The sequence below is a fragment of the Mercenaria mercenaria genome, chromosome 9 (genome assembly GCF_021730395.1).
Source record: "Mercenaria mercenaria strain notata chromosome 9, MADL_Memer_1, whole genome shotgun sequence".
Classification (NCBI taxonomy): domain Eukaryota; kingdom Metazoa; phylum Mollusca; class Bivalvia; order Venerida; family Veneridae; genus Mercenaria; species Mercenaria mercenaria.
In genome coordinates, this window is record NC_069369.1 from 64,537,670 (window position 1) to 64,658,391 (window position 120,722).

General features: G+C 34.1%; 1 protein-coding gene across 4 annotated transcripts; it reads left to right on the top strand.

Annotated features, from left to right (window-relative positions):
• Positions 1 to 18,689: 18,689 nt before the first annotated feature.
• LOC123548064 (uncharacterized) lies at positions 18,690 to 87,729 on the top strand. Of its 4 annotated transcripts, none has more exons than XM_045335296.2 (2): positions 18,690 to 18,795; positions 85,067 to 87,729. In XM_045335296.2, exon 2 carries the CDS (start codon positions 85,093 to 85,095, stop codon positions 85,882 to 85,884), a length of 792 nt encoding a protein of 263 aa, XP_045191231.2. In that variant the 5' UTR covers positions 18,690 to 18,795; positions 85,067 to 85,092; the 3' UTR covers positions 85,885 to 87,729. The 4 variants fall into 4 exon arrangements, with proteins under 4 accessions (XP_045191231.2, XP_045191229.2, XP_045191230.2 ...); XM_045335294.2 differs by lacking the exon at positions 18,690 to 18,795 and adding an exon at positions 32,160 to 32,569; XM_045335295.2 differs by lacking the exon at positions 18,690 to 18,795 and adding an exon at positions 59,045 to 59,194.
• The last annotated feature ends 32,993 nt before the right edge of the window (positions 87,730 to 120,722 follow it).

Below are 120,722 nucleotides of genomic sequence, written 5' to 3' on the forward strand. Positions count from 1 at the left end.
ATCACAACAGTAGCCGTTACGTGCCGTGTGGCGGTCGTATATTGTTGCTCAGAACTTAGACGCAATATTGCTACTATTTCTGGACTTTTAGTGTAAAGGAGACTATATTAATTTGTAAAGTAATTCCTCTTAAGCCGGTGCTAAAGATGTGAGAACTGCTGCCCCTCACACTGCTAATAATCAATAGACTGATATTGAAGTTTCTAACTATTATAACGTAGACTTGGTCCAGGAAGAATTTAGACGGTATCAAATTCGTTTGAGAACAATTTCCAAGATAATGAACTAGTATTTAGTCTGCAAGTACGCATTATTGTTTTGTGTGTTTGCGAAAAGACAGCAAACAGTTATTATATAATAAAGATGATGAGGATTAAATAAAAGTTTTCATGTTGAAAACAACCAAATACATTGTAACTTTATCTGTCATCGGCTACATTTATTTATGTATTTTTTGAATGGAGATTCTAAGAACATATCACTAAGTGTAAAATCGACATTTTTTTTTTCAATAAAATGTCTTTAAAAGCACGTATGAGATTGACATAACAATAAATTGAAAAATAAAATGTTGAAATATGTGTCTACGGATATTGAATAGAAAATTCACTTTACAGTTGTTATCTAACTATTTACCTAAAAGATAAGAAATTGAACAGACAGAATAATTTGTTACGCCCACATTTGGTTGCCTGCGATAGTAAATACAAACAATAATTAATAATGCAAATGTTTTTGCTATAGATTTATTTTAGTCTACTTGCCTTCTCATAGACCGCCCACTGATACTACTGCTGTATCTGATCATGTCTGGAAAGGATAAAGAAATCAGACATAAATGTTAATGTATAAGGACAAACCGTGAAATAAAATGCATTTAAACTATATTGATTTTGGAACTTCTATCTTCTGCCGAAGCAGACTTTATGTAACATATCAGTTCTTTAGAATATACTTTCAACAACAGTGCTTAATGTTGTCTGAGAAGTACAAAAAATAAGTAATGCGATGGGTAATGGAAGGTGCTAGTTTCCTACTGAATATAGAGGGAAGGCAGTTAAGGAGTTAGGATACCTTGACACCATGGTCGTTTCAAAATTGTTGGTTATTTTATTTTTCTTCAATATTGTCGTAATTTCTGTAGTTTATTTTTACAGGTAGTTCGAGTTGGACATGCGCACATTAAACTTTTAGAGAATATCACATCCCTAATTCTATTGATTTTATGTCACATCGAATTAGGGAGTCAGTGGTGCAGAAGTTAGTAGGCTTGTCTTTAACACTTTCCATTCCCGGTAACGATTGATATTCTAGCGTTTTTAGCTTGGTGATTACTTAAATTGGTACTGGTTCTAGGCTTGTTTGGGAAGGTAAATTAGTCGTGGGCCCGGCAAGGCTATATATCTTTTGCCGTCCATTCTAGGTGAGGATTTCTTCAACTACCCACGTTATGAAAAACTTTTACCGTTCCCCATGTTCAATGGTATTTTCATAATAACGCCGTATGCCTACATTCAGAATGAAGATTTCCTACTGAAAACAAAAATGACAATATTCAATTTGTGCGTCAGTTAATAATTGTTATAGCTGAGTTACATCACCTTCATCTTTTATTTTAGACGCCCTGTTATCTCGGCAATTATCATATTGTTTTGATAGCTTGAAAGTAAAACTTAAAAATACATACAAATACTCTATGTATGCCTACGTAAGTGTAACCTCTGACAGTCCACTAAGCAATTGAGATGTTAGGGATACCAAGAGTTAGCTTCCCGGTCGCCAGAACGGGATAGAGTCACCCACAACCCGGACATCTGAATAAAAAATAGTTTTCATGTATCGGTGGTAAAATCAAATTAATGAAAACATTACGTTTCGGAATGTTAATTAATATCGTTGTGAAATAAAGTTATTGTGTTGTACCATATATGACCTGCGGGCTAATTTAACGTTCGAACATAGAGATTATCACAATTGGATGTCCATCTACCAAGTTTCATTATGATTTCCGACGGGTATTCATCAGAAGCTCGATCAGTGGCTCTACCTATTCTAAAACTGTGTGTTTTGTATTGTGCACTTAAAAAAAAGCGGGTTTTACTGATGGCTTTTGCTAAGACTGCAGAAAACTGAGTCTTAGTTGTAACAGACCAATCCCGATGACAAAAACAGCGGGACTTGAACGCTTGGCCTTACAGACAGAAATTTTTTAATTGCATTCACTGGGCACAAAGTGCCAGCTTGTGTGGGCAACTTTAAGTATACTGGTTTACCCGTTTGATTAGTTTTAAAACGGTGTAATCGAATGATTACACAATCAACTTTCGTAACATATAAATCCTTGCGATGTAAGGCATAATCTGACTGACGTTTGTTTACATTGACAAGTTCACTGACCCGAAACAAACCGAAATACGCTAAGGTAAAAAGTGCATGAAAAGCTTTACTTCATAGTTGTCATAACATACTTCTGAGAGTGACCTACAAACAGCTGATAATACAGACTTGGTCAGCGGAGCTCGTTTATCTCGTGTAGTGCTGGCAACCTTCAAGCAATTTCTTGACAATAAAAATACTGTTAAGATCATAAAATCCGTGAAGTTTATGATAATAATTGATGCACGCTACATAGGTAGATATTGATTTTGGTGAAAGTCCCTTCTCAAAGCAATAAGCTATAAACAGCGTAAGTTGTCGGACAGGAATAAGTAGTTGATTTTTTAGCCCATAAATAGACCGGAAGTTTGTAAAAGCATTTAAAGCTGTGTAATATGTTGACCTGGAGTTATATGCAATTCCTGATCGAATGAGCTGTCGAAGATTTTCCATAGGAAGTTTTGAATGGGACATGGATCTCGATCCGCGTCTGGGAGTATTTTTCTGAATCTTTCAACTGAAAACGAGACAGTGCATCACAGATTTCGTTCTGACGACCAGGTACATAACAGGCTTTAATTAAGATATTTAGTTTTAAACATCGTAGCGTCAGTACTCGGACTAGGCACATCACTGCTTCTGATTTTGAAGTTATTTTGTTCAAAATTTGTACTACTGCTTGATTATCACAATTGAATTTATCTTTTCATTGGTCAAATCTGCGTCCCAAATATACAATGCCGCTATGACTGGAAACGGTTATATCTGCAGTAATACCCGACTTGTGCCATGCTTCAGGCCATTTAGCGTGGGGCCAGTGACCTTGAAAATATATGCCGAACCCTAAGTTTTCACCAGCAGCACTATCCGAAACAGTTGGACATCTGCATTCGATACCCAAAAGCGGTCATGATGTACAAAAAAATTCCGTTAAAATTCTGCAAGAAAAGCAACCACATAGACAGATGTAAGCATAGTTCTTTTTTATTCTAATATGATGCTGTGGTTTCGTTAATCCACAGGTCGCGTTTATCAAACGACGGATGAAAGGTCTTCCTATAGTAATTGTGTGGCAACAACAATGCAGAGAACCTATAAGTGATTGTATTTTCCTTAAAGTTGTTTTTGGATGTAGCAAAATTTCTTTAATTTTTAGTATTAGTTCTTGAATTTTTGAAGCTGGGATACGAACGAGCATTTGCTTAGAGTCTATCTCCAGCCAAAGATAAACTAGGACCTCCGTCGGGCCTTCCGTGTTTTCCTCCATTACCGGCACACCTAATTCTATCATGGTATCTCTGAACGTTTGATGTGCAGCAGTACATGATGCGTTTGTTTTGTCTCCGCCCAGAAAATCGTCTAAATAATGTCATAGTCCACCCGATTTGAGTTTCGATTCGACAAAAAATTCAAGAAATCTTGCAAATCTTTTAAACGTGATACAACTGATTGAGGCACCGAATTGAAGCGCTTTATCAAAATAATATTTTTTCTCAAAACAAAAGCCTTATAATTCAAAATCAGCCGGTTTTATATGTATTAGCCTATATGCACTTTTAGTATCAGTTTTGAATAATTTGCAGTTACATCCCAGGTCCTGTATTAATTTCACCGCTTCATCAAAGTGTGTGTATTGCACAGAACACAAAGTAGGGTGTATGTAATCGTTCACGGAATCTCCTGACGGGTATGATAAGTGATGTATCATTCGATATTCTCCAGGTGCTTTCTATGGAACTAAACCTGATGACATGGGAGAAATGATTAAATTAGGCATCGGCCTTTCTTTGAATGGGCCAGCCACCCTACCTGCTTTAATTTCATTTTGTATTTGTAGTTTTATGATATCGGGGTTTAACAAAGTTGAACGCAGATTTTTTTTAATCACGTGCGATACGTAGACCTGTATACTGAAACAGAAAACCATTCATAAATCCATCTAATAAAAATTCTGCTTCGGTGACGTCATAGTTTTTTAATGCTTTTTAAGGGCTATTATGTTTACTGGAGTTTGGGCCAAATTGCGTATGTCCAAATTACTCAGTGGAAGTGCTTGGTTTTGAAGAATTGCTAGTTTTTTCTTGGGCCTCCGTAACTGCCTCGTCTAAAAAAGGGTCTTCCGCGAAAAGATTTCGCTGCGCTTGGCGAAACTGCCTAACCAGTGAGTAACCAGACTGGTTAATCACAAATGAACCTTGTTTAGTGCATATGGCCTCTGGATGGGGCCCCGAACATTTTGAGCATACATGAGGAAATTTGCAATTTTGCCAAGCACAATTGCCTCTGTTAAAGTCTTGACAAGTGTACCGACCTGCATATGACGAACTGTTGTGAGTGGGTTGCAGTTGCATGCAGATCCAAGTCATTATTAATTTGTGACCAATAGGGGAAATAGCCTGACGGAGGGGAAATTGTTCATCATACGTTCTCCATAAGAAACCACCTTGGCGTAAAGCACATTCTCTTATGTTAAACATGTAGTGCAACATTTCGTACACTTTATCTGCATGCGTAGCTAAGTAAATGGATGTATAGATTATGAACGCGTTCGTCAATTTCTCTATGTTTGTATTTTTTTCTTTACATTCTGTGTTTGTTGATTCGATATGACCTTCAGAATTTAGACGAAAAACGCTACCCGAACAAAATTCTGATAATTCTTCTGCTCCGTATTCCCCTTTGCATATCTTTTGTTTTAAAGAAGCGGGGACATGTGCAGCCAGGTCGTCGTCTGCTAAACGAACCATAGGCAAAATAGATTTATCGGACTGGAAATTAAGTGGCCCGTTACATTGAGTACCTGAAGATTGTGGGTCAGTAGAATTTGGCCCGCCAAACCCTTGTAAAGAATTAGTTACCTTCGAATCTCTATTTCACGTAGGAAGAATAATTTGTGAGTTTCTAATATTTTGTTCAAAATCAATTACTTTGCACTCACCGGCTTCTGTTTGTAGCAACCTCTCGTCTACAGCGTCCTCGAGGTCAGCCGCAGGCCTTTTCTGACCCCTGGTGCCCCTGACGTTTCGTGATCTTGGTCATTCTGCTCGTCTCTGGCAGTGTTCCTTCTCAAGTTACGCCGGATTTTTGGCGCATTTTGCTCCTCCTCCTGTTCGACGGCTCTCTTCTGCCTCGGTAATGCACGTCTAGCCTGTGCCTGTCTCCGGCGACCGCGTGGCATTTTTATGTTACTTTATAGCGTAACCTTAAAAACTTTTCTCTCTGGCCTTGGTATGTTTTCTCTTGACACAACCATGTAGCAGTATAAAGTGAACGAAGAGCACGGGTTTAGCGCTATTTATAGTAAACTACCTGATCATGCGTATTAGCTTGAAACCGGTTAAAATACGCCGGTACACAGATGATAAAGAAAAGCTATGGAACCAGTTATTAATCTGTATTGTTTTGCTTAGCAACCAATATCGTGATAACTCGAAAATAAATAAAATTATCTTTATTCAAAATAAATTACATTATTTTAGCGCGATAGCATGTGACAGTTAATACAATTTATTTAAGCGCAAGAGTAATGCATTTTTTCTGTATAGATGCATTCTTTCAGTAGGCCAACTGATATTGATGCTTTATCTGAACATGTCTGGAATCAGACGTTTAATGTTAATCTATATTGACGAACGAGTAAGCTGTATTGGTGTTTCGTATTTTAATTTTTATTTTTCTAATGCAGAATTCATGTTAGATATCAGCTCTTGTATCCATAACATTGTTCAATATTATCTGACAAATCCCAAACAAATAATGATCTTTCTATGTGGTATTAAATGTGATGTAAAAGTGAAATGGTGCTGCTTTTTCATGCATGCATGCAAACTATATAGAGTGAGAAAGTTATGAATTCCTCTGTATCGTACTTCCTTTTTTACCAAATCCACAATGTTTTGTTTTTTTTCATATCAATATTTGACATATGAGATAACGGATGAATGCATGCCTATCTGATTCAATTAGAGTTTAAAAAGGAGAATGTCACCATTAACATTTCAGTTTGTGATTTATATCAACCTTTTGCAGAATCTGTTTTACGTCAGTGTTATTTAGGAAATAATAAGTTCCCAAACGTGGTTTATCGTAGAATAACCCGAGTTTTGAGTTCTTATGCGTAAGAAATATCACGAAGGCCGTATGCCTGAGTGATATATTGTTTCGCATTAGAATGAAAAACTCGGGTTATTCTACGATAAATCATACTTGGGAACTTATTATTTCGATTCTAACACGACATACTAGTATCAACAGTGTTAGAAAAAATGGTAGCTACTTTTTACGGCCGTGCTACGCACCTGAATCGGATGACGTCATTGCACGTGAGTAGTATATTGCAGAATAACCCGAGATAGATTTTGCTCTACATGTATGTAGGTTATTTGCTTGTCGTGTTAGAATATACGTTATTTTAAATGCTCTGTTATCCAAATAGTAATTACATAATTTATTATATGTCTTTTTTAGTAAAGTAAACTGTCAAATAATATATACAAAATGAATTTAGGTCAGATATGTAATAGGATAAACAAAGTTGTAAGAACGCAACCCAGTCAAACCAAAACCCTACAACAGTGTCGGTATGGTTGTGACCATAAACACAACAATACATAGACAAAGTAAAAGTTTAACAAACGTATAATGATGACAAACGCACGATTAAATGACCATGAGGACTTCATTGAAGCCAGCAGTTGCAAAAACAACTCTTTGGAGTTCAGCAAAATGGCACAAAATGTAAAACACATAAATGCTCTTGTAAATGGTTATAAAAAGAAAATATAACGCACCATAAACGCATTTATTTAAGGCTTGCAAAAGGCAGAGCAACGAAAAAACATCGTAAAGCACTCCATTACAGTGTTAGTTGGTGGACGGCCCTGGTTTCATTTGCTCTTTGCTTTCAAGAATTCTATGTGTAGTTCAGCTTTCAAAATTTACAGAACATGTTTAGAGAACTTAAAGGTCAATGGGATCTTAAGCATATCATATATGTACAAGTTTGGGTCAGACACTCTATATGTCTATTATGCTTTGAATAGTTTGACGACCATTCACCAGTAACATAGACATTTTCACTAACTTCTAAAACTGCGACAGCTTTGACAATTATAACATCATCCCAGACTACTACAGGTACTACTGAACATGAGTTGAAATGAATTACTTTTTTATCGCAGTTCATTTAAAAAATGTGGGAATTGATTATAAGTCTGAGTAGTATGCTTTTTATCATGACGAAAAGACTTATTATTACTTATTGGATTTTTCAACATGTGGAAACAGCGATTTCACTGTGACGAAAACATCGCGAGGCTTGTTTCTGTAAACATACTACTAAATCTCGACGATATATATCTAAAATACTAACAGAGCTTGATTTTATTCCCCGATATGTCTATTATGCTTTGAATATATGACAACCATTCACCAGTAACACAGACACTTTCAATAACTCTTCTACAACTACGACTGCTTTGACAATACCAAAAATAACACCATCTCAGACTACTACAACTACTGTTAAACATGAGTTGAAATGAATTACTTTTTTTACCGCGGTTCATTTAAAAAAAGTGGGAATTGATTATAAAACTGAGTAGTATGCTTTTTATCATGACGAAAAGACTTATTATAACTTTCTGGATTTTTCAACATGTGGAAACAGCGATTTCACTCTGTGTAAACATAGTACTAAATCTCGACCTATATATTCTCGATATATATCTAAAATACTAACAGGCCCATGGTCAAGATATATATATTCTGCAATAAACATTGGCAGACCGATTAGAGAGCATTATAGACCAATGAGAGATCGCAATGATGTCCATTATGCTGTCGAATTGCCATGTGACCTCCGTTTCATTATTACCCGGATCAATGAGTCCAGCATAATTTTTATCAAAATATATCAATGAGCATGTAAGAATGAAAGCAATCTAGACCTTCTTGTGGTTTATCGTGCAATTTACCATGTTTCATAGTTCAGATGTTTAGATATTTAATCACTCGAACTGAACTTGACAATATTTCCGACAGAGTGATATTTTTTCAATTCTCTGTTGTCCTCCATTTTCCAGCTGTAAATCTTCAAACATGACCACTTACGTCATTTCTTAAACAGAGTGCAAAATGACGTACTTGACAGGCTTTTTAAATAGCGTTTTATATACAACAAAACACGGCTAAAATTGTTTATTTTCAAGTCTGTGTAGAACTCATCTCTCCAATGGTATATAGTTTGTCAAGTTTATGTCGAGTACGTCATGTTATCAAGTTTATTTCGAGTACTTCATTTTTCGCTCTGCTAAAAAATAGCGTTAGTGGTCATGTTTGAAGACAGCAGCAAAATGGAGCGTAACTAAGAACTGAAAAAATACAAGTCTGTCGGAAATATCGTCAACTTTAACTTCTGGACATTTTATAGCAGTCCGTCGAAAATTGGCAGGTGGCGCAGTCTACATTAAAATAATGGATATGAAGACTTTACACAACTTTTGATGATGAGATGTCAATTTAAGGATTGGTATTTGCTTAATCTGTAGGGATTTTTGTCAAAATAACGTCAGTCCCTTCTTCCCTGTTGTATGTGTTCTTATTTATTGTTTACATCTTTTTGCACGGAATCAACGTGTTAAACTATGAATTTAAATTGGGAATAAATATAGTAAAGAATATAAAAGCTTACTTAAAATATAGGAATTTAATTACATATTATTCTATGCACTAGTAAATATGTATAATTTATCACTGTTTTGTCAGTTTCTCGCATAATTACATACAAATCTAAGACCGAATCATATTTTTTTCTGTCTGTTGATATTCTGCTAGAGAACATTTTTCGAACAATTTTTTTAGAACTTCGGTTTAGAATTGCACCTCTTATGGAGCAAAACATCAGGAGCAACTAGTGAGATGTCTGTGACAAACTGTATTATGTTAGTTATGTTAGGAGTCTCTTTTTCTGATAACGCCTAACTAGCAAATATCACGAGTTTTGGTTACGATAAAGCATGTTTTATAATGACGTTCTGTGAATAAGTGTACTTACATAAATGTTTATAATTAGATATTGAATTTAACCAAAACGATCTTTGGAAGTATGGAAAAAAAAACCAAGAAAAAATGATAGCAGACTCGGTTTAAATCTGTTGATGAAAGGTTGTTTATCTCACATCATGTTTCTTAGTAAATATGTGTGTAACGTTTTGGTATAAAACGTATCTCATTTTACTGTAAATGTAAACTTGACATGAATATTTATAATCTGTTAAACAATAATCAACGAAGTCGTTAATGTTAATGCAAAATAATACACGTTTGCATATTTCCTTGAATAGGCTTTCACACAGTGTGCAAGAAAATATTATGTCACATTCATTATTTCATCATCAATGTCTGATCTTTACAGTCATCTGCATTCCATTTTATGATAAAATAGGTAGAAATGAGGAAAAGAAAAATTGAATAGATATTCAAAACGATTATGTATAAAACTAAGATAATTATCTCTGCTTAAACCTTTCACTGATATCATTCTATTGATGTTACCGTTGATTCTTTTTGATTATATACAGGTTTGTTGTCAAAGTCTCATTTACTCCACATCCGAGGATCGAATTCGCTGACCCTCGATTCAAAGTATTTTGTTTAACGGGCGGTTACTGAAACATTACAAAAAATATTTTTTTCAGATCATTTAGCTTTAAACAAAGGAAATGTTCAAGAGACTCAGTTGTATACTAATAATTTACAATTTTCACTTTTAAGATATTATTTTAAATTACTTCTTGTATTTTTATATTCTGTCTTGATATGTTTTACTTTTCTAAATAATTTATATTTGTCGTACAATTGTTTTCTTTTTTAATTTTGTTTTCGATTTTTTTTATTACGTTTACATATTGGAACATATAATGCATCCATATATAATGTCTAAATATCTGGATTCTAAACAAAGTTTAGCACTGCAAAAGTTACTAATCACAACTAAACAGTATGAAATAAGTAAAATGTAAAGGATTTTTTTGTAATCATATGGGCTTATTGCATATTACTTTCAACAGTGAATATCATTACACTTTTAAATTCATACATATCTGTTATTACTAAAGTCATTTAATAGGTACTGAATCAAAAAATTCAAATTAAATCATTTTATTCACGTACATATGTATTCACTTAACGTTTGTTATAATGATCTAAGATGACCAAATACAAAACTTTTTAGCATGGAAATATTTTAATTTTGACACATGTAGAAGAAGAAAACAAATTAGAATGTATTCTGTAATTAATATTTTCTGCTTGATTATTCTATTGAATAAACACACACATATACAAACAAGCACGAAAAATCTACAAAGTGGGCACGACCCAGGGACGTCCGGCGACCAAAAATATTATGGGCACCTATCCTCACTCATAGTAAAAAAGGAGGGGGCGTAAACGCAAGGGGTCAATGGAGGATAGGAAAGAAACGCCAACAACAAACAGGACCATATACGTAACATAAGACACGAAACAGACAAAACAAGTTGAAAATAAACGCGTTTATGGTATGCCAAACTCGCACACACCTTATTTTCAACAGGTTAGACAAGACAGTGTAAATAAAATAACTCCCCGCTGAGAAAGGTTCTAACATTAGTGACAAAATACCAGGTTATATAAAGTAAAACATATAAATAGGAACCGCGATGTGTTTTGTATTTACCTGCATACCTGTTCTTACTTCACGAATACTAATAATTCACTGTACAAATGTAATGACAGTAATGGATGTATTATAATTTTTAGATTTTTTCTTCATATTTTTTATTCATTCAATATTTTTGTCTTCCTAAGGCATCATCTGGGAAAATTCATAACAATTTTTAAACATTGAATCTCATCTCCTGTATGCAATTACGGAACAAATGAAAATTATATGCAGATTCTTTCTGAGCACGAAACTATCTCCGGGAAGAATTTCAAATACAACATAGCTTTTTGCTCGTTAATTGCGTATTTAATTTCTGTTCCTGGTGAGTGTTGTCAGCTTAGTGCAAAAACCTCCAAGATGCTATTACCAAACTGGATTATGACCTAACTTTCAAATGTCAAAGTATATAATCTTAAAAGAATTCACTTATTTTAAATAAAACAATGACATATCAATGAACTGTTAAAAGTTACCAAATTACGAAAATTTAGATTATTCCTCAAGTTTATATCCTTACATTTATGCAACGGAGTTCATCTTGTTAATCAAATCTGCCTGCCTATGACAACATATTCAGTCAATATTTCCCATAATAACAGAGCAAGGATAACGATATTTCTTTTTTTTTCTTTTGTTTGGGTTTAACACCGTTTTAAACATTTTTTTCCAGTAATGTAACGACGGGCAGTTAACCTTATCCGTGTTCCTGGATTCTGTTCCAGTACAAAGCTATAAAAGCAACGGCTACGTACGTTGCAAGAAAGCAGCCCCATTCATCTTATGGAAACGTGTTTCAATGATCATCAATTCACGCAACACTTGTGGTATGATTTAAAACCTTCTCATATGATACCAGTACTGGTTTTCCAGGAAGCGGACTGGAAAATGGTTCATATAAGCCTGAAGCGTTCACCAAAAACGAGCTAAAGTAATTCAGTGTAAGCTAAAGATATCGAGGGCAAAACAAGAAATACAGAAAAACTCTTACCATACTAGGTTCTTGCTTTATTTGTTTAAATGTTCTTGCCATCTATTGTACAAGGTAGTCTTTTTGAGTAATATGTATTCCATTGCCATTACATTCTTAGTATATATTCAGCTTTATTGTCCTTACAATGCTTTTTATTTCCTGTTTCTTATTATTTCTCTGATATTCTAATTATCAATTCGGCTCTATTTTCTTTACTTTTTGGGTGTGCTTCTATGTTGTTATATTCTGTTTGAAGTCATGAGTTTTACATCGTCTTGTTTATATTTTTTCTCTGTTTCTCTTACTTTTTTTATCTGTTCTACTTTGTTTTCTCAACCTTCTGGTTTTCTGCTACAATTATAACCATCCATCCCACTCTCTTCTTTACTTTCGTTTAATTCATCTTGCATAATTTTCTGTTATATTTTGTTCTCTAAAATTTCGAGTTTTCGTCGAATTTGGTTTACAACTAGGGGATATATATAAACTACATAACAGCTAACATCCAAAATTAATTTGAATCAAGGTGGTAGGAATAGCTATGTTTCAAGAACGGTGCCTTATCAAAATGAAGTCCTGAAGCAGTAAAAGTACACAGAGAGAGAGAGAGAGAGAGAGAGAGAGAGAGAGAGGGAGAGAGAGAGAGCAAAAACAAAAATCAAAATAAACAAATAGAGAAACACAAGAGGGAACCGTTGAACTGCTCAGTGGCAGTGGCCAGTGGAAACACAATTGCAGAGTTTAAACTATAACGGTACGCACAATTTCTCAATCTTATTGCCCATCATCCTGCCAGTGTTACTCTACATATTAATATAAATACATCATTGACAAATGTACCCTTGCGCACTGATAAAAAGGCAAGACTTGTACAACACAAAACTGCTCAAAAACAGACAAAGCATTTAGTCAGCATATTTGAAGAAGGCAAACAAACAAAAGAAGAACCATTATGGACCCGGCTGGACAGAAAACAAGTACCAAAGCAAAGCAGTACTTAGTCTACTGGGTTTTGCTAACTGTCCATAATGGTTTTCTCACCATTTTCAGTGATTGTTTCGAGAAAATGTATTTACCTATAAATAAAAAAGTAGATAGTAATATGCAAGTTTTTAAGATATGGATTTATTCAACTTCTCAGTTAATGAAATGTGCCAAGATCTTTAATCAATCACAAAATAAAAAATAATTCGGATGCCGTGACGGAAATATTTCTAGATGGAAAGATATATCATGTTGGTTTTTCTGTCCAATTTTGTAGTACAGAAGGCGAACAATACTTTATTCCGAAACAGGTGTTAGGGTAGTTGATTGCGACAGAAATGTCAGACTGTAAAGCGCAAAACCTATACGTCACGGAACAAATTTAAAAATGTTTTTGTAAATAAATTCATTTGGATTACATAAAAGAATATTTTTTCCTAGTTTGAAAATCAATTGTCCTGTCTATGTGTATGTTTATCGCATGTTATTTTCCAGCATTTTCTTATTTTTACCCTAGAGTTATAGAATAGCATTTGAAATGATGAGTTTTAACATCAACATAAGATAGTAGAACGCGGGTCTTGCAGCTTTCAATACCGTTTCTATGGTTACTGTTTCACTGGCTGTTATTAGTGAAAAATATGATGTCCATTAAGTAATGTTGTTTTATCTGTCATCAGCAGTTGTTTTGTTGTAATGAGATAACCGCTTTTTACGTGAATCATCACTCACATTTGTTGCATCCAAACTACGTTGCTTCATAGCGTATTTGCAATACAAGCCTAATGGGCTTCAAGGCAAAGTTTGATTGTATCATATTTATAGTTGTCACATTTTCTTTTTTGTGATAGTTACAACAGTTCCGTTTATGTGATAGTTACAATGTATTGCGATTTTCCTTGCTTGACCTGGTTGTTTCCTATGCTGCCAAAGGATCTCTTTATAGATTAACTATCACAAGAGTAGCCGTTAAGTGCCATGTGGCGACCGTAAGTTGTTGCTTTAGACTTTGACTCATGTTGCTATTATTTTTGGGCCTTTAATGTAAATGAAACAATTCTATATGAATTTATAAATAAGTTCCCTTTAAGCCAGTGATGAGAGCGCGTTTCACTACTAAACATCAATCGACTTACATTGAAGTTTCTAGCTATTTTACTGCAGACTTTGTCCAAAAGGAATGATGCATATATACATTGACATATAGATGTTGATTTTTATCGCGATACGCGCGGTGGCATTCATTTTGGCAAAAACTATCCAGTAGGAACATGCATGTTCAATGAACACGGCCTCCCAGAACTAGGCATTATCCTTTTATTTTCGTCAACCCAAATATTCAACAGTCAAATGTGTCTCTTTGGACAACAAATCAAATGCTTTTCTTTGGTCAAAAACTATAGTCTACGTTAAATATCTTGGTTTTAAACGTTTATGGTAGACGTGTCCGTAGTATTTTTTCTTAGACAATTCCAATTCATTTGTCAATGAGAACAATTTCCAAAGTAATGTAACATTAATGCGTTTGTCTGCAAGTGACTATGTATTATTGTTTTGTCGGTTAACGGTAAGACAGAAATCATGTAAAGACGATGAATATTCAAAGATAATTTTTTCATGTCAAAAACAAACCAAAGAACTTTTTCTGCCATCGGCTACATTTATTTTTTATACTTTTGGAATGGCGATTATAAGATTATATCGCTTCGTGTAAAATCGAATTTCTTTCTTACTGTAAAAAGTCGTTAAAAGCACCTATGAGATTTACATACCAGAAAATGTCTGACATGATGTTGAAATATGTGTCTACGGATATGAAATAGAAAAATCCACTTTACAGCTCTTACCCTTGTAAAGCCTCGAACTGCTAAATTTAAAGATAAAAAATTGAATAAACTTAACAGACAGACTAATTTGTCACGCCCATATTTGGTTACCCTTGATAGTTAATACAAACCAGGTAATAGTACAAATGTTTTGCCATAGATTTTTTATTGTCTACTTGCCTTCTCTTAGACCGCCCACTGATCTGATCATGTTTAGAAAGGAGAAAGAAATCAGACATTAAATGTTAATGTATATGGACAAACCGTGAAATAAAATGTATTAAACTGTATTGATTTCTATCGAATCAGACTTTCTGTAACATATCCGTTCTTCAGAATATACTTTCAGCAACAGTGCTTGATTTTAGAAATACAAAATTGCGATGGGTAATTGAGGGCGCTAATTTACTGTTTATGTATTTATAGATAGATAGATTTATTTGGTATCAAATGATGAACACAGCATGGCAATAACAAAATGCATGTCAGCAATAATAAAAAGCAATAATATACATTACTGTTAATCACCATGCCGTGCACAATAATACCAAGGATAGCACAATAAAGAGAGTTATTTCCATTGTGGACCATGATAGTAGTGGCATAACCATGTCATGTATTGTCTAATATCACATCATATGAGATCACAGATAGATTACAGAAACAAGTAATTTAGCTACAAATGTATTGATATGACCCTAAATGCAGATAAATAGAATAAATATTGAACAAACGTATTTGTGAAATTGCAAAGTCATGTTTATACTATTAATACAGATACAAATTATACATTGATAACAATACAAATTTAGTACTAAAAGATAAAAAGCATTCAATCTAGACTGACTGATATAATGGACTTAACGTATTTTTTTAAAAACTGGCATGTAAAAGAAAATAACAAATGTTACTTCTTTACTGACTAAAAATACCCTTAACTGGATTGCTTATATTAAAAATTACAGTATTATAAGGACAACAAATGTTCTTTTACAGCAGGCTTAAACTGATGAAGTCTGTGTAGATCTCTCGAGGACTGTGATAAACGGTTTCATCCCTGTAGCCCATTACATGCAAATGACTTCTCACCAAAACTGCGTACTACATCCCCTAGCTCAGTGTTGGAATAGGCTGTTACACATGACCTGGTATTGCGATTATGCAGTGTGTTTAATGGGATAAAATGTTCTCAAAGATATTCCTGGGCACAAACATACCTGATCTTATGAACATGACAAAACGAAACCTTTCCGACCCTTCTGTGGACTGGTAACCAGTTTAAGTAAATAGAATATTCTAGCCCGACATGCGACCTGGTGTTCAAGTTCAGACAAGCTTGTTTTGGATAGTCTGGAACCTGTTCTTAAAGAACTGGCACATACCAGAGTACCACCAGGAACAGGAATAGTCAAAATGACATTGGATAAGTGACATTACTAGTAGCTTCCTAGGATGCAAAAACGTACTTACTCTACCGCGGAATAATTTCACGAGGGCGTAGCCCGAGTGAATTATTCTGCCGACATATAATTAACCTGGGATCAACTTTACTAATACCTGACTTAGCAATAGCTTAACCAGATAAATTCTGATCCAAGGTAAACAGTATAGATTTCACTTTACAGAAGTGTAAAGAAAGCTTGTTATCCACCAGCCATGAACTACTTAGATCCTATTCAACCTATTCTCAATGTCTGATTTACACTATCCAGTTTACCAGAATCATTAATTCAAACTGAATATAGAGAGAAGGTAACTAAGGAGGTAGTATACCTTACTTCATGGTTATTTGAAATTGTTCGCCTTACTTCGTGTGATTCAATGTTTTCGCTGCTAAAATCTTATAATTTACAAAGGAAAGACAATGGAGAAGGACAATAAGGCAAAAAATTGCCTACTTTATTCAAATGGCTGATGAGTGAAAAAACATTTCAGTATAAAAAGTATGTTTTAGATTTTATAAAAATAAAATGTCCAAAATCAAATAATTTCCTAATAAAAATGCGCGTGGTAACGCACACGTAACAAAGTGACGTCAATGGCGTCATATGAGCGCCTTAGCATCAAAATGGAGATAACTTTATAAATTGGTCGAAAAAAGTGAATTCGCAAACATAATTTATTTGCCTAAATATCGTCGTAATTTCTGAACATTTTTTTACAGCTACTTCTAGTTGGACATGTGAACATTCAATTTTTAGAGCATATATTATCACATCACTAATTCTTCTGATTTTATGTCACATCGAATTAAGGAGTCATTCGAGCAAAATTTAGTAGGCTTGTCTATGACACTTTCCATTCCCTGTTACGATTCATATCCCGACTAGTTTTTTTTTGTGCTAAGTGATTTACTTAAATTGGTACTGGTTCTAGACCTGTTTAGAAAGGTTAATTAACCGTGATCCAGGTAACTGAAGGCTAAATATATCTTTTGCCAGGACTTTCTTCAACTACCAACGTTATAAGAAACTCTGACCTTTTACTCATTTTTAAATGCTCAATGGTATTTTCATAATGAAGGCGTACATAATGGATGTAAGCCTACATTCAGAATATTTCCTAAGGAAATATTCAATGAGTGCGTCAGTTTTTGCTGATTTACACCACTGTCATGTTTTATTTTAGTATCTCAGGAATTATTAAAATGTTTTGATAGCTTGAAAGTAAAAAATTAAAAGTACATACAAATACTCCATGTATCCCCACGTTAGTGTGTCAAATTCATTTGCGGCTTCAGATGTTTTCGATTTTCTCTAAAGGCTTCCACTTTTACTTTGTTCACAATATTGAATACAAATGTACATGTTTGAAGCGTAAATTTCAACTGTTGCAGAGCTTCTTCTAATTCCATTGACAGCATCTCATAACTTATCATAGCGAGAAATGTACGGAAAGAATAAACTATATGAATGGTGCCCGAGCCTTATCTATAATTATGTATTTCTTAATCATTATAGAACGACAACTGGTTTGTCAGTTCAGCAAAGAAAATCACGCGTTGTAAATTCTGCCATAAATACTAGGTTTAACGCACACAATGGGTAAGAAACCATCATGCATAGGTCGGTCAAACAAGGAAGGATATTAGGCGTTTTATTCTGGCAAATTTGAAGCGCGGACCGGTGAGAGACAATTATGACGTGTAATAATGTAACATGACGTCAGGATTATTATAAAACAATGACGACCAATCTATTAACTTTCTGTGCATCTGAACAGTCAAAGGTAAATCAGAAGATGCATGCATTATTTTGTAAATAAATGTTTAGGTGTCTACTTCAAAAATGTTTATATAAATAACACTAAGTTTAAAGTTCTGAATAAACTTATGTTACCGTAATCAGCTACTGATAACTTTGACATTTGTAATATTATCGACTTATTACGCACTTAAAATACATTCAATCTCGTGTACCGTTTATCACCAACCACTTATAAACATTCTTCCGTAGCTGGATTAGAATGTTTTACTATCGGATTCAGAATGAATTAAGACATTTCAAAACTACAGAAAGAATTACATAAACTTTGGCTGTATTAATATGTCACAAGCACGTAAATAGTCCATTTCTACCTATATAAAGCACCGGTATAGAGATACCTAAATATTAACCGTAAAGATTACACTTACATGTAACCTATCACACGACAATTTATAACAGTTTATAAATTACCTCATCAGAAAATGACAGTGTAAATCTTCAAAAAGCGGAACAATATTCATTGAGAAATTAGCCTTCTGTAAGAGCACGATTAATCAATAACTATAGAACCTGGCATTGTCGTTGGTCGTGGTGTTGCAAATTTCATCGGAACACTTGTGCATGAACTATCAATCAAAGCAGTTTAAAATCCAGTTTTTGGAGATAAGCAGTAATTGTAAAAAAATTTCCATACTGGTGAAAAATGGATGTTGAGTATATATAAAGGTATTTGACTGTAGTTTACTTAATCAATATGTAAAAAGTTACATAGACATGTATAACGTTTATTGATATTTTATATTTCTTATTGAATTATCATGAAAATCTGTGATGGTAATTATATTTGTCTTGAAATGTTTTCATGTTATAATAACATGAAAGACAAAAAGATTACTTTTCTTATAAATGTTGGTGTGGATTGTCAACTTAGATAATACTCTACTGGAATAACAATGTACTAAAAAGGCGGAAAATATTTCACAACAGTAATTTTTTGTCAACTTGATGATATTCTTCAGTGATGATTTCCTGAAATGGAAGGAACTTTACATGTTATACACGATTCATAAATTTATTGTACAAGAATGTCAGGCGTCAAATATTTTATGGTTTTCAGACTTCATTATATAAAACGTGTACGTGTAAAGCTATGTACTATATTTTATGGAATTGTATGTCTTTATTTACATTGTATTTGAAACTAAAGATTTACAATACCTGACGGAATAAAGATATAATTTAATAGTATACGTTTAAACCTATATTAAATCAATTTTATATTATTTAAACATAAAGGTCATGTTCTGATTTTTATAAATTAAAACCAACATGATCTGCAGAGAATGTAACACCTTGATGCGGCAGTTACGTTTTCCGTCACTATGTATACAAGACAGTGTGGCAGTGTGCGGAGCGATATAATTATCTCACTAAATACTGTATCAAAGATAATTATCATTATCAGTTGCTGTTATCATTATTTGACGGAGCTTCAGAGGATATATAAAGGATTTTACTTTAATGCAATTTTGCATTGAATAAAATAGTGCAATGCAAGGCTATGTAGGGTATTTCATTTGTATTCAACGAGTTTGATAAATGCAATGTATAAATACACAAATAAAATACTCTTTTTATCATATGTTAGCTTCTTTAACTGAAAAATCTAACATTCTTGTTCTATTATCTGTTATAGACAAAGTCAGTTTGATCAACGTCTTCTGTTTTTAAAACGAGGCCAACGTCTCGTGTTATTTAACTGGAACTACGTCAAACCTGTGAGGAATTGCATTTATATCATGTAATACTATTAAATTTCACACTTCAGCCATGTGGTGTGTCAGGTGCGACATTTCTGCATGAGCTTATCATTGCCATATGATTTAGACTTTGCTGTCTGAGTAAATATCAGACGTTAGGAATACCCTGTACATATGTGATGACCTAATGTTTACTGGTATGGTACTTACTAAATTGTTCAATATATTGTAGCTACTTAGGATATGGCAATTTGAAAGATAACGTTAAGTAATAATATGTATAGTTACAAAACAAACTTTATTATCCATGCCTCAAGAATGAAGGTATTTGGAGCGTTCTTGATAGAGACTCGTGGTAACGTCTTTTTTAGTTTGTGGTAATTTAGGATGTGACTTCACTGAAGTGGAATAGATCACGGCCCACTATAATCGTGATAGATGACAACTATTATATCTTTTTGACGCTAATTCATGGATGTAGGAACCATTTTTACATTGTCTTAAGCAGTCTTGTCTTGCACCTAGGGAGATGGATGACTGTGTAAATTGAATAATTTAAACATCATTTACGGTGTCATTTTGAATGTTTCAATGAATGTGTCATTCATAAATATTCATAAATGAATGCGAAAATTTGTACAAAGTTTTTAAACGTCAAATGTTTCATTTTATTTGAAAATTATATCATCTAAAGAATATGGCATGAACAAGTCTTCTATGTTCAGTTGTTGTTTTGGATGGGAATATCCAATTATCGTAAAACTGTTTTGGCGGCAAAATTGTTGTCTCTTTACCGCCAAAACAGTTACCGTTGAGCCGCATACTCGATGTGCAACTGCACGTAGTGGAAGTTCCTAACATCCATTTCCGGTGATGTCACCACTGGAAGAAAAAGCTCGTTTTATACTCTCTGTACACAGTTAAGTTTTACGTATGTGTCAATGCCCGACGCACCTGCTTTTAAGGTTGAAGATATTAAGGATTTTAAATACATACGTATATCGTACCTCATGTTTACTTTTGATATTTTTTACACGTGCGTATTTGTCCATTTCATGCCTTTAATTACCATTACGTGAGTCAGGAGATGAATTCTATGCACATTTCTTCAAGTTGGGAACACCTCCCCATTTGTGTTTTTCCGCTGACCGTTCTCAGGCAATGCCAGTATTTAGTTGTTTTATCACTGGTATTGTTTTATATCTTTTTTTGACGCCGCCGTTTGTTTTCACTGAATATGCAAATTAAGCATGTCTCCCTGGACCAATGAAAACTCGCCTTATCGTCTACGGAAAAACACGCGCGAAAGCCAGTAAAAATCATGTTATGTCTATGCCGATTAGCCGAAACGTGGGATTCCCCGAGATTTCAGGTTCATATTTTCATATGTAAAATATTGTTTGGTTCAAATGCTAGCTATTTCTTCTTTCTTTAATTTCTGAATTAACACATTTACAACTGAGGAGATTAAAGGTGGGTGTTGCTAATTTATTGTTAGAATTCTGCCTTAACTGTTTAAATTCTATCTAACTACATATATTGCCGAATCGATAGAGCGAGGCAGAGAAGCAAAAACATTAGATTTCTTGGTATAGGTCGAAACACGAAAACCCCGTGACCTATCATGAAATGACACAACAATAAAACTTTATTGAAGACGTTGACAATTTGAGGCCCGTCTGCTAAAATAACATTAAAGCGCACCAGAGTATTTTGCTGTGACTATTCAACTGCATAGAAAATCAAGGCTTTCTTGTAAAGACACAACTGAAGAAGTGGGCCTCAAATACCCCGGGTTAAATCCTAACAGTAAATAACACAACTTTAAGCACGCCTGCACAGGGCGGGCAAGAAAAGCATGTATAAGTATCACTGTGTTTTTTATATACCAACCTAATGTCGTTAATGTAAATGCACCGTTTATCTTTTTTAAAGATGTTTCTTGTTATTTAATGCATACCGAGACTTCAAACAAGCTTATGATATCAATATCGGTGATTGACTTTACTTAGGTATTCAATACAATTTAAAACCGGTCTACATTACTTAAGTCTGTTATTACCTGTACGTCTGATATTGTTTTGATATATTGTTTTAATCTTTCTATACGGAAAAGATCGGTTTAAATACGGATTTGATATAGTAATAAATGTGATAAATTATTGGGCAGACAGGAAAGGAAAATAAAATTAAGAAAAAGAATACTCGAACTTAAATTCCTATTTCGTTTTTCAACACGCAAATCTTGTTTTGCTGCGTTTAACATTGTCAGGATACTAATTATATGACCCAAGGAAGTGCCTATGCCTTTAGTATCTCGAACAATGAAATGGGTCCAATCGCTAAGGTGACTATGTCTTAGACTAGCTGACAAACGAAATAGAATGTCCTTTGTTAAAACGTATTGCTGGTGAGACCAAATATCTCGTTTATAAAATTTTCCTCTGGCTACCTTGCCTAAATGATTCGTATACCAATGATTCGTAAATGATTTCAATTATGAGCTAAATAATTTCAAGGATCAGGCAAAAATCATTCAATGTTTCAACTATCAACCTTCAACTCAAAATCCGCAGCTTAAACTCCTATGGGCTGGAGTAACTATACTTGACTGGTCTTTATGTCGAAGTTCCCTTCAGACAATGTCTTTGAACAACAACGTACCAGTCGTATCGCATAGATGCTCAGCCTATGTTCTCTTTATAAAGTTGCAACTCAATAATATTGCCCTGACTCCTAGATGCTCAGCGCCCATATGCTATCACTTATAGCATTCAACTACCATATAGATATAACCCTGATGTCTTCGCCAATAATGCTGAACCTCGTCTATAAGCTGGAACTCTCCTACTTTCTCAGTAGATCACCAAAACATATGTCTCGACCTCAGCTTTCCGATGCTCAGCCTATATTTGCTATCGCCTAAAGCATTCAACTACCCTTAAGGTAAAACTTCTATGCGCTGGCCCTATAGCTCGAAACCATGTTGAACTTCTGCAACTCTTCTTTAGTCTATGAACTTCAAACGTTTTCTTTTTAATAATTTATCCGCCCTGACAGTGTAGTTGCAATAACTTCCTCATCAAGGTACTGGGATAAATTATTAGTTGAATCCTCGATGTGTCTTCTTGGATCGCTGGATACCGAATGATCTCTCTGTCCTCCCTCTACCTATTTATACCTTGCAGACGTGAGATTTGATTGGTGCTATTTACAGAACTTGTTTCTGATTGGGCGAAATTTATACATAGTATTTTACAACGAGTACTCGCTCTAACAAATATCTGGTTACCTTTAACTATTGTATATGACATAATGTGTGATGCTGGGATCCAGCTATCGACATAATGAACCCAAATTAGCCACAAATGACCCAAATCCTATTATTAACAGCAATTCAACAATTATTATAGCAATGGTAGCATGAAAAGGGAGTCAAGTACCATCTGTGCTTATATGTGACGTTATCAATTTATCAAATATACAAATTATTCTGAAAAACGGCGTTAAACATCACACCGATATCACACCGATATCAATAATAGGTCTTATGTACACTGTTCCGCTTTTCATTGTTGAGGAAGACTTTAGGTGCTCATCTACTATTTTTGAGACATGAGTAGGGGCATGGGTAGAACCAACGACCTTTCGGAAGCCAACTGGATGGCTTAACGTATATGTACTTTGAGTGTTACGTTCATAATTAGTTGATTCATATGATAGCTTTAGGTTTGAAATCATTGTATTTTAATGTACATTTTTGAACGTGTATATGTATATATGAAAATATTTTTGAAATAAGTGCTGTACAATAATAGTAATTAATATCCAGAATAGTGTATGTGAAGGCAAAATCAGGAATAAATACATCTGTCAAAGTACATATAATATAAGGTAGTTGAAAAGAACTGACCGTGATACCGTATACATTTTATAATACGATTCAACAATTAACGTTAAACATGAAATATTAAATAAACATTTCGCAGACATCAGTGGAAAGTGACGAATAATAATTATAGCACGTCATAACGTACGCAATTAAAACTGAACTTCTGACATTACCTCTATACTGTATAAAGAGCTAATACTGTGAATGAAGTTCAAACAGATCATGTTGACATAGGTAATAACATGGGCGTGGAGCATTGAAAATAATGCCTCTTAATTGCACGTGCATTGAAATAGTTCGTTTAGCAAACCTTCTATTTACGTACACATGTTTTGCCGTTACATTTAAAATTTGGAATGTGTGTATATGATTTTATTTAATATTAAATAATATTTATTGTCTGACCCAGTGATGCATACATTTGTATGCTTTCTCCACGGGTTTTATCGAAAACAGTCGTGATCTCGGGAAAGATCTCGTATTTTCTTAATTAGGAATGTCACTGTTTTTTTTTTTCATTTATCAAATGTGTTACAAAAGAAACTCCATCAATTTCTGAACATGAAATGATCAATCGCAGTGCGACGTACACGTACAATCAAACGATGTTACGGTCTTACCATTACGTAAGCACTTCCTTCATATTTATGTCTGTGCAGAAATCAACAGTCAAATGTTTTTCTTTATTGAACAATTGTAAATGTCTTGATCTATATAGTTTATGTTCAATGTACCCTTTGTCAGGAAAAATAGATTAATGACAACTAATTCTTCCAAGAGGATTAGAAATCATTTAGCAACTATTTGCAAGATAGGAGGACAATTTATGCATTGTCAGTGGCAATCTCTGACAGTTGACATCTTTGGCTGTTGTAATTGACAGTAAGACATAAATCAGATTTAGAAATCAGCAAGTGAATGTTCTTGTCCTGTCTAATACAGCAGAAGATCTGCGTCTGCTGCTGACAATATTTATTTATACCGTTTTCGAAGAAAAAATTATCTTTTCATTTCAATGTTATGTATAATATTGAGCCTAACCATCTTCAAATTTTGACATTTTTTAGTACTATGCCTCTAACAAGCCGTTTGAGACCGACATGATTGTAAATTTATGATAAAATATTGAAATACTTGTCGACTGAAATCGGTTGGAAAATATTCATTTTACAGATAGGGCCTAGTCAATCTCCAGACCTATTAATTTCCAAGCTTTCTACTTTAGACGGAGGAAAGGAAGAGAAATGAGACAGACAGACAGACACAATTTATTGAGGTGCGTTACCATGTTAGCATGTGATAGTTAATACAATTTATTTAAACGTACGAGTAGTGCATTTTCTGTTTCTGTATATATGTATTTTTTCAGCATGCCTACTGATACTGATGCTTTATCTGAACATGTCTGGATCAGACAATGAATGTTAATCTATATTGACAAATGCAGTAAACTGTTTTGGTGCTCGTATGTTATTATTTCTTCTTCTAATGCAGAATTCATGTTAAATATCAGCTCTTTTATCCATAACATTGTTTGATACTATCTGACAAATCCCAAACAAATAATGATCTTTCTATGTGGTATTTCATGTAATGCAAAATGAAGTGGTGCTGCTTTTCCTTTTTTATGTATGCAAACTGTTTCGTACTTCCTTTTTTACCAAATCCACAATGGTTTTTCATATCAATGTTTGACATAAGAGATAATGGATGAATGCATGCCTATCTGATTCAGTTAGAGTTTAAAAACAAGAATGTCACCATTAACATTTCAATTTTGTGATTTATATCAACCTTTTGCAGAATCCGTTTTACGTCAGTTTTATTATACGTTGTTTTAAATGTTCTGCTTTCCAAATCGTAATTACATAATTTATAATATTTCTTTTTTTAGTAAAGTTAACTTTCAAATAAGATATACAAAAACTATTAATATCAGATATGTAATAGGAGAAACAACGTTGTAAGAACGCAGCTCAGTCAAACCAAAAACCTACAACAGTGTAGGTATAATGATGACAAACGCACGAGAAAATGAGAACCAGGACCTCATTGAAACCAGTGGTTGGAAAAACAACACTTTGGAGTTCAACAAAATGGCACGAAATGTACAATACATAAATGCTCTTGTAAATGATTATAAAAGGAACACATAACGAACCATAAACGCATTTATTTAATGCCCTTGCAAAAGGCAGAGCAACAAGAAAACATCGTAAAGCACTCCATTACATTTTCACCGCGGTTCATTTAAAGAAAAAGTGGGAATTGATTATAAGTCTGAGTAGAACACTTTTTATCATGACGAAAAGACTTATTATAACTTTTTGGATTTTTCAACATGTGGAAACAACGATTTCACTCTAATAAAAAAATCGCGAGGCTTGTTTCTGTAAACATAGTACTAAATCTCGACCTATATATACTCGATATATATCTAAAATACTAACAGGCCCATGATCAAGATATATATATATTCTGCAATAAAAATTGGTTGACGCGCAGACCGATTAGAGAACATTATAGACCTAACAGGGAGCGCAATGATGTCAATTATGCTGTCAAAATGCTGTATGACGTCCGGTTCATTACATCAATAAGCATGTAAGAATGAAAGCAATCTGCGCATGTGAATATTGAACCGTGATGAATCAGTCGAAAAACAACTGAAAGGCCTTGATTATTTGATAAATTAAATTTCCTCAGAATGTGGCTAAATTCTTAGCAGTAATATAGTAATAATATAACTTATTTGGTTCAAAAGTTCATGTTATACTCAGGAAGAGCTTCTTCCAAATATTAAAACCTATTTTGGACAGAAATTTGTACGAAATAATGGACCGTTTGAATTCCGCTTTGGTGCCATACATATTATGTATTTGATAATTAAAATAAAGTTGAATGCTAAATAATTTCATACAGTCTATGAGCAATATATGTCTCACTAATTAAAAAAAAGATATATCTGTACCTCTTTTTAAACAACAACACCAGTCTTTAATTATATGCGTTAGCTGAGAATCTTTCTATCTTATGTTTTGAAGACTGCTATCATGGTGTTGACATTTGTGAAATCTTATACCTCCAGTATTATCAACAACTTACATATATACTTCCGTAGGTGGATTTCAGTTTCTAATTATTGTATTCAGAATGTAATTAAAGATTTGATACATACGGAATAATATCACTGTAACACATGATATTGTAACACATGACATGATCAAACTTTAGCGCTAAGTGATGATAAGTCAAAGGTCACTTCCATACCTTTCTATTTGGAATCGAATATAGAAATTCGTAAATGTCTACTGTATAAAATTAGCACATTGGCACCCTATCAAAAACTAAACTTTATGAAAATTTATTAATTTCAGGGTATATATAAATCATAAATCTTAAAAGCGGAACTTATACCTATGGTGAAATTGACCTATTGGCACTACCAGTCAATAACGACAGAAACGGATTCTGTCAATGGTATGTAACAGATTTCTTTAGGTACTACTCAGTTTTATATTTTTAACTTGTTAATAGTGCTGTAAATAATGTACAGTTCAACATTTCTTATTTCGACAACTGGCCTATCCCGCATGGTATCTTCATATTCCGACGGGCGTCTTGCATGTTTATCGTAAAGGTGTTTGCTTAATAGATGAATAGGCAGCACTTGTTTTGGGATATGATGTGATGTCAAATTGTTTATCGGTGCGATGTCTGATGAAGAAATCTCAAGGTCATATAAATTAATTTTATTAAATAACGCATGTACTATAGTAAATCTATGATATAATTATGTTTTAATGAATGTGATATTTTAGTAAAGATAAAAGTCTCTTGAAATTCTAATCATAGAATGGCCATGTACATTTTATGTTTATGCATATTTAATGATTTTTACTATTTGTATACGAATGAGACTATGATAAAGAATAAAATCAAAACAAATGAAAGTAACGAACTGACAGAATTGTAAGAACTTTAAATTATTAGTTTATTAGTGGAAATTGGGGAACATATGTATTTACATGTTATTGTCTCAGTGGGTGAAAGCTGTAAATTGTTTATTGTTAATTAGCTGTGTCTTGTTAACAACTTAAATTCTATCTTAAAGTGTGTCTCTCCAAAAAAAGGACTCTATATTGCTTTAGAACTGTTCGTCCGAGTGTGAGTCACAAAAGCGCATGATCGCCTTCAAACCCGCTGGTAGGATTTCGACAAAATTTTCATAGCAATAATAAGTTTTTTTTGAACCATTTAGCATGGAAATGCTTTAATTTTGACAAATGTAGAAGAACAAAACTAAATAGAATGTTGTTTGTAATTTTTTGCTTGATTATTCTATTGAATAAACACACACATAATTATACAAACAGGCATGGAAAAAGCTTCATAGTGGGCACCACCCAGAGACGTCCGGCGGCCAAAATATGGTGGGGCACCTAACCTCGCTCATAGTAAACGGGGGGGGGGGACGTAAATGCAAGGGGACAATGGGGGAGAAGAAAGAAACACCAACAACAAACAAGACAATATACGTAACATAAAATACGAAACAGACAAAAAACAAGTTGAAAATAAACGCGTTTATGGCAATGGCAACCTCGCACATACACTATTTTCAACAGGTTTGACAAGACAGTAGAAATAAAATGACTCCCCGCTGAGAAAGGCTCTAACATAAGTGACAAAATACTTGGTTATATAAAGGAAAACATATAAATAGGTACCCCGATGTGTTTTGTATTATCCTGCATACTTGTTCCTACTTCACGAATACTAATAATTCACTGTACAAATAACAATAATTGATGCATTATAATTTTATTGCTTTTTCCCCATATTTATTATTCATTCAATATTTTTATCTTCCTGAGGCAGTATCTGGGAAAATTCATAACAATTTTTAAACATTGAATCTCAACTCCTGTATGCAATTACGGAACAAATGAAAATTATATGCAAATTATTTTTGAGCACGGAACTATCTCCGGGAAAATTTCAAATATAACATAACTTTATGCTCGTTAAATGCGTATTTATTTTCTATTCCTGGCGAGTGTTGTCACCTCAGTGCAAAAACCTCCAAGATGCTATTACTAAACTGGATTATGACCTAGCTTTCAAATGAAAAGGTATATAATCTTTAAAGAAGTCACTTATTTTAAGTAAAAAAAAATGACCGATCAATGAACTGTTAAAAGTTACCCAATTACGCAAATTTATATTATTAATTTACATTCTTACATTTATGCAACTGAGTTCACCTTGAAATCAAATCTGCCTGCCTATGACAACCTATTAAGTCAATAAATGTTTTAAAGTATTTCACATAATAACAGAACAATGATAAAGATATTTCTTTCTTTTCTTTTGGTTTGATTTAACGCCGTTTTAAACAGTTTTTCCAGTAATGTAATGACGGGCAGTTAACATAATCAGTGATACTGGATTTTGTACAAAGCTATAAAAGCAATGGCTACGTTGCAAGAAAGCCGCCCCATTCATCTTATGGAAACGTGTTTCAATGATATGAACACAAAATATCTAGACACAGTAAAACGAGCGCTCAGCCCGGGGATCATCAGTTCACGCAACAATTGTGTTATGATTAAAACCTTCTCATATGATACCAGTACTGGTTTTCTAGGAAGTGGACTAGATCTGGTTCAAATAAGCCTGAAGCGTTCACCACAATCGAGCTAACTTAAGTTAGTGTAAGCTAAAGATATCGAGGGCAAAACAAGGAATAAAGAAAAACTCTTGTCATATTAGGTTTTTGCTTTATTTGTTTAAATTTTCTTGTCATCTGTTGTGCAAGGTAGTCTTTGTTTTTGAGTAACACGTATTCCATTGCCATTACGTTCTTAGTATATATTCAGCTTTATTGTCCTTACAATGTAATTTTCTTTTCCCTATTTCATTCTTTTATTTCCTATTTCTTATTATTTCATTGATATTCTAGTTTTCAATTCGGCTCTATTTTCTTTACTTTTTGGGTGTGGTTGTATGCTGTTATATTCTGTTCGAAGTATGTTTTACACTCTTAATTATAAATTTTTCTCTGTTTCTCTTACTTTCACCTTATCTGTTCTACTTTGTTGTCCATACTTTCTGGTTTTCTTCTACAATTATAATCATCCATCCCGCTCTTTTCTTTTAAATTACTTTCTAATTTAATATTCGGTTTAATTCATTTGGCCTTCTAAAGTTTTCTTGTTTAAAATTTCGAGTTTTCGTCGAATTCGGTTTTCAAATAGGTGATATATATATATATATTACACAACAGCTAACATCCAAAATTAATTTGAATCAAGGTGGTAGGAATTATAGCCATGTTCCAAGAACGCTGCCTTACCAAAATGAAGTCCTGAAGCAGTTAAGGTACAGAGAGAGAGAGAGAGTAAAGCAATAAGGCAAAAAAACAAACAAAAAGAGGAACACAATGGGGCACCGTTGGACTGCACAGTGGCAGTAGTCAGAGGACACAAAACTGCAGAGTTTAAAGTATAACGGTACGCACAATTTTTTAATCTTAAGTATCAAAGCAAAGCAGTACTATTGGGCTTTTCTAACTGTCTATAAAGGTTTTCACTGTTCCATCCTGACCATTTCTGTGCTACTTCAAGTCTTTCAGATATCGCTATTTCAATGTTTTTTACAAATGTATTTACCTTATTATCAAAAAGTAGACAATAATGTGCAAGCTTTTAAGATATGGATGCATTCAACTTCTCAATTAATGTATTGTGTCAATATCTTTTATCAGTTACAAAATATAGTACAGAAGGTGAACAGTGCTTTATTTTAAAACATATGTTAGGGAAATTGATATCGACAGAATGTCAGACGGTGAAGCTCAAACACTACACGTCATTAAAATGTATATGATTTTGTAAATAAATTAATTTGGATTACATATACAATATTTGTCCGAGTTAGAAAATCAATCGTTCTGCCTATGTGTATGTTTATCTCATGTTATTTTCCGGCAAGTTTCAGGCCTTTCCCCTTTGAATCTGCTTTTTTTTCATTTTTACCCTGGAGTGATGGAATAGCATTTGAAATGGTGAATTTAAGCATCACCACAAGATAATAGGACGCGGGTCTTGCAGCTTTCAATACCGTTTCTATGGTTACTGTTTTTACTGGCTGTGATTAGTGAAAAACAATATAATGTTCATAAAGTAATGTTGTTTTATCTGTCATCAGCATTTGTTTTGTTGTAATGAGATAACCTCTGTTTACGTGAATCATCACACATTTGTTGCATCCAAAATACGTTGCTTCATAGCGCATTTGAAATACAAACCTAGTGGGATTCAAGGCAAAAGTTTGATTGTATCAAATTTATAGCTGTCACATTTTCGTTTATAAGATAGTTAGTTTATGTAATAGTTACAATGTATTGCGATTTGCCTTGCTTGACCTGGTTGTTCTCGGACTATGCTGCCGAATGGTCTCTTTATAGATTAACTATTACAAAAGTAGCCCTTAAATGCCATGTGGCGGCCGTAAGTTGTTGCTCAAGACTTTGTCTCCATGTTGCTATTATTTTGGGCCTTTAATATAAAGGAAACAATAATATATGAATTTATAAATAAGTTCCCCTTAAGCCGGTGAGAGAGCGTGAGAAGTGTTGCACGTTTCATTACTAAAAAGCAATCGACTTACATTGACTGTTCTAGCTATTTTATTACAGACTTGGTCTAGAAAAAATGATGCATATATACATAATTATATTAAAAGTACATTTCAGAACTAGCATTGCTATGGAAGTTCTATCGGTGTGTGAACATGAATTGATATACTAGGTGATTTTGGTCGCGATACGCGCGATGGCATTTTATTTTGTCAAAAAAAAAACAACACAATCCAGTAGGAACAGGCATGTTCAACGAACACGGCCTGTCGGAACAAAGCATTTTCCTTTTAATTTCGGCAACCCAAATATTCAACTGTCAAATGTTTCTCTTCGGACAAAAAATCAACTGTTTCTCTTTGGTCAAAAAATATTGTCTACGTTAAATACATTCATTGTAAACGTTTTTGGAAGACATATAGACATTTGAGCCGCGCCATGAGAAAACCAACATAGTGGCTTTGCGATCAGCATGGATCCAGGCCAGCCTGCGCTTCCGCGCAGTCTGGTCAGGATCCATGCTGTTCGCTTTCAAAGCCTATTGGAATCAGAGAAACTGTTAGCGAACAGCATGGATGCGCAGGCTGCTCTGGATCCATGCTGGTCGCAAAGCCACTATGTTGGTTTTCTCATTTGTAATATTATCGGCCTATTACGCAGTTAAAATACGCCCAATCTCGTGTACCATTTATCACCAACCACTTAATATAAACATTCTTTCGTAGCTGGATTTGAATTTCTTACTATCGGATTCAGAACGAATTAAGACATTTCAAAACTACAGAAAGAATTACATGTTCCTGGATTATATTTTATCAAACTTTGGCTCTAGTAATATGTCACAAGCAAGTGAATAGTCCATTTCTATTTATATAAAGCACCGATATGGATCATAAAGAAGCGCTTACATGTAACCTATCACACGACAATTTATAACAGTTTATAAATTACCTCATCAGAAAACGACAGTGTAAATCTCTAAAAAGCGGAACTATATTCATTGAAAAATAAGCCTTCTGTAAGAGCACGAATAATCAATAACTATAGAACCTGGCGTTGTCAATGGTCGTGGTGTAACAAATTTCATCGGAACACTTGTGCATGTAACTATCAATCAAAGCAGTTTAAAATCCAGTTTTTGGAGTAAAGCAGTAATTCTAAAGACTTTTCCATACTGGTAAAAATGGATGTTTGGCATATCTGAAGGTATTCGACAATTGTTTACTCAATCAATGTGTAATAATTTATACAAACAGGTATACATAACGTTTATTGATATTTTGACAGGAAAGTAAATTATTACTTATTGAATTATTATGAAAATCTGTGATTACAGAATTATTTGTATTGGAATGTATTCAAACTGTTATAATTGAAAGACAAAAAGATAACGTTTCTTATAAATGTTGGTGTGGATTGTCTACTTAAATAACATTTACTAGATTAAATAATAAAATTAAGACTGATAAACATCCATGAATGATGGCGTATGAACAATTAAAAGTCAGGAAAGCTTAAAAGCGGAAAATATTTCACAAAAGTTATTCTTTTTATCAAATATTCCTCAGCGATTATTTCCTGTAATGAACCGAACTTAACATGTTATGTATAATGCATATGTTTATTGTATAAGACTGTCAGACGTCAAAATATTTATTGGTGTTCCGTCTATATTATCTAAAACATGTACCTGCAATGCTATCTACTATATTTTATGGAATTGTACGTTATGTATTTATTTACTTTGTATTGGAAACTAAACATTTACTATACCTGACACTTGATAGTATACCTTTATAACCTATATTAAAACAATTTTATACGTTTAAACCTATATTATAACAATTTTATATTATTTAAACACAAAGGTCATGATCTATTTTTTATAAATAAAGACCAATTTGATCTGCAAAGAATGTAAGGCTTTGATGCGGCAGTGACTTTTTCCGTCATTATGTATACGAGACTGTGTGGCTGTGTGCGGAGCGATATAATTATCTCACTAGATACTATATCAAAGATAATTGAGCCGCGCCATGAGAAAACCAACATAGTGGGTTTGCGACCAGCATGGATCCAGACCAGCCTGAGCATCCGCGCAGTCTGGTCAGGATCCATGCTGTTCGCTAACAGTTTCTCTAATTGCCATAGGCCTTGAAAGCGAACAGCATGGATCCTGACCAGACTGCGCAGATGCGCAGGCTGGTCTGAATCCATGCTGGTCGCAAACCCACTATGTTGGTTTTCTCATGGCATGACTCAATTATCGTTATCAGTCGTTGTTGTCATTATTTGAGCTTTAGAGGATATATAAAGGATTTTACTTTAATGTAATTTTATATTGAATTAAATAGTGCAATGCAAGGCTCTGCCGAGTATTTTATCATTTGTATTCAACGAGTTTAATAAATGCAATGTGTAAATACACAAATAAAATACTTTTTTATCATGATTGTGTTAGCTTCTTTAACATCTAACGTTTTTCTTTTATTAGCTGTTATAGACAAAGTCAATTTTGGTCAACATCTTCTGTTCTTGAAACAAACCCAACATCAAATGGTAATTTACTAGTATAATTCAATTTTTTACATGGCTTTCTTTCACTGCAGCTACGTTAAACCTGTGATGAATTTCATTTGTATCATGAATTAAAGTTCACACCTAAGACATGTGGTATGTCAGGTGCGACATTTCTGCATGAGCTTATCACTGTTATCTGTAGTTTAGTTAGACCTTGCTGTTTTAGGAAAAATTAAACGTAAGGCGTTTACTGGCATAGTATTAACTTTACTGTCCATTATGTTATAGCTACTTAGGATAACTTGAAGTAATAAGTTAAACCATGTATTGTTACAACACAAACTGTTTGGTCCATGCCCCGAGGATAAAGATATTTAAACTGTTCTTGATAGAGACTCGTTGTAACGTCTTAGTTAGTTTGTGGTAATTTAGGATGTGCCTTCAATGAAGTGGTAAAATCGCGCTCCACTACAATCGTGACTGATGCCAACTATTATATCTTTTTTTTTGACACTGATTCATGGATGTAAGAACCATTTTTACATTGTCTTAAACAGGCGTTGTAACCAGAAAAGAGTTCAACCAAATATCTAAATTCACACTGAGTCTCAGTAATAAAACATAATATACTAATTAGAATAATGTTCCAGACAACTGAGTATAAAATATGCCTTCACTTGGTTTTTATGAAAAATCAAAAATATTTTTCATATCAGGTAAGAGTTTCTGATGTTTTTCCAGTGTCTTACACATGGAGAGAAGGACGACTCTCTCGCTGAAAATTGAAACATTTAAAACAACATTTACGGCGTTATTTTGAATGTTTGATTGAATGCGTCATTCATAAACGCATGCGTAAATTAGTACAAAATGTTTAAACATCATACGTTTCATTTTATTTGTTCTATTACCTAAAGAATATAGTATGCAAAATTCTTCTGTTTAGTTCTTGTTATGGATGCGAATATCCGATTCTCGTATAACTGTTATGGTGGCAAAGTTGTTGTCTCTTTACCGCCAAAACAGTTACCGTTGAGCCGCATAATCGATGTGCAACTGCACCTAGTGAAAGTTACTAACATCCATTTCCGGTGATGTCACCAGTGCAATAACAAGCTTGTTTTATAATCTATGCTGTAAGATTACTTTCGTGCTGTAAATGACATCATTTTATTTGTAGGTACCGTATTTTATCAGCAGATGGAAATATCTGTCTTTCGGATAATGTTTTTGGTAACTCGACAGAGCTTCGTTTTCACTGGGTCGGACATCAACTCCATAGCTAAAACATGAAATATTGTTCTATGAAACCACTTTAACCTGTGACTACTTAAGACACATTATAAACAATTTATACATATCTTGCTTGTAAGAAACTTGTTGATAATAAAGCAAAAGCAGGAAGAGTACATCCGTCAAAGTACATGTACAAATGAGCCGTGCCATGGGAAAACCAACATAGTGGCTTTGCGACCAGCATGGATCCACACCAGCCTGCGCATCCGCGCAGTCTGGTCAGGATCCATGCTGTTCGCTAACAGTTTCTCCAATTCCAATAGGCTTTAAAAGCGAACAGCATGGAGCCTGTGCAGACTGCGCGGATGCGCAGGCTGGTCTGGATCCATGCTGGTCGCAAACCCACTATGTTGGTTTTCTCATGGCACGGCTCAAATAATGTAGAACCCGTCCGCTTAGCTCAATAGGGAGAGCGCCGATCTACGGATCGCGTAGTCGTGAGTTCGCTTTTCCGTGGCGACTTGATAAAAGACATTGTTTCTGAAACTGAAACTGATGAATTTGATTAAACACCTATTACTATACAATGACATATTCGATGGCGCTGTATATTTAAAAATATAAATGATGAAATGTTAACACTCACAAAAACTTAAAAAATAACACCTGCTGTTATCGCCTATAAGACAATAATTAAAAAATTTAAGACTATGCCATGAATTCTCTGAAATAGAGTGTCTTAAGATTTTTTTGAATGTATCAAGTGGTTTACTTTTTCGTAATTCTAACAGCAGTTTATTCCACAGTTTTGGACCAATAGTACAGAAACTTCTATCATTAAATGTTTTGCACTTGTTGTATGGAACAACAAAACGTCATTCTGAATTTTCTGACGATCTCAATCTTATCTACTAGGAACATATTCTGTAAGCAATTCATACAAAGGTGCTCTACCAATGTGACAGCTATACATGAAAGAAAGTATCTTAAACTTTCACCGGCAACCAATGTAAGTCATACAATGGTTGTTTGGAACTGTTAAATTTCCTCCTGTTAAGTATAAGATTTGCACCCATGTTTTGAATACGTTGCATCTCACGCACCTCACCGTTAGCTACACCATACAGCATGGCATTGCAGTAATCCAGATGTGAAATAACTAGAGACAAAACTAAATTTTCAATGGCTGCTTTTGTTAAATGATTTTCGGATGTTCTTAATTCGAACGTAATTCAACATGGCTGTACGACATTTGCGATTTGCATGACCTTTTTCGTCTGAAATTATTCGTCCTCCACCTCTGATTCATGTGGGGAAGTTGGCAGTTACTTGCGGAGAACAGGTTTGTACTGGTACAGAATCCAGGAACACTGGTTAGGTGCCCGCCGTTAGATAACTGAAATACTGTTGAAAAAAATGGCGTTAAACCCATAACAAAGAAATAATCTAAAGTAGTTGAGAAGAATTGACCGTAATACCGTATACATTTTTATACGATTTAACAATTAACGTCAAACATGAAATACTGAATAAACATTTCGCAGACATCTGTGGAAAGTTACAAATCATAATTATAGCATGTCATGACGGACGCAAATAAAACTGAACTTCTGACATTACTTCTATACTGTATAAAGGGGCTAGTAGACCTTTATCATGGACACGGACATGGAAATGTAAATGTAAACTTACTCTGTACAGCGGTCAAATTTGAGGGGTTTTCTCAAACATATTATTGGAATCATGGTAACCTATTGTACTTAGTGTGTATCGAGAATATGTATAATTATAATTACAGCGCATCGTCTTTTAAATTGTGTAGAGGTAAAGTTTAATCCTGTAAAGTTGCATGCTGTACATACTTACAAAAACAGTGATCTTTGACGTATTTGTAACTGTTTGGGAAAGGATGGGGTGCTCTCAATCTGACTAAAGTACTTGATCTTCTAAACGAAGATCTGAGAACGACCCATTCACATTCGTCTTCTGTATATTTTGGATTTCCAAGATTGCTATTTTTATTTTCGCAAATCTATTTTTGTTTGAACCAATCAGACAACTTGTTCGAAAGTCAAAGAGTAAGAAAAATTTGCAGTTAAACCAGGGCTCGAACCCGGGACCTCTCGCTTACAGAGCAAGAGCGCTACCGACAGAGCTAACCGGCTATCTGACATTTTTCTACATAAAAATAGTTAATATCAAATACCAAGGCTTTTTAAAGCTTGCAGAATGTTGTAAGTTAACTTTTAATTGGCTAGCGGAAGGGTTGTCAGAACGAGGCCATCAATAGCTCGTTGCCAGATCCTATGCGTAGCGTAATAGGAGATGTACTTTAGTCAGATTGGGGTGCTCTAAAACAACTAAAAGATACACAAGGAATTAAAAAAGAAAGGAATATGAATAGAAATTACAAAGATAACTGACGGTCGGTGTAGGAGTGTAATTTGGTGGTTTAACGATATGGGTGTTTGGGACAATACTTAAAAAATAGAACAACATAAAACTTATTTGTTTGTTGTCTCATGTTTTGGTAGTCAGGGTGTAAGAGTCAGAGGGATGGAGGAAGATAGATATTTAGAAACAATATCAGCTATAACATGACCTGTAAAACGGAAGTTAAGTTTTGCAATATATTCCACTCCGGTTGGTAAAATATTGGTATTTCACAGAAACAGTACCTATTTATTTCAGAAGCTTACTTTATTATAAAATAAATAATGTCGTTTAATGTTTGTTCTTACTTGCCTATTTGCACTTTTGAGATACGAGATGAAGCCATTGCCAGTTGTACAGGCGTAAAGAGTTGGAGCATATCAGAAATTTATCCTTTAACAAGACCAGTCCTTAAGAAATGATGCTTTTTTATTATAGTGATTGTAGTAAGAAGGCATTAAGAAGGTTGACTTAAACATTGAACCAACACTTTTACAAAATATAAGGTTTAATGATTATAGGGGCAGTTACTAGAAAAATTTAGAAGATGGCCAACTTTGACCCGAGAGCAAAGAGCAAAACCGACACAGACGTCGGTGTGAATACATATTATAGAAATCCTTATTCGCTTAACTTGATTGAGCTTAATTACAGTAAATGACAACGAGATGTTATGAAAAAAAACTTTGTTTATACGCAGCTTTCTAATATAGAAAGGCTTGGATATAAATGGGGTAGCTGCTTGTTTGTTACTGAAAATAGAAAAATGGTTTTCGGTCAAGAGTTTAGAATGACATATTATCACCAAACATGAGAAATAACATAGTTAAAAAACACCAGCTTGCAATTACATTAGAGCTGTTTGGATCAAAGTTCAAAGTTGCTGTATCTAAATTAATAGATAATGTTCTGCCATAAACTATACTTATTTGAGTGAAAAGACCTAGTAATGGTCTGTTTGAGTTGAGGTCAGAATTGTTTTACCTATACAAAAAAACCCAAACACCTACCAATGAATTTAGTTCAAAATGTATTTACTGCCACTACGATGAACGCGTTGCTTGCCGATAGGCTGTCAAAATAATTCTTAAAAATTTCAAAAGTAAAACATGTTATTTTATCAAATGGCAGACAATAAATAAAAGTACAGGTATGTGACGTTTGATTAAACTGAACATGGTATTTTTTTCATCTGATGTATATGTAGATATAATGTGTTCGTCTGAGTTCTCCTTGTGGATAAGATTTATTCGCAGCAGAGGACAGCACTGCCAAGAATTATAAAGATATGTTGTGCCTTGATAATTATAATTACGCGAAAAGCTTTATTATATTAATATCTTAAAAAAAAAACGAACTCCTGTGGTTACATTTTTTGTGTTTTGAGAAAACCCCCAGATATTGACCATAGTACATAGTACGATTACATTGTCCGTGTCCGTTATAAAGGTCTAATACTGTCAAATCATATTGACATAGGTTAGTTCATTGGTGTGTAGCATCGAATATAACGCCTCCGTTAAGATTGTTCGATTAGCAAACCTTCTATTAACGTACGCATGTTTTCCCGTAACATTTAAAATTTGGAGTGTTTGTATATAATTGTATTCAATAATAAATAATATTTGTTGTCTAACCCATTGATGCATATATGCTTTCTCCACGGCTTTTATCGATAACAGTTGTGATCTCGGGAAAGAACTCACAGTTTATTAATAAGGAATGTCACTGTTTTTTTATTTGACAAATATGTTACAAACGAAACTCCATAAATTTCTCAACATGAAATGAATAACAAGATGTTTTCGATCGCAGTGCGATGTATAGGTTCAATCAAACGATGTTACGGTCTCGGCATTACGTTAGCACTTCCTTATTTACGTCTGTAGAGTGACTACATTAAATGTCTTGATCTACATAGTTTATGCTGAATGTGTCCTTTGTCAAGAAGAATAGATTAATGATATATAATTCTTCCAAGAGGATTAGAAATCATTTAGTAACAATTTCCAAATTAGGAGGACAATTTATGCATTGTCAGTAGCATTTTCTAACAGTTAAATACATCTTTGGCTGTTTTAATTGACAGTAAGACATTAATCAGGTTCTGAAATCAGCACGTGGCTGTTCTTGTCTGGTCTAATACAGCAGAAGATCTGCGTCACTCTGCTGCTGACAACATTTATTTATATCGGTTTCGATGAAAGAATTATCTTTTCATTTCAATGTTATGTATAATATGGAGCCTAACCATCTTCAAAATTTTCACTTTTTTCAGGCCTCTAACAACGCGTTTGAGACCGATATGATTGTGAATTTATGATAAAATATTGAAATACTTGTCAACTGAAATCGGTTTTACAGCTAGGGCCTAGTCAATCTACAGACCTATTAATTTCCAAGCTTTCTACTTTAGAAGGAGAAAAGGAAAAGAAATGAGACAGACAGACAGACATAATTTATTATGTGATGTGATACTTAATACAATCCATCTAAACGTACGAGTAATGCAATTTTCTGTTTATATGCATTCTTTCAGCACGCCTACTGATACTGATGCTTTATCTGAACATGTCTGGATCAGACATTTAATGTTAATCTATATTGAGAAATGCAGTAAACTGTATTGGTGCTCGTATGTTATTATTTCTACTTCTAATGCAGAATTCATGTTAAACATCAGCTCTTTTATCCATAACATTGTTTTGATACTATCTGACAAATCCCAAACAAATAATGATCTTTCTATGTGGTATTGCATGTAATGCAAAAGTGAAGTGGTGCTCGTTTTTCTTTTACATGCATGCAAACTGTAAAGAGTGAGAATGTTATTAATTCCTCTGTTTCGTACTTCCCTTTTTACCAAATCCACAATGTTTTGTTTTTTTCATATCAATGTTTGACATAAGAGATAATGGATGAATGCATGCCTATCTGATTCAGTTAGAGTTTAAAAAGGAGAATGTCACCATTAACATTTCAATATGTGATTTATATCAACCTTTTGCAGAATCTGTTTTACGTCAGTTTTATTATACGTTGTTTTAAATGTTCTGTTATCCAAATTACGTAATTTATTATATGTCTTTTTTTAGTAAAGTAAACTTTCAAAGAAGATATACAAAAACTATTAAGGTCAGATATGTAATAGGTCAAACAACGTTATAAGAACGCAGCTCAGTCAAACCAAAACCCTACAACAGTGTAGGTATGGTTGTGACCATAAACACAGCAAAACATAGACAAAGTAAAAGTTTAACAAACGTACAATGATTACAAACGCACGAGTAAATGAGCATCAGGACTTCATTGAAACCAGCAGTTGAAAAAAAACAACTTTGTAGTTCAACAAAACGGCGCGAAATATAAAACATAGAAATGCTCTTGTAAATGATTATAAAAGGAACATATAACGAATCATAAACGCATTTATTTAATGCCCTTGCAAAAGGCAGAGCAACAAGAAAACATCGTAAAGCACTCCATTACAGTGTGGTGGACGGCCCTGGTTTGATGTGCTCTGTGCTTTCAAGAATTCTATGTGTAATTCAGCTTTAAAAATTTTGAGAACATGTTTAGAGAACTTAAAGGTCAATGGGAATTTTAGCATATCATATATGTACAAGTTTGGGGTCAGACACACATTATAGTCTATTATGCTTTGAATAGCTTGACGACCATTCACCAGTAACACAAACATCACTAACTCTTCTACAACTACGAACTGCTTTGACAACACCAATAATAACACCATCTCAGACTACTACAACTACTACTAAACATGAGTTGAATGAATTACTATTTTACCGCGGTTCATTTAAAAACGTTGGCATTGAATATAAGTCTGAATAGTACGCTTTTTATCATGACGAAAAGACTTATTGTTACTTTTTGGATTTTTCAACATGTGGAAACAGCGATTTCACTCTAATAAAAACATCGCGAGGCTTGTTTCTGTAAACATAGTACTAAATCTCGACCTATATATACTCGATATATATCTAAAATACTAACAGGCCCATGATCAAGATATATATATTCTGCAATAAAAATTGGTTGACGCGCAGTCTGATTAGAGAACACTATAGACCGAACAGGGAGCGCAATGATGTCAATTATGCTGTCAGATTGCTGTATGACGTCCGGTTCATTACTACTATTAAAATATATCAATAAGCATGTAGGAATGAAACCAATCTGCGAATGTGAATATTGAACCGTCATGAATCAGTCGAAAGACAACTGGAAGGTCTTGATTATTTGATAAATTAAATTTCCTCAGAATGTAGCTAAATTGTTAACAGTTATATAGTAATAATATAACTTACTTAGTTCAAAAGTTCATGTTATACTCAGGAAGAGCTTCTTCCGAAATCTTAAAATCTATTATGGAGAGAAATTTGTACGAAAGAATGGACCGTGTGAATTCTGCCATATATAGTATGTATTTGATAAATAAAGTTAAATGCTAAATCATTTCATATAGTCTAAGAACAATACATGTTTGACTAACAAAAGATGTATCTATATATCTTTTTAACCAACAACACCAGTCTTTAAAATATATGCACTAGCTGAGAATCTTTTTATTTTATATTATTGACGACTGTTATCATGGTGTTGACATATGTAAAATCTTATACATCCAGTATTATTAACAACTTACAAATATACTTCCGTAGGTGGATTTCAGTTTCTAATTATTGTATTCAGAATGTATTTAAAGATTTGATACATACGGAATAATATCACTGTAACACATGACATTGTAACACATGACATGATCAAACTTTAGCTTTTGCGCTAAGTCAATGGTCACTTGGTATTGAATATAGAAATTCGTAAATGTCTACGGTATAAAATTAGCATATTGTCTACTATTCTGCCACCCTATCAAAAACTAAACTTTATGAAAAATTATTAATTACAGGGTATATAGAAATCTTAAAAGCGGAACTTATATTTATGGTGAAATTGACCTATTGGCACTACCAGTCAATAACGACAGAAACGATTGATTATTGTAAACGTAGATGCCACATTGATTTATGCAATGATTCAATTAGAGTCTAAGTCCGCTAAGTTATTAATACACTTTTTCAGTAAATTACTTTTACTAAACTGGAATTAGTTTTGATACTATCAGATGTTTCGTGTGCCATTCACGATTTAAGTCTCTGATCCTTTTCATGTCCTGCTTATTCTATTTCTTACTCCCCTTCTTTATCACTGCCTATTCAGTAACTCAGCTTGCCCTGGCTAAGTTTTGCCCCACCACTTCTAGAAATAGTCTTGCAGTAATCAAAGGATACTTCAGGAATATGTATTACTTGTTTCCTTTTGACAAGGGTTAGTCACTTATGGTTTATTGTCTTTACTCCTGGCGGTATCCTAATGAGGCTGGAGACACATATTGCTACGAATGGCTACTCCCTTCCTGTAAGTAATGTTGGGCATCTTTTTTTATGTAAGAATTGCATCTGTTTGAATCTCGAATGATCTGTCATAGATGCCCCTCGCACTTTTTGCTTTCGCTGTACATGATTTGGTGTTTGTGCTTATTCTATAACACGTTTTCTGTCTTTTCTGCACTCAGCAAACGTTTCTCTGTCCTGGAAAGATGCACACGTGTGTGCTGTTTTCAAGAAAGGCGGCTCCTCTCTCAAACGACTATCGGCCTATATCCCTTCTCAGCTGTGTAGAAAAAGTGTTTGAAAAAGGTTTATTTAAACATATTTACAATCACCTTCATGGCACAAATTTTCTCACCCCGGTGCAGTCTGGTTTCTTACCCGGCCACTCCACTGTCAGTCAGTTGACCTTTCTCTACAATACATTTTGCAAAGCTCTAGATAAAGGCCTTGAGGTAATGGCTGTCTTTTTTGACATCAGCAAAGCTTTTGACAAGGTTAGGCACAAAGGTCTTCTTGTAAAACTACAAAATGCAGGTATTACTGGATCTTTACTTGAATGGTTTTCAAACTATCTTTTCAATAGACGCCAACGGGTTATCCTTCCTGGGACCTCTTCTACTTGGAAAGGTATTGGTGCTGGTGTCCCCCAAGGATCTATTCTTGGGCCTCTTTTGTTCTTGGATTTTATTAATGACATTGTAGTTGACATTGGCAGTGAGGTCAGTTTGTTTCCTGATGATACTAGCCTTTATATTATTGTTGACCAACCTGAACAGGCAACTCAGTTACTACAGACGGACATCCAGAATATATCCAGATGGGCCAATACATGGTTAGTACAGTTCAACCCTGCAAAATCTGAGTCTTTACTGTTTTCTCGCAAAGCAAATCAACATTTACATCTACCCCTCTTTATGGCAGGACTCCAGATTCCTGAGGTTTCCTATCATCAACATCTTGGTGTCACTCTGTCAAATGATTGTAAATGGCATCATCATATCAACTACATAACATGCAAGGCTTGGAAAAGGGTTCATGTTATGCGCAAGCTGAAAATGGTCTTAGATCGAAGATCTCTTGAAACAATATACTTTTCCTTTATACGACCGATTTTGGAATATGCAGATGTAAACTGGAACAACTGCACAGGATATGAAAAGGAACAACTTGACAAAATTGAAAATGAGTGTGCCAGAATCGTAACTAGAGCCACCAAGCTAGTATCACTGCATGACTTAAGACTAGAGGTGAATTGGAGGACGCTTGAAGATAGAAGGCGCGATCACAGAATTATCATGTTTTTCCAAATGTGCAGAGGCACTGCTCCTTTGTATCTGATCAGTCTCGTCCCGCCAGTCGTTAATTCAGTTTCCAACTGAAGCCTTCACAATTCCGGTGATCTCCGCTCAGTGGCATCTCGCACTTCCCAATACTTCAATTCCTTTCTTCCTTTGACTGTGCGCGAATGGAACGATCTTTCGGATGACATCAGAAATGCACCGTCGCTTAGTGTGTTAAAGAGGCGTCTTAAGGCCGATCAACGTCAAACTCCCTCTTATTATTACTGTGGAAGTAGAAAAGCACAATTTCTTCATGTTAGACTTCGTATGAAATGCAGTGGTCTTAATTATCATCTGTTCTTACGAAATATTGTTAACTCTCCGCTTTGTCATTGCGGACAACCAGAGACCAGCTCACATTTTTTTGCTTGAATGTAGACTGTATTACTTTCCTCGGCATGTAATGTTAACTTCTGTTGGTAATTTCACCCAGTCTATCACTGTTAACATCTTACTTTATGGTAATACTTTTCTGTCTGATACTAACAACAGACAAATCTTCACATCTGTCCAACAATTTATCCTTAGAAGCCATAGGTTTACTTGACTTGTGATCTGAACCCAGTACTGTTTTACACTGTCATTATCTCCAGACAACAAGACTGTTATGCATATAAAGCTAGGAGTGGTTTGGGGCAGCTGAACATTTCCTCTACATATTTTCCTCCTTCCCTTTTCATTCTAGTGAATATAGTTTTTCTATGCACTATTTCATACTGTAACCTTTATGGTTACCTAATTTTGATAAAATATTCTAAATACTAAAAAAAGCAATGTACTACTACTTTTATTTCATCTTTACCCTCCATTTTGAGCATTTTGTTGTTTTTCCCCCTTTTTTTTGGTTTTTCATTTTGCTTCTTCCTTTTCATGAATAACTAAGAATGTGTTACACATTACTATAACAGCCATCCATAGTATTGTAAATATTATCTTTCCGGAGGTTGACTTGATAAGTATTTCAATACTTCCGTCAATATCCTATTGCTTGTGTTGTTATGTCTGTCTGTATGTGTATGAATGTATCTTGTGTTACATTTGCAATAAAATATTCTTAAACTAAACGGACTCTCTCACTGGTAGTGTAACAGATTTCTTTACGTGTTTCGGCAAACAACAATCAAAACAAATGAAAGTAACAAACTGAATGACTTGTTAGGACTTTAAATATTACTAGATATGGGGTATGTCTGAAGGTATTTACATGTTATGGTCTCAGTGGGTGAAAGCTGTTTATTGTTCATTAGTTTTGTCTTGTTAACAAAGTTAATTCTATCTTAAATTACGTCTCTTCGAAAAAGAAACGCTATATTGTTTTAAAACTATTCGTCCGAGTGGGAGTCACAAAAGCGCATGATAACCTTCAAACCCGCTGGTAGGATTTCGACAAAATTTTTACAGCAATGATATATTTAAGTTTAATTGCGCATATCGTCGGTACATCGGCTTAACTATTAATTTTGTTATGGCGCCTTCAATGGCTTTTCTTGATAAAAATGTGTCCGAGGTATTTCTTCTATATTTTAGGTAAAATATGAACGGCATTTCATAGAGGGTTTAATACGCCTTAGCATATTTTACGGGTTTTACGACTGGATGTATTTTCACTGCGAGTTCTGTGCCACTTTCCCATACGTTTATGTTCACCTTCTATATTTTTTTTAGTTCTGATACCTTTAGTTACATTTTTAAAAAACGCACAAACTACCGTTATGTGGTGAATTAATGTTTAGTGATGTTTTACACAAACTGAACTTATCAATTTATCATGTCTTTACAATGCCGAATCATGGTGAAGAGATTAACCGACAATCCTTCGTAGCTGCTAAAGACATGCTGTCACATTTTCCTTACCTTTTGTCAGTTAAAGACGTGTCTTCAAAGAAAGGAAATAAATCACGACCTACCGATATGCAAATGACAGCTTTAAGACGATTTGAACAATTTTTGGACGAAGTCCTTAATATAAGAACCATCTTGATGTTGCCTTCCGCAGCCTTTTGCCAGGTTTAAATCGTTTGTGTGTTGTATGTTTAATCAAATAAAAGCATGTACATTCAGGAGATTTAGTAACATTCCAAATGGAATTATTCCCTGTATAAGATAGTTTGATTGTAGGTTTAAGGCTGTTAATGAGAGGAATTTGAATTCTTGCATACGTTGAACGAGTTAACGTGTTTTCATCGGTGCTGGAAAAACTCGTCTTACACCGCTCCCCCCCCCCCACCCCACCCAACTGCGTATGATGATTCTTGTACAGAAACTGTAAATCTTGATTTTGAACACATTACACTGTGTAAATGATGTATGTTATACAACAACGTCAAATTATATTGTACACAATCACGTCTTGTCAAGAATCGACGTATTCGAGTTTAAGGTTGATTTCAATTGTCAAGGGTTTGTTTTATATCAATAATTATATTAAGGTAGAATCCGCCACCTTCCTTTTTAAACGGACTGTTATTTTTACAAATTAAGGTTGACAAGATGTCCGACGGATTGGTACTTTTTTCCAGTTTCCGTTATTCTCCATTTTTCAGCTGTAAATCTTCAAACATGACCACTAACGTCATTTTTTTTTTCAACTGAAAAAATGGCGTTTGTGTTCATGGCAGCAAAATGGAGAATAACTGAAAACTAAAAACATACCAGTTTGTCGGAAATATCGTCAGTTTTAATTTGTGAACATTTCATTACTGTCCGGTGGCATATTCTACATTAAATTAATGGCTATGAAGTTTTACACATTTTTTTGTAATGAGATGTCAATTTTAGGGTTGGTATTTGCTTAATCTGTATGGATTTTTGTCAACATTCATCAGTCCCTTCTTAACTGTTGCATGTGATAACATCTTTCTGCACAGAAACAACGGGTTAAGCTATGGATTTAGCTTGGCAACAAATATGATAAAGAATATAAAAGCTCAGTCAAAATATAGGAATATAATTACGTATTGTTCTATGCACTTTGTATAATTTATCACTGTCTTGACAGTTTCTCGCATAATAACATACATATCTAAGACTGTATAGATGACAAAATTCATATTTTTTCTTCTGTTAATATTCTGCTAGAGAATATTTTTTCAACAGTTTTTTTTAAATTAAAACTTCGGTTTCGAATTGCTTCTCCTTTGAGTGGTTCAGGTATGGAGAAAAACATCAGTAATAATTAGTAAAATGTCTCAGAATATTAGCACTGTATAAGGTTTGGTGTTTCTTTTCTGATAACGCCTACTTAGCAACTATCACGAGTTTTGGTTACGTAAAAACAGTTTTTATAACGACGTTCTGTGAATTAGTGTATTTGAATTAAATATTATGAGAATAAATATATATTGAATTACTATGATAATCAAACTAGTAAACACTTTGGAAGCATAGATAGTAACCAAAGAAAAATTATAGCAGACTCGATTTTAAATCTACAATATTGCTACAAAATAAGCGGTTTTCTTAGTTTCGTAGTTAGACAGTGATGACACTAGAGTCTTAAGAGGATTCAAAAGCAATTGAGAGCAATTTGAAAGACGAGAGGACCATTAAATAAATGCGTTGTCTGCAGCAACATGTGACTGTGAATAAGTTTGGTTTTTTCCTTTGGCAGTGAGACATTTATCAGATAAGAGACAATGAATATTCAAAAGTATTAGTCATCTCTAACACAGACATAGATATGAACCTAATACCGGCTACATTTCTCTAGGTGATATTTAAACGCTGACTCCAGGGGAATAAATATATTTTCTTATTCAGATTATATGTAAAATACGGGATATATGACCGTCTGTAAGCTCGACCTGTTTCTATATTAAAATGCTTTTAGCATCTCGTATTAGATAACATTTCACTACAGAAAACTCTTAATGTTCATAAAATGTTGAAATACACTTGCACTTGTCTACTGAAATAATTTAGAAAGTTCATTTAATTATTAATGCAGAAGTAATGTTAGCATATGAAGTGCAGTGAAGAGCTGTATGGCTGCATTCGCTGAATGTCGCTTTTCCAACTGGAATTTTGTCCTTGTGTTGTACCATATATTTAATTTGCAGTGGAGTTTGTTTGTTATCTTTTCATGCTTTTAAACTTTACTGAATTAGACATTTCTTCTGTTTTGTAAAATCCACAATATTTTGTACATAAGAGATGCATACCCCAATGATTAATTTAAAATCTAGATATTAACGTTATTTGATGACGCAATATTCAACTAAATTGATGAATTACCAGAATCTCTTTTACGTCAATCTTAATAATGAAATGTACTTCCGTTTTAATGGACGCTACGTTATCCAAGTGATGACAAAATTGCTTGAAAGTAAAGTCATTTTACAAATTTACCAAGGTATAAAAGTAACATCTGTTATAACAGTGTCAGTTCGCTTGCAGCTATGATTCCGTTCGGTGTGCTATTTTTTCCATTGATTGTACACGTTTAATACATCCGCTTCCCTGTATCATTAGTTATCAACCACTTAGTACTACATACTTCAGTAGCTAGGTTCAATTTCCTTTTATCGGATGCCAAAGATATTTAACATATTAAACAATAAAAAAATAGGTATCACGGTCATGGAAAATATATGGTAGTAATTTATCGCATGCACATTGATAAATCAACGGAATACCTTCTGAACACATCACCTCAATATTTATCTATAAAGAGCACACTCAACAAAGTTCCTAATGGGTCAGTTTATATTGTATTACTATATTGTGTTAATAATGCGTGTATTCACACAAAATATCACATACCGGCATTTGAATAGGTAATGCAATTTATTTTTGGCGACTCACGGCCAAAGTAACCGCATTAGGCGTTTTGACCAATATTGCATATTTTGCACGTGCAGGGCATGTGCACCAACATGCGTGTGTTTGTTTACACTTTTGGCATTACTGACAAAAGTCCTACTAGAAAAACACATATCATGGTGAAATTGACACAAGAGCAACTCGATCGAGCTGTGGGAATGTTGCTAGCCGGGACACATTTACGATACGTGTGTAATTATTTTTGCAATTTCAAAAGAATTTTGATACAAATTGTTTGTAGCTGTCACTTTGATGGTTATTTCCATTTTTAACCTTACAAGAACCTTCAATCCGAGGTTATCTACCATCAGCGTTCTTTTGGAGAAATTTAACCCAAGTACAATTCATTGAAGTGACCGATTTTGAATTTTGTTGTAAAATTCCGACAGCCCGATCGCGTTGCTCTTGCGTCAATTTCACGATGATATGTGTTTTTCTAGTAGGACTTTCGTCAGTAATTCCAAAAGTGTTCATGAACACGTGCATATTGGTGCACATGCCATGCACGTGCAAAATATGCTATATTTTCAAAACGCAATGCGTTGAAAAAAAAAACCATTAAAACAGACAAATAGTTTATGGATCTCTGTAAAGATATAGATAATATTCTTTGATCGAAATAGGATATGCTGTTCTCGTGATATAACTCCATCGCATCTGAATTCTAATTGCAAACTCACTGGTTTTGAAATATTTTTCTTGCATAACAAATTACTATCCGAATTGTCAGTTATGTTGTAGGTACTTTGGATATGACATTTCGAAAGGTAACTTTAAATAATACCATTCATTATTACAACACAACTGTACTTAACATGCTTTTGCTATCATGATGTCAAATGACGGCTAAGATATTAAGAGAATTTTGAGGACAGTCTTGCGTAAGAAACATGTTGTCATATTTTGCCCTAAATAAGTAAGTTTTAGATCAGCAATCAAAGAAGCTGAAATAAATACGATCAGTTACGCGAGGCGGATATCAACCATTTTGACACGATATAAAAATGTTTTTGGAACATATTTCTGGACATAACAACTATTTTGACAAGGTCTTAAGCAAATGCTGCTCATTTCTGTCATATCGTCCTAGCGTGTTGATGCATCCTATGAACGCCGACACGCCAGGACGACAAATTAGCGTGCAAATCAAACAAATAAGATATGTGACTGGCCTGGTCTCCAACACACCAAGCACAGTTGTCGTTTAGGCGCACTTATTTTTCGTTCTTGTGTGTTGTTGACATTCAAACGCGCTAACACGACAGAGCGATAAAACGTTTTTTTTTTCGTTCTTGCGTTTTGGTGCCAATACCCCAGATCGATGAATAAGTGCGCCAGTACGAACGATTCTTGACTTTGCGTGACTACCCCCGCCAAAATGATAGATATCTCAATTGTCGTGCCAACATGCTAGAACGATAAGGCAGAATCCAACCACCATACCAAGGCAGACTTTGACTTGGAATAAGTTGTTTTGTCTATTATTGATGAGTTCAATCACGTTCGGATATTTACATTTAGGAGTCTTAGTGATAACCCAAGAAAAATGATGTAACTTCGTCAAATAAGTTAACACTTACTTATCTGAGAAAATAATCCTTACTGCACACCATACAACAGTTTCCTGTGCTGTCACCGGTTTTGGCAAAACCCGTCTTTCTACTGGGATGTAGTATGACTCGTGCTGTACATGAGGTGATTTTATGACGACATTTATGAAGGAACAAGTTCTTTATGAGTGAAAGCGATATTTACTGTTATGTGTAGAATACATTATGCAAGAAAATATTATATAACTCATTGTAGATGCAGATGCGAACATATATCTGATTCTAGGGTACCTGTTCTGGTGTTTAATCGACCGATTTTCGTTACTGTCTTAACAATTAACTTCAAGCTCGACTTTCCGATCAGCACCTACCAAGAATGAAAGAATATTATGTGAATCTACTTCATTCTGCGATAATTATTAAAACATGTTAAAATGTTACAAAACTGATCCAATTTATATATAATTATGTTCTTTCTTTAAAAGATAGGGGGCCTCCGTGGCCGAGTGGTTAGAGTCGTTGACTTCAAACCATTTGCCCCTCATCGATGTGGGTTCGAAACCTCATTTGGGGCGTAGAATTCTTCACGTGAGGAAGCCATCCAGCTGGCTTACGGAAGGTCGGTGGTTCTACCCAGGTGCCCGCTCGTGTTGAAATAGTGCACGGAGGGGCACCTGGGGTCTTCCTCCACCATTAAAGCTGGAAAGTCGCCATATGACCTAAAATTGTGTCGGTGCGACGTTAAACCCAACAAAATAAATAAATAAATTAAAAGATAGATACTGACATTGTCTCTAATAAAAACGAAGAAAAGTTAGAAATGATGAACAAAAATGTCGGCGTTATACACGGTTGTCAATTTATGTTAAATATCAGTTTTCACTTAATTACAATGTAGCTATTATTTTGCGAACGTATTTTATATAACACAATTTACAAATGAAGATTTTCAGATATTCCTTTCTGAGAGGGTGAAAAGCTTTGAATGCGTAATGGTCCTTCAATATTTATAGACGACTTTATTCACATTTTTTTTATTTTGAATGAAACAGTCTTTAACACTGCACTGTTCTGTTTAATATCTAAACGTACTTTTACAAAACATTAGCAAACGCTTACGTCTGTGTCAATAAGTGACGTATCTGAATTTATTGCTGAAGGAGTTTCAATATTCATGTTAACACACGCTTTCCTTCTTATTTTAAATTAATAGATGTAAAAACTTAAACAAACTTTTAATGATGCGATGTCAATTTCGGAGTTGGTACTTTATTTATCTTCCGGTATTCAACTGATTCTAAATAGGTCGTCATTACATTAACCTGTCGTTAACTGTTTGTGTGTATTCTGATTTATCATTTTTATCTTTCTAAATGGAAAAGATGGGTCTAAATACAGATTTGACATTGCAATAAATACGATAATAAAGAATAAAATGGATTAATCATTATGCGGGAACTGATTTGTGTTTTCAGAAAATGTCCTCATCATTTCATACATTTATCAGTAAATTTGTATAACTAATTTCCAGCTCTTCATACATTTAATATCAGTGTAGGAAAACAAAAATATATATATATGTATATATTTATTTATTTGTTTAAAATACCAAATTTTTAGGAAAACTCAAAATAATTCAGTTTTTAATTATACCACCGTTGAGTTGTTTAATTGCTGATGTTCAACAATTTTTTACGCATTTGAAAGATCCTTCTCCCAGCCAGTTAAGGTTAAAGATAACGATACAACAACTAATTGTGAAAGTCTTTTAAAGAACAATTCAATTTTAAAAAGTTTGAGCAAACTTAATGCTTATTTTTTTTTATTTGAACGATCAGTGGCGAAACACCAACTATCGCCGAACCTCGTTTAAATATTGTATAACAGTGTAGTGTTAATGTGGAATAACTGTATCATAAATTCATAACTATGTAAACACGAGCAGAATTCGGTACTTCTGTCAAAGTCAAATTAGAACACTATACAATAAAGCTTTAGATAACTGATCTTGAGACTATGTACAATTAATCTTGATTCAGCAACTAAAAGCAAACGTGGAAGAATCAGAGACGTTTTAAATTAACACATTCTATAGATATCTATCTAAAAATTAAGAATAGTTATTCTATAAATGTCCTATAAAACTGAACATTTGACGCATAAAAGGGCTAAGAATTTGAAAATTTAATTCAAATCAATCATGTTGACTTAAGTAATTACATGGGCGTATTGCACCGTCTGGTGTGTATAATTCGTTTCGTAAATATATGCATCCGTTGTTTGTTTTCTGTTTCTAATTATTTGATTAAACAGGTACTTTATCAAAACATTCAATTTCATTTCTTTTATATACTTAATATAAGTTTCCATGAAAATATGAAACTAAGGATGAAAGTAGATTATAACCTTTTTTAAAAAAAAAACTTCAAGCAAAAAGTTAGTTTCAAACCATACCGAACAGTTATAAGCTGGAACAAAGCTATCATTTACGAGGAATAATTATTTGTCGGCAGACGTGATAAATCAATAGCAAACCCGTCATTGGGTGTGTTGTAGCCGATTTCAATGCCGAGTAAATATGTGTCAATCCATTCCCTACCTTTGGTGATTTGGAATAATAAACAGGGATGGAACTGTTATTAGATTAATTCAGCATTCATGTGATACTTAGAAGTATTTAAGAAAGATGCCAAAAGGTAATAGGGCCTTTGTATTGTTTTCTAATCTAAAATTGTCATTGAAAATTATTTTAATAATTCCAGTACAAACAATGTCATGTAAACATCAAATAATGGCAGACCATAAAATGATTGTCTTATTTTTCAGAATATTTAGATTTTTCGTTCTTATTCACACTTCAATAAACTAATCTTATACTTATATAATCTAGATTTTGTTTGTTAACATCTTATACAGTTTCAAATACTATGCATTCTGAAAAGCACATAGTGCAAAATGTTTGGCGTGTACATTTTTGCACATTCTTTTATTCCATTTATACGCACATTATAAAGTCATATTACACATAAAAACAGTAGTGACATAATTCTAGATATTTAATTGTAGTATTTTTCTTTGTAGTACATTTTTTTTTAATTGATCGCAGTGTCCCGTTATAGTGACAGAGACGGTTTGTGATCATAATGATAATGAAATGATTGCACTTTATAATTCATAACGGGTATCTGGGTCACACATCTCTAGAAGTATTTTTCTTACATCAAACGTAACTCGGACTTTATCTTAAATTGATTCTTGTCAGTATTTGCAATGTTCTTCAGGGTTTCTTTCTTGCAAGTGGTGATAAAATTGCTTGAAAGTAAGGTCATTGTACAAAGTTACTAAGGTATAAAAGTAACATCTGTTGTAACAGTGTCAGTTCGCTTGCGGCTCTCGGTCCGTTTGTTGTGTTTAATACCTCCGCTTCCTTGTATCATTAATTATCAACCACTTAGTACATACATAGTTCCGTAGCTAGGTTAACTTTCCTTTATCGGATTCGAAAGATATTTAACATATTAAGCAATAAAAAGTAGGTATCGCAGTCATGGAAGATATATGGCAGTAATTTATCGCATGCATGTTCGATAGATCAACGGAATAACTTCTGAACACATCACCTCAATATTTATCTATAAAGAGTATTTATATGTACTTGAGTATACAATTGGGTAAAGAAATATTTGTCTATAATTTTCGTAACTTGTTTCACATGCATATGAATTACACTTAATTAGGACAAACATACATCATAATACAGAATTTGTATTCACAGAGACATGGGACTTCTTTAAAGGCCTAGATTTTGGCAGTGGGCCAAGGAATTTCTGTCTTCACCAGCACAGTTGGGGGCTAATGACCATCACAGTATGGTTCCAATTAACAAGGGTCAATGTTTATTGGAGAGTCAGTCTACCTTACAAGTGTATCAATTATTGAGAAGTGGAAACAATTTAATTTATCTTAAATTGATATATAATTGATAACTTTTAAAGTTATACTAGTTTGTTATTTTGGCATTTCTATGTAAAGAAAAATATTTGTTGATCAAACACAATAATAAAAAAACAGTATGTGCATTTCAAAGTTACAAAGCAAAGCATGAAAAAAGTCACTTTTGGCAACCTACTGAAAATGAAAAATCACTATAGATGGAACAATAATTTTAAGTTCAAATAATGTTGATTACATGAATACAAGAAACCCAGTTTCCAATTAGAAAAATATTGTTTGTCAGCACAAAGAACTCCTGAAGTTTTCGCCATACTTGTGTTTTATTATCATTATTATTTTCAATATTATTACTGTATCTTTAATCATCCTTTATGTAATATAATAATAATAATAATAATAACAACAATAATTAATTATTATTATTTTTATTATCATTATTATCATTATTATAACATTAAAGTAAAATACTTATTATCATCTATATCATATCAAAATAATAATTAATATATTATATTATATCCATTCCACTATTCCCTGCTTCTAATTTTTAGTACGGTTACATAATCGCTGATAAGCAGCAGATAAGATGGGAGTTGTATATTGGATTTTGGGGGGGGGGGGACACTTATATAGTAGTGAATCTAGGCCTTTAAGCAAGATTAATCGGTATATAAGAGCAGTAACTGACTGTGCAATTGGCCATGTTGAGCGCTTATACAGCACAACAAGTTTCTGTCAAACCAACATAAAGTACAGCGTTTTAGGCGTAGCACACGGGACTGAAACAGTATTTTAAGGAGTTGATGTTTATGCAAAGTAGTCCTCGACTTTGTTGTTTAAAGACCCGCCACAACCTATTGACCTTTTTTTCTCCCACATTACCTTGTGAAAATCATTCTGGTAATACTGGTATAATATTGCATGATGACAGATGGACAGTTTAGCCCCCCTCCCCCTGAATTAATGTGTTTTAACAACTCCATCTTCAAACTTATTCAGTAAATCTCTTTTTTGTGTTTAAAAACATTGATAAATAACTGCCTTATCCTGTAGAAATAAAGTGTGGTCTAAACTCAGGTTAATATATCAAATACTTTACATAATGCTACATTCATTCAATAAAAAGTTTGGCCTAATATATGTTACTGTCATTTTGTTAGTGGATACTTTTATTTCTCGTTCTTTTCATGCAAAGCATGTATAATTACCATGTGATGGAAATACAATAGAATACATTTATGCAGTGGACACATATTTTAATGCTAGTAAAACACAGAGATCATTATTCTGTTTTGCAGAAACAAATGATTAGGTAAGAATGTCAGATACAGGCGTGGCAGATACTAATTCCATTACTATGGTTACTGTATAAAAGGTCATGTCAAAGCCAAAACAACATAATTATCCTATTTTATACTAAAGTATCTTTCTCATTATCAGTTAATTTACTGGTAATGGTATCATATTATTCAACTCCGCGGAGCATATCACATTTTTACACTGCGAATTAAATTTTACAATGATTGCCTGCTGTCTCTGGCATGTACTGTGCAAGGTGCCACTTTCCCTTCAGTTTATGATTGTCATTTACAGCTTATTTCAATTAATACGCTATTTTAGTAACGCTTTAAAATTTATTAAGAATAAAAATGTCATGATGTGTAGAACTAATATCTTTAACAGGGTCCGATTTATTTCCCCATTTAACAAAGAATCTGAATATCTGTGTTATTATACAACACATGGACTGTTTGTACATTACAGTGATTACGTCATAGATGTCATAGCAGCGCGTTCGAAAATAAAGCGATTAAAACAGGCAATTAGTTTATTAGCGCTATAGGGATCTCTACAAGGATATATAATATTCCTTGATCGATATAGGGTATGCTACTCTCGTGATATAATTCCATCGCATCTAAATTCCAAACAATGATTTTTAATGGCAAACTCACTGTTTAGCGTGCAATTCCAACAAATAAGGTATGTGTCGTACTGGCTGGGACTCCTACACACCAAGCACAGTTGTCGTTTTATTGCACTTATTTTTCGAGTTGTTGTGTATTTTATCGTGTTTGTGTGCTTGAAGGGTGCCAATACGCCAGATCGATGAATACGTGCACCAGTACGAATGGTTCTTGAATTTGCGTGTTGACACCCCCGCCATAATATTTGACATTTCAATTCTCGTGCCGACATGCCAGAACGATAAGGCAGTAACCAGCCACCATACCTAAGAAGACATTGACTAGGAATAAATTGTTTTATCCATTATTGATATTGATTTACATTTAGGAGCCTTAGTGATGACCCAAGTAAAATTATGTAACTTCGTCAAATATGTTAACACTTACTTATATGAGAATCTAATCATGACTGTACACCATACAACAGTTTCCTGTGCTGTCACCGGTTTTGATAAAACCCGTCTTTCTGCAGGGATGTAGGATGACCCTCGTGCTGTACATGAGGTGATTTATGACGACATTTAGGAATGGAAACGTTCTTTATGAGTGAAAGCGATATTAACTATAATGTGTAGAATACATTATGCAAGAAAATATTTATCACTCATTGTAGAATGATGTAGATGCGAACATATATCTGGTACCTGTTTTGCTGTTTACTCAACACATTTTCGTTACCGTTCTAACAATTACCTTCAAGCTCGACTTTCCGATCAGCACCTACCAAGAATGAAAGAATATCATGTGAATCTACTTCATACTGCAATAATTATTAAAACATGTTGAAAATGTTACAAAACAGATCCAATATCTATATAATTATGTTCTTTCCTTAAAAGATATATACTGACATTGGCCCTAATAAAATAAAAGAAATCACAGACTGACGTTTGAGCCCTTCAAAATTTATAGACGACTTTATTCACATTTTTATATTTTGAATGAAACAGTCCTTAACGTTGCACTGTTCTGTTTAATATCTAAACATACTTTTACAAAACATGAGCAAACAGTTACGTCTGTGTCAATAAGTGACATATCTGAGTTTATTGCTGAAGGAAATTAAATATTCAAGGTTTTGTATCATGTTAACACACGTTTTCCTTCTTATTTATAGATATAAATACTTCCGGTATTCACCTGATTCTAAATCGGTCGCCATTACATTAACCCGTTGTAACTGTATGTATTCTGATTTATCATTTTTATCTTTCTAAGTGGAACGATGGGTTTAAATACAGATTTGACATTGCAATAAATACGATAATAAAGAACAAAATGGATTATGTGGGAACTGATTTGTGTTTTCTGAAAATGTCCTCATCATTTTATACATTTATCGGTAAATTTGTGTAACTAATTTCCAGTTCTTCATGCATTTCAAATCAGTGTAAGAAAACAAAAAAAAAACTATATTTATTTGTTCAAAATATCAAATTTTCAGTAAAACTCACAATAATTCAGTTTCGAATTATACAACCGTTGAGTTGTTGAATTGTTGATGTTCAACAATATTTTACGCATTTGAAGGACCCTTCTCCCAGCCAGTTAAGGTTAAAGATAACGATACAATAATTAACTTTGAAAGTCATTTAAAGAGCAAATTCAATTTTAAAAAGTTTGAGCAAACTTAATGCTTACTTGTTTGACGAACGATCAGTGGCGGCGAAACACCAACTATCGCCGAACCTCCTTTAAATATTGTATAACAGTGTAGTGTTAATCTGGAATAACTGTATCATAAATTCATAATTATGTAAACACGAGCAGAAGTCGGTTCTTCTGTCAAATTAGTACACTACATAATAAAGCTTAGGATTACTGACCTTAAGACTATATACAATTTATTTTCTGATTTAACAACTAAACGCGAACATGGAAAAAGCAGAAACATTTTAAATAAACATATTCTATAGCTATCTATCTAAAATCAAGAATAGTAATTCCATTTTATCCTAAATAAAACTGACCTTTTGACATTATCGCCATAATGCATAAAAAGGCTGAGAATTTGAAAATTTTATTCAAATAGATCATGTTGACTTAAGTAATTACATGGGCGTATTGCACCGTCTGGAGTGTATAATTCTCTTCGTAAATATATGCATCCGTTGTTTGTTTTTAATTTCTAATTATTTGATTAAACAGGTACTTTATCAAGACATTCAATTTCATTTTTTATATGCTTAAACATGTATTCCATTAAGGTTTTAATAATGCTTTAAGACAGCCATATTAAACTATAGTTTCCATGAAAATATTTTAATGTTGAAAACTGATGACGTGGAAACTAAGGATGAAAGTAGATTATAAACTTTTTTCAGGATACTTTGACTGAAAAACTTTAAGCAAAACGTTAGTTAACTGTGATAAACTTGGAACAAAACTATCATTTACAAGAAATAATTGTCTGTCAGCAGGCGTGATAAATCAATAGCGAACTCGTCATTGGCCGTGTCGTAGCCGATTTCAATGCAGAGTAAATATGTGTCAATCCATTCCCTATCTTTGGTGATTTGGAATAATAAACAGGGATGGAACTGATTAATTCAGCATTCATGTGATACTTAGGAGTATTTAATAAAGACGTCAAAAGGTAATAGGGTCTTTGTATCTTTTTTTTCTAATCTAAAATGTTAATTCTGCAATAATTAAGCTTTTATTCATTGAAAATTGTTTAAATAGTTCTCGTATTTATATGTAAATATAAAATAATGACAGACTTTTTCTGAATATTTAGATTTTTATTTGATTTTTTTTAGATTTGCACTTTTATAATATTGAAAGGCTTTTGTTAACATGGAATAAATTATTAACCAGTGTGTAGACATAGAACTAGAGATCAATCAATGGCACAAATAGTAATCCTTCCTCACCTGTATGAGACCAGTTAATAGGAAGAATGAAGTAACTTTATGGTTAATTTCAAATTCATAGTAAATGCTGAATAGTTTTTTCTTGTTTTTCGGCGAGCGCCGTCTAAGAACGAATTCGTTACCTATGCCACGTGACTTCAGTTTGCAAATCAAACTACTTGATAACGCATTATAGATAATTTATCAAAATGGAAGATTTATGCAACACTGTACCTGATTGGACGAGAGTGTCAATTTCTTTCACTCTGTTGATTGTGCTACGCTGAGTGAAATGTAGACAAAGCGTTTATCCTAAATGACGCTGTTCACAGTTTTAAAGCTTACTTTGGCTCAGTATATTTAGCAAGAATATTGATATATCTCAAAATGATAAGTAAGTTTAATAAATATGACAAAAACCTGTTCAAATACCAACATATATCAAATTAAAGAAAGAGCTGAATACGGTCTGCGTATCACATGAATAAGGGTGTGATAAGAGTCTTTTATGTAGAGAAGTGCTTTTTAAAAGATTTTCCTTGTTACAATTGTCGTCTGTATATGAAAAGGTTTCTTGCTTTTGTGACTTATTCAGATTGCTTATTAAAATGAGTACTTGTTTGCTTTGATATATTTGTCATAAATTATTTAACTGATTTATTATATATGAATATTTTAACTGATTTATTATATATGAATATTTTTCTTTAGTATGGTATGCTATTATTGAAATCTGTTTTATTATGTATATGCTATATAATGACTGAATCTCATTACACTGAAATGAAGGTACGCTGCATACAGATTATCTATGTGATATGACTACGGTCAAACTTTGCTTATGAAACAGATATATTGAAATAAATACAATTGTATATTTTGGTTGACCTTCACTTTTTTATAGGTGTGACGTCATTGTCCAAAGATTCATGAATAGCGAATATGCATTTGTTAAAGCGGGATCAGTTGGCGTATTTTAGAAATAAATAAAAATAATAAATAAAAAAATCCTTTAATTGATTTTTTCTCGTGTATTCTAATCAAACTTGATTTGTAGCATCTTTATCAGGCCCACAGCCAACTTTGTTCAGTTGGGACATTTGACCCCCTTTTAGGGGCTGCTAGAGCTAAAACTAGAAATGCCTTTATACAGCGTCTCATGAACAGCTTGGTGGATCTATGTCATACTTGGTCTGGAGTATCATTATAAGGTCCTCTTCCAAATTTATTTATATAGGAACTTGGGCCCTATTACGGACCACTATAGCTAAAAGCAGATATGCCTTTCTTCGCATTAACCACTAAAATGTAATGGATTTTTATCAAACTCGATGTGTAACAATATCGTAAGGTCTCCTGCTATTTTGTTACAAATGGGAATAGGGACCAATTTAGCTAAAACTATAAACACGTTTAATGACCTCTTTTCATGAACCGCTTCATGAATCTTCATAAACTACTGCTGTAATTATTCGTCTAAGGATAAACGAAACAAAATTGCAACCCTACGAAACCTTTGCGAAAAATTAAAAGAGAACCATTTAAATTGTTAAAGTGCGGTGTTTAGTTTTGCAATTTGAAAATTGTTAGATGAAAGATGAATGTTAGATGAAAAATTCATAAACTTCTTTCCTTATTACAATTCGCCGACCATCATTTTTAAAGATATTTCTTGTTATATCTGATGTATGATATGGTACCAATAACATTATATCTAAATTTCTGTTTAAATAGTGGATCTGAATTTATTTTATTAGACTTAAAACATTTTCCGATATCATACAAAAGTCATGTATTTGACATCATTTATTTTGCATTGAGTAAAGTTCTTCCCGCAATAATCCAGGTATAATTGGGAATTAAATATTGATCAATGACTTGATAGGTAGGACTATCTGCAAGAGGGGATACATAGAAATTAAATAAGAATTTAAGAACATCTTAAACAGCATGCTTCAAAATGATCAAATCAAGACTAGTCTTATGTATTTTATTCAAATGTTATATTTAACAACCAAAGTTAACTTTTTAATTGCTTTTTATAATATAAACTTTTAGGTACTATCTCTACTGTGTGCGTTTTGAAAAACAAACAGTAAGGAATATTTTTCTCTCACGTTTTAGGTGTTGTAAAATTTTGCACCTTATTTCATTCAAACTATACACACATTTTATCGTCATTTAACACATAAATTACAGTTATGACATAATTTCAGATATTTGGTAGTACCTTATTTTTCTGGATTTGATTGCAATGATCTGTTAAAGCGACATAAACGGTTAATGATCATCGAAATAATGAAATGATTGCACTTTATAATTCATAATAGGAATCTAGGTCACACATTGCTGGAAGTATTTTTCTTGCATCAAAGGTTACTCGCACTTGAGCTTTGATTTTTGTAAGTATTTACACTATACTTCAACCATTCTGTGTTCCCCTTTTTGTGTATCTGTTATCCTCTTTGTCTGTTCGTTTTACTTTGTCTGTGTGCGTGCGTGCGTGCATGTGTGTGTGTGTGTGTGTGTGTGTGTGTGTGTGTGTGTTCGTTATTAAACATAACCATACATACACTTAAAGATACATCTGACAGTTTCCTATATGTATATAGGCAAACATTTTCCTTCGGAAAGAATTTCTTTAAACTTTGTGTACTGACTGAGAATCAAATTTAAAACGGAAATATATATTAAAAACCATAGGTACCGGTGCTTGACCTTGAATTATCTGCCCTTGAAAATAGATTTTTCAGTATTTTCCGACTTTCAAGGGCAAACAATTCATGACCAAGGCTGGGTACCTATGATTTGCTTTATTTTATATTTCTGTTTTTGATTTGATTCTCTGTCAGTAAACACAGTTTAAAGAAGAAATTTTGTCTGTAAGAAAACTTTGCCTCATGTCAATATAGACACTGTTGCAATTGTCCTTGACTATGAACATGACAAAATGATACCTCAAAGTCCTGGTCTTTCCCATGAACCAAATTTCTTTAAACTTTGTATGCTGAATGCAATTGATGACTAAATCAAAAATATAAATTAAAATGCACAGTTTCCTTGCCTTAATCTTGAATTATCTGCCTTTGAAAATTTGATTTTTAAGTATTTTCTGATTTTCTAGGGCAAATAATGCAAGATCAAGCACCGGTACCTATGATTTTTTTAAACTTGATTCTCAGTCAGTACACAACGTTTAAAGAAATTCTGTCCGTAGGAAACTTTTTGCCTATATACATATAGGAAACTGTCAGATGTGTCTTTAAATGTAGTGTTCTGTTTCAGTAGGACTGGGTTCTTAAAAAGATGACTATCCCTGTTGTATTTTTGATCCTGTTTTGAAGACATTTAAAATGTTCATGTGTGAACTGCTGTCCTTTAGGAATAAAAAATGCCAGCAATTTAGTGTTTGTATGCGTTAAAGTAATAATAATGAGTGGTGTGTAAACAAACGCAAATAAACTTAAACTTTTGACACCCTAGCAATAATGTACCTTATGTATTTATCCAACGAAAACTGATTATATTGACATTTGTAATTAAATGGTAAGGTTAATATCTTGCTAAATGCATTAAATTACATGTACTGAACAAAACCTCTAACTAGATTCCTCATAATGTTGGCAGCTGTATAAATTGTTGTAATAAAACAAAATAATTAGAAATTTACACAGAACAAATTATTATGTTACGCGTTTCATCAAAATTCACAAAGTTATGGCCCTTTGTCGACAAAACAATATTTGATAATTATAATTAACGCCGGTTTGAATGAAGTGAAACTTCACACACGAGTTAGTTCACTGTGGTTATCGGACATGCAATGCACGTGACACATAACTCCAATTTACTTTTTTCAGAAAGTTCTGTCCATTTTTCGACTATATAATGTTAAGTTAAGTTATTGCATGCAAGCTGATATCTCCATAACCACGTTCTGGAATGAATTGACACTTCTCACGCGTGAGCACTGTAATGATGCAATGGGCAAAGCATATATTCTTTAATTCTAACAAAAGCAATAAAATGTATGGAAATACAATAGTTTTTGGTCTAGCTCTTTTTCTTTAAAAAGAGCTGGACCTAACGAGCAAGAGACCAAAGATCTTGATTTACAGCTAGACTATTTGAAATCGGAATGGATGGTAACTTTACAACCCTGTTCACTGTGTTAATCTGACATGCAAGGCATAGTTGACATAACTCTGGTTTGCTCTTTCACAACGTTATGCCCCTTTTTCGACTAAGCTAAGTTTGCTTAAGTCCTTGTAAAACTGATATCTCAGTAACCACTTATTAAATGATACAATATGCCTACACAACCTGTTTAATTCTAGTTTGCTTTCTTATAATAGTATGCCCAATTTTTCTGACTTTTACTGAAAGGTTGTGACAAGGCTTTGATTGTATGAGTCGTTGCTGTCCTCCAAAAGCTTTTTAGCAGGCTCTTTATTTATCACGTTGAATTTTGTCAGTTAGCGGGCTTTCAGGGAGAGGGTTGCCTTTTGAGCCACGCATCAGGCACATAATGTTCTCGCCATGTTGAATTGTTTGGGTTTTTCATTTTGAGATAGCGCCCGATTATACAGTTTTGGTTTCAAAATTTAAATTTCATCGTACGAAAAGGATGCACTGTAATTTGTTTGAATTAATTCATGGTCAGTAACTAGATGATAGAGCAGCTTTGCTCTTTAAATGGTTAGGAGGTGTAAGTACCAAAGATATATGGCTTATACTAGTAACTAAAACGATTTTGCAAAACAAAACTTGTCGATTTAGAAGTTTTGTTTAGTATAGGTTGCTTTTTACATAAACATTTAGATGCATAATATATAGGTTGGATGGCGGTAACAGGATGACTGATCTTTAGACTAAATAATTAACACATTTGTCAAATCACAAAAAGTGCTAAAGTTATTTCAAAACCATGTCAGTTTATGTATTACCTCTTGGTTTAACTTCAAGAATTCCGATCTATCTTTTATTTATGGTAAACTTGTGATATTTTTTGTGTCTTCTTCGGATATATTCTACATCTATTTAAGGAAAAATATGACTGTATTTGTATCTGATGGCCTATGTTTAAAACTTTCACATTTCCGTGTCATTTATCATTGACAAAACTGAAAGACATACCTGTGTTACGGGTTTTCGATTTTTAACTAGCAGTTTAGAATGTATTTAAAATAATATCACTGTGATGAAACTTAAGCTTTAGTATTATATGTTCGGGACAGATTAGATTAATGGATTAATTTGTCTACATCGTTTCCGTATCTGTGCGATATAGTAAACTCCAGTCTGTGTTAATTATCATGGTGTATTCATCTCTACTTTGATCAACTTATTAAGCCATATCATATGCATTGCTTCAAAGCTTCGTTTTTGGGAGATAGTACAAACTCGAGATAAGAATCTTAACCGATACAAGACTGCCCGTAGATGGCCATATCTCCATAACAGAAATTTTGATACGTTATCTTTTTCATTATTGGTAAAGAAAATTACATCAATAAAATAATTATGTGAAATGTATGGTATGTATTGGAAATTTCGACGCGGTCCGACGATTTGCTTCCTGTAAACAAATGTCTGTATGAGGTGTGAGTGAAAGTACCAAACCTATATAGTTGTGCAGATTGTCTTTACATTCTATTCGCTTATTTTTTATGTTATGGGACTTCGTTAACTTTTCCAAATATAATTATAGGGGAAACAATTTCCTACATCAATTTTCGGATTTTGGGAATGATTAACTTGTACGAAGCCTAGTTTATGATTATTATTATTATTATTATTATTATTACTACTACTACTACTGCTACTACTACTACTCTGCCCTTTCGGAGAAGTGGGTGTATATTGCTTTGCACCTGTCGGCCGGTCGGTCCGTAAAGCGAACGGTTTCCGCCAAATAACTTGAGAAATACTTAACGCAGAACCTTCAAACTTAGAAGCATAGCAAGAGAACCCTTTAGTTTTTTAGGCCGTAAGCCGAAGGTCAAGGTCACTAGTGCCTGAACCCTGAAAATGGTTTCCGCCCAGTAACTTGAAAACCACTTAAGTTAATAACCCAGAACATTCAAGCTTAGAAGAATGGTAGGACATATTAAGCAGATGGCGCTTATAGGGAATCGGTATCGATCCCTCTACGGTAACATGCAATATATACCGAATGAGATATACTATCGAATTAAAAAATGTGGTTTTCCGGCACGTGCACAGAGCGTCTGACTTCGGATTTTTTGGAAGAATACGCCTTTCCTTGTGCGTAATAAGCGTCCACATAATTTTTCCGAACCGCAACGTCTTGCACATCAGTACAAATATGGGCAGTATTGGCTTTTATTCAAAAAATCTACCTTTAAATTGATAGAAACGCATATTTCTGGGCAAGCTGGTGGACTGTAACGATTCCCAATTGAGGCATTGCCTTATTTCATATTAGGTTTTGATTACAGATTAAAGAGATTAAAGATCAAGGTCACACGGGCTCGAATCCTTAGAACGGTTTCCGCCCAATAATTTGAAAACAACTTGATCCAGAGCCTTCAATGTGTTTGGGGTTAGTAGGTCAAAGGTCAAGCTCACAGGAGCCTGAACCTTGAAAATAATTTCCGCACAGTAACTTGAAAACCACTTTACATAGAACTTTCAGACTTGAAGCATAATTGAGCATCTCTATTGTTTGGGGGTCAATACGTCAAAGGTCAATGTCACAGGGACCTGAACATTGAAAACGGTTTCCTCTCAATAACATAAAAACACTTGACCCAGAACCATCAAACTTTATTGTATGATTAGAATAATAACGTAAATGACCCCTATTGTTTTGGGGTCAGTAGGTCAAAGGTCAAGATCGTAAGGACTAGAACATTGAAAATTATTTCTGCGCGGTAACTTTAGAATCATTTCACCCAGAACCTTCACATTTGATAGCTAATTAGGTTTAATGAAATAGAAGACCCCTATTGTTTTGGGGGTCATTAAGTCTAAGGTCAATGTCACAAGGGATGAACCTTGAAAACAGTTTCCTTTCAGGAACTTGAGAACCACTTGACTAGTATCTTCAAACTTGACGGCATTATTTGGCTTTTGATGTTAATGATGGTTATGGTGATGAATATGGTTTTGGGTTAGTATGTGAAAGATCAAGGTCATCGTGATCACGGGACTGAAAATGGGACAAGAAATTATTAGGGACATACATGTTTTGCAAACAGATCTTGTTATAACACGATTAGTGTACTTATTTACAAGTTTGAGAGCTTTATACGAATGAAGTATACCTTCACCACTCACCACTCGGCCTTAGATGCCCTCTTATTGCTTAAACATAAAACATTAATGATTTTACAATAGATAAAAAAGTGACCGATACGTTTCAACTACTTTGAGGTTCATAGATTTTAAATCAGATAAATCACTTCAAAGTAACACAAACGTGATATAACTATAAGCAGATTATACACTTAAGTTTATGAAATCGCCTAATATTTCTAATTTCAGATTCATTAAATTGAACGATTTCTATGTCTCCGAAATCGAACAACTTTCACTGTAAATCGTTTTGTAAAAGACAAACATTCTATTGTTCATCTTAACATGAACTACTCCATTAAATGATTCTTAAAAATGCTATTATTTTTGCTTGGTTTCATTCCTTTCTTCCAAAGGATCTTCTTACATATTTTATTATCTATCATAAAAGAAGTGTTTAAGTATTGTGTGTCGGTCGTAAAAATTCTCATTCAGTGTTGTCATATTTTCTTGTTCTTAGAAATCATTGAGCTCATTCAATATGTGTGTTACTTCAACATCTGAGTTCCGCTTAAGCCGTTACTAAAGGGTGTGAGGAGTGTTGCACATTTCATCATTCCTTACAACAGGCTCAAACAAACCAAGTCTGCCTCTGTTTTTCTTGGTTGCATTCTATGCTTCGAAATGTTCTTCTTACACATTGTATTATCATACATTTACAAATTATAGCCACGATATGCATACAGAAATTATAGAGAATAACAAACGTTTTTGAATGGCTTGCCGATTAAACTTTTGTAAGAGGTCCGAATGTTTTGTTACATGGCATCAGAAATAATGTTTCGTGTTTTTATTCGAATTTTGACATTAGTCCAGAACAATTTAGTGCGAACAATTAAGTGCTGAAGTTCCTCGTCCTTTGAGTCATTTGAAATCATGACTTTTTTTTCAATATCTATGAAATAGAATTCCACTTAAGCCAGGGCTGGGGTGGTGGTTGTTGCAATTTAAATTACTTTTCATGAACAGATTCAATCAAACCGAATCTGCTATTAGTTCTGCTTGGTTGCATTTCATGCTTCCAAGGGATCTATCAGATTTGTTTCAACTTTACACCGGTCCAAAACACAAATTGTTGTCGGACGATTGATAGAAGAAGTCGTGTTATACACACTGTTACATGCATAGCCGTTATTGTAGTCCTGTTAGAACGATAAATCAATAGCCACTGCTGAACTTGTCATTGGCCGTAGCTTAACAGATGTCAGTAGAACTCTGGTATACAGACAAACTCATATCTGTTTTTTAAATGTGCAAGAGTGACAACATTGGAGTAGACATTTTGCACATATGTTATGGAATGTTTTTAATTTGATCTTGGATATATTTATAGGTACTACAAAAATTTTATATTTTCATCATATAAGGTAATACCTATCATCTCCATCTGGATTTAAGCTTGTCTTTTGTAAAGTATTTTCAGGCGGTCAAGTTGATGTCCCCTGCCTTTCGTTGCATTACTGATAATAACTTAATTCTAATTATACTATTATAACAATTTAATTAAGCTGTAATGATATAATTAAATTTTATCATTTTTAATTAAAACCCATCAGAATAGAATCATCTTAATTTTTTTTGTTGTTTTTTGTCGAAAATAATTTTTAGACAAATTTTCTGAAATTTCTGTCTTCAAAAGCTCCGGTGAACAGTTTGCTTACCAGAATTTCATAATTAATAAATAATTAATTAAAAAGCAGCACTGTCGTACTTTTAAACAGGTATATTGACCATATACATTATAAGGCGTTTTGACAAATGCTTTTTATTTACCATGTGACTTTTTATAAAAACTTAGTCTAGTCTTTATCAAAAGCTGCAGCTGCTGTACGGCATATATAAATTTTACTAATTTTGCTAAATTTGTTTCAATATTTTCATCAGGATATAATTAGTCTTCCGAAAATGTTTTTTATCACAATGGTGAACATAATTATACATGTACAGAGACATGTTGTGCTGTTAAAGTACATAGTCACATCAATGGGCATTTGCATACATACGTCAGTTGCCATATAATATCACTTTGAAAATGTACTTTATCACACGTTTGACGTCGCTGAGTGAAATAAAGCCATTCAATAAAATTGATAATACACTGGTGTAATAAAGCTTTGACTTCGACGACGTATAAAGTATGGGAGACTTTAGTCAAATTGACTTGTTAAAGAAAGTAGATTTTTAGATGTTTCGGCAGGAAAAGCTAATTATGATAAAAAGAACATTACATTTGTGACTGTCCACATTGAATTTATGAAACTCCTTGAATAAAATTGATAAAAATGCTCGACAGAGCCTCGCATTTTATTAATTTATTCAACTAGTTTTATAAATTCAATATGAAAAGACACTCGTGTAATATCCTCTATTTGATCAAAGACAAACGTAAATTAACACTGCATAGATATGTACTATTTACGTACACTGATTGATAAGTTAATTAATCTACGCCTTTTCCAGAATTGTGTTATAATATCATTTGAATGGCTGAGTTTGGTATCATGCATAGAAAAATACTTCATCGTACTTACTTGAAACTTGTGCTTCTTTAGCGTAATAATATTGAATAAAAGTCATGACTGTCTGTCTGTAAAATATATCAACAGGAAGTTAACCACTTTATTGAAAGCATACATTAAGATTGCACGATGATAAACCTGTTAAAATATAATTGATGTTCATCGGGAAAACGTGGAAATAAATCAATAGCAATTAACTCTTAACATTTCCTTTTCTGTAGCATATTTAATCAGAAGTTCTGTATAGACAAATGTGTATGAATGCGATTCTAGTTGTGTACTAAAAGGACTAACAGACTGACTGGAACATTTTTATTTCACTAAAATGATTTGATAAAATGTGAACATACTTATACGATCTGTAGAATATCACTGTATGCCAAAATCTAATATTTGAGAGAGATCTAGTGTTGTAAATGTCTACTGTTTATAATGGGATGACCACGTGTACCATCTGATGCGATAAATATTTCTCAGTTAATTGCATTTTCTAGCGTGTTTAGTTATATTAAAAACTTGAACGAACGTTCTCAATTAACATTACAAATAACTTCCGTCAGCGGGGTTAACGTTATAATTAACTGCGTAATTTGTATTCGGGTTTGATTCTGGAATTTAATAGTTATCTGGAGACACCTCTACGGCAAGGTATGTTAAAAGCTTGTCTTTGTTGGGAAGTTATTTAAAACATGGTGTGAATGTGTGTCATGACAATTATCCAGTTACGTTCAGTTGTTCAGTAAAATTTATGAAGAAGATATTATGACCTACATACGCATGTTTAGAGCTCAGTCTTGCGTTGTGTCTGCCAGTAAAGGTAGAAGACTAAAACTTAGGTAGTTCTTAAAGCCCGATTGAACTGACTTGCTGTGATCTTTGTTTTCTGTCAGTTTCGCCCAGCTTTTAAATTGTGTTTATTTTCTTTGTTGTATGCATGAACGATTACTGTTTGATAAATTTTCTTTTTAGCTCACCTGAGCTCTGTAATCGCTCGATGTTCGTCGTCCGTCGTCTGTCGTCTCTCCACACTTAACTTATGTATGCAATAGAGGCTGCGTAATTTATTTGATTCTATGACTTTGATCAGAATCATTGCCTTTGAAAAACTCTGGGTCATATTTGAATATTGGTCATCTGGGATCTAAAACTGGGTCACTAGGTAAAATCTAAGAAAAAACTTGTGTATGCAATAGGAGCTGCATTTTACACTGGATCTTCATAAAAATTGGCTAGATTGTCTGTCTTGATAAACTCTAGGTCAATTTTGAATATGGGTTATATGGGGTTAAAAGCTAGGCCATCCGGTCAAATCAAAGAAAAACCTTGTGTATGCAATAGGGGCTGCATATTTCACTGGATCTTCATGAAATTTGATCAAAATGATTGTCTTTATTAAATCTAGGTCAAGTTTGAATATGGGTTATCTGTGGTCTAAAACTAGGTCACCTGGTCAAATCAAAGAAAAACTGTGTGCAATAGGGGCTGCATTTTTCACTGCATATTCGTGAAATTTGATCAGAATGATCTTCCTGATGAAATCTAGGTCAAATTTGATTATTGGTTATTTGGGGTCAAAAACTAGGTAACCAGGTCAAATCAAAGAAAAACCTTGTGTATGCAATAGGGGCTGCATGTTTCACTGGATATTCGTGGAATCTGATCAGATTGTTTGTCTTGATCAAATCTAGGTCAAGTTTGAATAAGGGTTATCTGGGGTCAATAATAATAATAATAATATAATAATAATAATAATAATAAATTCTTTATTCTTTATTCGGTCAAATCAAATAGGGCAATAGGGGCTGGCTGCATTTTCACTGGATATTCATGAATTTATTAGGATAATGGCCACGATGAAGTATAAGTGAAGTTCGATTATGGGTCAATTGGGGTCAAAAACTAGGTCACTAAATCAGATCAAAGAAAAACCAAAAACCTTGTGTATGCAATAGGGACTGCCTTTTTACTGGATATTCATGAAATTTGATCAGATTGATTGTTTTGATATAATCTAGGTCAGGATCAATTAGTATACATCTGGGGTCAAAAACAAGGTCACCCATTCAGTTCAAAGAAATCCTCTGTGTATGCAATAGGAGCTGTATTTTTCAATGGATCTTCATGAAATTTGATCAGAATGATTGTCTGGGTGAAGTCTAGATCACGTTTGAATATTGGTCATCTGGGGTCAAAAACTAGGTCACCCAGTCAAAGTGAAGAAAACCCGTGTGCATGCAATAGGGGCTGCAGTTTTCACTGGATATTCATGAAATTTGATCAGATTGTTTGTCTTGATAAAATCAAGGTCAAGTTCGATTATTGGTCATCTGGAGAGATGTTCCTCAGGTGAGCGACCTAGGACCATTTGGTACTCATGTTATTTATATCTATGCGATCATTTTTGCGTTTTACAAGATCTTATTTTTATGTTAATATGTTAGAGATTTACTTAGGGTTACAACTTTTATTAACACTTCCTGTACGTCAGGAATAATAGTTATCCCCCGCAAAAGGCGGAGGGATACAGTTTTGGCGTTGTCCGTCCGTCCGCCCGTCCGGGACCATATAAAACTTCATATACATGTTCACCATAATAGAGAAATGCGGCCTGTCAAGTTTCAGTCAGATTGCCAAAGTAACACCAGAGTTTTGGCTCTTAGAAATTTCTAGTGTTAACTCTATATGCTACTATAAATATGGCAATTTCTGCTTCATAACTTGTGACATATTTGATCTAGAACTATGAAACTTAAACTGTATTTAGATCACCATAATGTGGTAGTGCACACACAATTTCGTCAGGATCTCTTTTGTAACTTCAGAATTATTGCCCTTTAATTGTATAAAAATACAAATATGCGTACATAACAAACAACAAATTGATAGAATATCATTAAACTTCTTTCATTTTTTTCCATGAACATTTATTATAAACATGTGAAGTTGTGTACCCACACCCGGTCACCTTCACCACCCTGGTCATACACCCTACCCCTCCCCACCCCAACAAAAAAATGGTTTTCCATTCCTTTTTTTAATTTCAAACCTTCCATGAATGTTTATCTACATGTGAAGATGTAACCACACCCTACCACACCCCTTCCCCCGCCACCACCCCACGTTCCAGATTTCTTACTTGATTGTGCTTTTTAAGGACATCTGTTCTTTTAAAGGGACTGGCCTCCAGATCTTTCGACAACAAACAAAAATATCTTTTTAAATATCTGGAAATAAATGTTATATTTCTTAAGAAGGCTTTCCGGGGTTCGATTCCCGACGCGGTCATCTTTTTTCTTGATTTGGAATGTTTGGAATATTTTAGAAACAAAAACTCATATTCCAATGTTCATAATATGACCAAACTTCAATTTGAAAGAAAGATTATATTTAACCAAATCTGGAGGTCAGAGCTTTTAAGTTCAAATGTACATGTTAAACAGCGACACTTGGTGCCAAACATTCTAGTTACACTTTAAGCTCACATTTCAAATAACTCCTAAGCTTATTATACATACATTTATTATGTACACTTAAAACATTCGTTTTCTGTTAAATTGTTCTTGGCTAATGAAATTATTTGCTCCTTAGTAACATCCTTAAGTTTTTGCCGGATATAGTTTTTTGCCTTTCCTCACCACAAACCCTTTCGGCGGGGGATACCAATTCATCGAATGTGTTTGTATTATTAGTTTTTGAAGCAGTGGCAAAGAAATTTGGACCACAAGCATAATATATAATGTTTGATAAAGATTTCAATATTCATCTTGAGTTGTCTTAATCATGACCTACTGAATTACTTTCTTGTTGGTATTAAGAAGTGAGTTTATGTACTTAAACTCTCCACTGGTTGAATTTTACTGTGTTCCTAGCTTTATGTTTTTGTTTTGTCCTTTTTCCTATCTCGTATATATATGCATGTGTACATCATTCATATATTGTTATATGTTTCCTCTTTTAAAAATTAGCGGTGCTGTGTTTTTACAACCTGACTGTTCCTATTTAGCGCCGTTCTGTATTCGATTAGAGTAAATCATTTACGGAATTGTATTTGATTAGTGTAAATCATTTACGGAATGAGAAGTTTATGTGCCATAAAATTGTAAAAGATATACATGTAAGTTTATATTGCATAAACAAGGGCAAATACAAAACAGGAACAACCACTGACAGACTGAATTCTAAGTGTTGTACAGACGTTTTACTATAGAAATGTTACTGTGTTTGGTTAAATCTGTCATTGTAGGTTATACGGTTGACATAATTAGTTTGTCAAAGACAAAATGCAAGAGTAATTTTAAAGAAGTAAATTGCTTTCACAGATAATACTTCCTGGCAAATGATGGGGAATATTTATCCTAAATTACAGTCTACTTTTATGTAAATGTAAATTGCATTGTTATGATGACCATTCTGTAAACTGAAAGCAACTTTATAAATAGTAATTAAAACAAAGCCAGATATGAATTTATCACATGTTTGTCGTCGCTGGAATGAAATAAAGCCATGATATTAAAATGATAATACACGAGAGTAATAAAGCTTTGACATCGACGACGTTTATAGTGTGTGTATGAGACGTTGGTCAAATTGACTTAGAAAGTAGAGTTTTTGATGTTTCGACAGGAAAAGCTAACATGTGATAAAAAGAATATTACATTTGTGACTTTCCAAATTGAATTTATTAAACGAGTTGAATAAAATTTATAAAATGGTCGACAGAGCCTCACATTTTATTATTTTATTTAACTCGTTTAATAAATTCAATATGAAAAGACACACATGTAATATCCTCTACGTATATTTTGTATAAATGACAATATGAGAAGTGACCTTTCAGAATTGCAATTCGATGCTTTATTGTCTAAAGTGTAATAACTGACAATGAATCGTGACATTCCAACACAATATCAAATTAGGTGTTTCCGATTGATTTAATTGAAAACACTATAAATGTCGTGAGACTTGTTTCCAAGGAAACATTCAGTTACTGCGGAGTTTAATAAATCAGAGTTGCATTAAAAATAATCTGTGCAAAGAAAGTTAAAAAAATACAAAAGGGGCTATAACCGAAATTCCCTCATTTATCCCTACTTACCTAGGGTGGTAGACATATATTTACAATATTTATTACGTTTCAATTTATGGAAGCGCATTCAAAATCAGCTACAAAGCAGCAAAAAAAAGGTGTTTCACAGGAAGGGACACATTCAACACTGTTTTCACAGCTCTCAAGATGCAAGAACATAGTTATATCTACATTGTAACATACTTAACCCTTATCATGCTGGACACGATTGGTTCTGCCTTTGCGACCAGTGCTGATCCGTGCAGTCTGATCATGATCGGCTTTGTTCGCCATTCAGTCAGTATCTTTATGGTGTGCACCCCTTTTAACAGTTAATGGCACTGTCCAAATTGAAAGATGGACAAGTTCATTATAGAAATGTAACAGGGTAAGGGTTAATACATGCTCATTTCTTAATATCATTTGACCAGGGAAAGCAGTCGTAATATGTTTCGCTTGACTGCATTCCACGAATAACTTGTTATAGACCAGATATCATCATTTGCATACTGCGCCCAGTTACGGTAAAACGAGAATAACGTCAATAGAAACGAAGCAATCTAAGCGAGTTTTTTTATTCCATTTACTTCTAAACCGTGCACCAGGCTGTATCAGGTCTGGCAAAAATCAAACAAGACGCAGTTTTACGATATCAACAAAAGTTACCTTAATTCCTAAGAAAGCAGAATGTACTTACTGAAAAAAATATGGTGATCAATTCTAATATATATGGAATATATTCTCCAAAAATATTCTTCATTTTCATACTTGTTTGCACAGTGTGTGGATGGGAATTTTCAGGTCTATCCATTTGACAAGACTACGAGTATTTAAGAGATGTTTAGCAAATTAAATGATATGTATATTTTTTCTGAACATTAAAGTATTTATACATCCTATACCTTTTTAGCAAAACCAGAAGCAGTCTGATTTCACTGCATATTTAAAAACAAACTGAGTTGTCGACATTCTCTCTATAATCTGTAAAATGTCTACGAGTTCATCATAGTAAGTCAACAAAAGCTGATCATACTGAAATCTATAATAATTATAATCAAATAAACCGTATTTTTGTCAACCACAGAACCTAATAACGAATGTCATTAAAACAGTTCTGCTGGCCTACTTCATTAGTCCTAATTCTTAATGTCAAAGAGTTCCAAATCGGACTCAAAGGAATACAGTATATTTGTTAGAATTTTAAGATAAAATAATACTGGTTTGTTGATTCTGAGCGACTATTCGAATGAGAGCTGTGACACTCTTCCTGTCGCATTTGGATTAAAGTTTTATTGCAAGCTTCTCAATTTCACTATCTTTCTAACTTCCGCCCCTATAATCATCAAAACCCATATAAGGATAAGTCGTGATAAATGACAGACATCTTTTGCTTAAGGGTCAGATACCTTAAATGTCAAGGTATCAATATCAGATTTTGTAACTAGTGTTGGTTTAAGTTTTATTGCATTTGTAATTTGATTTATATCTGTATATGTTTCTTATTTCCAACATCTGCCCACCCTCTTCACTCATTTGTTTCCTAACAATTAACTGACATCTCATATTGCTTCTTAGGTTTCCTTATCCCCCTCCCCTAAGCCCCACCTGTCTTCACCCAGTTTCCTTTTATTACTCTTCCCACCTTCCCCACAAAAATTATATATTATTCTTACACTTTATTTTGTCTTTTGTCTCATATGTTTATATGTAGTTTAGTATCCCTAAAGCCCATACTCTTCTCCTTCCTCCTGAAACCCCTATTCATATTTATTACATCTCATATACTTATTTATTTATATCTCATGGGATTCTTAGTATACATCATACCCTCTCCCTTCCCCACACAAACACACAGTGCTATTTCCTTTTTAACAATTCTCACACTGATTTCTTATACTGTTTTCATATAATCTTTCATACCCATGCACCTATAACCCCCACCCTATTACAGCCATTCCCCCAAAATATATAATTTCATCTCGCACACTTATTAATGTCATACATGTTTATCACCTTAATATTAAAGGTGGTCATTCACATTTACATTTTATGATTTTTTTTTTTTTTTTTTTTTTTTTTTGATTTTTAGTTTATTACGCTAGAGATTTATTTAAGGAACAAAAAGACCCATTTCATAATGTGGACTATTTCAATATAATTTCTAACTTTTCATTTGCATTTGATAGATACTATAATATTTCAATAATCTGAACCAACGCGCATGTTTTAAAACAATTTATAGATCTGGACCTCATTCATTTCGAATCTATCCTGGTTGCGCATCACAGATAGTTAAAGGGAAGTAATAAGAGTTTTACAAACTTGCATTTCTTATGAATTTCGGTTAATGTAAATATTTTACAAATATAATAGTTCTTATATTCTAAGGCAATATATGTTGATTAAATTCATACACATGCTAAAATAATTATATCTTGATTGGGCAACCAAGATAGGAAAGTCAAATTGTAAGACGACCTTCAGTGAAATTTTAACATGTATTAAGCAGTCAGCGAGCGCACTTAAGTGTAAAAAATCATTTTGTTAAACGTTCGACCAAATCCATTTCTTGATCAGATTCTGATTTACTACGACCTTTAAGCGTTTTTGAATAGTCGTAAGTCCGATAGCTCTAGTTATTTGACATAATTATTATCAAACATGCTTGGATTCTACCCCAAAAGGTTATTATATACTTACATGAGAATGGATAATTTCGATAACAATTAAATATATAATTCCGTGTAAGTTTAACTCGAAATTAAATGTTTTGTAAAATCAATGCTTTGCATCATAAAATTCTAGCTTAATGTTTCATTTGAACGAAGATGTGTACGTTGTTTTTGTACATTTATGTAAACTGTTTGAAACTGTATTTTCTGAATAATTTCTATCATCTAACGTAGTTTTTTAACAGAATCTTTGTCCTTCTCGGACATAATTATGGAAGTATACCAAAATAAGACTTAACACAGAAAAAAGCTTCAGAATCGTCTTTATTCCCTTTCTGGGAGTGATAATGCGATTGCATTACGCTACAATTAAATTCTTTCTTCTAGATGCTTCTACACTTTCATTCTCTGGACTTATTCTGCATTTCATGAATAAACTCAATTAACTGCTGACATGAGCCAATTAGACCTGACATTTTAATTTGCATATTGTGCCCTGATATGGTAATATGAGAAAAACATCAATAAAAACATAGCAACTTTAATTCTGTTAAAATGTAGTCTCGAGTCTGACAAGAAAAGAAGTGAAACAAGCAAATTCAATGAATTGGTTTCCCCCGCCGGATGAATTTGTGGTGAGGAATGGCAAAGACATATATCCGGCAAAAAGTTAAGGATGTTACTAAGAAGCAAATAATTTCTTTACATTTGAACTTAAAAGTAAAAAATGAATGTGGAATGTGGGTGGTGATTGGATTGGAGGGAAGGGTTACAACTTCACATGTTGATAAATATTAGGTTTGAAAGATGTTTTAAAAATGGAATGAAAAAACTTTTTTAGGGTGGTGGGGGTGGCCGGGTGATGGTAAAAAACTTCACATGTTGGTAATAAATATTGATGGAAAATAAATTGTTGGGGTTGGTACATGATCGGGGTGATGGGGGTGACTGGGTGGAGGAGCGGGGAGGGGGAGGGTACAGCTTTGCATGTTGATAAATATTCATGTAAGGTTTACGGTTAAAAAAAGAGAAAAAAGAATTTTTTGTGGGGTGGATAATTGGGGAGGTGGAGGGGTGTGACCGGAAGGGTTGGGTGACAGGGTGTGGGTACACAACTTCACATGTTGATGATAAATATTCATGGCAAAAACTGAAAGAAGTTTAATGAAATTTTATCAATTGGTTAGTTTGTAATGTACAAATATGTGGATTTTTAAACAATAACAAGGACAATAACTCGGAAGTTACTAAAGAGATCCTGGCGAAATTGTGTGTGCACTACCATATTATGGTGATCTAGATTTAATTTAAATTTCATAGTTCTAGGTCAAATATGTCACAAGTTATGAAGCAGAAATTGCCATATTTGTAGTACCCTATATGGTTAATTAACACTAGAAACTACTAAGTGCCATAACTCTGGTGTTGCTTGAGCGATATGACTGAAACTTGACATGCCACATTTCCCTATAGTTTTGAACACGTATATGAAGTTTTATTTAAATATTCCAAACAAATTCCTAGATATGGCTCCGGACGGACTGACGGAAGGACAATGCCAATAATACGTCCCTTCGCTTTAGGCGGGGGATAACAATGCGTTCAGATTACAATATGCTTCACTCTTTCAACAAAACGTTTTTTAATTTCTATTAATACAGAACTTTATAAACGAGTGATATTTATATTTTATATCATTAATTGACATTACCGGAACTCTTACGAAGAACAAGCCATAATATAAATCAATTACTCTAGTATTGTTTTGTGTAGTTGATTTTTATTTCGTGTCCACCAGTGCTTTACACATTATCCTAAATACTTAAAAAATTTAATGCCAACTGAATTTTATTTCAGGTCTCTTTTTACAAAGGACCCCTCAAGGACCCTGTATTCTTCAAGGCAATTGGATATCCCCTGCCATTAAGTGGCAAAATTAGAAGTTGTAACTTACATTGGTGGACAGAACTCATGGGGTTATTTTATTTACCTTTTCCGAAAAACGCTTGATCATTGTTATATTAATGATATCTGTTTCCAAAGAAAATGATTTTAGTCAAGTTGATAGATTTTTTTTTTTATTTTTACTGTACCATTTTATGATATTCATTATTTAACTTGGTTTCATTACTTTTCTGACAAATGACGCGGAGATGTAATGCTTAAACATCAGTTTAAAATATGCGTTTCCATTCTGATTACCTCAATTATTGCGACTTTATCAAGACATGTTTCCAAGGAAACAGTCGTTTACTATGAAATTCCATAAAGTAACTTAAATCTGTGTATAAAATACCAGTCGATGCAAAGTAATATAAGATAATTGGCAAACTCGGCTTGTCCTGATTATTTTTATTTGGAAAATATTTTTTAGTTTTGCGTGCTTTGTTTGCAAATAAAACACGGTTTTGAGTTCAGATGCGTAGTAATCTAATGGCGAAGGCCGACGACCTGCGTAATTAATAACGATGCGTCTGAGCGAAGAAACGTATTTTATTTGCCAACAAAGCACGCACAACTGAAGTCTATTTCCATTCTAATGCGTTCAAATTACACCAGGAAAGGAAACTGATCTTGAATCCTTTTTTAGGCAGAATAGCCAAAAGTATGTCATTTTGCGAAACGTATTTTAATCGACAAGACAATACACGGTAAAATCCTTTTCTGTTTATATAAAAGAAAATAATCTTAAAATTGTCAGAATAAAGCATAATACATGGAGAGGTTTAGGTTCAGAACAGCTTGAAAAATCTGCAAGTACATCTTTCTGTACTTACAATATAGTATACAAAATATATTTATGAAGGTCCAAAGTAATATTTTCCAAATTTAAAGTTTCTGGGAATCGAAACATATCTATTGATACATGACAATCGAGGAATAAGTACTTAACGAATGTCCGTTAAACCGGGATGGAAAAGTAATTATTTTCTTATGTAATTTACTTAGCGTACGAATTTCCGACCTTAATTCATAAAGCGAATAAAAATTGTTATTCTAATTTGTCCACTAGTCACATGCTAGCCATTATATTTCTCCTGTAGACTTTAAAACACGTACATATCCACCTTTTCACCGTGAAGAGTGTTACTAAGAGTCTGACCTACTTAGAGTTGCATGAAAAAATGAAGAATGCAGTGCTCGTTAGGTCAGCGTTATTCCGCCTTTTTAGCCAGTGCTTTAGCAATTGGCTATAGCTCTAAATCAACTACAAAGTTTCATCCTCTCGTCGTTTGAGTTTTCATTCTATTTCTATGTGAACGCATCACACAGATATTCTGGACGTGTAAAAAAATAGTCTCATATTTATTTTTTATTATCTTGGTATTGTGTGAGTGTGTGAGCAACTGAGGACTTCTGTTTTAAACAACAAAAACAAGCAGCAACGGATTCTAGAATATTTATGAACTTTATATTCACATTCGAAATATTCGGAATCACTCCGCTCACTCTGTCCTTTGTATCAGTTTTTCTACATGAACCCACTCAGGCGCATACCTAAAATTCTACTCGTAATGCAGCACGCATAAATAAAATTCCGAGCTCTTTGATTGGTTAACAGCATGGAGAGACGGCGTTTTGATTGGTTAACATCATAAAGTGGCGCCATATTGTTAAACCTAACCCTAAGCCTGAAATATCACTCAGTAAGCACTGGCTATCAGTCCTTTCAGGGCTTTGATTTATCATAGACCTGTAGATTGTCAAGGGAGACAATACAATAATATGATGTGAAGTATTATCATAATTATCGACCTAGACATATTACGGCACCGAAGATGGTAGGATAATACGATGCAAAACTGCATAAACAGGACACGAAAGTGCGATATTGAAATCGCGTCTTCGAACAATTTCGCTCTTAAGGTATTAGACCCGTAATAGAGTACCCCCTTTTTAAAGAGCTATTCATTCAACCTTAAACACTCTTAGACCCGCCTATTTTCAGGACCCTTGACTGTTTTAGGGGGTAGTTCAAGCCCCACTGGGACCAATTTTTTCCCTTATTATCCTTTTTTTCTAGTAAGTTTTTACTTATTTTAAGACTTAGCTATAATTGATTTATTGTACAAAAAAAAAATTCATTTGATAAGCAATTTCTTGCTGTTCAAAGTGAATTTACCTCTGAAACAGAAGGGGTAGAGTTAAACATCTTTAAAAATACTGAGTTACATGTGGTAAAAGTTCTCTATTTTTCCTTCACTCTTTAGATTACATGTTGTGGAAGAAATGTAGGTAGGTTTTACATTTGCCCCAAGGTTATTTTTGAATGAAGTGAGCAAAATTCAAAACAGACCCGCAGGACTCGACCTCAATTTTTCAGTGTTGGGAGTTAGAATTCTGTCTCATTAAATCCGTGTACTTGAGGCACCCTAGAAAAATGACATTGACAGTTTTATTTTGTGTTTTATAATTGTTTACCAATAGTTTGATGTTTCTTTTATCAAAAATGGTAAAATGAATTCTCTGCAAACATTTTGGATTGTGGCCATTACTTTGAAATTTGTCTCTACTTGAGCTTGAGGATATATAATAAATTATACAAAATTTATAAAAAAAAAAAAAAACGGCACGGTAAAAATTGCAACACAGTGCGAAACACTGTCAACTTTGAGAATATACCAACCAAATGCCATTTTGTAAACATTACTTTTAGGGGTCTAATACCTTAAGTCGAAGGGACGGTAGTGCAATAATTTGCGAAAGTGAAGTTATATCGTGGCATTGCCTCGTGGTGTCGAGGTTTTGCATCATATTATTGCACAAGCCTATTGTATTATTTGATTACAAGATACACTCTTAAAAGCTTTAAATCCAGAACATAATATTTCCCATATAACTTAATAAGATATTAAAAACCACGGTGCTTAAGCGCCTGAATGACGCTACAATTAAAGTCATTTTCCTAAAACCTTTTTTCATGATACTTCTACAGTTTCCTTCTATCATCTCAGTTTACATTTCATTAAATACAGTTTTTCCGCTTCTGAATCATGGTATGGTAATTCGAGTAAAAAGACAAAAGGAACAAAGCAAATTCTTTTGAACGAACTGTACACAAAACGAAGTAATATTGATTTGCCGGCACTCCTTCATTGGTCCAGGACCAAGAGCAGTTGGAAAAATAGTGATTACATTGCACTTACATATCTCTAGCAAAGAAGAAAAACAATGCCTCTTTCTGTTATGTAGCATGTAATTTAAGTATAATGGTGCCGAAGCATTAGGCGTTCAGCACGGATGCTGTATCTAAGTGGAGGGAAACGATTGACAAACGGGCCTTTTAGCGTATTCTTCGCATACGTCAATGGTACTTGATGTACGTAACCTGTCGAAAGTGTATGTATCCAGTTGAAAGTAGAATTAGCATGCAGAAGTAACTAAAGTTGACAGAGTAAACAAAATTTTATTTAAAGTCGACAAGAGAAGACAATAATACAAATTGAGCTGTGTTGAGCTTTTGAACCGACGTTTTAACAAGTGTATATACAGATAACAAATAAAAGTAGAGATTAATATGTTAAGAGAAAATAAATTCAGGATTACAATATTCCAGACCCACATATATAAATGTAGAACAAGTAGGACTATTCACTGACACCAGGGATAAAGTCTGGCATTTTGATCGTTGATGTAAAGTCTGGGTATGTGTGATCAAAATGTACGTGCTACAAAATCAGTGATAAATTCGTCTGACGTCATATTAATATATACAGTGACTTTTAAAAACACCCCTCATACATGGTGCACAAAGTTATTTTATTTATTAGATTCTATTAAAAAATAATATGAAGTGTATAAAATTGGCTTCCAACTTCTTCTATGTTGCTATCTTGCTCATATGCTACGTGCTTTTATTAGTTTATACGGATATACAGCGGCCTTCAGTAATCGATTTTGTATTTTGCAGCTCATTTTACTCTGTAAGAATGTGTCACTAGTATTTTATTCTAGAGATTCTATGATTATAGAATCTTACAGCAGTGACTGCAAAGTGGTAGAAAAGAAATAAATAATAAATTGAAAATAACTAAATATATAAATACTTCCCAATGATACACACTGAGTGCTGTGAAAATGCGGATAACTGTTTAGTTGTAATGAACGTCAAGAGCAGTTGAAACATAGATTTATCTTCTCTTTTAAGATACCCTGCAAACAAAATATCTTGAAAGACATCTCTATAACTTTTGTTTACATCTTATCGATATTTTGTCAACAACTTTCATGAATATGGATAGTTTGCACCAGAATACAGCTAAACTGCCGTAGCGATGAATAAATAAGCGTTCTTAATGCATAGCTGTAATCTACGAAGAACACTTGTCATGCAAATCAATAACCACAGGGCATGAGCTTTTAGCTGGTCGTCGTGCAACATAGTTAATATTCACATAAAATAAACATACTTATCATACATACGTTAAATGACTGACCGAGACATGAGTCTAGAGTTGTATCGTATTAGCTAGTTTACCCAAGTGGTGGTTTGGCACTGACAGTTCCGAGGCGGTGTCACACTATGCTCCTTTATGTATACGTTTTGTTTTTGTGTGTTTACTTTGTCTTTGTGTGCTAGTCTTTTGCACCGCTAGTAGCTTTAGGATGCGCTTTGGGGAGACTGTGCTTTTGGAACGCGGCTTTAATATTTATCATTATTTCTACTGTTATTTTCAAAACAATACAGAGTGTAAGAACAAAGACACAGATTGTAGCAAATTTGTAAGTTTAATATACAATTGTTCAAAATTTCCCATTCATTCTTTTATGTGTTTTCTGCGTTATATTCAATCTGCCTGTGAAACATTATACGACGAAAACATTTATCTGGAAATACATACATGAAAATGTACATTAGTGAGAAAACTGATTAACGTTTTAACGATTTGTTCTGATATCCTGAATACTAATTGCCTAAAATTAATAGCAATATATTAAATGGCGATATTCCGCTTAGTTAGTTCATTACAAGTGTACATTGATCTTACCTTTGCTGGGTATAAGACGCTTGGTAATCAATGCATCTTAACGTACGTTTAAGCGTTGAGGTTATTAGATATATTTCATTAGAGTAGTTTAAGAAAAAAGTTACGTTTACAAGTTAGTTTTAATAGAAAATCATTCATCATTGCTCAAAATAAGCACGTGCAAAATGTTTCTTATACACCGCGTAAGTTGTAGTTTATGTGCGTAGTGTATGAAGACTGATAAAAAAAGCACAGACTTTCAGCAATAATTAAGACAACGTGTAGGGAGGGTGTGTTAGCATAGGCGTTTAATACTAGATTCATTTTTATTGGTGCACGCGAATATCAGTCTTTTTGTAGAAATAACAGGCATGCACAAAACACATCTTTATAAAAAAAATTAACTATATATTTCAACTTTTTTGTCATGGTCAACATATATACGAAAGGATGATGATACCAAAGCAAATTCAAATAAAATAGTACAGTAACTTGAATCTTTTTATGCTAAATATCATGTCCTGTAGTGGTGTAGAGTTTGATAGAAGTCATTGCTTGAAGTTCACATGCGCGATATCACATACAACGAGGTTATAGCCAAGTTTGTACAATTTTCAAAGTAAAATCACTGCTTGAAATAAAACCTTTCGATTCAACCAATCAAACCAATAATTTTCCTGTTAGCACGCGTCATATTCATCGTCAGCTGGCTTTTATGACGTATTCATTATGACAAACAAGCAACGATTTCATTGCATGATAAGGTCACACTTTCAGTTCTTTGCTTGACAGGAAAACAAGTATTGGGTTTGGTTAACCAATAATTTTCCTGTTATATTGTGTCATATTCGTTTTCAGCTGGCTCTTATGACGTATTCACTATGACGAACAAGCAACGATTTGATGCATTATAAGGTCAAACTTTCAGTTATTTGCTTGTAGGAAAACAAGTATGGGATCGGGTTAGAATAGAAGCTTAATTTCCAAAAATGGGTTTTCTTGACACTAGACATTACAGTACCATGCTGAAAAACATGGATTTCTAAATTTATTTTCTGTTTCGTTGCAGAATACTAATGTGAAAAGTATAAAGCAATGGCGGACGAGCAAAAACACAAGGAATCACCAAGGAAACTATCACATTTACAAGTAGCGCGCAAACTAAGTCGGGGAGCAGACGACATTTTCGATACTGACGAGTATGCTAATGAGTATTATAATTACCAGGATAGGCGAAGTTCTAGCCAATCAATATCGAGATATAATTCATGTCCACAACTTCTTGACCAGGAACCGGAAACACGCAATGAATCGTATGAACAAACTACTGATGATATAAATACGGGTTCAAGTGTTCCTTACCTAGAACGTCAATGTGTTTTTGTTCAAGGTCCGTCACCTGTGCTTCAAAGAAAGCTATATGTAGAAAATGGACAAGTCTCAGAAACTCCTACGCCACCGTCTACACCAAAAAGCCGACGGAGTGGGTTCTCCTCAAGAGAATCGTTGTTGTCGTCACCGGATAAAACATTCACGTCACCGTTTACATCACCAAGACTTCTGCTTAGAAAACAATTAATTCAAAGTGCTTTAAGTAGAGACTCTTCTATAGATAGTCTCACAGACAAGTCTGTAGGTGAACCAGATAAGAAAGTTCCGCTCAGTGTTGAAAATCTGAATAGGTTTGATGATTTAAAATCAAAAGATGAAGCTTTAAAGAGTCCAAAAGAAGAAAAAGGAAAGGTACACAAAGTTCGGGGTAGACGAAGTATTCAACCTGAGGTTTCTGACACTGTGAATAAATGTGAAAACTGGTTACAAACTTTACAAATTGTACAGACGGACAGGATTAAATCAAGAAGCAATATACAACTACCACCAATATAAGAAGTGAAAATTCAATTTCCTTTTGATCTATATTCAGGTGCTCAATATTTGCAGTATTACCACGAAAACTAGGATGAAATTTCATTGGTTAGTTATATGGAGCTCATCATCTGATTGGCTGATAGTATTAAAATACGGAGGTGTTAATGTGCTGATATACTCAGAGCATTATAAATGCAAATACAGCGTGTACCTTCATCACATATATTTATAGAGATGGTACCTACCAAAGAAAATCTAAGGGGAACAACTCTGAATTGACCAATAAATGGAAGCAAACATAAAACATTGGTCAAAAGTGAAAGAAACTCAAATAGGTCCTTTTACCATCAACTGCTCAGGCAGGCAAAATATGACCTTCATTTGTTTAGATCGCTTTGTATTCAGTATCGAACACGCACACTTTTCTCATGGCTTACACTTACAGTTATTTTATAATTTGTACTGAGGCCCTGATAGAAAGTTTAGCAGTGCATGAAAATTCAGTGAAATAATGCATAAATTCCATTAAAGAAATTTTACGAAATTAAGAAACGTTATAAAGTTTTGATCTTTTAGCCAAAGTTATTTATTGTTCTCAATGATCGGATGATTAATCGGTTTACACAAAATTTATATATTTAAATGTACAATGTATATATCCAACAATGAGAATTTTAAAAAAGAAGTTAGATTGGTATCATGTTTATGTAACAATGTAGCTATACTGCTTAATATGTTCATCACTTCAATGAATCATTTTGAAAGTGTTTCTTACGCTTTAAATAGTCATTTTGAAGCATTTCTCTTACTGTTCAAGAGTACTTTGCTGCAAATAATGAAACACAAAAAGTAATTGTCATCAAATGAAATTACAACATTTTGAGGCAGTGGTTGTAAATACAACACTTTAAGGTAGGTAGCTGATAGGTAATGACTCTCTGCAATGTATTTTTAAGCAATTCAACATTCTCTGGATGGAATTATCACGATCATTGCTTTCCACGAACAACGAATAACTAATGAAAAAGCATATGGAGATTATTTTATTGATGATTTTCGTTAGAGGTCAACTACCTTATTGTAACAAACTGTGAAATGTTTTATAACTAAGAAACTTCAGATATCAACATTAATTTACAACTTAAAACTGTTTACATAACTTGAAAAACATGATTTTTGTTGGGGCCTCTCATTTACAATTATATCAATAATTATCACCTGAATTGAGTGCATTCATGAGTGGAAAATATTGATGGCAAAATGGTGAGGGGGTTTGTTTACATTATTAAATTTTAAATAACTTCTTTCAGGTACATTTTTGGTATGGTTTTGGTAAGCTTATAATAAAGAGCATGCCATTCCCTTTCACTCAGATTTTTTTCCTGAGTTTTAGACCCTTGGCTAGTCTTGGATTTTGGTTTTATTAAAAGACAAAAGAAAGTTCAGTATAGGCTATTTAAAAGTGTTGAAAATAAACTAAACTTACACTTTACTCTATTGAATTTATTTAGCTGTGGATACTTTTGATACAGACTATAATTGGGGAGAACCTTATGTCATTGAAAAACGGTCAATACAAGAGTTGTCCATTTTGCTTCAGATATTTTGAGGAAGTCATTTTTTCAAATATCAAATATTTCTATTTTTATATGGAGAGGAGTAAAACCATCAATATATTTAGTAAATTGGTGCACTTAGCTATCATTTCACCCTGAAAATAAACTGTATAGATGAATTTGATTTTTTAGGTACCATCTCTAATATTTACAATGCCTTTACACTTATTTTATCGTTTATTTTTAGACAAAGTGGTCATAATAAAAGTTATTCTTGTTCCTCAATAAAGTATTTAATAAGGTTAAAGGAATTACTTATTGTTAAACCAAATTTCAAATATTCGAAAGATTAAGATTTGGTGCATGTCCAGGTGCGTGTAGGATTTTAATAAATGTAATAAGGATGTCAAAGTCAAAGCGCAGAACAATGCGTAGAACTACAATGAGGCTTTCTTTGGGGTGGGTGGGGAAGAATAAATATCAAAGAGGAAACACAACGTTCAAAGATCCACAACAACACCAGTGCATGCATAGACGTACATTCGACCAAAATACAAAAACGAAGTGAAACACACATTAAAACAAGGGCGATACACAAATAAAGAAATAAAGTGGAGCAAAGCGTTAGAACGGCCAGTAGCTAAAAAACACCGCTGGGGAGCTTAAACCGGGATATGGTGCGCACCTACCCCCACCATTTTCTTAAGTCATTGCAGAAGCATTTCATCGGACCCAATAGATTGCATGGATGAGTAAGGGCCTGAACCAGAAAATTTACATGTAACGAGCAACACGACTTTCAGCAATCATTAATTCGTACGAATAGGGGGTTCCACATTTACGCGTAACCGTGTCTTAGAATTGGGACATCTCTGTCCTAGTCAAAATGCATTTTACACCATTAACGTATATTTTATTATGCACTGATTAAACAGTACATTTTGTATGTGTAATTGATGAAACAGTAAAGGAAATTGCTGCCGTGAGCCCTAAATGATTACGCAGATTTATATTCTAAGAAACCTCATTTCCATGTCGGACTAATCAGACATACTGCGACAAGATAAAAACAACTGAATATTTATGTTCGGTCTTTTCCACAAGATATTCTAATGGGTAAGCAACAAACGCCATTATCCTACCAATCATGGCATTAAGATACAAGTAGTCCTGCGGTTTAGTTTGATGACTTTGAAAGCTTTCACTCATCCTTGTTCCATATAGTTGGAAGGCCAAGGAGGTCATGCGGCTGGTCAGTGCACGTATATGATACCCGTACGAATCGACGTGCTGTTCGATTCTTTAACGTGTGTACTCAAGGACTCGTTCATTTATGGCAATAATTTCATTCTTGCAAATTGTATTCAAATATTTTGATTTTTACATATTATTATTTATTTAACTTGATCCAATAACATGGTGGTTTCTTTTATTAAATTTGAAACGTAAACGTTGTGACCTGTGCACGTGATCCTTATGCTAATATGCAAAATTCAGTGGACGCGTTTACAGAAGTAGATGTTATTACATGTTGAAATATATATCACAAACTCTAACTGAACAACTATTTTCTCACCATGTCTAGACTTTTATTAACTAAATGGTATAGTCATTAAAATCAGTATTGACTTATTCTCAAAAGTAGGTGTTTTTCAAACAGGTCAATGTGACATTTCAAACAGGTCAATGTGACATTGTCAAACACCTTCCAGGAATTTCGGTTCCATGTTTGACATCACCAAATGAACGTTTTAAATAACGTCAACGTCACATAATTTAGCGTTTTGCAACTTAACCTTATATCATCGGGAAAACCTGGTCAATTTATTTATCTTCTAACTGAGTAAAGACTTAAACGGATATTCAATATTCTTTTCCGACAATGACAACGGAACTCTATACTTCCGAAGAAAAAGCCAATTGCGTCATGCCATGAGAAAACCAACAAAGTGGGTTTGCGACAGGCATGGATCCAGACCAGCCTGCGCATCCGCGCAGTCTGATCAGGATCCATGCTGTTCGCTAACAGTTTCTCCAACTCCAGGCTTTAAAAGCGAACAGCATAGATCCTGACCAGACTGCGCGCATGCGCAGGCTGGTCTGGATCCATGCTGGTCGCAAACCGTCTATGTTGGTTTTCTCATGGTGCGGCTCAATTTTCGTTTCAGCTCAGAAATATCACCACCATTATACTTTTTATCATTATACATATTTCGTTTGTCTATGAATTATGAAAGTTTCTTGGATTAGATTTTCCAAATGGATAAATGGGGTGCTTTTTATGTCCTTACGTGTACAGAAGTGACATTACAGTGCTACAAAAATGGCATATACGTTAGTTGCTTACCCCGGTTTCCGTCCTTATTATGTGCATCTTACAAATACGTAATATTCACTTTGAAAATTGTACAGAAAGAAAATCACGTTCCGTTTTGTATTACGACTTTGGTACAATAATATTAAGGGCGACATTTTTGCGAGATTTAATAGGCGTTCACAAATAGAAAACCAGAAACAAAAATGTCGTGGTTTCAAATCGGCAATCACAATTTCAAAAAGAACATTGGATTTCAATGAATTTCAAGCTAAATCTCATTTTCCTCACGTTAAAGATTAAAATTTAATCAACCCGACTTTCGATTTCCTTGGATTTAAAGATCTTTTAAAGTAAAAATTAGGAACTTTATTTTTATAGGAAGGCGAAATACAAAATAACGTGGGAGGGTCTTTTATATCTTATCTAAAGTATGTTAATGGTAAAATTAGGAACTGTACCGTTGGAGGGTCTTTCTGTTCATTGAAACGACCAGTAGTCGAAGATTTATTATCTGAATTTTTTATATCTATAGCAAGAAACCTAATACTTTTGTACACAGCTACTGTAAATATGTAAACATAATGATTTAATGTTTTTCTTATGCGTTCATATAAACCACACAGGGGCTTATGGTAAATAACACAATCATCGATTTGCCAGAAGTCCCAGTGTGGTTTATACCACTATTAACGCACAAGAAATGACATTCAGTTCTTAAATAATCGCAGAAGAATACGCCTGAAAGGTGGACATTGGGCAATAATGAATCTAGGATAATTACTTATTATTTCGGTTTTCATATATTATTGGGTCAGGAGAAGAAAATGCATTTACTGACTTTGTTTTATCGCATTGTTTTTTACTGTGAATGAAGTCATTATTTTTATCGAAACACAAATGGTATGTGTACCTGGGGTTGAAACGAATATTATGTCAACATTGGGGTCTCGTAAGGAAGGTTTTGAAAAATCTGGGAAAAATATTGAAGTTTTAAAGATAAAATTCCTCGTTTTTTAATTGACTCAGTGCCAACATTTTGTACCGAAATATCATGATAGGAAGGACAGAACTTGTGATGTGAACTGTACACGTTTAAATGCAATTACAGGAACGGTATCTTAACTTAGATAGCAAATGTCTTATCGCTATGATCCTTAGAAAAGAAGTTAATAAACACGGTCATACTTTCTAACGACCAATATTTCAGAAATTACGTGCACCTGTAATCAAATAAATCAAATGTACATAATTGCTGCAGGAATCAATATCAATATCAAAATAGTGTAAAGGAGAAAGATAAATATCCTTTGGGAAAAGTCACGCGCAAAGAACGCAGATCCGCCAAACCGCAACCCACAGGAGTGCGTTCATTGATGGGCAAACGACCAACACATATAAACTCAAACACATTTACTAAGTAAAACGACGAAACAAAACAAAATAAAGGATCACTTGGGTATTGTCACGGAACGGTTACTGAAGCATTAACAAATGTATATACGTTAATTGCAGATCGCTAAGTAACTACTGTTTGTTATGTTGTCGTGTGATAAACTATTCGCGCAGTTAAGCGGATGTCAGGATATGAGAGAGGAAAAAACATTTCTCTTTTCACGTTGAGTACTAAGCAAGGAAGCTACTGGCAACAATTTGGGACCAGGAAATAAACCCACGACCTGTCGCACAAGAAGCCGACACTCTTCCACTACTTTAGCAGGAATAAATTGACATACACTGTATTAAAAATTCAGCTGTAAGTAAAAGTATACTAGTTCTTCATTCTATATTCTAATATAAATCGTATTTCGGTATACATACAAGCTTTACTCCACTGCGTATTGGACCAGTGTCCAAGCGGTTAAGGAGGAAGCAACGCAAAATTCAATTTCAAAGCAAATCGCATAAAACCTAAAACTATTCAAACTTGTATTTAGAGACATGAGATGTTTCTATGGCGACATATTTGTATAATAGTGATGAAAAAGATTAAGGGAATAATACATGTCAGACAAAATTGTGCTAATGACCACTCTCTCTAGGAGGGGATATAGTGGTGTAAAATAAAACTCATGGTAATTTAAGTCAATGTAGACGCATTGTGAAAAACTTCTGCGGACAAGGGAATTCCATTCAGTAATATAGTCGAAGTCCGACATGGTAGAGCAAGGTTATTTGTAACGTGTTCAGTACGATGCCGATCTCTGCTAATAAAATAAATTTGGCCAGCAAACACACATGCTTTGGACCAACAAATTAAACATACTCGAGCTAAATTATTACAATGTTTATACATACTCGATGGAGTAAATACTTGAGTCGGACTTAAGCTTAAGCAGGTGCTCGGGAAGGGTGGCGTGGGGTACATTTCAATACGTTTCATTAAAAGTCTGAGTAAAAAGCAAGGATAAATATCAAACAGGGAAACCTGTCTGTTTTCAATGGATCTGTTTATAGATTGTATTCATACATGTACTTTCGAATTAAGTAACGCCTTTGTGTCTGCTATTATTTTCTAGGTTGCATTCTATGCATCCAACGGATCTTCTTATAGATTTTAACAGCTATCATAACATTAGCCATTAAGTGCCATGTGGCGCCTGTAAAATTTTATACAATACATTGTTGTTACATTTATTGTCTTTTGGGATCACAAAGTACATTTAAATTCAATGTTTTTTGTATAAGAGAGTTCGCTTAAGCCAGTCCTAGGGGACATTAGAGGTATTGCATATTTCTTTACCTTTCATAATCTGATTCAGTCAAGTCGTGTCTGTTTTATTTTGCTTGATTGCATTTTATGTTCCCAAAGAATCTGCTTAACATTGTATTGATACCTTTGTAATTCTAACCAACTGCTCTTAACACACTGGAACTAAACATAAAACATAGTCGAGGAGCTAGATAAGAACATTCCGCTCGTGACTTCAAAAGGGAAATATCTGATTGAGCACGTCTATACTTGAAGATGTATTGAAATTAAAATTATAAAATATCTATGAAAACCGAAATGAGTGGAAAAAAGACAAGAAATATTTTACGGCAATATAACAATATACAGAATTTCAGTACCGATCGTAGCATAAACAACGATACAGTTTAAAAAGCCACATTCTAAAAGACGTCCATTATGAAAACTTGTGCTAAGTCCAAATCTAGCAAAAAAGAAAACACACGACCCTCTCGTCTTTACTTTTCGCTTTGTCTCAGTGGAGAATTGTAGAAAAAATATATTCGCAAAAATGTTATCGCATTTGTGATTTTTCCCATAGACTCTCATTTTGAAAGTTTGAGTGAGGTCTTTTTTCAAAACAGTCTAGCAAAACATCGAGAAAAGGACCCTGTTGTTTTGTCGACTCTTCTGTGTATATTTTCGTTTATACGAATATATAGCGGTCTTCAGTAATACGGGTGTTGTATTTTGCAGCTCATTTTTCTATTTTAATTAGCTCTGTAAGGAAATGTCGCTAGTATGTTATTCTAGAGATTCTGTGATTGTAGAGACTTACAGCAGTGACTGCAAAGTGGTAGAAATAAAATAAATAATAAATTGAAAATAGCTATATACATGAATACTTCCCAGTGATACATACTGTGCTGTGAAAATGCGGAATAACTGTTAAGTTGTAATGAATAGTTAATAGCAGTTGAAATATAAATTTATCTTCTCTTTTAAGATACACTGCAAACAAAATATTTTGAAAGACATCACTATAACTTTTATTTACATTTTATCGATATCTTGTCAACCACTCATAAATATGGCTAGTTTTTACCAAAATGCAGCTAAAATGCCGTAGCGATGAATAAATAAGCGTCCTTAATGCGTAGCTGTAATCTACGAGGAACAATGTTATACAAATCAATAACCACATGGCATGAGCTTTTAGCTGGTCGCCGTGCAAAATAGTTCATCTTTACATAATATAAACACACTTATCATACATACGTTAAATGACTGACCGAGTCATGAGTCTAGAGTTGTATCGAATTAGTTTACCCAAGTGGTAAAAAAAAAAAAAAATAAAAAGAAAATTACCTAAGTGAGGAGGTGTATCACACTGTGCACCTTTATGTATACGTTTTGTTTTGTGCGTTTGCTTTGTTTGTGCGTGTGTTTGTGTGCTAGTCTTTTGCACCTCTAGTTGCTTTGGGAAGCGCTTTGGGGAGGCTGTGTTTTTGGAACGCGCCTCTACTATTGAATATTCATCATTATTCCGGCAGCAGGCCGGTATTGATTTCCCCTCCTCTGCCCCCTGACACACACTCACACACACACACACAATTTTCGGCTCCTCCTTTTTAGTCTTATTTCTTGTCAAAGTTTCCTAGATTATGATTACTATAATAATGATGTAAAATATGTGTTCTGTAAAATGTGTTCTACATAAAAATATATGAAAATTTTACTTTGAAAACTACATTTGGTTTTGCTTTTGCTTTATAAATACCCGATCGTATGTAAATGTGCAGAGTACATGCACGTTTCGTAGCTTAAAATGTACATTAACTAATGCGGCCGTGTATCATTTTTAAAGATACTTCTTGTTTTTTACTGTTATTTTCAAAACAATACGAATTGTAAGAACAATGACACAGATTGTACAAGTTGTAGCAAATTTGAAAGTTTAATATACAATTGTTAAAAATTTCCCATTCATTCTTTTATGTGTTTTATGCGCGATACTTTTATAACGATATCATAGCCAAGCTTGTACAATTTTCAAAGATAAAATCACTGTTTCGATTCAACCAATAATTTTCCTGAAGATTGTGTCATATTCATCTTCAGCTGGCTCTTATGACGTATTCATTCTGACAAACAAGCAACGATTTCATTGCATGATAAGGTCACACTTTCAGTTCTTTGCTTGACAGGAAAACAAGTATTGGGTTGGGTTAACCAAAAATTTTCCTGTTATATTTTGTCATATTCGTTTTCAGCTGGCACTTATGACGTATTCACTATGACGAACAAGCAAGGATTTGATGCATTATAAGGTCAAACTTTCAGTTATTTGCTTGTAAGAAAACAAGTATGGGATTGGGTTGGAATAGAAGCTTAATCTCCAAAAATGGGTTTTCCTAATACTAGACATTACAGAACTTGTTCGTACCATGCTGAAAAACATGGATTTCTAAATTTATTTTCTGTTTCGTTGCAGAATTCTTATTTGAAAGTATCAAGCAATGGCGGACGAGCAAAAACACAAGGAATTATCAAGGAAACTATCACATTTACTAGTAGCGCGCAAGCATAGTCGGGGAGCAGACGACATTTTCGATAGTGACGAGAATGCTAATGAGTATTATAATTACCAGGATAGGCGAAGTTCTAGCCAATCAATATCGAGATATAGTTCTTGTCCACAACTTCTTGACCAGGAACCGGAAACACGCACTGAATCGTATGAACAAACTACTGATGATATAAATACAGGTTCAAGTGTACCTTACCTAGAACGTCATTTGTTCAAGGTCCGTCACCTGTGCTTCAAAGAAAGCTATATGTAGAAAATGGACAAATCTCAGATACTCCTACGCCGCCGTCTACCCGGAAAAGCCGACGGAGTGGATTCTCCTGAAGAGAATCGTTGTTGTCGTCACCGGATAAAACATTCACGTCACCGTTTACATCACCAAGACTTCTGCTTAGAAAACAATTGATTCAAAATGCTTTAAGAAGAGACTCTTCTATAGATAGTCTCACAGTCAAGTCTGTAGGAGAACCAGATAAGAAAGTTCCGCTCAGTATTGAAAATCTGAATAGGTTTGATGATTTAAAAGTCAAACACCAGGTATTTCAGTATGGGATAGTCGCCAAACCATACTGGACAGGCTGTGGCTCTAGAGTTCCATGTTTGACATCACCAAATGAACGTTTTAAATAATGTCAACGCCACATATTTTAGTGTTTTACAACGAGCTAACGAAGAATACATACAAACACAAGCAAATTTACAAAGTAAAACAACAAAGGATCACTTGGGTATTGCCACGGTACGATCAGTGAAGCAGTAACAAATGTATATACGTCAAATGCAGATTGCTAAGTAATCACGGTTTGTCATGTTGTCGAGTGATAAACTTGTTCGCGCAGTTAAGCGGATGCCACCAAAAGGATATGAGAGAGGAAACCCCCATTTCTCTTTTCATGTTGAGTGCCAGCAAGGAAGGTACTGCCAACAATTTGGGATCAAGAAATGAACTCGCGACCTTTCGCACTAGAAGCTGTATTAAAACGTATACTTCAATAGACATATAAACTAATATGATTCATATTTCGGTATACATACAAACTTCACTCCACTGCGTATTGGACCAGTGACCTAGCGGTTAAGGAGGAATCTACGCATATTCCAATTTTCAAAATCACATAAAAACGGCTTCGCCTATTCAAACTTGTATTAAGAGACATATGATGTTTCTATGGCAACATATTTGTATTATACTAATGACAGTAGTTTAAGAGAATAATAAATGTCAGACAAAATTGTGCTAATGACCACTCTTTCTAGGAGGGGATGTCAATGTACGTATTGTGAAATGCTTTTCGGACACGGGAATCACATTCAACAATAAACTTATAGAACAAGGTTCTTTGTAACGTGTTCAGCACGATTTTGATCTGTTAAGAAAATCAATTTGACCAACAAATACACCTTCTTAGGACCAACAAATTAACAAGAATCGCGCTACATTATTGCAATGTTTACACATACTAGGTGGGTGGGTCATTACCTTTCAGAAACGGACTCAGTCAAACTGTGTCTGCTTTCAAAGGATCTGTTTATAGATTGTATTCATACAATTCATGTACTTTCGAATTAAGTCACGACTTCGCGTCTGCTATTATTTTGCTAGGTTGCATTCTATCATCCAACGGATCTTCTTATAGTTTTTACCTGCTATCACAACATTAGTCATTAAGTGCCGTATGGCGCGTGTAAAGTAGCCCCATACATGTATACGTTGTTGTTATATTTATTGTCTTTTGGGATCAGGGAGTACATTCAATGTTTCTGTATAACAGATTTCAATTATGCCGGTCCTAGGGGACATGAGAGGCGTTGCACATTTCTTTACCTTTCATAATCAGACTCAGTCAAATCATATCTGTTTTATTTTGCTTGATTGATTTCTATGTTTCCAAAGGATCTGCTTTTAGATTGTATTTATACTTTCGCATTTCTCACCAACTGCTCATAATTAAATGGAAGTAGACATAAAACATAGTCGAGGAGCTAAATAAGAACATTTCGCCCGTGACTTCAAAACGGAAATGTCTGGTTGGAAATGTCTATACTTGAAGATGTATTGAAATTGAAATGATAAATTAAAGTCTAGATGAAATATTCTTACTGTGGAAAAATAGACAGGAATTATTTTACGGCAATACTGAAGAAACAAATAAAGAATTTCAGTACCGATCGTGTCATAAACGATGATATAGTTTATAAAGCCACTATTAGGAAGGATGATGACCTTGAAAACCAGAGGAGCAAATCATTCCATGAAAAGTAAGTGAACTAAAAGTTTTCTGTCATATTGCTAATTGATTCCATGCAGATCGAAAACAAATGACTTCGTTAACACTGAAATCTGAAATGTGTCTAAATGTTCATCAAAAGTACAAGAACCCATTACATATCTCGTGTCTGCATCACGCTTTATCTCGCGGAGTTTTTATTATGACAGAAATATGTATCATAAGCAGGCACTGCAAGTTAGGATCTATCTCGATAAATCAGCTGCAAGGTATGAGTAGATTTTAACAATATATCGCTGCAAATTATAAGCAATCCATTTATCTTGTTTCACCAGAGCTATACAGGAAATATACCTGACAGTAGCTAGTGGAGGAGTAAGGATGAATCAATATTCACTTCCTTTCAATTTTTTAAACGACTTTACCACTTTAAAGTGACTCTGTGTTAATTTGATGAAATATATTAATATAACCGAGAGAAGGCATAATATTAAATGTTGCCCAAACTTTTTAGCAAAACTCCATTAAGAACTTTTACAGTTGTTGCGTATGTATATTAGCGACAGGATACATGATAAATAGAATATAGGTAACCGTCGGTTTACTGGTCTCTGTGTAAGCACCGTATATGAACTGATCAATAGATAACCTCTATATTTAAAGGCACACGCTACAGTTTTTCCGGACGGGCCGATATTTACCCCAACACCGTGCCTATTTAGTTGTGTTTCTAATCGATGTAGCTCACTATAGAGTTGGAACGGTCTTCTGCGCATGCCCGGAAGTGATTATCTAATGTCGCGTACGGCAAAAATTCGCAAATTATTGTATGTTCGCATGCATTTAATGTAAAATATGTATGAAATACTGACTAAATGTTAGGGTAAGTATCACCATGGTTACAAAATATATACATTTAAAGTACATTTAGTTCAAATTGCTTCAATCCGACATATACTGGAGTCTGTAATTTATACCGGCGCTCCAACTCTGCATTGAGTCACAGCTGTTTCTAACTCCGTACCGTACCCATACCGTACATCCGTGTTCGTAAACTATAGGGTTTGTTCGGAGAAAGGCGGAAACTTCCATCGTTCTATGATATCAAAATGCTCCAGAAACACCTTAAAATCCGCTTATTAAGAAATCTGCCGTTTGATAATTTGATATATCTCTAAGTCATTTGCTCAAACACTGAAAGAGTATTTCGCACCAACCTGCATTGTATAAATGCCCGCCACACCCCACCTCGTTGTAATTTGATTTAAGCGAAATCTAATGTGGTGACCTATCAATTTTCTTTTTGTTTTAGATTAGATAGACATTACCAAAGGTATGTGCAGAGCTTGACTAAATTCTATTGTGTGAAAATCGATAAAATAGCAGAAGTACCAACTTAAAATTGACAAAAACATGCAAAAATAGCCCTTGGGTCTGCTGAACAAGTATTCCTTTCTTTACAAAAATCATTTTCTTTTGATTTCTCTGAGCATGTTTCAAAAAGATATAATATTGTTTTCCGTTATAAAAATTCTTAGATATCAAATTTATGCTGATTATTGTACTTTACTGAAATATACTTTAGGATTATAGAAATTTTAAAATATATTAAAAATAGCACCATATCTAGGGGCAAATTAAATTGAAACAAAGCTTGTGATCTAGTATTTTTATTTCAATTTTCAATACATCATAACATGATCTTTTAATACAAAACATTTCATCAAAATCTATTATTGAGAAAAAAATTACGAAACAGTAGCGAGCGTCCTTAACAACATTACCTATACAAAGATATATGACTTTTGTATGGTTAATTTCTCTCATTCATTTGAGATAATATTCAATATATATTTTTGAATAGATAAGATTGGCGATCAAAGCATGACATAAACCAACGTAATCAATAATTAACAATACACCCGTACAGCCTGTCTATCGTTGTTATTATACACCTAGTAAATTTCACTCTGGCAATTTAGATTGGATTTTGAAATGTTTTAGTAATAGTTAAGCTTTTATGCGACATGGTATGTCCAAGTCCCACTTTTTATGCATGTATTTAACAGACTTCACCTTCACTTGATTATAGTTAATGGCAAATTTCCAGTTGTTATTCGGTACACATTGTTTACATCCTTTTGTTACGACAACTGCACGATGTTAAAGTACTACCTGGCGATGGTAACTCTATTTACTGTCTGCAACTCTGGAAGAGCGATAATTTATTTTGTGCGTACTGTTAACCCGATTAAAAGTTCCAGTGTTGTTTTTACCACTTATCTTTCCAAGGCTGGGCCAGATTGTGCATTTAGTCCACGTTGTCTGTAGGTTTCATGTCATATTTTATGTGCATATCTTTCCTGAATATATCGGTGCATACACTGTTATATATAAGGTTTCGTTGTCTGGATACTGCGTTCTTATCGGATCATTGTCCTTGGTTTTGCCACTAGTCGCCGTTTAACAAGATTTCATAGAAAGGTCTCCACAGTCTGAATGAATATAAAGAATATAACATATCTGTGAAAACTTGAATAATCTAAATCGATGCAGGGTATCATCGCTTTAATCACTTTCATTCATAGCTTGTGGTATTCATTTTAACGCTAGCAGAAGGTAATGGTATAAGTAATGTCATTTAGAACATTTTGCGGATTAAAAGTGAGGTCTGAAACACATTTAATCCGTTTAGGTTGTCTTGGGGTATATTTTTCCATTAAACTTTACATAACGATGCCCTTCTGTATTCCTTTATGTATCTGATTTGTCCTCGGTGTGTATTTTGTGTGTTTTATGTATTTAATTCGTACGAATACTTTATGAACACTCTCATACATGTTCAGTTCAAGGGTTTCGTTTAAGGATCTGAGTTGTTGGCTTTTTAATGGTTGTTCTTATTTTAATGACCTATTTTGTGCAGTTTTCCGGCAAAAAAGTTAATGCCATCTGTCGTTTATTCCATTATGGAAACTTGTGCAATGTCCACATTTTTCAAATCAGTCAAACAAAAAATAAAACACACGGCCCTATCTTTTTTACTTTCCGAATTGTCTCTGCAGAGAATTGTTGAAAAAATGTATGCGCGAAAATGTTGTCGAAATTGTGACCCTATTATTTTGCCGAATTTTCTAAAGTATATTTTGAAGTTTTGAAAACTCAGGATTAAAATAGATTCTACATTGTAGAAGTTTTTATCCGAACGTTCATAACTACTTTAGTTTTGGCTTTGACTAAGGACGAGGAATCGAGATGTTTCAACACTATATGAAATTAGGTACTTCCGATCTGGTTAACCCTTACCCTGCTATATTTCTAAAATGGTCTGGTCCATCATTCAATTTGGGCAGCATCACTTATTATTTACAGGGTGTTCACTGAAAGTTTACTGGCTGAATAGCGAACAGTGCAGACCATGATCATGTGTAGGCTGATCTTGGTCTGCACAGGTCGCAAAAGCAAAATCACTCGCCGCAAGCGGCTAAGGGTTAACTTAATTATCGCTGATGTCGAGAAAATGTTTTATCGAAATATCCTTGATTATGAGGTTCAATAAATTAACTTTATTTCTGTACAAAATACCAACTGAAGCAAAGAAAGATAACCAAAAAAAATGTCAAAATCGGTAAGCCTTGTTTTCAATCAAAATGTCTTTTATGGAGAGGGGCATATTCAGTTTAACAATCGTGAATTCTACATTGTTTGCAGCAGTCAACATGGATACACCGATAAATACGCGCAATATATAGTAAAATATATATGTATATAAACTAATATTTAATGTGAATAATGATATACACACTTTAGAGTTACCATGTTTTGGCAGATATTTTTCATTTGTACAACGTGCCTTAATATGGATGTACGAGTAAAAACGTCAACGTGAAAAGCATATTTGAGGTTGCTGACGTGTGCCTATCTAGTTTGATTTCTACATAAAACTCGTATGACTGTTATTTATAGACATTTGTACGTACTTATGTATTAATTACGCTACATTGATCATGTCTTAATTTCATATCTGGTACAGATGTCATTTGTGACGTCATTCTAATGTTTGTTGTCTCGTCAATATTTCCATGCCGATATCATTTATATGCTGCATATAAATTGATGTTATAAAGATTATTCGATTTGCATCGAGAAATATGCACACGTTCTGTCGCAGGATAATATTGCTCTTTAAAAGATGCACAATATATCCACTGCAGAAATCGTGCATATTTCTCAATATAAATCTAATAAACTATAATTGTTGCGGAAAAGAAGATTCATAAGCAAATAACTCTCCTGAAATATATCCGGCCATTACGGAGGCTGTAAGCAGGATAAATCGATAGCATGTTAATTGTTTCGTTTGTTTCTTATACATACAAACTTGTACACACGTAAAAGGATTCGGCGTAAAAATAGAGTGGAAACCTTTTGTGCGGAGATTCACATATAAAAATATCAAATCATCATTTACATTCTATAGATTGGGAATACAGAGAGCAACATTCCAAACCGATCACCTCTCATTTCAGAATAAATTTCAAACCGTTTTTGAGACATGTAAATAATCAGTTTATCCTTGGTTTTAAAATATCCTGAAAAGTTGATCACATAATACGTGAGATTTACAGAATTATAAGTGTTAAGGAGAGAGTCGAAGTAAAATCAGAAGGAATGCAAGTTTCATTTTAACTTTCGTAGATAACATGCGGATATATCCAAGCAAAGTGAATAGAAATAGACGATCCCACATCCATAGGTTTCAAATTCAGCGTTTAAAAGTATTCTAATATTCTAGTTAGCTAGGAAAGGACAAATGCTTCGACTTTCTTTTACAGTAGTTTTCCGACGGTATTGTGTTAAAGAAATACTTTCCAATTGAATATTTTTACAACTGAACAATCATTGATTAACTTATTTCAAGAATATTTTTACGAGCAAAGCTTTAGTTTTGATAGAAAAAAAATCATTTAAGTTTACTAGTAGTTTTGTTATTTCAAACATATTTTCAGCTATAAAATTCTGCGCGTCAGAATGCTCATGTAAAAAATTGAGATGTTACGTTTTTTAATATAATAACTGATTTTCTAATTAATTTGACGGAAAATGAATATTGTACAACAACCATGTATTTACATGGATTTTAAGTTTAAGGTTGTTCCGCATATTTGATCAAATTTATTTCTACAGGATAGAATTTGATTACACCCTGATTTTTCAAAACTTTACAATATACTAAGAAAATTCGGCAATTAAAGGTCCATTACTAAGGGAAAGTGAGTTGGCATTTTTTTCATAGCCAGTGCATAGACTTCTGCAAGACACTAAATAATGAAGATTGGCAGGTCAAAATTTACAGAAGGTCTTTGGAACTCAATGAAATGTATGTGTATTATGTTGAAATTTCAATGAATCGACCCCCCAGGTCTTTTTAACTTTCTTCATACTTCATAGAAAAATAATTGTACATATACTGCGATTTATTTCGAATTTCTACATACCAACTTTCATTTTCCAATAAAATGAAATAGTTTCTGTGCTTTTTAAAAGAAATTAAAATGTTCACTTTCCTTAGTATTGGACCTTTAAACAGATAGGGTCGTATTCTTGATTTTTGGCTAGACTGATTTGAAAAATACAGACCTCACACAAGTTTTCATAATGGACGTCTATGGATAAATTACAATTTGAGAACATTTTCGCGAAAAAGAATTTTTCTTCAATATAGCTTTAATGAAACTTCTCACAGTCGTAATTAAACATATTATCTATAATATGGTGAAATAAAATGTATATGTACGCTTGCTTCTTTGTCAAATTTCAGAGAACCACACATTACACGGTAAAGAATGTGTTATCTTGGTAATTTTAAATCCACGCTGATTTTAAGACATTATTTGGAATTATTCATTACCATTTGTATTTTTAGAAAGATGGTAATGTTGCCGTTTTAATACATTTACACACACTTCTCAAATTACTAGTATATTTATACATTTAAAGTTCAGTTTTGCAGTGCCTTTCCAATCGGCGTGCAAACTCAAAGTTAAATATAGTTTGACTGTTGCCATGCTGTAAAATGCGATATATCTTTGTACTTAGAATCCAAGTAACAAAAAAATAACAGATTCCTTTATTTTATCAGTAAATACAGTTTAGACAATTGTTCATATCTCACCTGCTAGGTACACATGATTTAATTAATACGCATCCAAACTCCTGCCTATATTTTATTCACTGATAAAACATAGGAACATAATTATTACATTTGTTTCTTAAGTATAATAATACCAATGTTATACAGTTTTAAATTGTTTGTATTCATAAAAAAAACAAGAGAAAAAAGTGAACTCTACAGGTCGTTAAACACAACATAAATTAAAATGCTGCTGGCTTTGTTTGATTGAACCTTCTCATGGAGGGTATTGGAAGTGCATGTTAGGTACCGCCCCCGCCCTCCGGGTGGAGCAGAACTCAACATCTTCTTATGTTATAAGTACCAAACACAATTTGTAGGCATTTTCCGATGCGTTCATACAGCGGTGTACATGGAACCTTCAATGATCTACGGAGAGCAATTCCATGGTCCCAAATGAGTTTTTGTTTGACCTTATGTATGAAGTCACATTGTCATGACGTGACACTGTTATGACGTGATTTTGTAATGACATCCCTGCCGATTGTACTTGACGATTCTCGCAAAGGTCAAATCTTGTTTAAGACTGCGTACATGATTAAAAACCACTTTTTATAATAATGTGTGACTATGGTCTCATTTGATGGATTACTACCGTTTAGCACTGAAATATTATGTATATAAACGGCATATCATGTATGGAAGGTGAAATGTCTACCTTTTATCGGAGGGTTTAAATGTAACAGCCAATATACATCTTGTTTTCTATAAGTTATATAGGGAAAGCTGCGGATTATGATTATTTTTATACTTCCAACGAATCTTTTTACAGACTTTATGATATTTGAGACAAATCAAAGATACAAGTGAATAAATCTGTTGATATAATTGTATCTTCAAACACACAAGTTCTAACACACAGTGTAAATTAATACAGCTAACGTTAGCTGAATACACATGACAGGAAGGAAGGCACCGGTGCAAAATAACATTTACATTAAGGACAAATATGTTAACTAAATCAAGGAAGTGATTTGCTGCTATATTCCTTACAAAGTGGTCAGCAGCTGAGCAAAATATACTGATATCACAGTCCGAAGAAATCCGCATATGCAGAAATTGTGTATTTTTCATTGTTTGCATTTGTTATGTAGGAAAGCACAGAAAACTGCACCATTGTACTTGGAGAGCAATACTTCTTCAATTTGTCTCTATTTTTAAACGTTTTACCTGGCGATTTTTCATTACCTCTTATGAACAGACTCGATCAAACCGAACCGAGTCTGCTATTATTCTTTTTGGTTGCACTATTTGCTTCTGAAGGATCTTTTTACAGATTTTATTAACTATCACAACAGCAATCTTTAAGTGCCATGAGGCCGCTATAAAAAGTCTCCCCGTACTTGGATTCAGTGTTGTTATATTTTCTAGTCCTTTGGGATCATGGAGCCCATTCAACATAATTATGTGTAATAGAGTTCCGCCTAAGCCGATGCTATGGGGCTTGAGAGGTGTTGCACATTTCATTACCTCTCATGAACAGACTCAATCAAACCGAGTCACTCTGCTTTTTTTTTTTTTTTTTTTTTGGTTGCATTCTTTGCTTCTAAAAGATCTTTTTACAGATTTTATTACATATATTGACGCCGATGTTGATAACTACGTATAGAGCTTTTCTACATGTAAGCGTACAGTGTCTTGGAATCGCCACGTCTTTGTTATAAGCTGAAAAAAACATTGAACACAGCTAACTTCCATTTGTTTTCATATTTCATCAAAGACGTAAATTCACTAAAAATCAGAAACATTGTGAGGAAACGTAGACAATCAGGATCTATGTAGACTACGAATGATGTGTAGAAAACCTGACACGGTGTGAACTATGATTGTAGCTTTAGCTATGAAGTTCTGCATAGATTAAGGCAACAAGATCACCTAGGTATAAATTGTGTTGGCTCTTTACAGGACTTGAAGAATTACTCAGATAGAAAGGATTGGTCTCCACAGGCCATTTGGGAAATGTACTACACTTAGCATCAATTTTTAACTAAGTGAATACAACAATAGAATTCTAAAGAATAAAATGATTTATTTATTTATTCCCTAACAAATACTAGTACTCAGTGAGTGACTAGAATTCTCGATTGAACCAACAATAAATAGCACATACATGCGGTATCTTATAAGACTTACAATGTCACAAGCTTCGAATAAAATACGCGAAAATGCACGGTCAGGCACTACAAAAAATATCACGTGAAAAGACAAGGATCTGTCAACAATTAACAGGACAATAAATACAGTAGTCTATGATAAAACAGTTCTCTTAAATCTGTAGTGCACAAACCTAGACTTTTAAATTCTCTTTAAAATACTGTGAAAATTCTATCAGTCAGCCTTAAAATGTTTAATACAGAGTAAATAAACAGTCTGATATTCGAGACAGATTAAAGAATAAATGACCTTAAAGGATTTCTGATTTATTGTGATAAATATGGTAGCCGGCCTTCAACTCTTGGAAATAAACTTAATCTGAATTTCTGGTGTCAACTAACAAGAATTTGCCCTTAAATGTTTTTGAATTGTGGAGACCCCGAAAGTCGGGAACAACGGGTATATATACCCAAGACCTGTGCACTAAAACCAAAAGTGGGTACGCTGCAAATTTGTGCGGGTACTCAAAAATGCATCAAAACAAATGCGTACAAGACGCCAACGTCATTGGCTAAAAATGTACACAAACAAAATTTGCGCACTGGCAACCAGTATTCACAGTCGGCAACCATAATTTACGATAAAATTGCACTAAAATAATTAGACTTTAGCTTGATTCATTAGAAATTATGATAATTTATCACATCCTTACAGCATAAGTCCTTTTGTAACTCATCTTTCTGTCTATTTGCCTTCAAAACAAAAATGGTGACCTTCTATCGTTGCCACGGAGAAAGTTACCGTGACACCGCTTAATAACAACCCGGAAGTGAATGTAAATTTGTAAACAAAGCAAGATTTCTTCGTAAATACATCTGAAAAGCAGTTAAATACATCATGACCTGAAGTTAGTAAAAGAGATTCACAGAAATGATCCAAAGATTACAATGCTACCTGGTTCATTATACAAAAATCGATCTCTAAGTGGACCTCACAAATTCGGATACACACGTTCGGATAAACAATATACAGCTTAAAATACCTGACATAGCATACTTTCTACTCTGAATTGGTATCATATACCATACATTAAAGTAACAATAAAGATCATGTATAGTACAATATCTGGGGCACTACATCACCCCCCTCTTACAATGTCAAAGTTCCAACTGACAAAACAGAATAAAAATGCTCACTTTGCCAAAGTTACACCTGAATTCAACTTACTTCAATGCAGAACATTCATCTTTAAAGATTGCAAAACATTTTATCCTTACAGTAAACCTTTAAGGAATTTTCCATTTACATCATGACAGTCAATCTTTACCTAACCAATAATTTTAACTTATAACATGACAGTTAATCTTTAAACTATGCAAAATTTAACTAACATTATAACAATTATTTATTAAAGACAAAACATCTGAAATTATGACTTTAAGTCAACTAGCACATATAAAATGAGAAAATTCAAATTTAAGTACAAAAATGCCTACAAGCATTAATTTTAAAACGCGTAAAAGAAATACAGTTCTAAATGCTCCTGAGATAGGAGATTTATCTACATCTGTTCAGCACCACTTGAAGCGCGTTAAAAGAAATACAGTTCCGAATGTTCCTATGGTTGGAAGTTAATTTATCATTTCATACTGTCTTTTACTTTCCTCTGCGTCAAGTTTCGCCCTTTTTGGCTCTGGTTCTCCCTCGCAAGTTAAAGTAACAGTTTCTTTGACTTCCTTAGTGTTAGTTGTTGGAGCCGCCGTAAGTTGAGGGCTAGTGATTGGAGCTGCTGTAGGTTGAGGACTAGTGATCTGTGCTGCTGTAGGTTGCAGATTAGTGATCTGTGCTGCAGTAGACTGAGGACCTTTGCTAACAGGTAACATCGATGTCTTGATAGGCTGTTCATTTGCGATAGGGCTGTCTGGCCAGTCATGTTCAAAATTAAACTCCGAACTAAAGTCATACATGTCCCCAAGAATACCTGGCATTAGGTTTTCGGTTGTGTTGCCGATACGGGGTGTGCTTAATGTAGATTTTGGCTGTCGTTCTTCTGTACTAGTGGGATGTGTCTGGGCATGACAAGTAGACGGTTCTGACAAAGTTACAATCTGTGGCATGGACAGTTGAGGTGGACCAAACGCAGTTCCAGTGGGGTTCAATGAAGAAGTACTCTTGTTGGCTGATGATATGAACGGCAATGACTTAAGAAGCGGCAGTGTCTTTGGTGCGATAGGTGTAGGTGTATAAGACGGCACTGAGGCCACATCCGGGCTGTACAGAGGAACTTCTGCTGTTTTGGTAACCGACATCTCAGAGCTAGTTGCCTGCGGCAATGATGAATGGAAGAGGTTGTTTTGCAAGGTCTGGTTTTTAAGAAGATTGGAGAGCATCTCTGGCGTAAGCTGTACGTTGATAAAGCCAGAAGTACCATTACTCACAACTGGCAAGGAGCTGACCGCTGGCATTGCTCTTACTGCTTGTGCTGGTTCATGGCAAAACTCTCCCTCCTGATCCGGAAAGTCCTCTACACTATCTCTGCCGTTACTACGGAATAACTTGGAGGCTTCTATGGGAGATATCTTCCGGTAGTCCCTGCCACACACAAGCTCAGCTGCCCGAGGATTCTCTACCAAGTAGCCTCCATCATTTGTTGCTCCCAATACTGCTGCGGCCAACCGATGTCTGCTGTACTTTGTAACGTGATTTATGAGAGCTGATTTAGTGGTGCACCTCATGAGACACAGGGTGCAGTAGTACGGTGCTTTGTCTAACGCTAGGTGGTGTTTGTATACATGCGCTGTGAGCATAATTTCTACTCTGAATTGGTATATATACCATACATTAAAGTAACAATAAAGATCATGTATAGTACAATATCTGGGGCACTACAATACTGTATGCGTGATTGGTGTGACGAAGACATTCAGATGGTTTGCAGAAGGTCGGTTGTTTTACCTAATTGCCTGCATGTGCACGAAACAATGCTTATGTCTTCCTCCACCATTGAAAGCTGAAAAACCGCCATATGAGCTATAATTGTATTGGTGTGACGTTATGAGAGGAATTACTGCCGTGAGCTTTAACTTATTTAGAGGATTTTTATGCTGCAAGACATCATTACCATGTATGAATGATTACCCGCAGTAAAATTACAATAATTGGGAAAAGATAAAAGCAACTGAATATATATGTTCAACCTTCTAAACAAGGGATTCTTTGCGATAAGACACTTTTGTTTAACCCATTATATATAACACTCCCTTTCAATAATTAGGATATGCCATTGGTTCCGTACACAAATGGTTTAGGTTGATGGCATTTAACATTTCAATCGTTACAAAACACGGAACTATCACACAGGAACGCATTCTCGTCGAACTGCAACCCAAGGCAGAGCATGCATGGATGTACACACGACCAACACACATACGCATGCACGCACGCACGTACGCACTAACAAAGACATAGACAAAGTGAAACATTTTAGACAACAGTGACTAATCGAACGTGTAACAGAATACCATGGGACACTGCATTGGAAAGGTCAGTGACAAAAACATCATCAATTTTGTATAATACGCATCGAGCCTGACTGTTCCAAAGTCACATGACAAAGTAAGTTATGCTCCAAAAGTGAATCCCTAATACCAGAAATTGAATTACCCTCCTTAATCTCTAAACAGACAAACCAGAATGAATACAGGCAGCATAAGTCTTAAATTTTGAAATGCAAATTAAAACAGACAAAGCTATTTTGACTATTGGTGTTTGCGGATTCGTTCAGCGCATTATGCCATGTCTATAACGAATATCGTGTCTTTTCGTGACTTTTATATTGGCAGCGGATGTCTGCGGACTAATACCCACAGTGAAAAAGCGTTTTACAATGAAGACATTTAGGTACAGAAACAAAAGCTTAATACGGTACGGGTGTTATTCAGTGTTGTATTCATGTGCGGTTTCAAAGGGTTCCAGTGTACGGTTTGCACAAATGTATTTACAAATTCAACCTCTGTTCACTTCATACAAAATGATTTCAAATCTCATATATCTGTTACCTTTTGTACAACAGTTCAAACTACTTTGATAAAGTAGAAAAGTGAATGACTGTCCAGAACTGTGTACTGTCGTAAATTTATCTCCTTTGGGACGTATTTACCAAGAACGGCGATTAGCCCCAGATAAATTGCCTAGACGGTGACACGATCATAACTATAAAATATTACTGCTGCTCTTCCTCAAATGGATTATAGGAAAATGAGAACCATACGTTTACGACCTTCAATAGTGCAAAATTCTCCGCGACCGTTTAGTCGAAGCTACTAATAAAAGAAGCTTGTTTATTTCTGATCTTTCGCTCGGGTGTAGTTAGAAAGCAGTATATGTAGCTGGCTTTTACTACATGCGTGATAATTCTCGAATAGGCATCTTATGGGATCTGTCTCGAACATATCATCATAATGTTCACATAAATTTATTCTCACATAACGAAACTATCTTTCATCTAACATATTTCCACAGGGTTTCTACATGTAGGCATACGCATATCTGGCAAGCGTAACTTATGAATTAAAATGCATTTTAGGCAACAAAGTCCTTTTATGTTTTAATGCTAAGCATTTAGCAAACAAAAAGCGCATTTACTTTCCCAAAAGTCTTTTAGTATAATTTTGTGTGCGTAATTAATAAAGTAACAACAGCTGTCTCACGACATTACGCTCGGCTACTTGGAGGCTTGTCATTAAATGGATTTTCTATCTAGGAATAGGTACATTGTCCAAATTCAAGAGTTGTTGGACTTAATGATGTGATCTCATTCAATTGCACTCAACATCTGTGTTAAGTTTCAGTCTAGTATTTGCATTTGTTTTGGAGATATGCCAACATACCAATCAGTTATGGGACATGCACCTTTCAATATGTTTTGTCCACTTCATTGACTTGTATAAAGTTTCAGTTCAGTATCTGCAATGACTTTGAGAGAGCAATTTTTATGCAAAACATCAGCTTAGATTTTCTAAGTCCAAGAAGGGGATACTTTTGTTTGATGCTTGATGCCGTATCCTTATGTATATATCTGAAAGATGAAAGGAAGTTTTAATGTGATTTCTGCCACGGGTGAACACGTTATTGTATTCTTTGAAATTCTTTTGCCAAAATTTCTAAGTTGAAAGGTACATGTGCATAACTGTTGAAATACTGCAGATAAATTTAGGCATCTTGTTACGCTAATGTATATTGTCACTATGAGCTAGTACAGCCAGTTTCAATTGAATATCTAATAAACGGAGATGATACTTGACTTTATAATACCTTTTATCAAATTTTCTTAGTTAATTCTAAAAATACTACAGACAGAGTTAAGCGTTTTGTAACACTCATGTATATTGTTACCTCGAGCAAGTACAACACGTTTTAATTAAAAATTTAAGTAAGATAATGGAATTTATAAAAACTATAACCCAAATTTCTAAGATATCTTGAATATGCAGGTAGACCTAAACAACATGACACACTAATGAAATTGTCACTATGAGCAAGTAAAGCAAGTTTCAGTTGAATATCTTAAGTAACGAAGAATATCGGATTTCATAAAAAAAATCTTAAACCAACGCCCACGTCGACGCTGGGGCGCGTACAATAGCCCATTATCGCGCAGATTCCTATGCTGTGAGATCTCATTATCATGTTCTACAGATTATCTGCAATAAAACCACAATAAATCGTGACAAGATAAAAGCATCTGAATATTCAGATCCGGTTTCGTTAAGAGCAAAGTAACAACGATACGTTACCAAATCTATTACAACACTTTCTTATTTATATATATATAATTAGGACAGACATTGGCTATGGTAGGGATTATAAAACGCGTATTTCAGGCCGAAGTTTGTTTGTTTTGTTGGGTTTAACGTCGCACCGACACAATAATAGGTCATATGGCGACTTTCCAGTTTTGATGGTGTAGGAAAAACCCAGGTGCCCCTACGTGCATTATTTTATCACGGATGGGCACCTGGGTAAAACCACCGACCTAACGTAAGCCAGATGGATGCTTCTGCATAAAAAGAATTCAACGCCCCGAGTGAGGCTTGAACTTAAATCGGTAAGGGGCAAGTGATTCGAAGTCAGCGTCCTTAACCACGCGACGGAGACCCCTTCCGGATTGATGACTTCGACTCATTTGACCCTCCTTGATGCTGATTCCCAGCCTTATGACGGTCAATTTTATTCATGTGACGAAATCATTCAACATAAACGCACGTCCTAATACTTAAGGACCACGTAGAGCAAAGTTACATATTGCATTTCATTAAACGTAGGCTGTTAATCAACACATCACAACATACAAATCAGTTAACAAATGCAATTTATCTTAACTGACCAGATATATCTCACAGTATACACTGTGAGGTTTAGGTCTAGCTGATGACAGTCTTTTTATTCCTTTCATATATACAACCTGCTGAACTGACTGACTCGTCTGTCGTCACAACATTTATAAAAAGTACATAGCGGAGACATTTATCGACACCAAACTGGTATTTTACTCGTCATCCAACCGTTACTCGTGTTTCCTACTACATCCCTGTGTATTCAAAAGAAATAAATAGAGGACCTCGGTTATCAAATAAAAAACTGGTAAGGAGAAGATATTAGAATGTGTACACACATGCCGTTCGCTATACATAGGACGTATCTCGAATGCGCAAACAATTGCTGATGTATCTATACGGTACGCGAAAAGATTACTAAACAATTGCATCAGGGTATCTAACATCTAAACAAATTTAGAATGCAACTTTGCGCGTGGTTTCTTGTCACACCGACTTTAACAACTTTACACGTGTTTTCAAGTCACACCAACAAATTTTTAACAACTTTGCATGTGGTTTCTGGTCACATCGACAAATTATTAATAACTTTGCGCATGGTTTCAAGTCACACCGACAAATTATTAACAACTTTGTGCGTGGTTTCTAGTCACACCGACAAATCATTAATAACTTTGCGTGTGGTTTCAAGTCACACCGACAAATTATTAACATCTTTATGCCTGGTTTCTAGTCAAAACGACAAATTATTAACAACTTTGCAGTCACACCGACAAATTATTAAGAACTTTGCGCGTTGTTTCTTGTGACACCGACAAACTATTAACAACTTTAATTTGCACGTGGTTTTTAGTCAAACCGACAAAGTATTAACATTTTTGCGTGTGGTTTCAAGTCACACTAACAAATTATTAACAATTTTGCGTGTGGTTTCAAGTCTTACTAACAAATAAGGACAACTTTCCAATTAGAATAGGACCTGAATATACTCCGGGCATTATTTCAACTGAGTGTCCGACGTTTGGCATCTCCGGGCATTAATTCAAACATACGTTTCGGATCTCCGGGCTGTATGTAATTAGTCTCCAAGTAGGAGTAAATATAAATGAAATTTAAGTTCATTTGAAAATTTTTGTTTAAAATTCAATCAATGAAATCCAATTGTTATCTGCAAAATCTGCAGCAACCAGTGTAAAATAATGAAAGATTATTTTATTGTTTGTAAACCAGCTACACACCTGTCAAGTTGATATATTGTTGGTGCATTTATGTAATTGTTTATTATATCAAACCCACACGTTTTATACGTCAAGTTGTCAGACTGATGTTAGAGAACTGCTTATATATTGATGGTTAGATATTCGGTTGGTCAGAAGGGTCTAGAGAGACCAGGTGAGACCTGCGAAATGGGTCTCATAGATACTAAGATTCAGTTAGGCTTTAGCTATGACATTTGTTAAGACTTAAGAAGTTACAAAATGAATCATGAAAGTTATGTATGAAATATCCTACTGTGTAAATAAACATCAAAACCGTTCAGACTCGTTTCGTGTCGTGTTTGTGTTGTGTTACGTGACACCACTACCGTGACGTTACTGGGGTCACGACTGAATAAATCTTCATATTTTTTTCAGGAAACTGACTTGAATATGATATACAAATATACCCCAAGCTTTCTTAACAACCGAGCTTAATTAAATCAGTATAGCTATAAACTAAATTTTACTGGAAAATGAAACTTCGTTTCTCGAATAACTCGTGCTTCAGACTTTTCCGATATGTCTGTTTCTTACGAGACAACAAGTAAAAGTGAGAAAATCAGGACGCATAACACTTGTATGAAAATTCATTACAGACTGACTGTATATGTCTTCTAAGGTTCTCAGAAAAGAAGCATGTGTTGTTTCCATGGCAACATATTTATATATTTTTATGATAAAGATTAAGGGAATGATAAATGTCAGGCAACATTCCGATATCGATCACTCTACAGTAACGTAAAAATAACAACACTTAAGTAACTATAACTACCATCTCTACGGATTTCTTTCTCGGTAGAAAAATGGAGCACGTAAGCGAGCAAGCAAGCGAAAATATACAAACATTATTTTTTGTAGTGTTTTAGAAAACGGGTAAGAATTCAAGTTAAAAAATACTTTATATTCAGTATAGATAATCCGAAAAACAAATACTACGATTGTCATGGACTAGTTTACATAAGCTTGACTAGAGCTAAAAATTTAAATACCAACAATAAGAACTTATTTTCCTTTTCACAATAAATACAAAATATCCCATTCTAATAATGCATTCAGTTATATTTTAGACAAATCCCAGTTAATGTTTATACATCTTAAACTGAAAAATAAATGTATAACTGATACAGATATCCAGCAATAAATATTTAATTTATGAATTTGTAAGACATTTTTATCACATTACATTCATTGCCGAAATGCATTTTTCATTGGAATTAAAATTACTGTGTTGAAAATGTGAAATGTTAATTTTATAAAAAACAATATGTATGTGGACATGCTATTTTTACTGTCAGACATCCTGAAATTATTATTTATTTATTTTATTTGGGTTTTACGGCGCACCAACACAGTATAGGTTATATGGCGCCAAACAGGACTACAAATTTTGGTTTCATATATCTCATTTACATAGAAATAAAAGCATGAGGTATGGAATCAAAATTTGCATACCTGCTGGAATCACAGAGTTATTATTATATGTCTCATATATCACTGGAATAACAGAATCATTCAACAGATCCTTTGGAAGCATAGAACGCAACCAAGCCCGCCCGCTTAGCTCAGTAGGCAGAGCGTCGGTCTACGGATCGCGGGGTCGCGAGTTCGATCCTCGGGCGGGGCATACGTTCTCTGTGACTATTTGATAAACGGCATTGTGTCTGAAATCATTAGTCCTTCACCTCTGATTCATGTGGGGAAGTTGACAGTTACTTGCAGAGAACAGGTTTGTACTGGTACAGAATCCAGGAACACTGGTTAGGTTAACTGCCCGCCGTTACATGACTGAAATACCGTTGAAAAACGGCGTTCAACCCAAAACAAACAAGAACGCATCCAAGTATCAGATAAATGATGGATAAATTTTACAAATAATGTAAACTATGTAATATGGATTTGGTAAATGATTGACTTTTACACAAAAAAATGCAGACAATTAATAATTAATTAATACTCAAATATAACACTGACAAAAAACAATTGTAAAAGCATTCTAATTTTCAAGACACTTTTACGTTTCACTAATTCAAGATTCTATTAAGAGATCAGGTACATGTGTTGTTCCTATGGCAACATATTTGCATTATTCTTATGATAAAGATTAAGAGAATAATAAATATCAGACCACATTCTGTAGTTAACCATTTTGTAGGAGTGGTTTCTGTAGGAGTGGTTATATTGACGTAAAATAACAACTCATGGTAATTGACAGCATCGTGCTAACGGACACATGTAATTATCTGTATGCACCCATTTAGACTGAAAACGCACAAAATAACTTCTCACACGTACTAGATAGCATAAATACTAAAATGTGATATACTAATTCAAGTACAGATGTTCAAGAACCAATCATGTGAAAGTAGACAAAGGTTCAAAAGGAAAGACTGTTACTAAGTACATGTTTTTAATTTTTGATAACGGATTTCGTTTCCGAATGGGAAAGGTCCTTGATTTTAAATAACTTTAACTTTATTTCTTTAAAGATATATGACATTTAATTGATACAATGAAATGTTGCAAACATCTACCAACTATGATCCCAAATAAAATGTTAATTATCGCATATCACCCGGATTCTCTCGACAAGATAAGACAAAATATTGTCATTCCTTCCTTTACTTAATATTCAGCTTTTGTTTTGGTATTATTCAACCTTTGTTGAGTGATGGCTTCATTGCTAGGGGGCGTTAGGGGTGTTGCACAATCATTACCTCTCATAAACATACTCAAATCGAGTCTGCTATTGTGTTGCTTAGTTGCGTTCTATGCTTCTTCACAGGTGTTATATATTTTCACAAAAGTAGCCTTTAAATATCGTATGGTGGCTGTAGAAAGTCTTCCTATACCCGGACTGAGTGTTGTAATATCGTCTAGTCCTTTAGGATCATTAAGTCTATTCATTTTACATTGTACTTTTATAATAGAATTTCTCATATGCCGGTGCTATATGTCACGAGGGGTGTTTCACATTTCATGACCTCTCATAAACAGATTCATTCGAACCGAGTCTGCTATTATGTTGCTTGGTTGTGTTCTATGCCTCCAAATGATCCTTTAAAGATTTTCTTCATTCAGGGCAAAAATACATTTAGTTACGTGCTTGCCATTTTACCAAACTGTTAGCTCATGTCCTTGTTGTGCTTGCTATGCCTTACTAATAACAAGAGCTGTTTGTAAAACATGTATGCCCCCATGATAGGTTGTCCCATTTTCAGTCCCATGATCACTATAACCTTCACCTTTAACATACTAACCCCACGGGTCATCATTTTCATAAGCCCAATCAAGTGTTTGGCGGAAACCGTTTCCAAGGTTCCAGCCCCTATGTTCTTAGCCTTTGACTTACAGACCCCAAAATTATAGGGTCATCTATTTTATAAGCCCAATCATGATATCAAGTTCGAAGGTTCTGGGTCAAGTTGCTCTCAAGTTTTTGGGCGGAAACCGGTTTCAAGATTCAAGTCCCTGTGTCCTTGATCTTTGACCCACTGACCCTCAAAACTATAGGGGTTATTTACTTCATAAGCCCAGTCGCGCTACAAAGTTGGAAGATTCTTTGTCTTATTGGGCGAAAACTGTTCGTTCTACCAACAGACGGTCCGACTGACCGAAGGGACCGACAGGTGCAAAGTAATATACACCCCGCTTTTTCCAAGCTCAACCGTTTACATTAAAGGAACAATTACGAGTTTGGATTTGACAATAACATGCATAACATTTCAACATTCTCCTAAGGAAGAAAAACTAATTTAAACTGATAAAGATTAAAATACAGTTAAGTGTTTTCTGTAATTTTGATAAGGCCCCCATTGATGAATTGTTTTTTCCACGGTGCTCATACATATCAGTCCGAAACTATTAGATGCCTACCCTAGCATTTTGGTTCGAGAAACTTTAGAAAGTTCAAATTTCAAAGAGAAAAAGAGGTCATTAAATAATGTAAGATATATACAAAAGAGGCATCTGCTACTGACTTCCAAAAGTTTTTCTTAAGAGTGACGACTGTCCTCGATACTCGCATATCTGTGTAAAGTCATTGGATGAAAACAAACGAGCTTGCAATACCCATGCAGCATATGAGAGAAATAGTTTTCTTCATGTTTTTATTTTTTCCACTAAATCCCTTACCGTGAAAGATTTGCAAGTGCCGGTGTAATGAAGTATTTCGACCCCCATAGAATAACGACCCCCCGGTCATTATTCTATAGAAAATGTGACTCCTTTCCTGTAAAATATTGTCTCCCCTTATAAAAAACTGACTCCCTTGAAAACTCTATAGAATAACGACCCCCGGTCATTATTTTATAGAAAAACTGACCCCTCCAAGTAAAATACTGACTCCCTAAAGATGACTCCCTTCGAAATCTCATAGAATAACGACCCCGGTTATTATTCTATAGAAAAAGTGACTCCTTCCATGTAAAATACTCACTGCCGAAATTACTACATTCGAACTCTCATACAATATCGATTCCCGGACATTATTCTATTTAAAAAAGTTACTCTTTCCGTGTAAAACACCGGCTCCTAAAAAGACTTTCGACGATAATATCTATTAAAAAGTGATCCCCACCAAACCTAACGGACAATTTTACTAGATCTACAACTCTAATACCCTCCATTGCCAATAGTTAACATTTTGATTGTACTACTACTACTGGTGCCGCTACTTTTATTGCTATTACTACATGTACTTCTTCTTCTTCTTCTACTACTACTACTACTTTTACTACTACTACTACAACTGCTACTACTGATACTACAATACCTGCTTCCACTAATACGTCTTGTACATCTACCTCTTCTTCTGCTGCTGTTGTTGCTGTCACTTATTCCTCTGCTGCTGCTGCTGCTGCTGCTGCTGCTCTGTTGCTGCTGCTGCTACTGCAACTGCCACTACCACTGCCACTACTACTACTACTACTACTACTACTACTACTACTACTTTCTATTTTTGCCGTTACCGTACTTTACTGCTACTGCTAAGTATTGCAACTTCTATTAATACTAAGTTCTATGCTAACAGTTTCTTGTGCAGTTTTCTTCTGAAGAATTACTTCATACCGAAGTTTGCAGGGATTATTGACACTGGTGTGTTTTGTGAACGTATTGTGAATTGTTATTTTCCTGATACACCAAGATACAGCGTCTCGAAATAGAATCCCTTTTCCCGTTGCGGAATGCTCTGATTTCTGTGTCAAGTGATGATATCTGGGGCTAATGGTCAAACGGAAGGACGGACGGACAAGGGCAAATCTATATGCCCCCTCCCCCGAGTGGGGGCATAAAATGCAGCAATTAGGCCTTAGATACATGAGTTATCACTAAATTTGACCAAATGACCGGGGGTCGTTTTTTTATGGGAGTCAATATTCTTCGTGAGGTTCAGTTTACTTCACGCGGGGGAGTCATAGTACTATGATCTGGAGGTCATAATACTATGACCGGGGGGTCACTTTTTCTATAGAATAATGACCGGGGGTCATTATTCTATGGGGGCGAAATACTTCATTACACCGGCATGGCCAAAAATAGCTACGTTGTGCCTTTTCACAACTAAATCGTAATACAAATGCAGGTTTAAATCCAAATTTATTTGAAAGACAACTGCTACAAACACAATGAGTTTGTCATATTCTTCAAATTACACAGAAAGAGTATTTTCATTGTCAGCAACAACAGCACTCGTAACACTTCCTTTGGTTGAAAAAGGGGCGAGAGAACTACCCTGTGTTGTTTAATTATTCTCGACAAATTCTGAAGATTTTATAGAATGTAATAGGTTATTTGGTGACTTAATATGTTAAGAAATTCAAACAGGTAAAGTATAGGTTGGGTAGTCAACACAACACCTATACGTCCACTCGCACGACACCTGTGATGTTAATAAGCACTGCCGAGTTGTATTTGTGGAGGCTGGTGATAAACGTCTCTCTGTGAATTTTGTCATGCAACGATGTGCACACAAGCACAACCGCTGTTCTTCTGTAAGCCAGCTGATTTTTTTGTTTGTTTTGGGTTTAACGCCGTTTTTCAACGTAAGCCAGCTGAATGACTTATTCAATAACTCAAATCCTCTTATAAAGTAGGGGAAAGTAAGTTACTAACTGATCAGTTATGGTCTCGCATCAACTAAATTGAAGCGCAGAACCACAATTTCCTTTCCCGTTCAAGACAAAATGCAAACATAACGAAATACGTTTAAACTTAAAGATGTTTTTCACAATTATTTCTAGCGGACAGAATTTTTTGTAACTTTGCATATTTATAGATTGATGTATGAAAAGTTAAAATAAAAAATAAAAATGATAGGTACCCGTGCTTCTTTTTTCAATATTTAAAATTTATTAAGAACACCAAATCTGTATTTTTTCTGAAGAAACAAAACATACATGTCATAATAAAACTACTGCAAACAATTATTTATTCAAAGTTTCACTCTGATGTTACTGTTTATGCATCATAATTATTGAAACCACTATAACTATGCATAAAATATCAACATATAGATATATTAACTCAGAAAAATTACTCTTGACAGATGTCGAAAGTATCTGAAACTGAGAAAAACACGAAGTATTTCTTAATGATATGAAAAAACTAGCGGACAGAATTTTACCAAATTTTATATTATGTAAGCTAGAACTAAGACAAAAAAATCTAAACCAAAAAAATAATATCAACCCGTGCTTGTTTTCAAGAAAATTTAAAAAATATTCACTCTACCCACAGAAGTATTTTTTCATTACCCCACCCACCTAAAAATTTTGAACATATTTTTCTTACAAAACAAATTGCACAATGTTATTATCAGTTTCTTAACCAATCTTCTTACTCACACGCGGAATAATGCTCCTTTAAGGTTGCATGCCTATAGGTCAAATACTTTTTGAGATACGTGCTACACAAGCTTCCACATGCCATTTACGTATATATTTGACCACGTCAAGGGAAATAAATCTGTTTTTACTGAGTGAAACCTACAATAAAAGCACTGGTGCACAACTTCGCATGCTGAATTTAATTCTTGTGTGGTTTCATGACTCTTGGCGCATATACTTTTGAGGTAGATGCGACACAAATGTTTAGACCCTTTATGTACAGTTTGACTGTCAAGGGCCATAACTCTGGTCTTACTACGTGAAATACGGGATGGGGCACAAAAAGTATAACAACATTTTTAGGAAGTCACATCTGAACTTGAAGGAGATAGATCTTCGTTAAGATTTTCTGGAATTGTATTTGACTTGGTGTCGGCTGCATCATTACTGGACGAAATAGTTTACTTTCAAATTGACTGTCCACAATGTGTTCGATTCGAGCACTTCCTACCACTACACCTCCTATAAAACACCATCACTTTTAAAGGTAAAATATGGATGCACGACCTATATTGTCAGTACATACGATATTTTTTTAGCGAGTGCGCTGCATATCCGACAATTATGCACTTTCGGCGGCGAATCCTGAACTTTACAGTGATTATCGCTTGCTGCGCGATTGAGCTGCGCACAAAATATTGTGATGAACTCCTTTAACAAGCATCCCATTTTTTATTAGTAAAATTGACGTCACTTACATTACAAATTAAAACAGAATGGCACAAATGAAAATAT

What these genes read in the sequence shown, in the direction of transcription:
- LOC123548064 (XM_045335296.2), top strand. Translation starts at nt 85,093, where the DNA reads ATGGCGGACGAGCAAAAACACAAGGAATCACCAAGGAAACTATCACAT.